Here is a 144179-nt window from a genome sequence, read left to right on the forward strand (position 1 = left end):
TGGTAAGGTTTTAACATGAACATAGCTGCACTCAGAGCTATCCAAATAGATATTTTGCACTAATGTGAACTGACTTATACTACAATATAGCTTACTGGTAGTGTTCTAGTCATAACTATAACCTACAAGATTTTAAGTGCAGCTTCTTTGTATACCTAGCAGAGTCATCCCCTTAGGGTTTTCACTGTGTGATACTGGAACAAAGACATATTTGTCCCCTTTTTATATAGCATCTTTTCAGTAGAATTTCTTCTCTTTAGGGTGTTGTTTAAAAATAAATGCCATGTTCAACAGTATTCTTGGTTTTATTGTAATGATGCTGTTAGGCCCTCAGATAGGCACCACAGAGATACAGTCCCTGCTCCCATAGAGCTTAAATTCTAGCTTTCAGAAGTCAGTTTGAACATAAACTCTCTTGTACACCCCAAATCTACACATAGGCTCATATAAAACTAACTGTAAGTTTGGACTAGGTTCTAGTCAGCAGCTAGATTCAAGACCAGAATCATATATAACTTGAGCTTTCTGAAGGTATTTCTGACTTCTCTTGTTGCAAGCACAAACAGAAGCACATGCTGAAGCTCAACATTTCAGAATATTATTTCACCTGTAACATGCTGTTTTAAAAAACTATAACAAACAAACAAAAAAGCCTTTGTGCATAATACAAAATATACATAATATTTCCAGCATTATTTGCAGCTGTGCCAACTTAAAAGTGCAATAAACTCACCCATTGCAAAAACCGAATTAGCCATTTAAGTATTGATTGTAAAAGAAAAATAAAACCAGTAACTTGAAGTAGTTAGGATACAAAACCTTACCCATTGTTATGCCTTCCCTTTATTTTGGGAAAAGTTTTATGTCCAGGCTGGGAGGCAAATCCTGTTTTTGGGGACAAAATAAAACCCAGTGAAGACTAGTAAATTGAATCATTGCTGCCTAATTGATAAACTGTTAAATCCTCCAAGAAGCTGGATGTCAGATATTGACCTGTACCTCTCACCTAAGGTGGAAGAAGGAAATCTGTTTGAATGCCTAAATTTCTTTGCAAGCAGCACCAGAAATGAAAGATGCTGCCATCTGCTCTGTTGTGAAATTCTCCCTCTGGCCTGGAGTGCATGACCCTAGTTATGTAGGAGCTTCCCACATATACAGGTGTAGGGTTTGTTTTCTTCCTCACTAGTTTATACAAGAATTGAGGCAGACAAATTTTTATCTTTATTGTCAGAGCATTTGCCCTCAGGGTTCATAATTAAAAGTCAAGAGCTTATTCTTTAGATTTATGCAATTACTACATTTTTTTTAATTTTTAAATAATTGTTTTGATCACAAACTCAGCTGATGACAGCAATCTTGACTGACAATCAAAATTAGAATCTAGATTGTTTTTCAGAACGTTAAAAAAAACCCACCCCAAAACGTAACATTTCATAGATACAAAATAAAGCCCAGTGTAACAGTATTGGTAGTGCTTCTCAAGATGAAATTTGAAAACCAGTCATAACATTGCAGAGAACATGCTGTAAGTGGTTACAAAATTCATATTTTCTTTTCAGTTAGAAGGTTACAAAGGTTTTCTGGTACAAAACATTTCTCTAAAACAATAAAGATGAAGCTAGTCAATGAAAAAATTAGATTTCTTCTCCCAGTCTGGAAGCAGTATTCACCACGCATTCATCATCAACTTAATAGAAAATGTCCTTTACACATATGGTACTTGTCAACTGAATAAAAACTGATGCTGTTCCACAATGATTTGAAATTAATTGTTTCACTCTGCAGTGGATCAGGAGAAGGGTTGCTGGCACAATATGCTATTGTAAACTCCAGACCTGACAGTTCTAAGGGCTAAGTTTTTCTGAAAGGCAAAAATTTATAAGAAAAGGCACTGTAAATCATTTTTGGAAAAAACAAACTGTCCTGCAGTTACTCTTATAATAGAGTAGAATCTGTAAAATATTTTCATCTATAAAAAAGATACTTTCATTAGAAATGTTTAAATGTTATTAAGCTTTAAGGCACTCCAGCTGAAGAACTGACTGGATCACAACCACTGTTGGTGGCTCAAATCTCCTCTCTTTATCCACATAACTCATCATCTTCAGTCTTTGTCCTTTGTGAGTTCTTTAATTTCATCGATATCTTCTAGATTCTGTGTCATTTTCCCATACTATCTCTTGAAAAAGCCAAGCTATGAGAAGTATTAAAATAACACCACATCACAGTCAGTCATCAAGAGTTACATTTCTCAGCTAAGCTAAATAGTGTGATGGTAGAAATGCACGTGTGCATGCACACACATATGGTGTTTGATTTGTAGGCAATTCCTAACTGTAAAATGAAAGAAGCTGGGCCTTAAACTCCTGCCTGGTGCAACTAAATGCCAAAACAGCAGTGCTGAGTAGCCAGTTGTCTCCCTGCCAAGATACAGGTATCTCCAGGATGCTTTAATGTGCCAAGGAGCCCTTCAAGCACCAATGCCCTGGCATGCAGAAAAACTTTTCCCTCCCCTTAATCTAGGTATCCTTGGTAAATGACTTTTTGCCCTCATCCTTCTCTGTTTGTCTGTTCAGTGTATATCCTATCTTCTTGCCTCTATTCCCCAGCTTTGCCCACTGGGAATATCATGGGAGTTCAGAACTCCCCAGCTGGAGAGTTGTGGAAGGAGGCAGGCAGTGTCAAAAGAAAAAAAAATGGCGCTGCCCCTGTTTTGAACCATTGGCAACTCATTTATCATCTTCATGTTGCCAATTTCTATGGGGAACCATCTTATAATTTTTATTTTTAAAGCACTTCTAAATGCTTCCATCAAGAGCGTAATGCCAATGCAGTATTCTTACCACCAAGCTGCACATGCAGTTTTGTTTAGCACCAGAGAGATTCCAAATAAAATAGACCAAATGTATCTATCTCTTTCTGCTTTTCTCTTTAAGAATATAAATACCTACTTACTTTCCACAAAACATGAACCAATGCTAACAGCAAGAGGAGTCCAGCCAATATACTGCCAATCACAACACCAACTGGGATCTCAGCTTTCTCATCCGACTTCATTATTGTAACTGGGATCTGAAAGCAGAGATTGTGCGTTAGGTGTTAATGTTAACTGCATATAAAGTAGGATTTATAAACCAAATCACTAATCAAGAACAGCTGGATTGCGCACATTCCAGGATCAATGACTGGAACACACCAGGCAATTGCAGCCCTTTTACTGCTGTCCACAGGTACGTGGTTGCACCACCACGGCACATAGCAGTGCCAGTTAAGGATTAGGGGCCCTCACCACTCTTGGCCATACACAACAGTCAGAGAAGCAATTTATTCCTGCCAGCTTTCTGCCTCTCCATTGACAGGAGGTCTTTCAGAGTTGTCCCCATAGTGCACAGATGCACCATCACCAGGTAAACTAGACATGCTTATATGCAGGCTAGGAATAGCCTAGTGTAGAGCCCCATCTGCTCAAAACAGACTTTTTCTGTGTCAACTGGAGAAGAATTACTTCCAACTGAGCATTATTGAAGCCTCTTGTCTGTGGTGAGCAGCTGCAGAAGGCAATACAACTCATGGAAGCCAGACACCATTGTGCACTCACTGCATCTGCTGAAATTTCTCCCCTCCTGCCAGGCAGGTACCTCTATCTCCTTTGCTTGATGTTCCTACCTCCTGGGAAACTACTAACAACTGGTTAGATCTTCTCATGTTAATCTGTGTTCTCCTGAGTCAACTGCAAGAATTTGCAGCAAGATATATGGGTCAAACAGGAGTGTTTCTAGCACACCTATGCTTCCTGAAGTACAAGCAATGCCAGAGAGCTCCCAGAACAGCATATAGTGTCTGGAAGTTAGTTTTCAGGTGATAACTTATTTAGTCGGATTGGGTATGACCAACTATATAGTTACATATAACATAGTTGCTCACGGAGACATTGCTCTAATATTTATGAAGTGTCAAATCTTTGGATTTAATCTTGGAACAAGATTCATTTAGCATGAAGGGTTTTTGTCATTCCTGAAACATGACAAAAGAAGTCATGTTGGTTTATTTTCTCAGTGCATTTGTCTGGTGTAATTTAATCTTAAGCTTTCTGGGAAACTTGCACTGGACTGACATCTCAGTGACTTAAGTAATTTCTGCTGGAAGGCTCCAATGTTGTGCTAGGTGTGGCTATATGTATTCATTTCACTGAGGCAGGCTGGCTTTGTGTATTTTCTAACCAAATGGCCATAATGATGATTCTAGCAGGTTAATGTTCTGTCCTCCAGCTGGCAGTCCTTTCCAACTTTGAAAAAATCTAAAAGCTTTTATGCAAAGATATCTAAGCAGCTTCTCCACAAAGCATCACAAGGCAATATTAATTCATTTGGCTACACGGCAATTCAGATCATCCAAATTAAAGAGCTAATCTCATATGTATGTTCAGTTTGCCTAGTAATGCTTTCTCCATTAACAGTGAAATGGCACTTTTGGAGAGGTAAATCTATGCCTAAGAACAAATGTCTTCCTTAAAGTAAAACTGTGGTCAGTAAGATACCATGGCTGGGATTCACATCATCTAGTGTTATATCTACAAAATAGACCCTTGTCTTCCAATGGAGAAGGATAGGGTCTTTTAGGGCATAAATCACCTTACCTATTTTTTAGAATCATCTTTAAGATGAGATGAAATACATCTCAGAAATACCTATTCTTTCTATAGATTAGGGTTTATAGAAGGGCTAACTCTGATGTGGATGATTAATGTAGATATTAAGTTGGATGAATCCTACCAACCCAGTTACTGGTCTAAAACTAACAGGGCAAGTAGGGAAACACTCAGATTTCTGCTGCACTGTCCCATTCCCAAGGAAGTGTGAAGGGCACTTCTGGCCTGCCAAGAAGTATGTGCAGTGCTGGGTACTAACTCCATTGCTGAAGTGGCAAAGGAAACTGCCCTAGGGAGAATGTACCTCCATCAGCTGGCACATTTGTCAAGATTTCTCAGAGGGCAAGAAGCTATCAAGTAAGGATCAGGCTGTAAGTCTCACCAAAAGCCACTGTGTTTCTTAGGAGCCCTGAGGATAACTTTCAGGGTCTGTTTAGCCACTGCCTCAGATCTGTAAAACTCCCAGCTGCAGATGTTTCAATGGCTGGTTCTCCTGAAATCACCAACAGAACTGCTGGTAATGTAAGTTTGGCAGTATCATGGTCCAACTGTGGTAAGATGCCCAGTAATACATGGTTTATGAGCTACCTAAAAAGCCTGTACAATTAATTGTAACATTTGCATTGTGTATTAATGAGTTTCATCTCCTAGCAGAAACAATACCATGCCACAAAGATGAAGCACTTGGCACACTTCAAATACAGGCATGTAATTTTTCTGCAAAACCATGGCATTATTTCCAGAACTACACATATATTCCATTTGCTTCTTCAGGCACTGGAGGTTTCCCTGAATACAAGTAGGTCTATTTAGAGGTTCTTTACAAGAAATGGTGTGATCCGTGAATAAATAATGACAAAAAAATAGTACTGAATTATCATCTTATTTCCACATTGAGATAAGTTAATCAATAACTGCTTTCATATATATTTAATTGATTTTTCCATTGCCTGTGAACGGGCTATGCTGCACATTCTCACAGATATTTGACTCACTAACTTGCATTTTGGTCTTCAGAGGCCTTGGTTACTTTTATGGACAGAACAGGCTGGTAAATCCTGTAAAAATAAATCTAAACTTAGTATTACAAATGGAAGAATGTTCCTGTCTATATAGGCCAAGAGAACAAGGTATTTTTTTATTACAACACCACCACAGCACTAATGTATTCTTCAAGTGTTGTTTATGTTGTATATAGTGCATGGAAACCTTGGGAGAAGGATTCTAGACTAACAGTGGTGGTTTAGAGACTTTTCTTGAGATCAGATGTGTCTATGTTGTCCATATGACAGCCACTCCAAATGCAAAAAATACTCCACATTCTTTTACAAATGAGATTAAGTATATTTGCTGGAGACCTGTGCCAAACATCTGTCTAGAAACATCAAACCAAATACACTTACAGAAGTAAGACTATAAATCAGATCTGGTAAAATGTTTCCCAGAGCTTGTTTATCTACAACAATTAATTCTGTTGCAGAAAGAAATCGAAATTTTTATCTTTTCATGAACAGGAAGCTAAATGAATTTCAGAAGTTTCTAACTGAGTTTTGCTGAGAGTTCTACAATCTATTTGAGAACTGCAGATTCTACCTGTCTGGATTACATAGCAGTCGGATGAATTTAAACCATTTTAGTAACTTAAGGAAGGTTGTACATAGCGAAAAGGATGCATTAGTTCACTGAAAATTAAATATTATCACTTTAACACAGTAAAAGACAGAGAAGTTGAAAAAAATCTACTTATCCATCACTTACAGGTAGAGTATTCTCTCTAACCATAAATAACTCAGGGTTATGTGTATAGATTTTTGCCTCTGCAGAGAGTTGTAATGTTTGGAAAGTTGACTGAAAGTGAAGATAAAAAAAACAACTGTAAAGCTCCATTACAGGGCAAATTCATTAGAATATAGACATCCTAGAATAATTAGAATCATAGAATCATAGAATGGTAAGGGTTGGAAGGGACCTTAAAGATCATCTAGTTCCAACCCCTCTGCCATGAGCAGGGACATCCTCCACTAGACCAGGTTGCTCAGAGCTCCGTCCAACCTGGCCTTGAACACTGCCAGGAAGGGGGCAGCCACAACTTCTCTGGGCATCTGTTCAGGTGTTTCACCACCCTCATGGTGAAGAATTTCTTCCTAATATCTAATCTAAATCTGCCCTCTTTTAGTTTACAGCCATTCCCCCTTGTCCTATCACTACACACCCTTGTGAAAAGTCCCTCTTAAACCAATTCCTATTTGAAAAGGGACCTTTTGGCAGATACTACTTCCTTCTGTGCATGTGTCCAGAGGCAGAGGAGCACTGTAGGAAAACGTATAACTTGAGACAGAACAACGCTGTCTCATGACCCTGAAGGATCAGCGCATCCTGCTCCTCCCTTCTCTGTGCTCATGAGATAAGCTGTTTTCACACATGCAGCTGCAAAAGATCCTGGAAAACAGCAACCGTGAACTGGCATTCGCAAAGCCGTGAATCCAAAGCTGATTGGCCCTAGTAGCTGTTGTGTTAGTATGTAAGGTGTTCACTTGAGCAATAAAATGATTCTGATCGAGCACAAGATTGGGGTCCGTGAAGTCATTCACCACAGAGCACAGCTGTGCAGACACTGCCAGCTCAACACTGTTCTTCTCCCTGTACATGGGAATGGCCTCAGGTTCATGGGAGCACTCACCAGCTGTACCAGATGCAATGAATGCTTCATCCTTTTGCCTCCTCAACCATTTCTCTGCGGCTGGTTCTAACAAGCCTACAGTGCCCAGCAGAGCCAGGTACTGTGGGCTTGACACAGGGAACATGAGCTACTGTGGGTCTGCAGCAGTCGACGCACACTGAATTGACTGTCCCTGCAGTGTACAGTTATTGCATGCCTGCACCATGGTCATCTGCCCAAGTGGTCTGTGCTGCACTCCTAAATGTTTAGAAACCTGTCTGAGCACTATTCAAGGCACCTTGTTAATTCCTAAACACATCTTTCCTTTCTTTGCTTAGCAGGTACCAGGAAGCCTGCTGTTCTCTCCTTGGACAATGACTGATTGCCACTAAATAAAAAGGATGATTATGTGGCATTGTTGGGTTCTTGCAAGATTATTTGCACTGAGCATTGACAATCAAATAGAAATCAACAAAATGGGAGATGAGAGGAAAACTGTGACATGCGATCTTCCCTTCCCATCTCCCAGTGGTAAACAAATTATTTCCACTCACTTGTGAGGGTAGCAACCTTTTAATCAGGTCTCCACCTTTTGCATACCTGACAGCACTAACAAGTGGTCTTGACCCAGCTGATTTGAAAAATACAAACTTTTAGAAAGACAGACAGATACTTTCCTTCACACACTTGCATAAGTATATTACATTATCAACTCAACCTTTTCCTTTTAAGAGCTTGTCACTGTTTACAGCAGGGGAGCAACAAACTGAGTGGCAGATGTTCTCTATTAACCCCCACCCTCCCACCAGAGGAAGGGAAAAAGGAGGGAAAGGGAGAGAGACTTACTAATTGAATATAAAAAGTTTTACTAATAACACTAATAATACTAATAATAATAAGAGAAGTAATGTAAAATATACAAAACCAATACGGAGTTTCCCGGAGTTGGGTGCCGGGGCACTGGCATCCTGCCACCAGGACGTTCTGGACTGGACTCCACAGCAGATGGAAACTGGACTCAGGAATGCACGGATCAGAATCTGGATCAGGATCGCAGGTAGAACAACAAGCAGGGTCCTCTTCAGAAGCCAGCCATGGATGAAGAGAGCAAGACCCTCGTGGTTAATATCGGGTCACCTGTCCTGTCCGTCCCTCCTTGCAGGTGTGACCCTATACGACTCCTCACTTGCGGGAACTAAGGGATCTGTCGGTGACCTTGGCTGCTATAGTGATAATTATAAACAGGGGCCTTTTTCTGCATTCCTTTCCTACCGTTAGCTCAGTGTAACTAGAAACATTAGGTGTTATCAGCTTTGGAGTGGACGCTGTCTGTAAAATATGCAGCCAACTTCAGAAAAATGCAGTTACTTTTAGAGGAAATTAGCTGTAAGGAATATTCACTAAAAGAGAATCGGTTCTGTTTTAACCAAAACCAGGACAGAGCTGAATGCTGAAGCTGACAACAAGCCTGCTGTTAAATGTCAATGTCTGCCATAAGATTAGCCAGAAAAAGGAGACTGTGTCATGGTCCTGATGCTCTAGGCAAACCCAGGACTCCAAGACAGTTTGGTTGGTTGCCTAGCTGAGAAGCAAACATGGTCTCTTTTCAAAAGTCTGGTAATTCACGATGAGTTATATCCTGGAGGACACATGGTGGTTTGAAATGGGAAAGTCAAGATATTACTGATGGATATTTTTAAGCATCCTGTAGGTTTTTAAGCAAGGACTGTTTCTTTGACACCAACTCTAATAAAAACAAAAAAATCAAGTAAAAAAATTTCCATACCTTCTCTAACAAATATAACTGGCAGCACTAATAGATATTTTATGATATTTTAGATATTTTTATGTGATTTAAAATGATCACTATGTAGGCTATGATGTTAAAAAACTGAAAGCAACATTATTTTCCAGGCTATGACGATACTGTACTCTGCTGTCATATGTTGAGATTTGTGGAAACCTTAGTTCCTCTTGAATGAATTTAACAGACACAGAAGTTTTTTTTTACAGCTGTGAAGATCTGCTTTAACACAGCACTTTCTTAGGTTTTGTGCTGGACTGAAGGTTATCAGCTCCGTTATGCAGCCTCACTACTTACTTAAAAGTAACTTTTGTATTCGAGTTTTCAATCTGGAAAAACACACACAGCAAAAGTAAAGGAAGATCTTTTAGACTGGAAGGTCTCTTTACTGAAGTTTTAAAAATATCAGGAATTAGGAAATATTTGTGTATTGGTTCCTTCATGAAGACGCAGTTGATACTCACAGCAGCAAAGGTTCCGTTCCAGATCCAGGTGGAGACATCCACAAAATACTTTCCCTTCAGCATGTCTTCCAGTTTGCATGCGATGGTACTGCACTTTGCATTCTTACAGTTCTTCCAGGGAAAACAGCAAGGAGAGCCAACAGCATGCATTTAAAAAATACACTTTAACATATGTTCTTTCAACATTCAGATCTTTTGCCCTTGCCTTTGCTATTCTGTGCATACAAATTAAGTGCTTGCAAGCTATGAAGAATGCACATCTTTTCTTCTCTCTAAGGCAGATGCAATATGTAAAAACATCCAGAGGCTGCACTCCTGCACTGAGTGAGGAATGCCATCCCCCAACACAGCTGTCCCCACAGGTACAGCAGCAGGCTTGAAAGGATCAGCTCTGTGCCCCTGTCCTGTAGTACTGTAGACCTAAGTCTTATTTACCAGTTCTTTGGAAGCTCTGAAGTTCTCTTTCTTGCAATATGCAGAATAAGAGCTTTTTCCTATTTGCAGTGGATTTATCCGAGGTTGACAAGTAACACCTCTGGCCTAGGAAAGATGGCAGGAATGGAATGAGATAACATATTCAGAAGTTTATAGTCATCATAATACATATTATTTCTGTGATGAGGTGGTGGCTGTGAAAGGATAGATTGTGAATTATATAATACTGGATACTTTTGGAAACTAAGAGACTGTATGTGTTTTTGGTCAGAATTAAACTGCTCTTATGGTGATTTTTTTTCCCCTAGATTGACCTGAAAGGTTTGTCTTGATCTAAAAATTCAGTTTTTATTATACCCTTCCCAGGACGTCGTAGAAGGACCTAGTCGAAGAGCTCCAGGGTTGTATGAAAAGTCAGTTATGGACCATAAAGACAATCCACATCTGCCAAGTACTAGACCAGTGTACCACTGACACTGTGGTCCTCCCCCTTCCCTTTGTGAGGAAGGGACAAGTAGAAAAGGCAGAAATTTCCTGAATCTCAGCCACACTATGAGGGAAATAATTGATATTTATGGTACTGATTAAACCCCGAAAAACAGTGGTTTGTGCAATTCAGTTCTTCACCTGATCTGTGACAACTGCAGTGATGTACATCAGTGGGTTATCTTTGTTGGTCCATTCTGGAAGATGGATTTTTACAGAAACCATTCTGGAATACTTCCAGTTGGCACCTGCAAAGCAAATAACTCACAATTAATTCAGGTAGCTATACTTACACATGCATAAATTATTTCGTATAGCAAAAAAAAAAAACAGAAATCATGGATGATTATGAAAGAACTGGACTCCTTTTGTTTCAATGTTTTTTGTATTAATACACTTACTAGGGTAATAATTACATTATGCCAATAGTAAAGCAGAAAGTATACTGCATAGCTTCAGGTCCCTGTCTGTTTCTTTAGCAAAGCTCTTATTAACTGCATGAAATACGTTTTGAAAAGCAAATATTCTGCCACAGCCAATAGGCCTGTTATTTAGTCTGTTAGAGTAACAGTTGCAGGAATGTAAATGGAACATAATTTAAGTTTCTTCCGCATTGCTTATTTGGATCTAAGTTATTCTGATTTATGTAATAAATGCTGTCATCTGGCTAATTCTTGCATCTGGTTTCAGCACTTAACTCTTGCCAAGCTTCAAGTTTCACAGTCCAAGCCTGCAAAGACTTGTTTTCCTTTATCAAGTTGGCAGAAGACAAATATGCTCTGTGAAATAACAGTCTAAGTTGGCCTAAAGTTAAGCATTAACCATCTTCTAAATATTTAAACAGTACAGGACCAATCCCTCCCCCGTTCTACTTGTGCAGTAAGTGCAAGTTTCACCCTTAACCTGATAAAGACTGTAAGCATTTATCCTCCAGCTATTTGCAATTTTATTCTTACTTCATAGAATCACAGAATCACAGAATGTTAGGGGTTGGAAGGGACCTCTGTGGGTCATCTAGTCCAAACTCCTTGCCAAAGCAGGGTCACCTACAGCAGGCCGCACAGGACCTTGTCCAGGTGGGTCATGAATATCTCCAGAGAAGGAGACTCCACAACCTCTCTGGGCAACCTGTTCCAGGGCTCCGTCACCCTCAGAGTGAAGAAGTTCTTCCTCATGTTCAGCTGGAACTTCCTATGCTTCATTTTGTGCCCATTGCCCCTTGTCCTGTCACTGGGCACCACTGAAAAGAGTGTCACCCCATCCTCCTGACACCCACCCTTTAGATATTTATAAGATATTTATAACCAGGGCACACTGCTGGCTCATGGTCAACTTAATTGACTGATTCAAAATCATCAGACAGTGAAATCAGGAACGTTTTTTCAACTATTTTTTGAGACCAGACTACAGGTGGAGGTAAGGCAGCTTCTCGAACTAGAACCAGAACCATTTACTAACCTTAACTGAGAGGCTAAACATGCGGCCAATATCTTCAAAATTACTCACAGCGGAAGGAATGTTATGGCCAGAGTATACTTCATAGAAATTGATGTTGGCAAGCCTAGTTAACAACCATAAACCAATACATTTCAATTTGGCAGCTGCTTTGAAAACATGTGTAACTCAATGTGCTTCGGATTGTTGTAAGTTCGTGAAATAGTTCAGAAGTACAGTCAGAGATAAAATGTGTCACTTGTACTGCTGTTTGAATTTTACAAAGTTGGTTAAGAAAATACATGGTGTACTGAAGCCTGAAGCTGGAGCAAGAAAATGAAGGTAAGACAGGAAGGCTGCATGAAATGCAGGCTCCGCTCAGTCTCCTACACCACATGGTGTTGCAGCCATACTGCAAGCTCCTCTCCCAAGCACAAATTGCGACTCTGAGCCTTGAAGTGGTCTCCATCCTCAGAAAAGGCCCCCTGACTTTCCCTCTTGGTACATCTATAACAGCAAATACCAGCAGACCCCAAGGAAGATCCTGGGCCCTAATGCCATAGTCAACAGGCAGGCAGGCAGGCTTGTTTCCACACTGCCTGGGTGTGGAAACACACACAACACCCTGCTTGTGTGCATGGTACATATCCCATAGCCCTCTGTTTCATCCGGGCCACTTTCTTTATTCTTTATGGGTTTTTTTCAATAAAAATTTCCAGAGTAACACAAGGGTGGTTACAGCCCACCATAGCGTGAAATTACAGGTGTGTGATGGAAGGATGTGGTACGAGAGCCCATGGATGCTCGAGGGGCTCAGCCAGCTGGGACAGTGCTCAAAGGTGTATTGTATCCATGTGCTACTGTGAGCAGCTCCTCCTCTGAAGCATGCCAGAACTGTTTCTGGTCTTCATCCTCGAGGAGGCTAATTTGAGCAGACAAAAACCAAGCTGGAGAGTGAGTTAACAAGGAGCAGGGGCTATCATGATTCCCTATATCAGCACTTCTTGTAGCACAAGGTACAAATCCCTCCTCTTTAGCAGTGCTGTTCTCCCTGTTTAATTTGGGTAACATCTGTGCATACAATCCCAAATTAACACATGTGCAGTCTCACAGAGGTGCTTCCTGATCAGTTGTGCTCCTCCATATTCCGTCGTGGATCCTTTTCAATCCTCCATGCTTCCTCCCATGGGCCCTTTTCTTGAAGACCCTCTTCACAAGGACTCCTAAGAAAACTCGCGTGAAGCATTTTGTGTTTACTTATTGCTCAAATCTCCAGTCATTCCAGGATTCACTGTATCAGCTTCCTTGTCCTTGCAGGAGTCACTAGTAAGACTGATTCCCACCTCTTCTCCTGGAAACTCAGGTTAGGAGATTTTCCCTAGAAAAGCCTCACTTCAGCGATACGACACTTTTTCCCTCAACCCTTGTATTTTAAGAGGGTGCTTCTTGACTAAATTACCTGCCTCAAGAAGGAACTATCTCCAGATAGATATTTCCTAAGTGGAAGAGAGTGTAAAAATGAGCTAACTCCAAGGGAAGCATTTAAAATTGTACCTTAGTGTAATGTGTACTTCATTTAGTTCTTTTAAATTGATTCATCTCCAAAAATAACTAATCCTTTTCTGGATGTAGGGATTCCTTCATGCCTTGACTTGCATATGAAATTGCGTTTTCTCACAATCAGGAGATGCATCTGAATTCGAAACCCTGTTTTTCCTCGAGTAACTCTTTTACAGACTCTGTGCCTGGCCTTTTCTAAGCACTGAGTTTCTGTTTGTATTTCTCAGCTAATTACATTTGCTGATTCAAGTTTGCACCATCTCAATTTCCTAGGAAGCTGCTTAAGTTGCTGTGCTAGCCACCTAGTCAGATGCTCCTTTATTCTCTGTGTGGCTGCTAGCTTTAGTAACAAACACTCTGCTTCTCCTGAAGTCTCATGCAACTTTCTCACAGAGTTGAAACAATTAACTTCACTGACTCAAGTGTTTTTTGGCAATTAAAACAATCTGAAAAATTCTACACAACTCCAGAACTGATGCATGCAGCTGTGGTGAATCCAGGGCCTCCGAATATTTTGAAACTGCTGTTGCAAAGCAGGTTATTAAACTCAGCTTCTGTACTGTGTTCCCTATTCCAGCTCAAGTCATTGCATGCAACTGACAGTAGTTGTAGTTATGGTAGTCTTTGAATATTCGTTTCCCTAATTCATTGTTGCTGTCCATTTTTAAGCAGCTTTTTCTTTTTCACATTTCTGTCATTCTTTGAATAGTTACTATTTATTTTCTACTAGTTTGTGTTTACAAATTTTGGAATGCTTCAGGATGCAAAAGCATTTTTTTCCACCAAGAATTGGTGACCAAGTGCGTCAAATATTACTACATATTGTTTATCCTAGAAATTCAGTAATTGAGAAAGATCAAAAAATCTTTTCTTTGATGAAAAGTAAAATATCCTATCTTGATCCAAGAGTCAAACCTGTGTATTTTTTTTCAATTCTAATTTAGGCTGAACTGTAACTGGAGTTATTCTTGTTTGGAGCAGTAACAGACTAGTTACTGTTTCAGTACATCCCAGATCAGTGGGGGTTTCCAGGGCTGAAGATAAGAGGTTTTAATGGCATGAAATAAAGATTAGTTTTAAACTATCTCTCCTTAAAATCTACCTTTCACAGGGTAAAGGATCCCTCTTGCAACAGCCTCAACCTGCCTTTCACAGGTAGGGGAAAGGGCTGATGCCAGGAGGGAAGGGGTAGGTGTCAGCCAGAGTCTCCAAGTGAGTGGGAAAGTGGGGTGTGCTGCTCCCACTGCCACGGCAGCTGCAGAAAGGGGGAATCTGACATGTGTCACCTCAGGTTTTAGTTCAAATCATTATTCAAACTGCTAATAAGCATTTATATTTTTGGTTCAAGTTCAGCAGGTATGTCCATAAAAATGTATTTATTTTTTAATTACTTTCTGGAGAGTTTGAATTGCAGCATTGTTGTTTCTTTTTGTTGTTGTGCTTTTGTTCAGTTTTGATCGGTAACTCCAGATTTGATCCACTACATTTAAGCCCAGAGGCCCACCCTTATTATATAGTATACACTAATTATATTATCAAAACCACAAGCACTGTTTGTTTTTTATATTGCTTCAATTCACATGAGCATCTGATCCCCTGTAACAAATGTGCAGAGATAAACATGGATCAACAATTTCTTACTACATATTCCATAATTTTTTGTGTGTAAGATTATTGGAAGAACATAAGGTTCTGCTATTGTTGATGAAGTGGTAATTTTTTATGACTTCCAAAATGAAAACAAAGTTTCACTATCTTTTCAGTGGCCTTTCAAGACTGTTACTATATTCGAATGCCTTTGAAAAATGACCACAACTCTTTACGTTATTCAGCATACCTTGTGAAGTGAATTTCTGCATCATACCACAAAAGAATTGATAAGACGACCTGGTTGTCCAATTCTTGCTCTTCCTTACATTCACTGTTAATCAAAACACATTTAAGTCGGATGTTTTAATATTATCATTTTATACAAATAAGGTATTTATACCTAACTTGCTTTCATGTGATTATATACTTTTTACCTCAATGCACAAAAACTTGGAACTGCAATATTCTGAAGATTTTTTTCAGGTTAAAATCAAAATTAAGATGAAAAGATACCTATGGAAGAGACAAGGAACACACAGTAAATGAGTTGATGGTACAACATTCAAAGCACTTCACGATAACAACATAATTATTCATGTGTGCAAACATCTAGAATTTCCCTCTGTATCTGAATTCTCCACCTACTGCTGTGTAGTATTTCAGTAATTTCTAATACTATAGAATTACTTCATTCTCTCTTTCACCTACAAATTGACATTGTTACATAAACATTATCTATTTGTATTTTTAAATGGTGTATAACTAGCTACAAGCTGCAACAAAAGGTGTTCAGGTTTGCTTCAATTATATGCTTTTAAAAACTAGCACTGACACAAGCTTTGTATTCACTCTTTTCTTCTATTCATTCCTACAGGTCCACTTTGACTGATGCCATTAAAAATTCAGAATAAACTTAAATTTTTATATCTAATCAGGTTTTTTTGTTTTTTTCTTCTTCCCCCCCCCCCCCCCCCCCCTCCCCCTCGAACATCATGTTTCTGCTCTCTCTGGAAAGTTTCTTATTGCTCCAGTTCACTGTGTTAAAGGCTGGAAACCTACTTCTGTTCTGCCCCAGAGACATAACACACTAAGATCCATAAACTCATGGATATACCAGGATTTGACAGCCCAGCTCAAGTGTGTCTACAACAATGCACGTAACATGGGCAGTAAACAGGAGGAACTGGAAGCCATTGTGCAACAGGATGGCTACAACTTCATCGCCATCACAGAAACGTGGTGGGACATCTCGCATGACTAGCATGCTGTCATGGATGGCTATAGACACTTTAGGAAAGACAGGCCAACAAGGAGAGGTGGTGGAGTTGCTCTGTAAGTGAGGGAGCAACTGGAATGCATTGAGATTCACCTGGGGGCAGATGAAGAAGGAGTCGAGAGATTATGCGTTAGAACTAAGGGACAGCCTCATATGGGTGATGTTATTGTGGGTGTGTACTACTTTCTGATACAAGTGGTGGAGGAACCAACAAGGAAAGGCACTCTGCTGGACCTTGTACTAACAAACAAGGAGGGACTGGTTGAAGATGTGAAGGCTGGAGGTAGACTCGGCTGCAGTGACCATGAAATGGTAGAGTTGAGGATCCTGCATGGAGGAAGCAGGGCAATAAGTAGGATCAAAACCTTGGACTTCAGGAGAGCTAACTTTGGCCTCTTCAAAGAGCTACTTGCAGGAATCCCATGGGTCAGGGCTCTCAAAGGCAGGGGGGTCCAAAAGTGCTGGTCACTGTTTAAACATCACTTCCTCCATGCTCAGGAGCGGTGCATCCCCCTGAGTAAGGAGGCAGGAGACCCGCATGGATGAGCAAGGAGCCTCTAGCGGAACTCAGGTGGAAGAGAAAGGTCCATGGAATGTGGAAAGAGGGACAGGCCACTTGGGAAGAGTACAGGAATGTGGTCAGAGCGTGCAGGGATGCGACGAGGAAGGCCAAGGCTCACCTGGAATTGAAGCTGGCAAGGGATGTCAAAAACAACAAGAAGGGCTTCTTCAACTACATCAGCAGCAAAAGGAAGGCTAGGGACAATGTGGGGCTGCTGCTGAATGAGGCGGGTGTCCTAGTGACGGAGGATGCGGAGAAGGCAGAGCTACTGAATGCCTTCTTTGCTTCAGTCTTCAGTGCCAAGGCAGACCCTCAGGAATCCCAGGACCTGGAGGCAAGTGAGGAAGCCTACAGAGAGGATGAATTTCCCTTGGTCGAGGAGGACTGCGTGAGGGATATCTTAAGCAATCTGGATGCCCACAAATCCATGGGCCCCAATGGAATGCACCCATGAGTGCTGAGGGAGCTGGCGGATGTCATTGCTGAGCCACTCGCCATTGGGAGGATCCACGGAACTACAGGCTGGTCAGCCTCACCTCCATCCCGGGAAAGATGATGGAGCAGCTCATTCTAGGGGCCATCATCAAGCAAGTGGAGGAAAAGAAGGTTATCAGGAGTAGTCAGCATGGATTCACCAAGGGGAAATCACGCCTGACCAATCTAATAGCTTTCTACGATGGCATGACTGGCTGGGTAGACGAAGGGAGAGCCGTGGATGTTGTCTACCTCGACTTCAGCAAGGCTTTCGACACTGTCTCCCATAACATCCTCCTAGGGAAGCTCAGGAAGTGTGGGCTGGATGAGTGGTCGGTGAGCTGGATTGAGAACTGGCTGAATGGCAGAACTCAGAGGGTTGTCATCAGCGGCACTGAGTCTAGTTGGAGGCCTGTAACTCGTGGTGTCCCCCAGGGGTCAGTACTGGGCCCAGTCTTGTTCAACTTCTTCATCAACGACCTGGATGAAGAGTTAGAATGTACCCTCAGCAAGTTTGCTGATGACACCAAACTGGGAGGTGTGGTAGACACGCCAGAAGGCTGTGCTGCCATTCAGCGTGACCTGGACAGGCTGGAGAGTTGGGCAGAGAGGAACCTGATGAGGTTCAACAAAGGCAAGTGCAGGGTCCTGCACCTGGGGAGGAACAACCCCATGCACCAGTACAGACTCGGGGCAGACCTGCTGGAGAGCAGCTCTGCGGAGAGGGACCTGGGTGTGCTGGTGGACGACAGGTTGACCATGAGCCAGCAGTGTGCCCTGGTTGTCAAGAAGGCCAATGGGATCCTGGGGTGCATTAAGAGGAGTGTGGCCAGCAGGTCGACGGAGGGTCTCCTTCCCCTCTACACTGCCCTAGTGAGGCCCCATCTGGAGTACTCTGTCCAGTTCTGGGCTCCCCAGTTCAAGAAAGAGGAGGAGCTACTGGAGAGAGTCCAGCGGAGGGCTACGAGGATGATGAGGGGACTGGAGCATCTGTCCTATGAGGAAAGGCTGAGGGAGCTGGGCTTGTTCAGCCTGAAGAAGAGAAGGCTGAGAGGGGACCTTATAAATGCTTACAAATATCTTAAGGGTGGGTGTCAGGGGGATGGGGCGACACTCTTTTCAGTGGTGCCCAGTGACAGGACAAGGGGCAATGGGCACAAACTGAAGCATAGAAAGTTCCAGCTGAACATGAGGAAGAATTTCTTCACTCTGAGGGTGACAGAGCACTGGAACAGGCTGCCCAGGGAGGTTGTGGAGTCTCCTTCTCTGGACATATTCATGACCCGCCTGGACAAGGTCCTGTGCGGCCTGCTGTAGGTGACCCTGCTTTGGCAGGGAGTTTGGACTAGATGACCCACAGAGGTCCCTTCCAACCCCTACCATTCTGTGATTCTGTGATTCTGTGATTCTGTGATTTATGGTATATATGAGAAAAAGTATGTACGATCAATCCTAGGGCTGTGTGGGCCACCTCTCTCCTCTCAAAGCAATAATGCTTTCTTGGAGAGATGAGATTCACAGAGGAGGAGAGGGAGTTACGTCTGGTTCACGCATCAGGAAGGGTTTGACAGGAATTGTGCTCAGTTCCCAGGAGGCTGTGCATGATGGTCTCTGCTTCTGCCCCCAGCCTTCACCCTCCCAGGTTTACAAAGATACAGTAGCATTTCAAAGCCATGGATAGGGACAAATGTGCTTCAACAGTCTTTTTTTTCCTTTAATATGGCAGAGAGTCACAAAAGTTTAGCCCTGAGTTTGCTTTTTTTAATGCCTCTGAAACCCGAAGGGAAGTTAACTGTTGCCAAATCTAAGAAATCCTCACTAGCAGTAAATGCAAATTTAGGGGAAAAAAACAAAAAAAGGTTTTGGGTACCATTCAAGGTTATTTAAATGTGCTAGCTGTAGCTGTTGTCCTGTTACGAAAACAGTATAGCTGTTTTGTCAAATGACTGTACTTTGTGCTGTTCCTGTCTGACACATGACTTCAGTCCCATCGCTCTGCAGAGAAAACAGACAGAAAAATAATCTTAATATTAGTTTGTCCTGAGTTCAGCTGGGATAGGGTTAATTTTCAGAAGCAGCTGTTTGGGCTGACCCAAACCATCCAATCAAATGGGATATTCTATACCATGTGACATCATGTTCAGTACTTAAGTGAGGAAGCTGCTTAAAGGAAGGGGATTTTACTACTCAGGAGCAAGCTGAGCATTGGGTGGTGAGAACATTACATGATTTATATTGTGTTTTTTTGTATTATTGTTATTTTCTTCTCCCTTTGCTATTCTGTTAAACTGTTTTTATCCCAACCCTGGAGATTTGCCTTGACACACCACCTGATAGAAGGGTGCCTTGCTTACCCCAATGAAAACCAACAGCTTCTAGCACTGTGCTGGGGCTTGGCCTGTGCCTATTGAGCCACACAGTTCAGTACTCTCAGAGGACTGTGGCTGAGGCAGGGACCCAAACTGCATCTGAGGACACTGTGGTGGAGGTAGGGACCCAAACAACAGCTACAGTAATTGCCCCACTAGTGAAAAAGAAACAGTGGGAAAAGATAACGGGTCCATATTGTTGATTAGTAAGGGAAGAGGAAGAAAGGGAAAGATTTGATCAAGAAGCTAGTCCTTCGACAAGAGAATTGGAGGAAGGAGTGAGAGAACTCAAATAGGAAGAGGAAACTATCCAGTCCCTGACCTCAGGAGAACTTTGAGACATACGAATAGATTACAGCCGCCAGCCAGGTGAGCATATTGCTGCCTGGCTTCTCCGATGCTGGGATAATGGGGCCGACAGTCAGCAATTGGCAGGTAGGGAAGCCCAACAGCTGGGATCCCTTGCTAGAAACAAGGGAATTGAGAGAGGACTTGGAAAAGAGGCAGCAATTCACAGTCTCTGGAGACAGCTCTTATCAAGTGAGGGCAAGATATCCATTCAAGGAAGATCTTGCCAACTCCCCAGAAAAGTGGACTACCGCAGATGAAGGCAGCCAGTACCTCAGAGAATTAGCGGTGCTAGAAGTAATCTACAGTGATCTTGATGATGATGAGGTCTCCAAAGATCCAGAGGATGTCCTATGTACATGGGCCATGTGGAGGAAGGTGATTCAAGGTGCCCCAGCATCATATTCTGACAGCTTGGTAGCAATGTACTGCCCAGGTATGGATACACCAACTGTGGAGAGAGTGTCTTCTTGGCTCCAAAATTTTGAAGAAATTCTCTGCACCTCCTCATCCCTACAGGACAGTGTCTTGGGTGTCAGGGACTGGTCCTCTCCTGGCCCGGTCAGAGGGAAAGGGAGCCCCAAATGTATGCCGTGTGGTGCACTTTGGTTCCTCCTGCGTGACCAGGGGAGGATATGAGGAAGCAGGATGGTGAACCCACCTTTAAGCTGGAAGCCTGTGTACATGAACTAAGAGGGAAGACAGCTGTTAAGAAAGGGTCAAGAAGGCTGTCAGCATAGTTGCTGTTGAGACATGAGAAGGTAATCAGCGATCTCCCAGACACAGAGGAAGGACTGAAATCACCTCCCTTGATCCTGGTGAGGGGACTTCTGGTCTGGCACGGCAAGGGTCAGACAGTGAATATTCTGACCAGGAATGCAGGGTCCCTGCCTTCGGCCAGGAGGAGGAAAGGGATGACTGGGTGCACTGGCCTGTGTGGATCTGATGGCCTGGCACATCAAACCCTGTCCTGGGTTTGGCCAGGACAGGGTTAATTTTCACCAGAATCCGGGAAGGGACACAGCCGGGTGGGCTGATCCCACCTGGCCAAACAGAGCAGGGTATTCCATACCATGTGCCCTCATGCTGGGTTCCGGTGGGGGGGAGCTGGGGGGCGGGAACTCACTCGCGGCTCGGGAGCGTGCAGCAGCAGCGGTTCGGGAGAGCGGCTCTGTTCTGCGGGCTCTGTTCTGCTGGTTTGTTTTGTGTATTCCCCTTTTCTGTATCATTGTTGTTATTGTTCCCTTTGTTTGCTGTTCTGTTAAACTGCCCTTATCCCGACCCACCAGTTTCTGCCTGTTTCTTTCCATTCTCCTCTGCACTCCAGCGGGGGGGAGGGGCGACCGCGTGGCGCTTTTGTTGCCAGCTGCAGCTAAACTATAACATTAAATTTGGCGCCCAAGCGTGGGGCAGGGATAACAGCAGGGCTGAGCAGCGTGTGTTAAAACAGCTTTCTTAGATTTTGTTATAATTTGTTGTACGCATTTACTGTGTTAGTTAAACAGTCGCCGGTAAAAAATGTTTCTGTCTTTGATCAGATGGCTGTGGTATTTGAATCCTTACTTGCACTATGTTTTCCCTGTGGTGCTGTTCATTACCTCAGGATGATGATTTTGCTCTACTGTATGATATCGACTTATGACATGATAACATCACTGTGCATGAGGTTAGGCTTGTACTAGCATGCGGCACTGTAACCAAGGTGATGGAATCAGTTAACCATAAACATGAACAATGCTGCTATGTTCCTTGTACAGCCCTACCCATCTGGACATTAGGTCTGGGAACAGAGGGTCTAGTCTCTAGGTAACCATTAATGTTAAACAATAGTAGTGAAGGGGATTTTTAATAGAAATAGCATTATCTAATAGTTGCAGGTGCATTTATGGTACCTATTTATTGTGTAAATTAACTGAAGCAGAGAGTCTTGCATCTTCATACAAAGGGGTTAGTTTTTGATAGGGGCTGGAAGTCGCCTAGAAACGGTCAAGACGACCCTACTGTGTGGATGGGAGCCAGAAGAGAACTGAGTTTGCACAGAAACAAAGGTCAATCAGCAAACACTGTGATGAAGAGGATGAGCCTTCATCTTGGGACCCCCGACGACCACCACTAGAAGGCACTGCGCAAGCGCAGCTAGGAGGAGTATATGAAAATGACTTCTTGGAACTGATTTTAATATAAGAGGGATAGGTTAGGCATATGTATATGTGGATTGGGAAACCTAATGAATATGTATATTTTTGATCTATACAAACTGCACGGAAAAGGTATGAGGTATGCACGTTCGGTGGAATTATCCCCCGTGCATCCAGCGCTGCAATAAAGAATGCCTGCCTTTTAACACTACATTGGTGTTACGAGGTTTTATTCCCGGATTTTCGGTGACAGTTTCTGGTGACCCAGATGGGACTCTGCTTGTGAATACCGACGGATCCGCGGGATCACGGGACCTCCAGCCGGCATCGAGGGATTCTCAAGGAGAACCCCAGATCCCCGGACCGAAGGATTCCAAGTAAGTCCCCTGGAATTTAATTAAGGCATTCTTTTAATAAGTAACATGGGTTAGAGTCCTACTAAAGCCTGCTCATAAGTCGCAGTGAAAGCCACGCAGGGTTGGGCTAAAAAGGTACCTCTGTTGGGAAGTCTCTGCTCGGTGAAAGCCGGTGGAGCGGGGCCCAAGGGGGGGAGTCTTCAACGGGTGGGTTGAAGTCTCCAAGATTGGGTTCTCCGGCAGGGAGCTGGGATCCAAGAGGGAGCTCCAGTAAGGGTTGGGGTCCCTCTGACTAGTGCCTGTGATATAGTGCACAATCACAACCACTGGTCATTCAGGAGATGGGCACATTTCCGAGTAAAAAGCCCATCCCACGGGTTACACCTTTGGGATGTATTCTGAAACACTGGAAGGATCTGGGGGGGTGATCCTTTGACTCGGAAGCAATTGATTGAATACTGCAATCATTGGTGGCCGATGTATACTCTGGATGGTGGGGAGAGATGGCCAGAAAATGGGACACTGCATTATAACACTATCTTGCAATTAATGTTGTTTTGTAAAAGGGAAGGTAAATGGGAATAGATGACACATGTAGATTTGTTTTTCACACTGAGAAATCATCCGGAATGGCAAAGGCAGTGTGGGATACATCCACATGGTTCTATGGTGATGGCTTTAAAGAAGGGAAACTGCAAAAAGGGTTCGAAGAAATGTTGTGCTGCTTGTAGTGTTGGCAAGGAATGTTTGAAATATGAGTCTGAGGAGGATGATGTTGAATTGACGGTCGCACCTCGCTGGAGATGGGGAGGTGATCAGGAGGATCGAGAGTTTGAGGCTGATAGTCCTTCTGCTTCTCCTATGGAAGGGGGGGTAGGAGGATTCAGCCTGGTTTCAGGAAGGACACGGGGAAGGATGTGGGGGGTGGCTGAACTGGCTCCCCTCCAAGCTCCTCTCCGAGAAGCGGTAGGGAATAATGGTCCAGTAGTAGTAGAAGTTCCCATTTTCAATAACTGATTTAAGGTCATGGAAAGAGACTGCGGGCACATATCGGGGGGATCCCGAAAGAGAAGCAAAGGTTATTGAAACAATAATTAGAACCCAAGACCCCGATTAGAATGATTTGCAAGTGATATTGGATACTTTGCTTGATGATACTGAAAAGAGAATGGTATTGAATGCTGCTAGAAAACAAGTAGAGGGAGCGCACGCTCACGGGGATTTACAGGAAACAGTGGATCAGAATTTCCCATCCTCAGATCCTGAATGGGACCCAAATCAGCCGGGACCCAGGGGAATGTTAACTAGATATCAAAGGTGGATTTTATTTGGTGTTAGGCATGCGATGCCAAAAGCAATAAATTGGTCAAAAATTTATGAGGTGAGACAAGAACTAAATGAGTCCCCTTCAGCCTTTATGGAGAGATTGAAGGAGACTGCCCGAAAATATACTAATTTGGATCCAGAAAAGCCAGAAGAAGCAACACAATTGGCCTCCATATTTATGGGTCAGTCAGCCCCTGACATTAGAAAGAAACTCCAGAAATAAGAGGGACCTGAATCTAGAGATTTGGGTAAGATGCTTGAAATAGCCTGGACTGTGTATAATAATAGAGAGAAACAAAAGGAAGTGAGACAGGCGTGGAGGGATGGAAAATTATTAGCAGCCTTAACTGGAAACAACAGAAGAGGTAGAGGAAGAGGACGGAGAATGAATGTTGGAGAAGGAGGGAGGATGAATCTCTGATTGGCACAAGATCAGTGGGCTATTTGCAAGGAACGTGGACACTGGAAAAGGGAATGTCCTAAAGCTGGAGAATTCGATCCGACTCTCCGTGCAATCAAGCTGATGACTCTGCATGAGGAATCCTGAAGAGGACCGGGGGAGTCAACCCTAGCTGAACCCCTGGTTATGTTGAAGCTAGGGAATGAGGAAGTAAAATTTTTAATAAATACAAAGACCACTTATTCGGTATTAAACACATGTAAAGGGAAATTTAGTCATAAACCAGTAGATGTTGTTGGTGCGACAGGGCAAAAAGAAAATTAACCTTTCTTAGAGCTGTTGAAATTTAGATTGAGAAAACAGTGGGTAACTCACCAGTTTCTATATATGCCTGAATGCCCTTCGCCTTTATTAGGGCGAGACTTGCTAACTAAATTAGAGGCACAAATAACTTTTAAAAATGAGGAAACTGAATTATTGATACCAGAATCAAAAGCCGTAGAGGCAAGGGTGTTTATGTTACAGGATTCTTTTAAGGAGGAGCAAATTCCAGAAAAAGTGGAAAATGCAGTAATTCCCTTGATTTGGGCAAATGAAGTTCCGGGACGGTCCAAATTAGCAGAACCGGTATAAGTGACCTTAAAACCTGGATCCAAACCGGTAAGACAAAAACAATATCCTATTAAGTGGGAGGCTCGAAAAGGATTGGAGGGGTTAATCACGAATTTTTTGGAATGTGGACTTTTGGTAGAATGCGAGTCAGAATATAACACTCCCATATACCGGTAAAGAAACCTGGGGGAAAAGAATATCGACTAGTCCAGGATTTAAGAGCTATAAATCAGATAGTTCAAGATATACACCCAGTAGTAGCCAATCCCTATACTTTACTGACATCTCTGAAAGAGGAACATAAATGGTTTACTGCACTAGATTTAAAGGATGCCTTCTTTTGCATACCTCTGGATATACAAAGTCAAAGCATATTTGCTTTTGAATGGGAGAGCCCTGCAACAGGACGAAAGATGCAACTGACATGGACTGTACTTCCACAAGGATTCAAAAATAGCCCCACAATATTTTGGAATCAGTTGGCAGAAGAATTAGAAATATGGAAGAGACAGAACCAGGAAAAGGGAACATTGTTGCAGTATGTGGATGATATTCTGATAGCAGCAGAAAGCAAAGAAGAATGTTTTGAAATTACTATTAGTTTGTTGAATTTTCTGGGCCAAGGGGGATACAGAGTTTCCAGAAATAAGATGCAGATAGGAAAAGAAGCAGTGATTTATCTGGGATTTGAAATATCTCAAGGGCAAAGGCAATTAAGTAATGAAAGAAAGGAAGCCATTTGTCAAATCCCAGAACCCAACAGTCCAAAGGAGCTGAGAGCTTTCCTGGGGATGATTGGATGGTGTCGGCTTTGGATTCCGAACTATGGACTATACGTGAAATCACTCTATGAAGCTTTAAGAGAATCCAAAGACTTGTATCTGACATGGACACCTGAATGCCAAAAATCATTTAGGGAAGTTAAAAAAGCATTGATGATGGCCCCTGCCTTGGGTTTACCTGATCTAACCAAACCTTCTGAGCTGTTTGTCCATGAGAGGCAACATCTGGCCCTTGGAGTGCTGGCACAACGTCTGGGATCCTGGAAGCGATCAGTAAGATACTTCTCAAAACAACTTGACAATGTGAGTAAAGGATGTCCAGGATGTTTATGTGCTGTGGCAGCAATGGTATTGCTAATTCAGGAAGCTCAAAAATTAACTATGGGCCAAAAGATGGTGGTGTATGTACCACACATGGTGATAACTGTTTTAGAACAAAAGGGGGGTCATTGGCTGTCCCCCAGCAGAATGCTGAAATATCAAGTTGTCTTGCTGGAACAAGACGATGTGGAATTAAAAACCACAACTATTGTAAATCCAGCAATGTTTCTGTCGATGGAAAATCCGACAGTCTAGAACATGATTGTCTGCTAACTGTTGAACAAGTCTATTCCAGCAGATCAGACCTGAAAGATGAACCTCTGGAAAATCCTGATTTGGAGTTATTTATGGATGGGAGCAGCTTTGTGAAAGAAGGAAGACGAATGGCCGGATGTGCTGTTGTCACCACCACCGAGGTACTGGAGTCAGGAATGCTGCCTGCAAATACTTTGGCACAGAAAGCAGAACTGGTGGCATTGAAGTAAGCCTTGCGAATGGCAGAAGGAAAGAGGGTAAATATATGGACTGATTCCAAATATGCATTTGGCGTGATTCATGCTCATGGGGCTATCTGGAAAGAAAGAGGACTGCTCTCAGCCCAAGGATCATCGATAAAACATAAAGAAGAAATCCTCCAGCTCCTAGAACAGGTGCAGAAGCCGAAAGAAGTGTCGGTAATGCATTGTAAGCCTCATCAATTTGGTCAGACAGCTGTAAACATAGGTAATCGATTGGCGGACAAAACGGCAAAGGAGGCTGCGGAACAAGGTATCCTTGCACTAGTACTAGTAAAACAGATAAAAATCCCAAATCTGAAACCAAAATATAGTAAATTGGATGAGCAATTGGTGGAACAATTAAAAGCGTCACAAAATACAGAAGGGTGGTGGGTAACGCCAGAAAAGAAGGTAATAGTAACCCCGCAAGTCATGTTAGAATTTGCGAAAGAAAAGCCTGCGCAGACACATTGGGGTGTAGATGCTATGGTCTCGAGTTTAAAATCATCTGTAGTGTGTGTAGGAATGACAGGAATAATTAAATCAATAGTGGCCAAGTGTCTAATTTGTCTCAAAAATAATCCTTTAAATCGGAAAACGGCACCTTTAGGAGTAACGAAACAAGGTAACTCTCGAGGAGACTATTGGCAGGTTGATTTTTCTAAATTACCTAGGCAAAATGGATTTAAGTATTTATTAGTATTGATTGATACATTTTCTGGATGGCCGGAGGCCTTTCCTTGTTGCACCAACAAAACAAGAGAAGTGGTTAAAATATTGCTAAAAGAGATAATACCAAGGTTTGGGGTACCAATAGGCATGTCTTCTGATAGGGGACCACATTTTGTAGCAGAAATAGTTCAACAAGTAAGTAAAATTTTAGGAATAAATTGGGATTTACATACCCCCTGGAGGCCGCAATCAAGTGGGAAAATTGAAAGAATGAACCAAACATTAAAAAGACAAATAAGTAGAATTTGTCAAGAAGTATCTTTAAAATGGCCACAAGCCTTACCATTAGCACTCCTAAGAATCAGAATCCAACCAAGATCTAAAGATGGTGTAAGTCCATACGAAATCTTGTATGGCAGACCTTATCAAACTCCTCTAATCCCAGGGGATATAAGAATAGCAGGGGAAACAGATTTAAAAATGTATTTGATTTCTTTAGGAAAAACCCTCGAAGCACTCCGAAAACACATTGTGCTGACCAGATCACTTGCTTTGGATACACCTGTGCATCAATATCAACCAGGTGATTTCATGTATATAAAGACTTGGAACTCTGAACCACTGCAGGAGAAGTGGAAGGGACCTTTCCAGGTACTGTTAACAACTTACACTGCGATCAAAGTAGAAGGGGTGGAACCGTGGATACACTACACTCGAGTGAAGAAGGCCCCTTCATTGAGAATCATCAATAGAGATCCAGAGACTGCAAAACTGATTTTAAAATATGTCTGAAAAGGGTGGTTATCACTGTACAATATGGGGGAAATGGATCTTGATTTGAAAATTGATGATGATGGGAACATTGTCTAGAGTATTAGAAGCGAAAACAGAGAGTACTGATCCGCTACCAATAGAAGCAGAACAATTGATATACCTCCCAAGGAGAACTCCGGAAGAAAATTCGATGGTTGGATTAATAAAAGAATTCACCAATTTACAGAACGTAACCCAAATAACTGCATGTCTTCCAATCCCAAGAGCGGTAGGGGAATCAGTTCCATGGGGAATTTTAACAACAAATCTGAGTAGTGAAAAATCCAACAATAACGGCACTTATTTTGAGCAAGTTCCCGTTGTTGAGTGGCAGGAACAGATAGGTTATGTTAAAAAGCAATGGAAAACCCCTGGAAATAGAGCAGATTGTGACATTTACTAAATTATGTTTTCATCAAAATAGGTAGGTTTCATAATGTGGGTTGCTGCACTTATGATGAACCAGTGAAGAAAAATGTTAGTCGAACGATCATGGAATGGGAATGCAGAAAGTCCAACCAAACTAAACAGGAAATGGCTTTGTGGAATTCAGTATGGTCAATGGCCATCACATCTCAGTTTCAGTACATGGCCAATGCCCCCTGGTCTTTCACCTGGGATGGGATGATTTTCACAGCTTTCCCATCGGTTGATGATAAAGGAAGTACTTCCCGAGAAAAAGAAATTGTAGTACCCTGGTGGAATTGCAAAAAAATATATAATTGCAGCACAGTTAGTAAAGCAAATCAAAAAGGTTCCACCTCTGGCAGCCGCATTAAAATACGGATGCTGATGTAGAGGACTTAAAAATGATTTACAATTGACTGATACATATAAGCCCAAAAGGGGAACATTTTTTAGCTGTAGGAAATCTACGATTCAAAGTCCAGGACATTTAGTTTGGGCAATGAGTGAGGGAACTTGGTCCACTCATCTACCAGTGGATGGAAAGGTAAAACAAATTACCTTGGGAATGCTGACATTATGTCCGATTTGGAAAAAGACTCCCTTTAAGGGGAACTCTGAGAATTTGAAATTATTATGAGTAAGGAGATCAAAAGTTGAGAAAGACGAAAACTGGAATGAGCCTTCAACAGGAATAAAAATTGGATGGGCCTTAGAATCTTTATTGACTCCCTTATCAACCTATAGGAATAGGGCCTGGTTATATAAAATAACTGGTCAGGTAGAAAAATTAGCAAATGTAACAAGGAAAGGATTCGAACAGTTAAACCTGCAGTTACAAGCAACTTCAAGAATGACGTTGCAAAACAGAATGGCCTTAGACATGCTCCTGTTAAAAGAACATGGAGTATGTGGATACCTGAAAGACAGGGTAGATCATTGCTGTATCCATATCTGTAATGTTACCCAGAATGTTGAACACGACTTAAATTTATTAGAACCGATAGGGAGAGACACTCAAGAGATTCAAAAAGACATGCAAGAAAATTGGCTTGACAAAATTTTTAATGGATTAGGGTGGAATCTGAGTTCCTGGGTTAAGTCCTTAATTAGCACTGGGCTGCTTTTGGTAATAGTATTCTAGGTGATATATCTCATATACTATTGCTTAAAAAGGAACTCACCAATAAAACAACCTTTAATCGGATGATCATTCAAGCCATAGCCAAGAGACAAAATTTCAGTGATTCACTTGCAACGCTCCCATCATCATATAATAGATAATGGATAATTATATTCTTGTAGAATTCAATCATTATCAGCAATAAGTATTAGATCAACGGATAATTAAATGTAATTTGATTATGGAAGTATTGAAAAGATATTTCAAAACTTCTAAAGGGGGGAAATGTAACCAAGGTGATGGAATCAGTTAACCATAAACATGAACAATGCTGCTATGTTCCTTGTACAGCCCTACCCATCTGGACATTAGGTCTGGGAACAGAGGGTCTAGTCTCTAGGTAACCATTAATGTTAAACAATAGTAGTGAAGGGGATTTTTAATAGAAATAGCATTATCTAATAGTTGCAGGTGCATTTATGGTACCTATTTATTGTGTAAATTAACTGAAGCAGAGAGTCTTGCATCTTCATACAAAGGGGTTAGTTTTTGATAGGGGCTGGAAGTCGCCTAGAAACGGTCAAGACGACCCTACTGTGTGGATGGGAGCCAGAAGAGAACTGAGTTTGCACAGAAACAAAGGTCAATCAGCAAACACTGTGATGAAGAGGATGAGCCTTCATCTTGGGACCCCCGACGAGCACCACTAGAAGGCACTGCGCAAGCGCAGCTAGGAGGAGTATATGAAAATGACTTCTTGGAACTGATTTTAATATAAGAGGGATAGGTTATGCATATGTATAGGTAGATTGGGAAACCTAATGAATATGTATATTTTGATCTATACAAACTGCACGGAAAAGGTATGAGGTATGCACGTTCGGTGGAATTATCCCCCGTGCATCCAGCGCTGCAATAAAGAATGCCTGCCTTTTAACACTACAGTGGTGTCTTGTTTAGGGTTAAACAAGTAGTTAAGAACATCCTGCAGAGACGTGCCCCAGGGCTGGAGAGCTGTGAGGGGCTGGGTGTGTGGGACAGCATGAGCGGGTGTCTAGGGCAGTGGTCACCCCCAGTGTGTTTTAAACTCACCCCTAAACAAGTGCAGGATCCAGACAAACTAGTAAAATATCTGCAAACAGTGTGCTGCCACCCTGGGAACTCCAGAGAGACACAAATCACCGCAATGTGTTGGGGTGTGGCCCACGCCTACCGACCCTGTTCAACACTGTTCAGTGCCTTAAAGGGGAAAGGGAAGAAACAAAGCGGCAGGCACTGCAACTGGCTATGACCCCCCAGCCAGCCCTGCAACCCCTCCAGCCCAACAGGAAGTCACAGCCCCCCTGACCGGCACCACCACTGCCGCTGCCACGGCCGCAGGGGTCGCCCCGGTTTGCCCCTGTGGGCACGGCAGCCACTCCAGCCCGAGCTCCAGCAGCAGCCATCGCGGCTGAGTGCTTTGGTTTTGGCTGCCGTCGGCAACAAAAGCGCCACGCGGCCGCCCTTCCCCCTGCCAGCGTGCGGAGGAGAATGAAAAGAAAAAGGCAGAAACTGGTGGGTCGGGATAAGGGCAGTTTAACAGAACAACAAACAAAAGATAACAGGAACAACAACGATACAGATAAGGAGAAAACACGACACGAACCGCACAAGCCACAGACCCGCTCTCCCAGAAAGGACCGGCGCCGCGCGCTCCCGAGCCGCGAGTGAGTTCCCCCCGTGCCACCCCCTCCACCGGAACGCAGCATGATGGCACATGGTATGGAATAGCCGGCTCTGGCCAGGATGGGGTTGGGTTAGCCCACCCGGCTGTGTCCCTTCCTGGATTCTGGTGAAAATTATCCCTGTCCTGGCCAAACCCAGGACATTATCCACCCCTTATTCCATACCATCTACGTCATGCCCAAGTCCCCCATTGTCCAGTTGAACACCACCACTTCTCCTGACTCCAGATATCATTCTCTTAGTCTATGGATCATCACTCCAAAGTGTCCGTTGAGTTCATTTAATCCATGACTTCAGGCTCCATCTGTCGTAACGGTCTTCCGTGGCAGGAGAGGTGATGTGTTGGTGATGGGCAGTCACTTGCTGCATCTGGAGCTCACGGCTGATGTATCTGGTGCGGCCCGTGCCCACAGTCTGCAGGTTGGAGACGTGAATCTCGATGAAGTTGCTGGGTGCCAGTTGTTGAAAACCAGGTCCAGTCCCATCATCGCTGTGCTCTGCTAGTTGTTCATCAAAAAGTCCATCCTTCTTTAATCTGGACGATTCTTACTATGCTACTACTGGTACAACACATAAAAATTATAACAGTGATAACAGGCAGTGACAGGGTTATTTAACAATTAACTTCATACAATTTATTTATTTATGAACTATTCTCACCCAAAATCAAATCCCCATGAGGTACACATCGGACTTCCCCATCCTTCCGCATTACCCACCAGATACACCCAGGTCCTTGAGCAAAAGCAATCCCGCGGACGGGCTTGCCTTTGCCCGAGGCAGGACTCACCCAAACCGTCTTCCCTAACATGTTCCGCATGTGCACTACAGGGACTTTATCTCCTTTTACGGGGCGCTGAGGTTTTGACTGGGCAGGACCAGCCCGGTTGGTGGACCCTCTGGTGTTAACCAACCAGGTGGCCTTTGCTAAAGGAGTATCCCAATTTTTGAAAGTCACACCCCCCCATTGCTCTCAAAGTGGTTTTTAGCAGTCCATTGTACCGCTCGATCTTTCCCGAGGCTGGTGCATGGTAGGGGATGTGATATACCCACTCGATACCGTGTTCTTTGGCCCAGGTGTCTATGAGGCTGTTGCGAAAGTGAGTCCCGTTGTCCGACTCGATTCTTTCGGGAGTGCCATGTCGCCATAGGACTTGTTTTTCCAGGCCCAGGATGGTATTCCGGGCAGTGGCATGGGGCACAGGGTAGGTTTCCAGCCATCCGGTGGTGGCCTCCACCATTGTGAACACATAGCGCTTGCCTTGGCGGGTTTGTGGCAGTGTGGTGTAGTCAATCTGCCAAGCCTCCCCATATTTATATTTTAGCCATCGTCCTCCATACCACTGAGGCTTTACCCGCTTGGCTTGCTTGATTGCAGCGCATGTTTCACATTCATGGATAACCTGTGCGATGGTGTCCATGGTCAAGTCCACCCCTCGGTCACGAGCCCATCGGTATGTCTCGTCTCTTCCTTGGTGGCCCGAGGTGTCATGGGCCCACCGAGCTATAAAGAGTTCACCCTTATGTTGCCAGTCCAGATGCCCCTGAGCCACTTCAGTCTTAGCAGCCTGATCTACCTGGTGGTTGTTTTGATGTTTCTCAGTGGCCCGACTCTTAGGGACGTGGGCGTCCACGTGACGGACTTTTACAACCAACTCCTCTAGCCGGGCACCAATATCTTGCCACAATGGGGCAGCCCAGATAGGTTTGCCTCTGCGCTGCCAGTTGTTCTTCTTCCATTGCTGCAGCCACCCCCACAAGGCACTGGCCACCATCCAAGAGTCCGTGTAAAGACAGAGCACTGGCCGCTTCTCTCGACTGGCAATGTCTAAAGCCAGCTGGATGGCTTTCACCTCTGCAAACTGGCTGGACTCACCTTCTCCCTTGGCAGTTTCCGCGACTTGTCGTGTAGGGCTCCATACAGCAGCCTTCCAACTCCGCTGCTTCCCCACAATGCAACAGGACCCATCCGTGAACAGGGCATACTGTTTCTCATCTTCTGGCAGCTGGTTATACAGTGGGGCCTTTTCAGCACGTGTCACCTCCTCCTCTGGCGATGCTCCAAAATCTTTGCCTTCTGGCCAGTCCATGATTACCTCCAGAATTCCTGGGTGACTGGGGTTTCCCATTTGGGCGTGCGGGGTGATCAGCGCGACCCACTTACTCCACGTAGCATCGGTGGCATGATGCATAGAGGGGACTCTTTCTTTGAACATCCAGCCCAGGACCGGCAATTGTGGTGCTAGGAGGAGCTGTGCTTCAGTGCCGACCACTTCTGAAGCAGCTCGAACGCCTTCATATGCTGCCAGAATCTCTTTTTCAGTGGGAGTATAGCGGGCCTCGGATCCTTTGTATCCCCGGCTCCAAAACCCCAGGGGTCGACCTCAAGTCTCCCCTGGTGCTTTCTGCCAGAGACTCCAGGTTGGGCCATTCTCCCCGGCTGCGGTGTAGAGCACGTTTTTAACATCTTGCCCTGACCGGACTGGACCAAGGGCTACGGCATGCACTGTCTCCCATTTAATTTGTTCAAATGCCTGTTGTTGCTCAGGGCACCATTCAAAATCATTCTTCTTCCGGGTCACATGGTACGGAGGACTCACAATCTGGCTGTAATTTGGGATGTGCATCCTCCAAAAACCCACAACACCTAAGAAGGCCTGTGCTTTCTTTTTGCTGGTTGGTGGAGACATAGCTGCTATTTTGTTGATGACATGCATTGGGATTTGATGGCGCCCATCCTGCCATTTTATCCCCAAAACTGGATCTCTTGCGCAAGTCCCTTGACTTTACTTTGCTTAATGGCAAAACCGGCTTTCAGGAGGATCTCAACTATTTTCTCCCCTTTCTCAAAAACTTCCTCTGCTGTGTCACCCCATACAATGATGTCATCGATGTACTGCAGATGTTCTGGAGCTTCACCCTTTTCCAGTGCAGCCTGGATCAGTCCATGGCAAATGATGGGACTGTGTTTCCACCCCTGGGGCAGTCGATTCCAGGTGTACTGGATGCCCCTCCAGGTGAAAGCAAACTGTGGCCTGCACTCTGCTGCCAAAGGGATGGAGAAGAATGCATTAGCGATGTCAGTGGTGGCATACCACTTGGCTGCCTTTGACTCCAGCTGATATTGAAGTTCTAGCATGTCTTGCACGACAGCAGTCATCGATGGTGTGACTTCATTCAGACCACGGTAGTCTATTGTCAGTCTCCACTCTCCAGTAGATTTTCTCACTGGCCATATGGGACTATTAAAGGGTGAGCGAGTTTTGCTGATCACTCCTTGACTCTCCAGCTGGAGGATCAGCTGATGAATGGGGATAAGGGAGTCTCAGTTGGTACGATACTGTCGCTGGTGCACCGTTGTGTTTGTGATTGGCACCTGTTGTTCTTCAACCCTCAGCAACCCCACAACGGAAGGATCCTCCGAGAGACCAGGCAAAATGGACAGCTGTTTAATTTCTTCCGTCTCCACAGCAGCTATGCCAAAAGCCCACCGATACCCCCTTGGGTCCTTGAAATATCCTCTCCTAAGATAGGCTATCCCAAGGATGCACGGAGCCTCGGGGCCAGTTACAATGGGGTGCTTCTGCCACTCCTTCCCAGTGAGGCTCACTTCAGCCTCCAATACACTCAGCTCTTGGGACCTCCCTGTCACTCCAGAAATACAAATTCACTCTGACCCTTTGAAATCTGATGGCATTAAAGTACACTGTGCACCAGTGTCCACTAGAGCTTGATACTCTTGTGGATCTGACATGCCAGGCCATGGAATCCACACCGTTCAATAAACCCGGTTGTCCCTTTCCTCCACCTGGCTGGAGGCAGGGCCCCTCTAATCCTCGTCAGAGGATTTGCTGCTCACCTGCTGTAAAAATGACTTGGAGGTCCCCTCCAGAGGATCAGAATCAAGGTCAAACTGTCTACCTGGTCTGGAGAGCTGGCTGCCGGAAGCTGGAGTGGCATTTTTCCTAACAGAATCCCCTTTGGTTATTGTTTTACCTCGCAACTCACGGACTCGTGCCTCTAGACTTGAGGTGGGTTTTCCATCCCACTTCCTCATGTCCTCTCCGTGGTCACGCAGGTAGAACCACAGGGTGCCTCGTGGTGTGTAGCCTCTGTATTCCCTCTCCTGAGCAGAGAAATGCTTGCCCCTAATAGCTGAGACACTGGCCCGTACAGGTGGGGAGTAGGACATATTCTTTACGAGTCGCTGCACCAGTTTCTCCACAGCTGAGACAAGGGAGGAAGAGAGACTTTCCTCATATTGCCGGAGTCTGACAGCCACTTTATCCACTGTTGGTGCCTCCTTACCTTTCCAGTTCACAACTGCCAGGGAGTTGGCATATAAGGATGGTGCGCTCCGCACAAACTTCCTCCACATGAATTGTGAGCACTGGAGTTCATCTGGGTCTGTGGGTACCTCCTCATCGTCTGTGTCATAGTAAACCAGCTCCCGCACAGCTAATTCCCTCAAATACTGAATACCCCTTTCCATATTGGTCCACTTGCCAGGATAGCATACAAAATCCTCACTGAAGGGGTACCTCTCCCTCACGCCTGACAGAAGTCTCCTCCAGAGGCTGAGGACTTGTTCCTTCTTCCCAATGGCCTTGTCAATGCCCCCTTCCCTGGCCAGGGATCCCAGCTGCTTGGCTTCCTTGACCTCTAATTCCAAGCTGCTGGCCCCGTTATCCCAGCACCGCAGCAGACAGGTGACAATGTGCTCGACTAGGTGGCGGCTGAAATCTTTCCACATGTCTCGCAGCTCGCCCAGGGACAGGGACCGGGTGATGATCTCTATCTCTATGTGTCGCGATGGCCCTGGCTCATCGTCATCCCTCCCGGAGCGATCTGCTCTCTTTGCGTCTTTCTTTAGTTTTACAGGGGCGACTGCTACCGGCACAGGTTGGTCATTGGGCTCAGCCGCGCTGCCTGCAGCTGGAGCTGGGGCTGGAGCAGCTGCTGTGCCTGCCTGGGAAACCGAGGCAGACCCTGCAGCTGTAGCAGTGGTGGTGCCAGTCGCGGGGGCTGCGACTGCCTGCTGGGCTGGAGGGGCTGCAGGGCTGGCTGGGGGGGCAGTGCCAGTCACAGCGCCTGCCGCTTTGCTTCCCCCCCTTTCCCCTTTAAGGCACTGAACAGTGTTGAACATGGCTCGGTAGGCATGGGCCAGACCCCAGCACATTGTGGTGATCTGTGTCTCTCTCGAGTTCCCAGGGTGGCAGCACACTTTTTGCAGATATTTTACTAGACTGTCTGGATTCTGTATTTATTCAGGGGTGAGTTTAAAACACACCGGGGGTGCCCACTGCTCTAGACACCTGCCCATGCTGTCCCACACACCCAGCCACTCACAGCTATCCGGCCCCGGGGCAGGTCTCTGCACGATGTTCTTAACTACTTGCTTAACCCTAAACAAAACCCAAAACCCATTCAGGAGGCATAACAAAAGGAGAGTGCTGGCCTGAGCATCCCACTGGTACTCAAAATTATCAAAAGCCCTTAGGACTGGCCTGAAGGAGAGAGGGGGGGCGAAAGAGTGGGGGAAGGTATCCCCTCCGGTTTTCACCACAGGCTGGGTTTGATTATTAACAAATTCTAAGACACAGGATCCGAGGTACGGAAATGACCGCAGTGTCGCATGCAAATACAAGCCTAATTTCATGCAAATTGATGTTATCATGTCATAAGTCGATATCGTACAGTAGAGCAAAATTATCATTCTGATCTTTTTCCCAGCGATGATGAACAGCACGACATTGAATACATACTGCAAACAAGGATTCGAAAACCACAGCCATCTGATCAAAGACAGAAACATTTTTACCGGCGACTATTTAACGCAGAAAAATTCGTATAACAAAATTTAACAAAGTCTAAGAAAGCAGTTTTAACACCCGCTGCTCAGCCCTGCCGTTATCCGTGCCCCACGTCTGGGTGCCAATTTAATGTTTTGGTTTCGGCTGCCGCCGGCAACAAAAGCGCCACGCGGCCGCCCCTCCCCCCGCCAGCGTGCGGAGGAGAATGAAAAGAAACAGGCAGAAACTGGTGGGTCGAGATAAGGGCAGTTTAACAGAACAGCAAACAGAGGGAAACAGGAACAACAGCGGTACAAATAAGGAGAAAACACAACAAAGAACCGTACGACCCAAACAGCCGCTCTCCCGCACAGCACCGGCGCCGCGCCCCCCCAAGCCGCGAGTGAGTTCCCGCTGCCCAGCTCCCCCCACCGGAACCCCGCGTGACATCACATGGTATGGAATACCGGGCTCTGTTTGGCCAGGTGGGGTCAGCCCCCACCCCCCCGGCTGTGCCCCTTCCTGGATTCCGGTGAAAATTAACCCTGTCCTGGCCAAACCCAGGACACATACCATGTGCCGTCATGCTGGGTTCCGGTGGGGGGGGTGGCATGGGGGGAACTCACTCGTGGCTCGGGAGTGCGCGGTACCCGTCCTTTCTGGGAGAGCGGGTCTGTGGCTTGTGTGGTTCGTGTCGTGTTTTCTCCTTATCTGTATCGTTGTTGTTCCTGTTCTCTTTTGTTTGTTGTTCTGTTACACTGCCCTTATCCCGACCCACCAGTTTCTGCCTTTTTCTTTTCATTCTCCTCCGCATGCCGGCGGGGGGAGGGGCGGCCGCGTGGCGCTTTTGTTACCGGCCGCAGCCGAAACCAAAACATTAATTTGGTGCCCAGGCGTGGGGCGGGGATAATGGCAGGGCTGAGCGGAGTGTGTTAAAACTGCTTTCTTAGATTTTGTTAAATTTCGTTATATGCATTTTTTCTGTGTTAAATAGTCACCGGTAAAAAAATGTTTCTGTCTGTGATCAGATGTTTGTGGTATTTGAATCCTTATTTGCTGTATCTGTTCGTTGCCATGCTGTTCATTACCTCAGGGAAAAGGACCAGGATGATGATTTTGCTGTACTGTATGATATCGACTTATGATATGATAGCATCACTATGCATGAAATTAGGCTTGTATTTGCATGCGGCACTGCGGTCATTTCCGTACCTCGGATCCTATGTCTTAGAATTTGTTAATAATCAAACCCAGTCTGCGGGGAAAGCCGGAGGGGATACCTTCCCCCACTCTTTCAACCCCCTCTCTCCTTCAGGCCAGTCCTAAGGGCTTTTGATAATTTTGAGTACCAGTGGGATGCTCAGGCCAGCACTCTCCTTTTGTTATACCTCCTGAATGGGTTTTGGGTTTTGTTTAGGGTTAAGCAAGTAGTTAAGAACATCGTGCAGAGACCTGCCCCGGGGCCGGATAGCTGTGAGTGGCTGGGTGTGTGGGACAGCATGGGCAGGTGTCTAGAGCAGTGGGCACACCCGGTGTTTTTGAAACTCACCCCTGAACAAATACAGAATCCAGACAGTCTAGTAAAATATCTGCAAAAAGTGTGCTGCCACCCTGGGAAATCCAGAGAGACACAAATCACTGTGACGTGCTGGGGTCTGGCCCACGCCTACAGAGCTGCCCTGTTCAACACTGTTCAGTGCCTTAAAGGGGAAAGAGGGGGAAACGAAGCAGCAGGCGCTGTGACTGGCGCTGCCCCCCCAGCCGGCCCTGCAGCCCCTCCAGCCCAGCAGGCAGTCACAGTCCCCCCCGACTGGCACCACTGCTGCCACTTCCACAGTTGCAGGGTCTGCCTCGGTTTCCCCGGCGGACACAGCAGCCGCTCCATCCCCAGCTCCAGCTGCAGGCATCGCGACTCAGCCCAATGACCATCCTGTGCTGGTAGCAGTCGCCCCTGTAAAACTAAAGAAAGACGCAAAGAGAGCAGATCGCTCCGGGAGGGATGACAATGAGCCAGGGCCCTCTCAGGAGACAGAGACAGAGATCATCACCCGGTCCCTGTCCCTGAGTGAGCTGCGAGACATGTGGAAAGATTTCAGCCGCCACCCAGGCGAGCACATTGTCACCTGGCTGCTGCGGTGCTGGGATAACGGGGCCAGCAGCTTGGAATAAGAGGGCAAGGAATCCAAGCAGCTGGGATCCCTGGCCAGGGAAGGGGGCATTGACAAGGCCATTGGGAAGAAGGAACAAGTCCTCAGCCTCTGGAGGAGACTTCTGTCAGGCGTGAGGGAGAGGTACCCCTTCAGTGAGGATTTTGTATGTTACCCTGGCAAGTGGACCAATATGGAAAGGGGTATTCATTACTTGAGGGAACTAGCTGTGCAGGAGCTGGTTTACCATGAACCAGACAATGAGCAGTTACCCACAGACCCAGATGAAGTCCAGTGCACAGCATCTATGTGGAGGAATTTGTGCGGAGCGCACCCTCCTCATATGCCAACTCCCTGGCAGTTGTGAACTGGAAAGGTAAGGAGGCACCAACAGTGGATGAGGTGGCTGTCCGACTCCGGCAATATGAAGAAAGTCTCTCTTCCTCCCTTGTCTCACCTGTAAATAAATTTTCCCAGAAGGTCCAGCAACTCGAAGAGAGCATGTCCTACTCCCCACCTGTACGGGCCAGTGTCTCAGCTATTAGGGGCAAGCGTTTCCCTGCTCAGGAGAGGGAATACAGAGGCTATACACCACGGGGCACCCTGTGGTTCTACCTGCGTGACCATGGACAGGACATGAGGAAGTGGGATGGAAAACCTACCTCAAGTCTAGAGGCACGAGTCCGTGAGTTGCGAGGTAAAACAATAACCAAAGGGGATTCTGTTAGGAAAAATGCCGCTCCAGTTTCCAGCAGCCAGCTCTCCAGACCAGGTAGACAGTTTGATCTTGATTCTGATCCTCTGGAGGGGACCTCCAAGTCATTTTTACAGCAGGTGAGCAGCAAATTCTCTGACGAGGATTAGAGGGGCCCTGCGTCCAGCCAGGTGCAGGAAAGGGACAACTGTGTTTATTGGTCGGTGTGGATTTGGTGGCCTGGCACGTCAGACCCACAAGAGTATAAAGCTCTAGTGGACACTGGTGCACAGTGTACTTTAATGCCATCAGAGTTCAAAGGGTCAGAGTCCATTTGCATTTCTGGAGTGACGCGGGGTCCCAAGAGCTGAGTGTATTGGAGGCTGAAGTGAGCCTCACTGGGCAGGACTGGCAGAAGCACCCCATTGTAACTGGCCCCGAGGCTCTGTGCATCCTTGGTATAACCTATCTTAGGAGAGGGTATTTCAAGGACCCAAGGGGGTATCGGTGGGCTTTTGGCATAGCTGCTGTGGAGACGGAAGAAATTAAACAGCTGTCCATTTTGCCTGGTCTCTCGGAGGATCCTTCCGTTGTGGGGTTGCTGAGGGTTGAAGAAAAAAAAGGTACCCATTGCAACCACAATGGTGTGCCAGCGACGGTATTGTACCAACCGAGACTCCCTTCTCCCCATTCATCAGCTGATCCTCCAGCTGGAGAGTCAAGGAGTGATCAGCAAAACTCGCTCACCCTTTAGTAGTCACATATGGCCAGTGAGAAAATCTACTGGAGAGTGGAGACTAAAAATAGACTACCGTGGCCTGAATGAAGTCACACCATCGATGACTGCTGCTGTGCCAGACATGCTAGAACTTCAATATCAGCTGGAGTTAAAAGGCAGCCAAGTGGTATGCCACCACTGACATCGCTAATGCATTCTTCTCCATCCCTTTGGCAGCAGAGTGTAGGCCACAGTTTGCTTTCACCTGGAGGGGCATCCAGTACACCTGGAATTGACTGCCCCAGGGGTGGAAACACAGTCCCATCATTTGCCATGGACTGATCCAGGCTGCACTGGAAAAGGGTGAAGCTCCAGAACATCTGCAGTACATCGATGACATCATTGTATGGGGTGACACAGCAGAGGAAGTTTTTGAGAAAGGGGAGAAAATAGTTGAGATCCTCCTGAAAGCCGGTTTTGCCATTAAGCGAAGTAAAGTCAAGGGACTTGCGCAAGAGATCCAGTTTTGGGGATAAAATGGCAGGATGGGCACCTTCAAATCCCAATGCATGTCATCAACAAAATAGCAGCTATGTCTCCACCAACCAGCAAAAAGGAAGCACAGGCCTTCCTGGGTGTTGTGGGTTTTTGGAGGATGCACATCCCAAATTACAGCCAGATTGTGAGTCCTCCGTACCACGTGACCCGGAAGAAGAATGATTTTGAATGGGGCCCTGAGCAACAACAGGCATTTGAACAAATTAAATGGGAGACAGTGCATGCCGTAGCCCTTGGTCCAGTCCGGTCAGGGCAAGATGTTAAAAACGTGCTCTACACCGCAGCCGGGGAGAATGGCCCAACCTGGAGTCTCTGGCAGAAAGCACCAGGGGAGACTCGAGGTCGACCCCTGGGGTTTTGGAGCCAGGGATACAAAGGATCCGAGGCCCGCTATACTCCCACTGAAAAAGAGATTCTGGCAGCATATGAAGGCATTCGAGCTGCTTCAGAAGTGGTCGGCACTGAAGCACAGCTCCTTCTAGCACCACAATTGCCGGTCCTGGGCTGGATGTTCAAAGAAAGAGTCCCCTCTATGCATCATGCCACCGATGCTACGTGGAGTAAGTGGGTCGCGCTGATCACCCCGCACGCCCAAATGGGAAACCCCAGTCGCCCAGGAATTCTGGAGGTAATCATGAACTGGCCAGAAGGCAAAGATTTTGGAGCATCGCCAGAGGAGGAGGTGACACGTGCTGAAAAGGCCCCACTGTATAACCAGCTGCCAGAAGATGAGAAACAGTATGCCCTGTTCACGGATGGGTCCTGTTGCATTGTGGGGAAGCAGCGGAGTTGGAAGGCTGCTGTATGGAGCCCTACACGACAAGTCGCGGAAACTGCCGAGGGAGAAGGTGAGTCCAGCCAGTTTGCAGAGGTGAAAGCCATCCAGCTGGCTTTAGACATTGCCAGTCGAGAGAAGCGGCCAGTGCTCTGTCTTTACACGGACTCTTGGATGGTGGCCAGTGCCTTGTGGGGGTGGCTGCAGCAATGGAAGAAGAACAACTGGCAGCGCAGAGGCAAACCTATCTGGGCTGCCCCATTGTGGCAAGATATTGGTGCCCGGCTAGAGGAGTTGGTTGTAAAAGTCCGTCACGTGGACGCCCACGTCCCTAAGAGTCGGGCCACTGAGAAACATCAAAACAACCACCAGGTAGATCAGGCTGCTAAGACTGAAGTGGCTCAGGGGCATCTGGACTGGCAACATAAGGGTGAACTCTTTATAGCTCAGTGGGCCCATGACACCTCGGGCCACCAAGGAAGAGACGAGACATACCGATGGGCTCGTGACCGAGGGGTGGACTTGACCATGGACACCATCGCACAGGTTATCCATGAATGTGAAACATGCGCTGCAATCAAGCAAGCCAAGCGGGTAAAGCCTCAGTGGTATGGAGGACGATGGCTAAAATATAAATATGGGGAGGCTTGGCAGATTGACTACATCACACTGCCACAAACACGCCAAGGCAAGCGCTATGTGTTCACAATGGTGTAGGCCACCACCGGATGGCTGGAAACCTACCCTGTGCCCCATGCCACTGCCCGGAATACCATCCTGGGCCTGGAAAAACAAGTCCTGTGGCGACATGGCACTCCCAAAAGAATTGAGTCGGACAACGGGACTCACTTTCGCAACAGCCTCATAGACACCTGGGCCAAAGAACACGGCATTGAGTGGGTTTATCACATCCCCTACCATGCACCAGCCTCTGGAAAGATCGAGCGGTACAATGGACTGCTAAAAACCACTTTGAGAGCAATGGGGGGTGGGACTTTCAAAAACTGGGATACTCCTTTAGCAAAGGCCACCTGGTTGGTTAACACCAGAGGGTCCACCAACCGGGCTGGTCCTGCCCAGTCAAAACCTCAGCGCCCTGTAGAAGGGAATAAAGTCCCTGTAGTGCACATGCGGAACATGTTAGGGAAGACGGTTTGGGTTAGTCCTGCCTCGGGCAAAGGCAAGCCCGTCCGCGGGATTGCTTTTGTTCAAGGACCTGGGTGTACCTGGTGGGTAATGCGGAAGGATGGGGAAGTCCGATGTGTACCTCATGGGGATTTGATTTCGGGTGAGAATAGTTCATAAATAAATAAATTGTATGAAGTTAATTGTTAAATAACCCTGTCACTGCCTGTTATCACTGTTATAATTGTTATATTTTGTACCAGTAGTAGCATAGTAAGAATCGTCCAGATTAAAGAAGGATGGACTTTTTGATGAACAACTAGCAGAGCACAGCGATGATGGGACTGGACCTGGTTTTCAACAACTGGCACCCAGCAACTTCATCGAGATTCACGTCTCCAACCTGCAGACTGTGGGCACGGGCCGCACCAGATACATCAGCCGTGAGCTCCGGATGCAGCAAGTGACCGCCCATCACCACACATCACCTCTCCTGCCACGGAAGACCATTACGACAGAAGGAGCCTGAAGTCATGGATTAAATGAACTCAACGGACACTTTAGAGTGATGGTCCATAGACTAAGAGAATGATATCTGGAGACAGGAGAAGTGGTGGTGATGAACTGGACAATGGGGGACCTGGGCATGACGTAGATGGTATGGAATAAGGGGTGGATAATGTCCTGGGTTTGGCCAGGACAGGGTTAATTTTCACCGGACTCCAGGAAGGGACACAGCCGGGCAGGCTGACCCCACCTGGCCAAACAGAGCTCGGTATTCCATACCATGTGCCATCATGCTGGATTCCTGTGGGGGGGAGCTGGGGGGCGGAAACTCGCTCGTGGCTCAGGAGGGCTCAGCGGCGGTGTCGTCTGGGAGAACGGCTCTGTGGGTCGTGCAGTTTGTGTTGTGTTTTCTCCTTATCTGTATAGTTGTTGTTCCCTTTGTTTGCTGTTCTGTTAAACTGCCCTTATCCCAACCCACCAGTTTCTGCCTGTTTCTTTCCATTCTCCTCCGCACCCCGGTGCGGGGAGGGGCAGCCGCGTGGCGCTTTTTTTGCCTGCTGCAGCCAAAACCAGAACATGGACACTCTCAAAGAGTTGCAGTCAATGGCTCGACGTCTAGGTGGAGACCAGTGACGAGTGGTGTGCCTCAGGGGTCGGTACTGGGTCCAGTGCTGTTTAATATCTTTGTCGGCAACATGGACAGTGGGACTGAATGCACCCTCAGCAAGTTTGCCAACAACACCAAGCTGTGTGGTGTTGTTGACACACTGGAGGGAAGGGATGCCATTCAGAGGGGCCTTGACAGGCTGGAGAGGCGGGCCTGCGTGAACCGCATGAAGTTCAACAAGGCCAAGTGCGAGGTCCTGAACATGGGTCGGGGCAACCCCAGACACAAGTACAGGCTGGGCGGAGAGTGGCTCGAGAGCAGCCCTGAGGAGAAGGACTTGGGGGTACTGGTGGATGAGAAGCTCAACATGAGCCGGCAATGTGTGCTTGCAGCCCAGAAAGTCAACCGTATCGTGGGCTTCATCAAGAGAAGGATGGCCAGCAGGTCGAGGGAGGTGATTCTGCCCCTCTACTCTTCTCTGGTGAGACCCCACCTGGAGTACGGTGACCAGCTCTGGAGCCCCCAACATAAGAAGGACATGGATGTGTTGGAGCGGGTCCAGAGGAGGGCCACGAAGATGATCAGAGGGCTGGAGTACCTCTCCTATGAGGACAGGCTAAGAAGGTTGGGGCTGTTCAGCCTGGAGAAGAGAAGGCTCTGGGGTGACCTTATAGCAGCCTTCCAGTACCTGAAGGGGGCCTACAGGAAGGATGGAGAGGGACTTTTCACAAGGGTGTCTAGTGATAGGGCAAGGGGGAATGGCTGTAAACTAAAAGAGGGCAGATTTAGATTAGATATTAGGAAGAAATTCTGCACCATGAGGGTGGTGAAACACCTGAACAGGTTGCCCAGAGAAGCTGTGGCTGCCCCCTTCCTGGCAGTGTTCAAGGCCAGGTTGGATGGAACTCTGAGCAACCTGGTCTAGTGGAAGATGTCCCTGCTCAAGGCAGGGGCGTTGGAACCAGATGATCTTTAAGGTCCCTTCCAACCCTTACCATTCTGTGATTATCCACCCCTTATTCTATACCATCTAGGTCATGCCCAGGTCCCCCATTTTCCAGTTTATCACCACCACTTTCCCTGTCTTAAATATACACACACAGATATAATTCCCTTAGTGTATGGATCATCCCTCTAAAATGTCTGAGTTCATTTCAACCATGGTCTTGTGCTTCATCTATCCTAACAGACTTTCAGGGCAGGAGAGATGATGTGTGGTGTTGGACTGTTGTATGCTGCACACAGAGCTTGCAGCTGGTATACCTGGCGCAGGCTATGCCCACAGTCTGCAGTTTGGAGATGCCAGTCTTGAAGTCGCTGGATGCCAGTTGCTGAAGCCAGGTCCAGTCCCATCACCACTACAATTTGCTCAGTTTCATCAAAGACCATCCTTCATTAATTTAGGTGATTTTTACTGTAATACCATTGATATGGCATATAGCAACTATAGTAGTGATGATACACAGTGACAGGGCTATTTAGCAATTAAAACCACACAATTTAATTCATTGACTGTTCTCACCCAAAATCAAATCCCTGTGAGTTACATATAGGATTTCCCCACCCTTCTGCATCACCCACCAAGTGCACCCAGGTCTTTGATCAAAACCAGTCCCATGGATGGGTTTGCATTTGCCTGAGGCAGGACTAACCCAGATTGTCTTCCCTAGCATATTCTTCAAGTGCAGTACAGGGACTTTATGTCATTCGATAGTATGTGGAAGGACCAGATAGACTGGCAGATCCCCTTGTGTTAACAAACCAAGAGGCCTTTGCTAAATGTGTACTCCAGTGTTTGAAGGACCAACCCCACACTGCTATCAGTGTAGGTCTTAGCAGTCCATTGTATCATTTGATTTTCCCAGAGGCTGGCGCATAATAGGAGATGTGATACATCCACTCAATACCATGGCTCTTTGTCCCAGGTGTCTATGAGCTTGTTTTGGAAATGAGTCCTGTTGTCCGACTCAATTCTTTGAGGTGACATGTCACCATAGGACTTGCTTTTCAAGGCCCAGGGTAGTGTTCTGTTTGGTGGTATGGGGCACAGGATATGTTTCTAATGATCCAGGGGTTGCTTCCATGCCGAGTTTCAGCATCCATGCAGGGACAGGAACGATTCCCACACATTGATACAATGCACAGCCGATTCCCCTTTATTGGTCTGCTTGCGTGGTTGTATACATTTTTCATATCTGCACACGCGATCACGCTTATTCGGATAGGCTACAGACATAAATCATGCGCTGTTCACGCACCCCACATTCCCTTATGATTGGTAAATATGCACTAACGCCAATAGCAACAGACCGCCTCCATGTCCTTGAACACATCTTGTTTTTGCTAACCCACATCATGTTTATTCTTAGCTGTCCTTTCCAGCGGCCTGTCCAGCTATGCTAACTGTTTTGCTTAAGTGGCCTAGTCATGCTAACTCTCAAACTACATCGACCCCAACCCTTCCACCATTGTGAGCACAAGGCACTTGCCTTGGCGGGTTTGTGGGAGTGTGATAAAGTCAATCTGCCAGGCCTCCCAGTATTCGTATTTCAGACATCATCCTCCATACCACTGAGGCTTTACCCACTTGGCTTAGTTCCTTGCAGCACGTTTCACATTGATGGATAACCTGTGCGATAGTGTCCATGGTCAAGTCCACTCCTTGGTCACGAGCTCATCCACAGGTTGTATCTCTTCCTTGATGGCCTGAGGTGTCATGGGCCCACCAAGCCATAAAACATTTCACCCTTCTGTTGCCAGTCCAGATCCACCTGAGCCACTTCAGTCTTGGCAGCTTGATCCACCTGCTGGTTGTTTTGGTGTTCCTCAGTGGCTCAAAGCTTGCGTACGTGGGCATCCACGTGATGCACTTCTACAACCATCTTCTCTAGCTGGGAAGCCATATCTTGCCACAAAGGGGCAGCCCAGATGGGTTTGCCTCTGCGTGGCCAGTTGCTCTGCTTCCACCATTTTAACCACCCTCACAGGGCATTTGCCACCATCCATGAGTCTGCGTAAAAATAAAGCACTGACCACTTTTCTTGATCGGCAATGTCTAAAGCCAGCTGGATGGCTTTCACTTCTGCAAAGTGGCTCGATCCACCTTCTCCTTCAGCAGTTTCTGTGACTTGTCATGTAGGACTCCATACAGCTGCATTCCTACAATGCGACAGGACCCATCCATGAACAGGTAATATTGCTTCTCGTTTTCTGGCAGTTTATTAGACAGTGGGGCCTCTTCAGCACATATCACCACCTCCTCCTTTTGGCCAATCCATGATCATTTCCAAGGTTCCTGGGTGACTGGGGTTTCCCATTCAGGCCAGCTATGTGATCAGTGTGACCCACTTACTCCACATAGCATCAGTGGCATGATATGTGTAGAGGGACCCTCTCTTTGAACATCCAGCCCAGGACCGGCAATCGTGGTGCTAGGAGGAGCTGTGCTTCAGTGCCGACCACTTCTGACGCAGCTCAAACTGCTTCATATGCTGCCAGAATCTCTTTTTCAGTGGGAGTATAGTGTGCCTCGGATCCTCTGTATCCCCGACTCCAAAACCCCAGGGGTCAACCTCGAGTCTCCCCTGGTGCTTTCTGCCAGAGACTCCAGGTTGGGCCATTCTTCCCGGCTGTGGTGTAGAGCACACTTTTAACATCTTGTCCTGACCGGATTGGTCCAAGGGCTATGGCATGAACTATCTCCCATTTAATTTCTTCAAAAGGCTTGTCATGGTGCAGGGCCCCATTCAAAACCATTCTTCTTCTGGGTCACTTGATAGAGAGGACTTACAATCTGGCTGTGATTTGGGCTATGCATTCTCCAAATATTCACAACACCTAAGAAGGCTTGTGTTTCCTTTTTGCTGGTTGGTGGAGACATATCTGCTATTTTGTTTATCATCACATCCATGGGCATCTGATGATGCCCATCTAGCCATTTTATTCCCAAAAACTGGATCTCCTGGATGTCGTCAATATATTGTCGGTGTTCTGGAGCTTCACCCTTTTCCAGTGCAGTCCATGGCAGATGGTAGTGCTGTGTTTCCACTCTGGGGCAGTCGATTCCAGGTGTACTGGATGCCCCTCCAGGTGAAAGCAAACTGTGGCCTGCACTCTGCTGCCAAAGGGATGGAGAAGAATGCATTAGCGATGTCAGTGGTGGCATACCACTTGGCTGCCTTTTAACTCCAGCTGATATTGAAGTTCTAGCATGTCTGGCACAGCAGCACTCAGCGGTGGTGTGACTTCATTCAGGCCACGGTAGTTTATTGTCAGTCTTCACTCTCCAGTAGATTTTCTCACTGGCCTTATCGGACTATGAAAGGGGTGAGAAAGTCTTGCTGATCACTCCTTGACTCTCCAGCTGGCAGATCAGCTGAAGAATGGGTATAAGGGAGTCTCGGTTAGTGCGATGCTGTTGTTGGTGCACCGTTGTGGTAGCGATTGGCACCTGTTGTTCTTCAACCCTCAGCAACCCCACAACAGAAGGGTCTTCCACGAGACCAGGCAAAGTAGACAGCTGTTTAATTTCTTCCGTCTCCAAAGCAGCTATGCCAAAAGCCCACCGATACCCCTTTGGGTCCTGGAAATACCCTCTCCTAAGATAGGCTATCCCAAGGATGCACAGAGCCTCGGTGCCAGTTACAATGGGGTGCTTCTGCCAGTCCTGCCCAGTGAGGCTCACTTCAGCCTCCAATACACTCAGTTCTTGGGACCCCCCCGTCACTCCCGAAATGCAAATGGACTCTGACCCTTTGAAATCTGATGGCATTAAAGTACACTGCGCACCAGTGTCCACTAGAGCCTTATACACTTGTGGATCTGACATGCTAGGCCATCGAATCCACACCGTCCAATAAAGCTGGTTGTCCCTTTCCTCCACCTGGCTGGAGGCAGGGCCCCTCTAATCCTGGTCAGAGAATGTTACTCACTTCCAGTAAAAATGACTTAGAGGTCCCTTCAAGAGGATCAGAAGCAAGATCAAATTGTCTGCTTTGTCTGGAGAACTGCCCACTGGAAACTGGAGCAGCATTTTTTTTGGAAGAGTCCCCTTTCGTGACTGTCTTTCCTTGCAACTTACCCAATTGTGCCTCTAGATTGAGATAGGTTTTCCATCCCACTTCCTCATGTCCTCTCCGTGGTCACACAGATAAAACCACAGGGTGCCCCGTGGTGTATAGCCTCTGTATCGTCTCTCTTGAGCAGAGAAATGCTTGCCCCTAATAGCTGAGATGCTGGCCCATACAGGTGGGGAGTAGGACATATTCTCTTTGATCTGTTGGACCTCCTGAGATAGTTTCTCCACAGCCGAGATGAGGGAGGAAGAGAAGCTTTCTTCATATTGCCGGAGTCTGACAGCCACTTCATCCACTGTTGGTGCCTCTTTACCTTTCCATTCTACTACTGCCAGTGAGTTGGCATATGAGGATGGTGAGCTCCGTACATACTTCCTCCACATGGGTCGTATTCATTTGACTTCATCTGGGTCTGTGGATAAGTGCGCATTGTCCGGGTCATAGTAAACCAGCTCCCACACAGCTAATTCCCTCAAATACTGAATACCCCTTTCCAATTGGTCCACTTGCCAGGATAACATACAACATCCTCACTGAAGGGGTACCTTTCCCTTAGGCCTGACAGAAGTCGCCTCCAGAGGCTGAGGACTTGTTCCTTTTTCCCAATTGCCTTGTCAATGCCCCCTTCCCTGGCCAGGGATCCCAGCTGCTTGGATTCCTTGCCCTCTAATTCCAGGATACTGGCCCCGTTATCCCAGCACCACAGCAGCCAGGTGACAATGTGCTCGCCTGGGTGGTGGCTGAAATCTTTCTGCATATCTCGCAGTTCACTCAGGTATAGGCATCAGGTGACTGTATCTGGCTCTGGCTCCTTCATCCTGCTCTTGTGATGGCTCTGGTTCATTGTCATCCCTTACTAGGTGAACTGATATTTTTGTGTTTGTCTTCTCTATAGGGGTTAGCGATACCGGCACAGGCTGGTTTTCTAGTTTAGCTGCAGTGCCTGTTCCAGGCCTTGGAGGAGCTGGAGCGCCTGTTGCAGAGGTTGAGGTAGCTGTGGGGGTTGTGGTATCTGCAGTGACCATTGGTTTGTTTTCTACCTCTTTCCTTTCAGAGCACTGAGTAGTGTTGAACAGGGTTCGGTAGGTGTGGGCCAGAGCCCAGCACATTGCAGTGATTTGTATCTCCCTGGAATTCCCAGGGTGGCAGCACACTTCTTCCAAATATTCTACTAGTTTGTCAGGATTCTACACTTGCTCAGAGGTGAAGTTTCAAAACACTGGGTGTGCCCACCGTCCTAGGCATTTGCCCATACTGTTCTACACACCCACCCACTCATAGCTCTCCAGCCTGGAGGCAAATCTGTGAAGAATATTTTTAACGAGTTTTTTAACCCTAAACAAGACCTGAAATCCATTCAGGAGACAGAACAATAGGAGCATGCCTGCTTAAACATCCTACGCATACTCAAAATTCTCAAAAGCTGTTATGACTAGCCTGAAGGGGAGAGGAGGGGTGAAAGAGTGGGGTAAAGTATCCCCTCCACTTTTCCCTATTGATTTGGTTTGATTATTAATAAATTCCAAAAGATAGCATCTGAGGTATGGAAACGACTGCAATGCTGCATAAAAATACAAGCCTAACTTCATGCCCCTTGATGTTACCATAAGTCGATATTATACAGTACAGCAAAAAGATAATCCTTATCCTTTTCCCAGAGGTGAACATCACCACAGTGAATACATAATACAAGAAGGATTTATATACCACAATCATACGACCAAGCAAAACATCGTTTTGACCAGCAACTATTTAACTAATGTAATATGTTGGCGTGGGTTACGGATCTGTTGTAACGATGTGACCCCAATATGAGTATGATCGTTCACAGAATCACAGAATCACAGAATCACAGAATAGTAGGGGTTGGAAGGGACCTCTGTGGGTCATCTAGTCCAACCCTCCTGCCGAAGCAGGGTCACCTACAGCAGGCTGCACAGGACCTTGTCCAGCCATGTCTTGAATATCTCCAGAGAAGGAGACTCCACAACCTCCCTGGGCAGCCTGTTCCAGTGCTCTGTCACCCTCAGAGTGAAGAAGTTCTTCCTCATGTTCAGATGGAACGTCCTATGCTTCATTTTGTGCCCATTGCCCCTTGTCCTGTCACTGGGCACCACTGAAATGAGTTTGGCCCCATCCTCCTGACACCCACCCTTTAGATATTTATAAGCATATATTAGGTCCCCTCGCAGCCTTCTCTTCTTCAGGCTGAACAAGCCCAGCTCCCTCAGCCTTTCCTTGTAGGAGAGATGCTCTAGTCCCCTCATCATCCTTGTAGCCCTCCGCTGGACTCTCTCCAGTAGCTCTTCATCTTTCTTGAACTGGGGAGCCCAGAACTGGACAGAGTACTCCAGATGGAGCCTCACTAGGGCAGTGTAGAGGGGAAGGAGAACCTCCCTCGTCCTGCTGGCCACACTCCTCCTAATGCATCCCAGGATCCCATTGGCCTTCTTGGCAGCCAGGACACACTGCTGGCTCATGGTTAACCTGTCGTCCACCAGGACACCCAGGTCCCTCTCCGCAGAGCTGCTCTCCAGCAGGTCCACCCCAAGCCTGTACTGGTGCATGGGGTTGTTCCTCCCCAGGTGCAGGACCCTGCATTTGCCTTTGTTGAACCTCATCAGGTTCCTCTCTGCCCAGCTTTCCAGCCTGTCCAGGTCACGCTGAATGGCAGCACAGCCTTCTGGCGTGTCTACCACACCTCCCAGTTTGGTGTCATCAGCAAACTTGCTGAGGGTACATTCTAACTCTTCATCCAGGTCGTTGATGAAGAAGTTAAACAAGACTGGGCCCAGTACTGACCCCTGGGGGACACCACTAGTTACCAGCCTCCAACTAGACTCAGAGCCGCTGATGACAACCCTCTGAGTTCTGCCATTCAGCCAGTTCTCTATCCACTTCACCGACCACTCATCCAGCCCACACTTCCTCAGCTTCCCTAGGAGGATATCATGGGAGACAGTGTCGAAAGCCTTGCTGAAGTCCAGGTAGACAACATCCACGGCTCTCCCTTCATCTACCCAGCCAGTCATGTCATCGTAGAAAGCTATTAGATTGGTCAGGCATGATTTCCCCTTGGTGAATCCATGTTGACTAGTCCTGATAACCTTCTTTTCTTCCACTAGCTTGATGATGGCCTCCAGGATAAGCTGCTCCATCACCTTTCCCGGGATGGAGGTGAGGCTGACCGGCCTGTAGTTCCCTGGGTCCTCCTTCTTGCCCTTTTTGAAGATTGGAGTGACATTGGCCTTTCTCCAGTCCTCGGGCACCTCTCCTGTCCTCCAGGACCTCTCAAAGATGATGGAGAGTGGCTCAGCAATGACATCCGCCAGCTCTCTCAGCACTCATGGGTGCATTCCATCAGGGCCCATGGATTTGTGGACGTCCAGATCACTTAAGCGATCCCTCACACAGTCCAATTCGACCAAGGGAAAGTCATCCTCTTTGTAGGCTTCTTCTCTTACCTCCGGGGCCTGGGATTCCTGAGGGCCAATCTTAGCACTGAAGACTGAAGCAAAGAAGGCATTCAGTAGCTCTGCCTTCTCTGCATCCTCCGTCACCAGGACACCCACCTCATTCAGCAGCGGCCCCACATTGTCCCTAGCCTTCCTTTTGCTGCTGATGTAGTTGAAGAAGCCCTTCTTGTTGTTTTTGACATCCCTTGCCTTTATTAGTCATTCACCTTTATTAGTCAGCAAAAACAAGGTTTATATAGCAAAACTATTACAGCATCTGAATGGTTAAACCCCCAACCCATATATAGGCAAAACTACTGCAACTCGTTGTGATTGGTGCAGAGCTGCATCTCGAAGTGAAAACAGTACTGTGGCAGGAAACAACAACGTGGCAGGAAGGAAGTGACAGTGTGGCAGGAAACGGTGACATTCCCCCTGCTCCAGTGTCCCGAGCTCGTCGCTCTGCCTTCCCAGCAGGGTTCCGTGTCAGCCGCTCCCAAGGCTCACTTCCGGATCGGAACCTGGGTTGCTCAATGCACCAAACTATGTCCCCTCTCGTCCAGCCAGGACTCCACAGTAATAAATGCATATAACCAATTGTAACAAAGTTGTTTTAACACACTCTGGTCAGCCCTGCTGTTGTCACAATCTTTTGTGTCCCATGTTAGGCGCTAAAAAGGACTGTGGTGGTTTAGCCGTAGTCAGCAACAGAGAACCGTGCAGCTGCTCTATCACCACTCCCCTGGGTGGGGTGGGGAGGAGAATCAGAAGGAAAAGGCAAAACTTGTCAGTTGGGATAAGGGCGCTTTAACAGAACAGCAAAAGAAGCAAACAGTAACAACAATAATACTGATAAAAATAGATAAAGCGCAGGCACTCCACAGTGCCATTTTATCACTGTTCGATGCCCATTGTGCTCCTGAGCAATGATTAACCTCCCCCTGTCCAGCTCCCTGATGTCACATGGTATTGAATACCCCAGTTGTTTGTCTAGTTTGGGTCAGCAGTCCTGGCTGTGTCCCCTTCCAGCTTGCTGAGAAAATTAACCCTATCCCAGCACAACCCAGGACACAGTAACAGAAACAGTGAGGATGGGTACCACGTATCAGTGAAGACAGTGAAGCAACAAACAAGTTGTCTGAAAATGTAGCCTGGATTCTGTGCTATACACATTTTCATTTTCATTTCTCAGTTTCCCATTGAATGTTATTCTTCTGTTTTTGCTATTGACAACAACCTGCTGTTTGCTGTTGGAAAATAAATTGCATTGTTGTAAACAGTGGTACTAGACCAGCTGTGAATCATTAAAATATTGCCTCTAGTCACCAACAAATAACAAGCACAGCAAGACATTTCCTACGTTCTATGTTCTTAAACCCTGTTTTCTAAACCCTTTGACATGAAAATCTTTGTGATGGTGTTTCTTAAAACCAAATGGAGTTAGTGTCAAAATTCAAGACCTTGATTATGTACTGTCAGAGTCACTTTGCTGAATTTTCAAGGGCTCCACACTGGTGGGAAGAGAGCAGGCGGTGGACTGGGATGGCAGCTCCATGAAAAGGCAACCCTGTCTCTCTGTGTGCTGTATGCGTATCTCTGCCTATGAACTTGGAATATGTGCTGCCTGAACAGCTGACTTCTGCTTCCCAGTCACACAGCCTGCTGCAGAATACTCACTGTTCCCTGACGGGGGAGACTGAGACAGCTCCTCCAGCCGTTATTGCTCTCCCAGTACACTCCCTTTCCTATCGGCAGCCAGCCAGGCATGATCCTTCTGAATGCTCACCATGTCCTCATCCCTAAGGTACCAAAACTTGGGTTTGTCTAAGCTGACAAGAGTCCTACTTCGATATCTGTGTTCCTATTATACCACTTTTTCCTTGATTAGTTAAATAACTAGACAGAAGTGGTACTGCTTCCCCCTCAACTTTTACTAAGTAGATGTTGAACTAGGAAGACATCTAGAAATTCATCCCGAGCCTAAAAATCAACTGAAGGCGGAAGGGGACATAACCTAGCTCACTAGAGATGAGCCCAGGTGTGGCATGCCAGGGTCAGGGGTGAGATCGAAAGACCAGCTCAAGTGCATCTACACCAATGCACGCAGCATGGGCAACAAACAGGAGGAGCTGGCAGCCATTGTGCAGCAGGACAGCTATGACTTGGTCGCCATCACAGAAATGTGGTGGGATGACTCTCATGACTGGAGTGCTGCGATGGATGGCTGTAAACTCTTCAGAAGGGATAGGCGAGGAAAGAGAGGCGGTGGGGTGGATCTGTATGTTAGGGACTGCTTCAATTGTGTAGAGCTCAATGATTGTGATGACAAGGTTGAATGCTTATGGGTAAAGATGAGGGGGAAAGCCAACAAGGCAGACATCTTCCTGGGGGTCTGTTACAGACCACCCAGCCAGGATGAAGAGGCAGATGAAGTTTTCAACAAGCGGCTGGCAGAAGTCTCACAATTGCTAGCCCTTGTTCTTGTGGGGGATATAACTTACTGGACATCTGCTGGAAATGCAACACAGCAGAGAGGAAACAGTCTAGGAGGTTCCTGGAGTGTGTGGAAGATAACTTCCTGACACAGCTGGTAAGTGAGCCTACCAGAGGAGGTGCCTCACTTGACCTGCTGTTTACTAACAGAGAAGTGATGGTCAGAGGCTGTCTTGGGCTTAGCGACCATGAAATGATAGAGTTCTCAGTTCGAGGTGAAGTTAAGAGGGGGGCCAGTAAACCACCACCATGGACTTCCAGAGGACAGACTTTGGCCTGTTCAGGACGCTTGGTTGAGAGGGTCCCCTGGGAAAGAGTCCTGAAGGGCAAAGGGGTCCAGGAAGGCTAGACATTCTTCAAGGAGGAAGTCTTAAAGGCAAAGGAGCAGGCTGTCCCCACGTGCCGCAAGATGAACCGGTGGGGAAGACAACCGGCCTGGCTCAACAGGGAGCTCTTGCTGGGACTTAAAAAAAAAGGAGGGTCTACCACTGCCGAGTTTCAGCATCCATGCAGGGACAGGAACAACTCTCACACATTGATGCAATGCACAGTCAGTTCACTTTATTGGTCTGCCTCCGTGGTTATATACATTTTCCATATCTGTATATGCGATCACGCTTATTCGGATAGACTGCAGACATAAATCACGCGCTGTTCACATGCCCCACATTCCCTTATGATTGGTAACTATGCACTAACGCCAATAGCAACAGGCCGCCTCCACGTCCTTGAACACATCTTGTTTTTGCTAACCCACATCATGTGCACTATGAGAACTTTCTCAGTGGCTATTCTTAGCTGCCTTTTCCAGCGGCCTGTTCAGTTATGCTGTTTTGCTTAAGCGGCCTAGTCACGCTAACTCTCAAGCTACATCAACCCCAACATACCACCTATGGAAGAAAGGGCAGGCGACTCAAGAGGAGTACAGGGGTCTCATTAGGTCATGCAGAGAGGAAATTCGAAAGACAAAATCCCAGCTAGAACTCAGGCTGGCCACTGTTGTAAGGGACAACAAAAAATGTTTTTACAAATACATCAACATCAAAAAGAGGGCCAAGGAGAGTCTCCATCCCTTATTGGATGCGAGGGGGAATATTGTCAACAAGGTACTTAATGCCTTCTTTGCCTCATTCTTTAATAGTCAGACTGGTTATTCCCAGGGTATTCATCCCCCAGTGCTGGAAGGTAGGGAAGGAGTGCGGAACAAACCTCCCATAATCCAGGAAGAAGCAGTTAATGGCAAATTATAAAGAGGACGAGCAATAATGGAGAAGCCAGGAATATGTTTGTGCCGGTAACTTAGAGTTCCTAGAATTTGCTGCAGGTCCTCCACATTGGATGGATTTTGTCCTTCTATTTATTTCAGAGTATCCTGAGGGACAGAAGCAGCTCCTTTAATCAACCAGACCCCCAGGAATTTAACTTCCTGTGCAGGTCCCTGACACTTTGAGTCTGGAATTTCCAGTCCCAATTCAAGCAGTGTTGTCCGGATCTTTTCCATGGTGTCTTTTACACTCTCTTGATCCTCTCCCCCTATCAGGATATCATCAATGTACTGGTATACTGTACATCCAGGAGAAACAGGGATCTCTGCTAAAACCTTAGCCAAAGCATTGTGAGCGATGGTGGGGGAATGTTTATCACAGAATCACAGAATGGTAGGGATTGGAAGGGACCTCTGTGGGTCATCTAGTCCAACCCTCCTGCAGAAGCAGGGTCACCTACAGCAGGCTGCAGAGGACCTTGTCCAGGCAGGTCTTGAATATCTCCAGATATTATTATCTCCAGTTTATACCCCTGTGGAAGTTGGTTAAAAGTATATTGGATGCCTTTCCAAGTGAATGCAAACTGTGCTTTGTCCTGCTCACGGAGGGGAATCATGAAAAACATGTCTTTAACATCTAAGGCAGCCGTAAAGGAATGGGCAGCTCCTTGTATTATTGTCACCACTTCAGCAATATTCGGAACTGCGGCAGTTAGGGGTGCAGTATTGGCATTTAGGCGTCAATAATCTATGTCGCATCGGGATCAAGGACTCGTCATACGATCAATATGATCAGACAAAGCCAGTTTATTGCGCTACAAACCTGTGTTTATATAGACAAATTACTTCCTTGCCACGCGATAGCTCTAATGTGATTGGATGCATGCACTGTCCACGCGCCGTTCACTCGTACTTCTCAGTCTCTGATTTGTGTGACGTTATCAGCCACGCGCATCAAACTCCTCCTCAAGATTTTTGTCTGTCTTGCTTCTTGCGGTTAATGCAGGCCTTTTAGTTCCTCATTTCTTCGTGTTGTAACAGGCTTCAGACCGCAGTCGTCCTTGCCTATGTCCTTGAGGCCTGCTCCTTTATAGGCTGTCAAGAGTCAGGCTCAGAGTATCTGGAGGGCTCATCACATGGCCGTGGTTCTTCAAATATCCCACAAATCCCCCTTTTTGTTTTTGAGCCATCCAGATACCCTGCATCATTTTTGCCATTAACTTCTTTATGCATTGTAAAGCACAACTAAACATTAACAGCATAACAACCACCATAATTAACATTGTTATCCCTTGGCGTACCAGGTCTGCAAGCCATCCTGAGATCCCAAGATGCCTCAGCCAATCCGTAAGGCCAGACTCTACCTGTATAGCGTTCAGATTTTTTCGCAAGTCTGCCAATTGCTTATGGATGGACTGTGAGTGATCACTCAGGTTCACGCAACACATTCCCTCAAAATCTTCACAACCGTGACCATGCGCTAATAGCAAAAAATCTATTGCTGCTCTATTTTGTAAAACTGCATGCCTTAAGCTGTCTAAATCTTCTGTTAACTCAGATATTATTTTCGACATTATATTCATTTCTTTTGCAACTAAACATGCGAGCTTTCCTATGTCGGTTAATGCTTTTGAAGCTGCTTCCCAAGGTAATGAGTGCCAACACAACCCTTTCGGCCCTCTCATATAAAGTTAGATTTCCATCACAGTGGGGTGTTAATTTTCTTAACACTCTCTTTGCTCTTGTGTGATTTTTCAAGACATTCATTGGAGGTGCAAACATGATTAGCTTCCCAAAATAACATGGACCTCCATATGCCCTCACAGGTATCCCATGCCAAGCTTTATCCCCGCAAATCAAAAAATATCCCGGAGGAATGGCTTTTGCCGAATTATTAGTCCATGCCGCTAGAGTACTAACTTGATACTCGGAACCAGCCAAGCTATTACAAAAATCTCCTCCACTTTTCATAAAATCATATTCCACTTCACCTTTCGCATAATCATAATATTTATTCTTACTTGTTATGTTTGTCCAACCTGTTAAATTGTGCTGCCTAAACCTGTTTATCCCTTGTTTATAATTCCCAAGGTGGAAACATGAATCGTTTCCATTCATGGAGTCCAATAGGTCAGTTTCTTGGGGGTCCCAAGGTAATGACACATTTAGATAACTGATTACCAGGATCGCGGCAAATCCTCCCAACGGTACTCCTGGCCAACTCCTGCCTAGTGCATTTTCCCAGCTTTGCATCTTTGCCAGTACCGTGTCGTTTAGCCCTATTTCATTCTATACCTATCCTTTCCAATCATTAGGATCCCAATAAGGTGTTCCAATTAGACACATTCTAAAAGGATCAGTTACCGATTGCATTGATATACAAAACGACGTTTGGTTTGTTTGATTAGCAAATGTCAACCACATATTTGGCTGAGGATTGATGTTGGTCAAAGACGATACTTGGCCGTTTCCCATCAGCATCAATCCAAAAGCTACCCTTATCAGCATCCCCTTCTTTTCGCTCTCCATCGCTGTTTTTGGGTTTCCCACTCGTCGAGTAGTAGTTGCCAAGACCTGGGGATCAAAATTCCAGCTCCACACTCTTTACCTATAATACGATTATTAAAAATTATATGATATCAATTACATAGCTTTATAAGGTTAAAAAGCAATACAGCAATTATTTTCTGCTCTAAATTCTCTACTAACATTAGCCATTCAGCAAAAGCCTGTTCTCTTAGCTCCGCAGGTTCCCGCGGGGCTAAGGGTTGTTGCATAAATTGTTCTACCCATTGAATATACTAAAAGGTATTTACATTATGTTGACATGTTGTGCATAACCAGTTTTCAAACCTGTCTCTTATTCTGGACACTCTCCAATGTTCTTTGTAACAGATGAGACACTTTAACTTTATCCATGGTCTACATGCATGCCCATGTATCACACAACTCAACTGTTCCTCTCGTTCTGGTTTCCATTCAGGCCCTTGTGTCTGGGACCTGACTCAGTATTTGCCATGGGTTTCTAAGCTCCACCTCACCAATTGCACCTAAGTCAATTTTGTTATCCTTATGTAGCATCGTCAACCATGGGTGGAGTTGCTTCTGGACTCTCACCTTGAACCTTCGTAGGCTCATCTCGTTTCTGGGTCCTTTCCTCTATCCAAGGCTTTACCCACCTTGCTGGCACCCAAATTGGACCATTCTCTGCAAGGACACAAACATAACCTCTGTCAGTTAATTTTACCTCTACAGGCTCCTTCCATTCTCCTGTGATTAGATCCTGATACCTAACCTTCACTGGACTAGACTGCTGTGGATTAGTGTCTGATGATAATTGGTGTACTATGATCGGTGGAGAGATCCGACCCTCCGTGAGGCGCAAGTAATTCAATACATAAAGCGCTTTTGCAATACGTTCTGCCGGACTGCCTATTTCTCCCCCTTTTTGTTTTTGCAACAGCGCTTTCAATGTGCTGTGTGCACGTTCCACTATTGCTTGTCCCGTAGGGGAATGAGGTATCCCTGTTGTTCTCTGAATCCCCCATTGTTGACAGAACCTTGCAAAAGTCTTCGAGATATAAGCAGGACCATTGTCTGTTTTTATCCCTTGTGGGATCCCTAACGCTGCAATGGCGCCACACATGTGTTTGATAACATGGCGTGCAGTTTCTCCAGTTTGAGCAGTTGCCCAAACAGCGTGCGAAAAGGTATCGATACAGACATGAACGTATTCCTGGCGGCCAAATTCCGGAACGTGTGTCACGTCCATCTGCCAGAGTTGCAAGGCTTTTAGACCTCTGGGGTTAACTCCCATTCCAAGGCCAAAACCTACCTTTTGGCAAGCTGGGCATGACTGGACAATTCCTCTGGCATCTCCTACTGAGATGTTAAACTGTTTTGCTAACATTTTCGCAGACTGATGGAAAAACTCATGAGATAATCGTGCCTGCTCAAATAGATTTACTGCTCCCATTTGAGCAACTGCCACTAATTGGTCAGCTATATTGTTACCTGTCGCTAGCCCTTGTTGAAACTGATGGCTTCGAATATGGGTGATGAAATAAGGATGTTGCCTCTGAGACAGCAAATGCATTAATTGCAACAGCAATTTATGCAGAATAGCATTTTTTACTGGTTTGACCGTGGCCCTTTCCAAGCGGTAGGCAACTCCTACCACACATAGCGAATCTGAAACCACATTGATTGGTTCGTCCTGCCATCGTTGGAATGCCCAGACCACTGCCTTCAGCTCAAGAGTCTGGAGAGAATCATCTGCACTGCCTTTTAATATCTGATGATACCACTGACCCTGCAAACACCATGTGATCGCTCCCTTTCGTGATTTTCTTCCTGCGTCTGTAAATATTGTGATGCCCTGAACTGGAACTTCTGACCGTGTGGGAGTTTCTTCAAACTCCTGCGATTGCAGCAAAGGCAACCATCGTTCTGATGGGTAATGGTTTGCGATTGTCCCTGCAAAACCCGTCAGTGCCATTTGCATCCGTTCATCCATGATCATCAGCCATTGCAGATATTGCTGTGCTATGGGTATGTAAATGGTCTCTGGGTCTTTCCCTGACAAGTCAATAATTCTCTGTCTACCCTTTATTACCAATCCTGTCAGTAGTTCTAGACGTGTACTGACCGTTGTTTTTGGGTGGAATGATGAAAAGATCCACTCTAACACTCTAACTTTTGACTCTTCTATCTGAACCACCAGTCCCAATGGATGTCTACGACTCTGAGAAGAATTTATTATCATTAGCTGTAAAGAAACCCCTGGCATTTTCCTAAGCGCTATTCCGTCTTTTACCTTCTGCATAATGTGCTGTAAAGCTCTTTTCTGCTCCTTATTCAGTCGCCTGGAGTCGTTTGCCTGGCATGTCATTCCCAGCAATGGCATCAATGGCTCCAGGACATCATTTGTGAATCCACAGACTGTTCTGACCCATTGTATATCCCCTAGGAGTTTTTGGACATCTGCTAAAGTTTTTATTTCTGTTTTTAATTCTGTTTTTTGTGGCCGTACTGCAGCTCCCGTGATTACCCAACCAAGGTATGTCCATGGTTCCTTTTGCTGTACCTTTTCTGGAGCTATCCTAAAACCCCTGGGTTCTAATTCTTGTTTCAAGTCCTGCAGTAAATTTTCCTTGTCAACAGATGGCCCTGCTATTAGTATGTCATCCATATAATGATATATCAATAGCTCTTTATGCTTCTTCCTAAATGGCTGTAACGCCCAAGCAATGAATGTCTGACACATGGTTGGTGAATTTTTCATCCCTTGCGGTAAGACTATCCACTGATATCTTTTTTCTGGTTCCCCTTTGTTTATAGCCAGCACTGTAAACACAAATTTTTCGGCGTCATCTGGATGTAAAGGAATGGTAAAGAGACAGTCTTTGAGATCAACAATTAACAAATCCCAATGTTCTGGGATCATGACTGGAGATGGAAGCCCTGGTTGTAAGGCCCCCATGTCCTGAATTACTGCATTAATTGCTCGCAGGTCATGTAGGAACCTCCATTTCCCTGATTTTTTCTGGATTGTGAATATTGGCGAATTCCACGGACTAGTGGATGGAACAATATGTCCCGCTCTCAATTGCTCTGCTACTAGTTCTTTTACAATTTGCAGCCTATCCCTTTTTAGCGGCCATTGATCCACCCATACTGGTGTGGAAGTGGTCCAGGTCAGTTTTAGGACTGGCTGCTGCTCAATGACCGCCCCTAAAAATCCTGATTGGTGATTCTCACCCCCATTTGTGACAATACATCCCTACCAAGCAACGCAATAGGCAATGCTATCACGTAAGGTCGTGTGGTAATGCTTGACCCATCTCTAAATTCGAAGTTCACTTGTGCCTTGCTAATAAACGTTTGTTGTGATCCTCCAACACCTACCACGGCCATGTTAGCTGGGATTATTGGCCATGCTTTAAGCCACCAGTTCTTCGGAACAATGCTGACATCTGCTCCTGTATCTACCAGCATCTTTAATTGAATAGTGCCCCCTGCCGGATGAGATATTCGCACGCACTCCTCTGGTTTCCCCTTTTTTATGTCCAATGCCAATAGCACACTTGCCTCACCGGTTGATCCAAAACTCCCTGTTCCTCTTTCTATTGCCTGTGCTCTGGGAACAGCTGCTCTGAAGGGTATCAATTGGGCGATTGCTGATCCCTTTGAGATGTGAACAGGTGGAGACAACGTATAGACCATTATTTTTATAATCCCTTGATAATCCGCATCTATCACTCCTGGGACTACAAAAATCCCTCATCTAGACGTTGACGACCTGCCTAGGAGCAAAGCACTTAAACCGTGTCCTAAAGGCCCATTCATTTCCGAGTCTACTACTGTAACTTCCAGGGTTGTTAGCGTGACTCCTACTGCTGTTGCCACATCCACTCCTGCACTGCCGGCGGTGGCGGCGGCACAGCAGTCCAGGCACCCTGGACTTGTGCTGTCGCGCAAGGGCACTCCGCGCTCAACAATCTGTTTCCCGACTTTATGCATTCAGCTGTGTAATGGTTATCCCGCTTACAGTTACTACACCACTTGCTTCTCCTTTTCCCTTGAACTTCTTTCCCTACTTTTCGGCATTCTCTCTGAAAATGACCTTTCTTGCCGCAATTAAAACAACTTTTCTCCAGTTTCCCCCCGTTTTGTTTTTCGACCAGCGGTCGCACTGCTGCACCTATGGCAGCAGCCATGACCGTAGCCTTGTCTCGCTCTAACATGCGTTCTGCGGCTTCCAACATTGTTGCCGCATTCGCACCTCGAGGCAAAGCACTAAGAGCCCTTTTTGTTTCTTCATTTGCATTTTCAAAGGCTAACAGGTCTAAGAAATTTGCCTTCATATCCTCTCCTAAAACTGGATGGGCCATAATAGCACTATGTAAGTGGTCTATAAATTTCGCAAACGACTCAGCAGGTCCCTGCTTGATGTTTGTGAACGCTGGCCGTGCTTTCTCATCGGGAACTCCCATCAGCGCCTTAAATGCTAAATCCTGGCTCAGTTGCAGCACTTCTGGAGCAAACTGTGCTTGCCATTCAGGACGCACGAACGGACCCGCCCCCAACAGCATTTGAGACTGAACCCCATAGAGTGGATCACCCTGCTGTCTAGGTGTTGCAGCAACAGCATCACAGCTTTGCTGCCAGTGCTGGAAAAACTGCAACTGCTGTGATGGCGATAAAAGCATTCGCACTAACATTCGCATGTCATAAGGTGTAAGCAACGTTGCTGAAAAGATATGTTGGATAACCGACTGGGTATACGGAGATTTCAAACCATACTGCGTTACCGCTCCCTTCGCTTCCTTTTTTTCCAATCGAGCGCTTCCCAGACGTGACCCCCTTGGTTATCTATTATAGCCGGATATGCGGTTGGGAGTAGAACCCCTTCCACGAGCGCATCACGAACTATCCCCCTCCACCTGGCCCCAGGTCCCCCTTCCCCTCCCCCCATTTCTCCCAGCCCCCTCCCCCACAGTGCAGCGCAATTCGGAGGAGACAGGAGTGGGTTGGCCGAGTCAGGAAGTGGCGGTTCAGGTGGAGGCAACTTCTCCAATTTTGTAATCAGTTCTGCGATCTGACTGTCCTGCGACTCTCGAGCTCGTTCTCTTTCCTCTGCTGTCTGCGTCGCTGGTGTTCCTGGAGATGGCAGTGCTTCCATCTCGGGTTGGCCGATCGGTGACGATGATGGTGGTAGCAGTGCTTCGGGTGGTGTCGGTAGGAATTCCGGCGGCAGCCCTTTTCCTTTGCTTGGCGACCCTGCCGTGACGCTCTCACTTGCGGTTTCTGTTGTGCCCTGACCTCCTTTTTTCTTGCTTACTGGGGCAAGCGGAATACTGGGACCCACAAAAAGCATGGTCGTAGCTGAAGCGGACCCTCTTTACGGTGTGAACGCGGCGAAAGCCAATGCAGCAGCCCCCCTTTTGACTCTCATTTCTTTCTGTGTCTCATGAACCAGTCTCCACACCGTAGAGAATTTACTCACTTCCTTGGATCCCTTACTAACTTCTTCCCACAGTCTTTCGCGCATTTTGTCCCAAGTCTGCACCTCAAAAGCAGCGTTCACTGTGGGGATCAAATCATTTCTCTGTGTCCAAAGCAACAGAGACTTCAAGGTAAATGAGTCATATTGTAACCCTCTCGTAGAAAGGATGTGTTGGAGGAGCTTCACCACTGCCGACTCTTCTCGGGCCAGTGTGGACCCCATCTCCTCCCCGGCCGCCTGCTTGATCAGGGCAGGTTTTCCCTTAACTGCGCTAGGGGCCCCTTTTCACTCCTTTTTTTTTTTTTTCTCTTTTTCTCCTGAGTGCCGGGGCAGCACTCACCTTCGGCCGGCTTCCGCATCCTCCGTCGTCGGCTTCCCGCTTTCTCCGATCCGGCGCTGATCTGAGGGTCCCTGTTCGGGTGCCACTTGTCGCGTCGGGATCAAGGACTCGTCATACGATCAATATGATCAGACAAAGCCAGTTTATTGCGCTACAAACCCATGTTTATATAGACAAATTACTTCCTTGCCACGCGATAGCTCTAATGTGATTGGATGCATGCACTGTCCACGCGCAGTTCACTCGTACTTCTCAGTCTCTGATTCAAGTGACGTTATCAGCCATGCGCATCAAACTCCTCCTCAAGATTTTTGTCTGTCTTGCTTCTTGCGGTTAATGCAGGCCTTTTAGTTCCTGTTCTGGTTTGGCTGCAGCTGATCAACAAAAGCGCCACGCGGTCGCCCCTCCCCCCGCCGGGGTGCGGAGGAGAATGGAAACAGGCAGAAACTGGTGGGTCGGGATAAGGGCAGTTTAACAGAACAACAAACAAAGGGAACAGTAATACAACGATACAAGTAAGGGGAATACACAAAAAAAAATGCACGACCCAGAGAGCCGTTCTCCCAGACCGGACCGGCGCCCGCGCTCCCGAGCCGCTAGTGAGTTCCCACCGCCCAGCTCCCCCCCCACCGGAACCCAGCATGACGGCACATGGTATGGAATACACGGCTCTGTTTGGCCAGGTGGGGTCAGCCCCCCCCCCCCCCGGCTGTGCCCCTTCCTGGATTCTGGTGAAAATGAACCCTATCCTGGCCAAACCCAGGACAGTTCCTCATTTCTTAGTGTTGTAACAGGCTTCAGACCGCAGTCGTCCTTGCCTGTGACCTTGAGGCCTGCTCCTTTACAGGCTATCAAGAGTCAGGCTCAGAGTATCTGGAGGGCTCATCACATGGCCGTGGTTCTCCAAATATCCCACAAATCTACGGTGAAACACCATTGTCCGGTGGGTTTATTTACTGGCCACACTGGTGAATTATATGGTGAATGAGTCCTTCCAGTGATACCTCTTTTTTCCAATTCTACTACCACCCCGTCAATACCAGTAAGTGCTGCTGCTGGCAACGGGTATTGCCGAACATTAGTGATTTTAGAGGGGGGCAACGGTATGGAGGTTTCTAGCAGACTCCATGCCACTGTGCCTAACCCCTTTTCATGTCCTGCAAAGCTCCACACAGTTCCATCGGGGAGTTTCCACACTCACCCATGCAGCAAATCAAATCCTAAAAGATTAGTGTGTGCAGCACCCACTAACACTTCTTTCCTGGTCATTCTCTGTTCTCCTGGTAACCCGAGGGTAATTTTTGCAGTGGGGCATGTTTTTATCACACCATCAATCCCCATAAATTTGACTTTGCGTTGGGTGGGTTTTATGCCCAAAAGTTGTGCTGTGTTATTAGTGATTACTGACATTTGGGCCCCGGTATCGATGACAAATTCGGTTAATATTTTTCGGGGTCCAATGGGAAGGGCAATAATAGGTTCATTGACTTTACCAGGGAGCTATTGAATCGCCAGTATCCGCCGGGCAGGGTGGCTCACTGCCCTCCCCGGGGATGGGAGTTTTTTTGCTGGGACTCTGACAAATCAATCAAGTTAGATTCTGGTGCACAAGGCACAACACTGTCATAACCGAGAGATTCTCCGGTTGGACACTTTACCCCAACTGAATTATTTTTTCTAGTTAAGGATTGGACTAGTGCACGGAGATCTTCCGTAGGGACACCGTGCGGGAGCTGTCGAGGTACCCCCATGTCCAGGGCTTTATGCCACAACCCATTTCGCTCCTTATCAGGTTTAAATCTCCCGTCAGATTTAGGGTTGTGAGTATGCATTCAATCAGATTTGGAGTTTTTTATGTGGACCTGGAGAATCCTTTGGGTAGGATCGGGGGGTTTTTCACCAGTTAGGGTAGCCCAGCCCATTTGGCGCCTGTACTTGTCTATTTCCTGTACATATTCATTCCAGGTGGGTATATGGCCAGGCCGACCCCGACCACGGTTAGGGCTATCACGAAGCTCCCGTATGCGGTTTCGAGTTTCGACCATAAATGGCTTAAGGCAATCGGGGAGACCACGGATGAGAGGGGCTAGTCGGTCTGGGTCAATAGGAGCTAGCATCGGGGATTTTCAGAACTCCTCCCGGTCATACATGGCTTGCAGACAAGCTGCTTTTTGTACTGCTGCAGACAGGTCAGAGTAACCCTTAGCTCTAATCTCTAGCGGCTCTCCCCTTTCCTGCGGATCCATACCGCCTGCCCAGTAGGCTGCTCGACTGGTTAGGGAATAGCAATGATCTCCTGGCACAGTGGTTAAAAACACTCCAGGTCCCCAGGTGTCTCCCGCTTCATCCTCACTGAACATAATTCTATCTCCGCCCTCAGCAGAAACTCGCCACACATATTCAACAGCTGACTCGCTTGGTCGCCTCGAGTATTTCTCTTTTATTCTTTCCAACTCTGTCGGTGTCCACGGCACGGTACATGCAGTGGTATGGATCTCATCATCATCATCAACAGCAATTTCAGTTTTAACCAGAGGTCACAAGGGAATCACTTGGGATTTAAAAGTCCCTTCGACTTCACTGACCTCCTCATCATCACTATTACACCAAAAATTTTCAGTCTGCATTCCTGAATTCGGGCAACGCATTAACCTATGAATATGCTGGACCGGGGCAGAAGGCTGCATTTTATCCAAAAGTGCATTCATCTTTTCCAACAACATCCTAAGTTGCTGAGCCTCACCCCTGAGTCTAGCATTTCAATGTTCTATATTTCTATTTTCCCCCAAGAGCTCATCAACTTGGTTTTCTAATTTCTCATTTTCGCTTGTAAGTTTACTAACCCGAGTTTCTAATTTTTCTCCTGTCTCCTTCTGGAAAGCTAATGCTGATTTTGGCACCTCATTTTCTGATTTTAAAGCTGCCTGTTCTATGGCAGAGACCAGAGTAGGAGCAGGGGCTTCCTTAGCTTCTTTTTGTGCACAAGATAAACAGGCGCCTAACACCACACAAATCACTCCTTTATCTTTACCTGTTCAGAGCTTTTGTGAAGCCTGACAATGTTCAATATGTTCTACTACTTTCTCTTCGTCCTTCCAAAGCTTCTGGGCCCACTCCTTCCTGGCTTGGGAAGGGGCACAACCATATTTTTGCAGCAGTCTATCCATGGCAATCCTGTCCGTGATGCCAATTTTCTGTTGCGTTATAAGGGATGGAGTAATTTGGCAGAAAATAAACCCCCTTGCGTTCTAACTCTCCTCACCAGAGTGGGAGGCTAGGTGCGGCTAGGTTTAAATTCTGAGTGATATCCAATTTGCCACTACCAGTCCAGTCACGTTTAATATGTATATTAAACTACCACGATTCTGGATACACTAATAGCGGTCTGCACCTTCAGTCCAGTCGTGCTCATGAACTAGCACAGCCGCACTCTAGGGTTCGGTCATGTTCAGTGAGAAACTGTGACAACTGGCTACTTAAACAGTGCAGTTTTATTTCTGCAACAGATATATAGGTTTTTTGAATTGCCGGTGACAGTGACTGTCTGCAAGAAAGCACATGCAACTATGATGTTATGAAGTATAAAATGCGTGAAAAGGTTATAAATAATACAGCCTGGCTATAAAAACTAGGGAGTAACTCTCTAGAGAGATTTCTAAGATTCCCGAGAAAAGCGCTTAATCTAAGTCTCACCCAAGGCGTCCCAAGGGTGGGAGAAGCAAGGCTCAGCCTGTTGGCCAATCCCGGTTGTCAGAGGAAGTCTGAGATGGAGTTTCCCTTGACTTGCTCACGGTGTTATCTTCTTCTCCGAAAATCCCCCATTTCCCTGGCTATTTTTATATCCTTTCTACATTTAAGGTGGAGTTTGAGTGACTGTAGTCATACATACCTTTTATCATGATTGGTGTAAAATTCTCTCACTTCACGTTTAAAGGTATAGTTTACGAAAAATCGAGGGGGCAGACTCAAAGAGGGGTGGTCGCACCTCGGAGGCGGGTAGCCTTCGGGATGGAGGTGTGTTTTGGTATTAAAATGATATTAAAACGAGCAAAGTTCACGCGAGGATAGCACTTTGGCAAGGTTTTGAAAACCTGTTGGCTCAGGGGGCCAGATGAGCTGCTTATCAGTTCCAGAGGACCATCTCTTCCCGCTTTATCATCACGGAGCATGGCCACGGAGTCTCCACTCCGCTCCATCCTCTATGGTACATTGCAGGGAGTTGCTGTGTTAGTGGATTCCTCGCATGCCTGCTGCAGCTGTGTCCCATCCTCAGAGCTCCTTTTGATTTCATGCTTTTCCTCAATGGGTGAACACTGCTATGTTGTTCATATAAACCTTAATTTTCAGATGTAAACCTTAATTTTACTAATAATTTCTACACGGGGAAGATTATGGAGCAATTCATCCTGAGTGCACTCACTGGGCATGTGAAGGACAACCAGGGGATCAGGCCCAGCCAGCATGGATTTATGAAAGGCAGGTCCTGCTTGAACAACCTGATCTCCTTCTATGACCAGGTGACTGGCCTAGTGGACAAGGGAAAGGCTGTGGATGTTGTCTACCTGGACTTCAGTAAGGCCTTTGACACTGTTCCCCACAGCATCCTCCTGGAGAAACTAGCTGCCCATGGTTTGGATAGGTGTACTCTTCGCTGGATAAAGAACTGGCTGGATGGCCGAGCGCAGAGAGTGGTGGTGAATGGAGTTAAATCATGCTGGCGGCCAGTCACGAGTGGTGTTTCCCAGGGCTCCATTTTGGGTCCAGTCTTGTTTAACATCTTTATCAAGGATCTGGATGAGGGGATTGAGTGCTCCCTCAGGAATTTTGCAGCTGACACCAAGCTGGGCGGGAGTGTCGATCTGCTTGAGGGTAGGAAGTCTCTGCAGAGGGATCTGGACAGGCTGCATCGATGGGCTGAGGCCAACTGTATGAGGTTCAACAAGGCCAAATGCTGGGTCCTGCACTTGGGTCACAACAACACCATGCAATGCTACAGGCTTGGGGAGGAGTGGTTGGAGAGCTGCTCGGCGGAAAATGATCTTGGGGTGTTGGTCGACAGCTGGCTGAACATGAGCCAGCAGTGTGCCCAGGTGACCGAGAAGGCCAACAGCATCCTGGCTTGTATCAGGAATAGTGTGGCCAGCAGGAGTGGGAAGGTGATTGTCCCCCTGTTCTCAGCACTGGTGTGGCCTCACCTGGAGTACTGTGTTTATTTTTGGGCCCCTCACTACAAGAAAGACAGTGAGTTGCTGGAGCATGTCCAGAGGAGGGCAATGAGGCTGGTGAGGGGTCTAGAGAACAAGTCTTAGGAGGAGCAACTGATGGAGCTGGGGCTGTTTAGTCTGGAGAAGAGGAGGCTGAGGGGGCCCTTATTGCTCTCTACAACTACCAGAAAGGAGGTTGTAGTGAGGCAGGTGGTGGTCTCTTCTCCTAGGTAACTAGCGATAGGATGAGAGGCAATGGCCTCAGGTTGCTTCAGGGGAGGTTTGGATTGGATATTAGGAAAAATTTCTTTACTGAAAGAGTGGTCAGACATTGGAATAGGCTGCCCAGGGAAGTGGTGGAGTCCCCATCCCTGGAGGTGTTTAAAAAATGTGTAGATGTGGCACTTCGGGTCATGATTTAGTAGGCATGGTGGTGTTGGGTTGACAGTTGGACTTGATGATCTTAGAGGTCTTTTCCAGTCTATGATCCTATGATGAAAACTAACGCCCGACCCCAACAATTCCACTTACCCATCATCTGCTTTCTGCTGAACGTTCAAAACGAGATCACAGACTCAAAGTTCATCTTCACCACAATCTTTAATAAAAGGAATCTATGAAAAACAAAAACATTTCCTGAATAACAGTGCTCAACTTTAAAATTATCTACAGACGGTAGTCTAAAACAACTTTGAGGGGAAGCCCGTTCTTGTTTTGCAGATAAGAAAATCCCTCCAAAGTGTATTAAAAACACTGACACATGAACAAGTTAACACTGAGTAATGTTACTATATGTCAACTGGTTTACAAGAATGGTACAGACAGGGTTTTGTTAACCCACAATAAATATGATCTAAGAGTATCAATCTCTCTTTTATTTACTCTTCTATTGTAGGCTAAACTAACTTAAATTACTTAATCTCTGCCGTCAACTAGAAGTTCATATGAACAGTGACATGGCTCAACCAACATGTTTGTTACGCCATGGTGGCTCGTGCGTGTATATATGTGAGCAAGTCTATGCAATACAGACAAAGGTATAAAAGGAACTAGGGGACAACCTTCCTCCCCCAGGTGCCTTCTTTCAGCCCGGTGACTTAACTAGAACATGAGTTTTCACTTGCATATACCTCTTTGGTGTTTGCAGGGGCCACATGCTATGCATGTGTGTATAGCCAGGTGTTTTACAATAATAAGTCTGTATACTTATACTATAGGCCACAGATGCAGGAGAATATATATCAAGGACAGGGCTGGAGCCAGGATTAGATTGGATATTAGGAAAAATTTCTTTACTGAAAGAGTGTTCAAGCATTGGAACAGGCTGCCAGGGAAGTGGTGGAATCACCATCCCTGGAGGTGTTCAAAAAATGTGTAGACATGGCATTTTGGGACATAGTTTAGTAGAAATGGTGGTGTTGGGTTGACAGTTGGACTTGATGATCTTAGAGGTCTTTTCCAACCTTAATGATTATATGATTTTCAAGGCCAATGTCAATGCGCAAACTAAGGGAATTCACTGCATTGGAAGGTTCCTGTAAAACACATGTTCTGATGATAGCTGCCAGCACAGCAAATAGGGTAAAATTGGTAATTCTATTGTAAATTGATAACAAATAGTAAAATCATACTTGCTGTAAACAAGCGATAACAATGCAAAGCTTCATTTCTTTACCAAAATAATTTTATGAGATTGCCTAGTGTGGGCTCCTCTTGCTAAACAGCTTTTAGCACTATTTCCATGATAAAACTCCTTTTCCTAGGATTCCTGGAGAGTCTATTCGTCACAGTCACTTCTAGGGCTAAGGAACATGCAGATTTTCTGCAGCTGCAGAAGTTGGTCCTCAAAAGCCACCAGCAGGTGACTTTTGTTCTCACCTAGATGCAGAAGTCAAATTCCTATTCCAGTCTGCCTCATCATCACAGAGCGCAGCCTGACCTGAGCAACACTAAAATACAATATACCTCACATCTCCTCTGTTTCTTAGTACTGTATGGATACTCTTCTAGCCCTATAGTTCATGGCTCCACAATGGCACTAAACGTGATCAACAAATCAAAAAAATTTGCATTGCAAAGCAAAGCAGGAATCAAAGTTCTCTGACTTTAACTACCTGACCTACCATCATGCAGGGGGCATATGGCAGCCCTCAGGGTTGTGCTTGGTCTTTGGTTCTAGAGAAAGATAGAGACTTTTTTTTTTTCCAACACAACTTGTGTATACCTAGGGCTAGCATGCACCAGAAGTCTGCCTGAAATGTTGTTAGTTTGAGATAAAACATTTGCCACATAAGTCTTAGTTCTTACAGAAGAATCTACTCAGAGGGAAATTAAAATCTATTGAAACTGTGGACTATGGGCTCTGTGTTATGTCAGAGCTGAAGTACATAATTAAGAGCGGTCTCTTCTGTCCTAAAAAGCTGTGCTGAATTAGACAGTTATTAGTGTCTTTGAAATCAGAATCTTACTCAGTATTTTCCAGTTGTGGGGGATTTGAAAAATGTAAATCATTGATTACACCATGCACGAAATTAATCTTATAGACGTAAAATTCATCAGCGTCTTCCTCTGATCATTTTTGTCATATAAGGCTGCTTGCAATTGCACTTATCTGTACACTGAAGATGTCATGAACACAATTCTCCTCATGATGTACCACAAGATCCCTCTGAATGTAGCTTTCACTGTTTTCTTTGAACAGTTCTCTAGAAGTCACTCTAGAGGACTGGAGATCTGCATCCAATGTTGCAATGTACTTTACAGCTACAAGAAGAACAACAGTACATTTTTTGGTGAATCTGATTGCCCATGATCTCATTACTACACTCAACATTACAGAATGATAAGGCTTTCCAAACCACACTAAATATTTTACTTTCTTCATAGCTTGCTAAACACAGAGCAGTCTCAAAATGATAAAATTTTCTCATGTTTTCCAAAGCAGCCAAATAGGTTTAAATCCTGACGTAAGTTCTCATCCACAGAGAGTACATGAAATGGCAATCAATCCAGTCTCCACTGCAGATGTCTGAGCCTGCAGCTGAGGCAAGAAGCCAGTCAGCAGGGCCAGGATTACTCTAGGAGCCTTGCAACCATATCCTGGAACTCTGAAGAGACTATAAAGAACCTGCATCTTCTCATCAATCACATAATAATTTCTGTTGTCTTCTCTTCTTGTTACAGCTAATACACTGTGGAAGTTCACCGTTATTTTATAGCTAACATGAGTTCCTAAAGGCACTATACATAGCACTGAAGTAGTCCAACTAGTGTTATCCATGACGTGTATATTTAAATAGCTTCATGAAAGGTCAGTGCTGGTCTCAGAAATATTTAGTGCCTTCCTGTCCTCTGAAATTAAGAGCTTCTCCCCACTGACATCTGCACTGAGTCTATAGTTGTTTTTTTTTAAAAAGTCTCCAGTCTGCTGTTGAAACCAGCAGCTCACAAAGCCTCTGTCCCCACGAGTAGCATCCTCCAGAGATACCCAGTTACCCTTCCTAAAGTCTCTTGCCATATCTGAGTGATATCAGCTGAAGGAAAACAACAGAACTTGGTGAGCAAAGGTTGAAAAAAATCAGCTTCTCACTAACGACGTTTTCTGGAGTTTGTTGAACAGTGAGGATACAGCTCTCCTTTATACTGTTAATTCCTCACTTTTCAAAGATTATGGAGCTAATGATGAAAGTAGGTCTTAAAAACACTTTCCAAGCACTTAAGTTCTATACTGATATTGCCTTTCTTGATATTCAGTCCAATATTTCTTTAGAATTTCCACTATTCATTTGAATAATGGACTTTTGAAGCAACTAATATAAAACAAGCCATTGAAATACTCTTACCCACTTGATTATTTATCTTAGCGGGTCTAAATGTAGCCTGAAAATATATTTTGACAGTTATTTCTGTGTTCTTGTTCAGCAGACTGATTTTCTCAGGTTTAAAGGAGGCAATTATGGACACATTTACAATGTTTTGTGACCTGAAAAATATTTTTAAAAGGTTACGTGTGATTTTCAAGAGCACTGGGTAACTTAGATGCTGTTTTCTACTACTATATATGAATGTAACATTGATTTTTTTTTGTTTTTTTCCCAATGCAAACATTTTTTATGGCACTGGTAAAATTATTTTTATTTGCATGTAGCTGAAATTTTTGATACAGTAATGACAATAAATAATTTATCATGTCAAATTAATGCTCTAATCCTTCCCTTAAGACAACAGAGAATGAAGCCCTTGTCCTGTTTTCCCAATAAGTAAGCTGCTTCTGCTCCTTTAGGGAAGTTACTGAGCTCCTCTGGGAAGGCGAAGAAGGGTAATTCTTCATTTTAATTAATACTCTTATTTTTTAGAAAAACAACTTTCATGTAATTAAGATTTTGAAGAAGAGTTTCAAAGGAACCCTGCATGTAAAAACAAACACTAAAATAAAAAGTGAAACTCATTAATCAGACCAAATGATGGAGTGAAAGAAAAATGAGCATCTTCATTAGTCAAATCTAAATAAATGCTGGTACTCCAAGGAGCATAATTTTCTTTAATGTAACTCCCATCAGCAGCAGCAGCAGTTTTATTGTGGATCAAAGTTCCAAATTGACCATTCACTTTTAATAATCTTGTTTTATTATGAAGTAGAAATTCAGTGATTTTTTTCTTTTCTTGTTACAATGGGGAGCCTCAGGTGAGAAGACAGGTGACAGATAGGAAAGCAAGCTGCTTCTTAATTTAGCTCCTCAAGGAAATAGTGGAAAATACACAGTACTTAGGAAGGCACAAGATTTGGGTTCTTGTGAAGCCTTTCTTCTTTGTTTTGTGAAAGCACTCAGATTGCTTTGGCAAAGGCCACATGCCAGAAAAGATGGGTTTCTTGCCAGAAATAGGTGCCAACTCTCTTTCACTGCTCTCTGTCCTTACCCTGCAGGACAAGTCTCTCCCTCAGATCAGCCTACCAGATAGTAAAGGTCACGCAGGTTGTGTGGGAAGTGGTTTCATCTGTCTCAGGTTCAGCTATCAAAATTATACTATGGCAATTGGAGTACAACCTACTGTTACAAATACTCTCAAGCAAGCCCCACTCCCTGCTGCTGCCCCTTCCCTCTTGACCACGTGCCTGCACAGTGGCAGTGGGCAGGGGTGTCTTCTAGCCCTCCCCGTCCCTGCCCGGGTCCCACCACCACCACACCACCCCCCACGTGCCCTGGCTTTGTCCCCAAAGCTGGCTTGGCTTTCGACGGTTTGATGATACATACTTAAAAGAGATTTACTCTAATGCTGTTTTTCAGCTAGCTATGATAGCAGCGATGAAGGCTCTGAACACATAGAATGAAAGAGGTTGGTTTGTTTTGCTGTTTAATAAACTAAATGCTCAACTTGCATTTGAATCATTAAGTGCTTCCCTTCTAAAAGAGTTTACCAACCATAGCAGAACCACATTTCCATCAGCACCAACTGATACGTCAGTCATGTCATCATCATCTAAATCTCTATGGCCATCTACTGATCTTCTAAAGAATTGGAATTGTTGTCCAAAAACAGAATCTGATCCTAAAGTTTTCTGGAAAAGCATTTAATTACTGAGTTTGCCACAAGAGTGCTTAACTCTGTAGATAGCAGCCTAAGCAATGGATTTTCACTGATAGTCCCTGTATACACAATGCACTGTTTAAACAAAATGCATTTGTGGATGTTTTCTCAGATGCTTTTAAGCACTTTTTCCTCCCCTATTGGAGCAGACAACGGACTATTTTTCTGTCTTGGGAGTTCTCCTGGTTTCGGCTGGGATAAGGTTAATATTCCTCTCAGTAGCTGCTGTTTTGGATTTAGTAGGAGAAGAATGTTGATAACGCTGATGTTTTCAGTTGTTGCTAAGAAATCAAGGACTTTTTCCAGTTTCTCATATTCAGCTTATGAGCAGGTGTGCAGGAGCTGGGAGGGAGCATAGCCAGACAGCTAGCCCAAGCTGGCCAATGTAAATATTCCATACCATAGACGTCATTCTCAGTTTATGAATGAGGGTTGGCTGGGGGGCAGGAATCTTTCACTCTTGTGTCCATGAGTTCAAATACTCTCTTGTGCAGGAGTCTGAACTTTTCCAGGAGTTTGTTTTTTTAGGGGAGTTTTGTGAAATTCTCAAAAATTCACAAGTTTGGTGTCCCGCAATCACTGCTCGGGGACTGGCTGCGGATTGGTCATTGGATGGTGAGAAAATTGTATTGTATATAGTTTGGTTTACATATTCATTATTGTCATTATTATTATTATCATTAGTAGTAGTAGTATTTCCTTTGTTGTCTTATTAAACTGTCTTTATCTCAACCCATGAGTTTTACCTTTCTCCTTCCCATCCCACTGGGGAGGAAAGAGAGGGGTGAGCGAGCGGCTGTCTAGTGCTTAGTTGCCAGTTGCCAGGTTAAACTACGACAGGAGCAGATCAATTAACTGACTGGTGTATGCCAGCTAGTACTTATTGGAAACCTTTTACATCTCACGTTGAGCAACTCAAAGAATAGGAAGCTTAACAGAACTTCTAACAAATACTTTCTGCAACCAGAAAGTCTGCATGGAAAGTGACATTAAAATTACCATTATATTAGCATATGGGATACACAAAGACCCTTGAAAGTATTTTCCTTTAATACCACATATTTATAATTTACAGAGCTGGGATTTATCCAGTGTTCATTGTTGTATATCAGCCCTAAAAACATGAATAATGGGTGTCAAAAATGTATAGGAAATCAACTGACTTTATATACAGGCACCAAAAATTGTAAGAGGCTCAGACAGAGCCTTCTCTGAGTCCTTTTCCTCCATGCACTTCAGCTATATTCATGCTGACAGCTGAAGTAAGGAGAGGCACAAAACTTGAAATAAGCCATGAGAAGAACATTACTCCTTTAAAAGGATGAAATAGTAGCCAATAAACAGATAGAAAATCCTTCTGTTTTCCTCTAGCAGATCTAAAGGCACTGAGTACAACATCATGCAATGAAGTTATTTACCTGAGAATATTTGGTAATTATAGTATTTTGAAATCTGTTGTAAATGTAAATTGCTCCAGAGTTTTGGTTTTCCAGTGGTACACCTATTACAACATCATTAAAGTCATCCAAATCAATCTTTTCAAGTGTTGCAATTGCTGATCCAAAAGCTAGAGTTTTCTGACCCCTGTGGACCTTCTAAGAGTTCTTGTTGATGCAAAATTTCCTTTAAAAAAAAGGAAAAATAAAAACAACAAAGAGCAAAACCACAACTATGATTGCATCAGATTAATCAGATTAGACATAGGAGCAGTATCTATGCACACTGCTTTTTGGTTTTGTTTTCCAGTACGTTCCTCTTGGACTGCTCAACCCTGAATTCCTTCACTACTGTATTTCCCATTCAGTTTGCATTATATCTCAGAGTCTTGGCAAGCATTACACAGCAAAATTAAAGCATGCTATGCAAAGCACTAACAGCAAATATAACCATATGTATGAAGCTTAAATGCTCTCACTGTCCTCATCTGACTGTTCTGAAAATTTCACAATACATTGAAAAATACAGTTTCCAGTTTTGAATCACCAGTTCTTATGCAGAGAGAATGGAAACTATGTAACTGGACATAATTCTTTGAAACAGAAATGCAATTTCCTAACTAAACTAACACAAAAAACATGTGTCCAAATGCTAAACTCCTGACCTCTCCAGTGCCAATGAAGAAAGATTGGAGATCTTTATAATATATGATTATAATAATCACATTTACACTAGCTTAAATTCAACTCTCTGGCAAATATCATTCTAATCTTTAACCTCAGTTATCATGCTGTGCTTAAAATTTTAGAATACCAGACAAGTTATTTATTAAAAATGGCTAGAAAAGTATAATTTGCAACAACACAGACAAGTTGCACAAATCCAGGTTCTTTTTAAAAAAATAAAAATAATTCTCTCATTATTCTTAACTTAATATATTATTTAACTTTAAATAATTTTAAACTTGACATTTGACAAAGTCTGAAAGTTGTAAGGTTAGTCTTCCAATTTATTCAGTTTTCAAAACATGAAAAAAAAATTCTTCCATTTTTCTTTTCTTTCATATTTTGTGTCTAATTCCACAGTCACAAAGACCATTGTCAGTTGCCAGCAGTACCGCTTCCAGCACCTCTATCTACTTTGAAATTGCCTTAGGGTAGTTTCCTGTTGCTGCAGGATGATCTGAATATGAGCTGCTGTTGAAGAGGACGGTCCTTCCTCTCTATTTTTTTGATTGCAATTTATCTAGTAAAAAGGCCATGTTCTGTTTTCTCTGATGGATAGCAGGTATTAATTTACTTTGCATATCCAGACATCCATGATTGATTGTGAGGCTGTTCAAAAGTGCTGGAGGCTTCAGGATTGTTAATACAGATATTCTGAAAACACCTACCACAGGTCTGAATAAAAAATAGTCAGTCAAGCATCAGACAAATAAGATGGTTTTGCTGACAAAGACGACAACATGAGCAATAGCAACCATCCAGTGTGAAAGTCAACAAAACAATGCAGAAAACTGTCAGAAGAGCATTTATTAGAAATGTTTTGGGAATACTGTTAGGTGTTGAACAGATTCGCCAAAATCAAATGGCAAACAACTAATTAGCAAAAGCCTCGAGCGAAGTTTTTCAGAGAAATGGTCAACCTTGTGTTATATTTGTGTACAGTGCCTAAAACCAGGACCAGGGAGCCACCTAGAGCAGCAAGCCCCTGGTCACTAATAGTGCTTATCAATTAACTTGCTTATTGGCTCCATTTTGGTCTGTTTCAGCTGGTTTATTCCCAGATTACATGCACAAGCAGTTTTGGGGATAGTTTGCAGCTTCTCCTGAAAAGCAGAATAGGCAAGATCACACTGGGCAGGGCTCCATCCTCTAAACCAGGCAGGCTTGATGCCATTTACCCCTGTGCTTATGCCACACTGAGAAAAGCACACACTTTGTTTCTCATTACAAAACCGCCACTCACAGTATTTCAAACACTTTGAAAAAGATACACTAAATAGTGACTTAGGTGCTCTGAAGAGATCCAGGGCCAAAGACTTTTTAGCATGCATATGGCCAGTCTTCTTTGAAAGAAGCTAGCCTGAAGCAATGCCAGCTTGAGTGAGTCTGCACCAGTTGGCCATGGGGCCAGGGATTGCTCTTCTGATCACTCTGATTTCACAGAACAGACATTGCCACTAAGCACTATTGCAGCTTGGACTGCTTTTTCCTTGGTAAAACTGTAGTCCAGGGAACAACAGCAAATCCCTCCAGCTGCAAATAAAAATATCACCACTTATCATGGACACGGAGGCAGAAAGCCAATTCCAGCTTTGCTACAATGCCATTCTTACCTTTGTGATGGAAAACATGTATACTCTCCCTTCCTCTTTCTTCAGGTCATTCATAAACATTGGTGCACCCACAAGGAGCACATCTGTCACAGATTCCCGGTTAACATCCACTGAACACACCACACTGCCAAAATAGGAGCCAATCTGAAATCAGTAGTAATGTAACCAAGGTGATGGAATCAGTTAACCATGATCATGAACAATGCTGCTATGTCCTTTGTACAGCCCTACCCATCTGGACATTAGATCTGGGGACAGAAAGTCTAGTCTTTAGGTAATCATTAATGTTAACAAAAGAATAGGTAATGTGTTTCTGTCAAGCGAAAATGATGGAGTGTGGTTTTGTGAAGCGGACTGAAGAAACTGACCAGGATTGCCAAGATTGCGAGTCTAATAGGTAAAAGGTAATTCCGGCAGGGGGAGAGCGCAACCACCGACTCACTGACCCCCTACTCAACTAATACCACCTGCTCATAAAGGAACAATAGAAGAGGGTGACTGAGTCTGCGCAGTAATTTACATGGGAAGCAAGAAAGTTTGCACCAGTTGCCAAGGAGAATAATAATGAATATGCATGAATAAAATAAATATGTATATTTTTGATCTATATAAACCACGTGGAAAAAGTATGAGGTATGCACGTTCGGTGGAATTATCCCCCGTGCATCCAGCGCTGCAATAAAGAATGCCTGCCTTTTAACACTACATTGGTGTTATGAGGTTTTATTCCCGGATTTTCGGTGACAGTAAGAGAGTTGTGTTTGTATGTGTTTTTATATATGATTTTGTAAAGCATAATGTTTTAGCACCTGACTCAGAAAACTCTTACACCTGGAAATAGTCCAATACTAATGAATGAAATTGCCCGTTGGAAGGAAATTACTATATAATATACTCCAGCGTTTGAAGAATCATCTTTACTATGTGTCCACTGTTTCCACCCAGTAGCTACTGCTATGGTTTTACCATTTGACAACAAGAATGCAATCAGAGAATAAGCTATGGGTATATTTTTTTTATGTTAAGCTGTGCACATGAAACTACCCAATCTCTGATTTACTCTCAGATTTGTCTTACAAACAAGCCAAACCAATACCAAAACCCTCGAAACTTTCTGCTCTTTCCCAAATGAAGAAAAAGAGAATGAGCTTCCAAATCTCTCTTTTGATATCATCTTCACAACTTCTCAGGCAGAGCGGAGCTCACTGAGTCTCACAATTAGAAGTGTTGACAGCATGATACATTAAGTGGTTTGTAGATTATCTTTTATCACTAATTGAATGACTTCCTAAAATACTGTTTAAGAATTGTAGTTAACCTCACTAAAGTAGTCTAGTGGCAGACAAAAGTGCAAGTGGGATTCTAAATGCATTGCAAGAAAGAGGAATTTTCAAAACAAATGCATTGCAATTTACTGCTGTTGTCAATAAAAACAGATGCCTGCAAAACCTGCATTCATGACCAAAATATACTTGCTTGCTCACCTCTCTGGGACTGCACTATTGAAATATTATCATGGCTGTCAACACCATAAACCACTACTCTGTCAGCGTAGTTGGATCTTGGTGCACCAGCAACAAAATAGACAGAGCTCTGAGATGAGAGAACAGCAACAGAATAACCTGGGGAGAGAAGGTAATGTTTAACATGTGTGAGAGACCGTTAACAACAAGTTGTCAGTTGGTTATCCATAAAGGCACAGAGGATGAGTCAACCTGGCATGTTAGTGGCTGAGAATGATGCTTCCAGATGGGAAACTAAGTTGTCACATCAAGCTTGCAATGGTCTTCTGGAGAGAACAATGACACACATAAATAGTCTAGCCTACTCAGTAAAACATAGACTACAAAAACGTCATGCTTGTGAAGGAGATAGGAAAAAGAGTGAAAAGAGTACCCCTGGAATGAAGAAATAAAGATAAACATGAAATCAACATTTGAGCCAGCCTTCAAACCAGGGAGGAACATCTAGCTTTCGCAAAGCTTGTAGTGCATTTTCCCCATAGCTCACCAAACCACAGCCCAATGCTTCAGCTGAATACAACAGGCTATATCAATAGCTTGTCAGCTGAAGGGCTTAGATTGATTGAACTTCTTTGAACATTTTAATCCTTATTCACATTATTCTATTATTAGCTTTCAGAAAACATCTTTTAATATCTGCAAATATTTTAAACGTGTATTAGCACTATAAAGCTAGCATTACTACATATTTCACATTTCTGTGGTTTAATTACAGCAAATTTATTTTAACAGAAGAAAACAAAATCATCCTTTCTAAAGACTATAATTAAAATGAATAACAAAATCCCAGTGACTGGGCTGAACATGCAGGTCTTCATCAAGCTGCAGTACAAAGTGAAGAGCACTGTCTAAAAGGATTATGCCTTGGTCATTACATATACAAGTCTAATTCAGATTTGTGTGCAGTCACTACGTTTTTCTAAGGAGAGAACATCACTAGAGACCAGAAGTTCAAAAAGCAACAACAAAACAAGATTTTATTCTGCAGGTTAAGGCTACACATTCATAATAAATAGATCACACAGCCATTTGAAGTGAGGGTGCAGTGCAGAACAGGGGGCAAACTAGCAAGCTGTACTGTGCTAGCAGCCCTTTAGCTTAGGCTCCCCACTAGTATGGAGAACGGAGGAAAGAAGGAGGTGGGAGTGACAGCAACAGTGGCAATGAGGAGTGAGGAAAGGCGCCAACACTGTTTGCTCCAAAAAGATTTAGGCCAATACTCTAGAAAGTGCCTAGTGGAGAAGTGCTGAAAGAAAGTGACCTGACCTTTTCAGAATTATTCTAGAAATGGGAAAAACAGAAAATCTGAAGAGCTTAGACATGCAAAAGAGCTACTGCTCATAAGGTTTGGTTTAGGTTTTTTCATTGTGTTGGATACAAGTACTGTTCAGCCATAAGGAAAAGATTACATATTAGTGGGAAAAATAACTCATCTCATTAAATAACTTCAAGGACAAGAAAGTTATAGTTGCTTAATGCAGTCGTATTCTTCAGGGATGAATTTCCAGAGCAGGCATGTTGTAGGTGTGCAGAAAACATTTCAGTGTACTGAGAAGACAAATTGCCTGGATTTATTGGGTCACAAAAACATGCATCAGAAAATATATGGGCCTTATTTAGAAGATCTCTGTTAAACTGCAGCAATATTCCTAAAACTCTAAACTGAACTGGAAAAGGCCAAGAAAAAAGAGAGTACAGATGAAACGATAGCAAGTCAGTCAACTTCTCATCCACATGTAATTGGACAAGTACATACAAATGTTAAAATAGAAGGTACCCAGAACAATCAGTATGATAAACTAAGCAGCTTTTTCAAATCCCATGACTTCTTACATCTCCGTGACAAAGCCTGATTTTTTTTCAGCTTACCACATTGATATGAGTACAATTTTTAAAACCATAATAAAGATTTCATTCAATGAATTATTGACTAGTAAATAAAATCTTTTTGGATGAAAAATTATTTTCTTACTCTCAAATCAGTTCTTAAAAGGAGTCTGGTTGTCTGGCTAGAGCAGAATTTTCCAAGCTCTTTAACATCTCAATAAAGGTTTGATACATTTCCAGATTTGAATTTCAGCCCCTTACCTAGATGTGAACTATGATTTCTGTCCTGTAGAATTTTTTCAAACACATGGCTGGGAAAGGTGATGACACTGTTTGAAGACTCCTTAACTACTGTTCCTGTCCTGCATTTGGCCAGGATAGGGTTAATTTTCACAAGAAGCCAGGAGGGTCACAGCCAGGCAGTTAACCTAAACTGGCCAAACAAATGGCGTATTCAATACCATGTCGATCAATGACTTAGTGAGATTGAGTGCACCCTCAGCAAGTTTGCCGATGACACCAAGCTGAGTGGTGTAGTTGACACACCAGGACAGGATGCCATCCAGAGGGACCTGGACAAGCTGGAGAAGTGGGCCTGTGTGAACCTCATGAGGTTCAACAAGGCCAAGTGCAAGGACCTGCACCTGGCTCCGGGCAACCCCTGCTATCAATACAGGCTGGGGGATGAAGGGATTGAGAGCAGCCCTGCAGAGGAGAACTTGGGGGTACGCAGCAAAGAAATCAGCCCAATTCAGCGACTGAAATCACCAAATGTGGTGAAGAAATCAGTCGGACTTTCTCTCTTCTCAAGGCAAGTTTCCTTTATTCCGAAGCCAAGCAAGCGAGCGAGCGAGCGAACTAAAAAGAAAGCGAGCGAACGAGCAAGCGAGTGACCTTGCAACACAGTCAAGAAAGTAATTTATATGCACAGATACGAGTCTGAGCTATGAGGCCAAACAGGATGATTCCCTCATTTCTTCATACTCCCTAATCAGAGAGAGTTAGCTTTCTCACATAATCATCCCTTGTGACTGTCTTCAGTCACAACCATCCAGGTGCTCCAGGCGGTTTTCCAGCTTGACCCTTTCATCCACTCATGCACACAATAACTAATTCCCACGTGGCCTGCTCAGCTCTCTGTGTTCCTGTGTTTATTCTTGATCAATCTTCCATATGTTGTGTACAGCTCCATCAGGGGTACTGGTGGATGAAAAGCTGGACATGAGCCAACAATGTTTGCTCACAGTCCAGAAGGCCAAACGTATCCTGGGCTGCATGAAGAGGGCCAGCAGGTCGAGGGAGGTGATTCTGCACCTCTGCTCTGCTCTGGTGAGACCTCACCTGGAGTACTGCGACCAGCTCTGGAGCCCCCAGCACAAGAAGGACATGGACCTGTTGGAGCAGGTCCAGAGGAGGGCCACAAAAATGATCCGAGGGATGGAACACCTCTCCTATGAGGACAGGCTGAGAGAGTTAGGGCTGTTCAACCTGAAGAAGAGAAGGCTTCAGGGAGACCTTATTGCAGCCTTTCAGTACGTGAAGGGGGTATATAGGAAAGATAGGAAAAATATTTTCAGCAGGGCTTGTTGCAATAGGACAAGGAGTAATGGCTTTAAACTAAGGGAGGGTAGATTTAGACTAAACAGAAGGAAGAAACTTTTTACCATGAGGGTGGTGAAACACTGGAACAGAATGCCCAGAGAGGTAGTAGAGGCCCCATCCCTAGAAACATTCAAGGCCAGGTTGGACAGGGCTACAAGTAACCTGATCTATTTGAAGATGTCCCTGCTCACTGCAGGGGGTTTGGGCTAGATGACCTCTAAAGGTCCCTTCCAACCCAAAACTTTCTATGATTTTGTGATTCTGTGTGATGTCATGCTCAGTTCTGAGTGGGGGAGCTGGCCAGGGGGATGTTAATCGTGGCTCAGGAGCGTGCTGGGCATCGGGAGGTGAGAGTTGCTCTGTGCATTCTGCTGTTTTGTTTTGTATATTCTCTCTACCAGTATTGTTGTTGTTACTGTTCGCTTCCTTTGCTGTTCTTTTAAACTGCCCTTATCCCATCCCATGAGTTTTGCCTTTTTCTTTCCATTCTCCTCCCCACCCCGGGGGGGGAGGGGTGATAGAACGGCTGCGTGGTCCTTTGTTGCGGGCCGGAGCCAAACCACGACAGTTCCTCTTCAGTCATAAGCCCAAACAGCACCCAGCAGCAGAACATCCTTTAAAAAATAAAAATAAACATTTTAGAACTATTTCAGAAAAAGTGTAAGTGAAGCTGAAGTTACCATATGTAATTTCATATATCACTGTGTTTTAAGGCAGTGATGTACATTGTAATGACTGCAAGCAGTTGACTGGAGCTGCTTGTGGTTACCAGTTACATTTACTGCCCTCTTAAGTGGGATTATCAGTCCTCTATTGCAAGGGTTAAGTGACTTGTTTAGCTCCCAGGGCCCTGCAACTCAAGATAAAATGGGTTTATTTGTGGATGCCCCCTCCTTGGAACTATTCAACGCCAAGTTGAATGGGGCTTTGAGCAACCTGGTCTAGTGGAAGGTGTCCCTGCCCATGGCAGGAGGGTTGAAACTACATGATCTTTAAGGTCCCTTCCAACCCAAACCATTCTAAGATTCTATAAAACACTGTAATAATTTCCTAAGCCTGTCCACCCTGGGGTTGGGCTTGCCATGCTTTTATGATCCTCAGAAGACTGTCAAACAAAATGGCAAAAAATAAGCTAAAGCCCCCTTTTGCCAATAAAAGTGCAAATGGTAGCACACAAGCTGATGTAAAATGATACAAAATTTCATTCTTTAAGTGCATTGCAAGGAGATGTCCTTCAGAGGACAGTTAAATCTAAAATCCAAATTAATATGGCTTATACATAAATACTTAAACTTGTACACAGAAAACAAACATAGTTTAGATTATTCACAATACCGAAATTCTTTCATTACTGAACTGAGATACTGATATAGAAAACTGCAATAAAAATAGTATGTGGAATTTTCCTGAAGAAAAACTCAAATATTTCTTAATTTTTGCCATTTCCTAGCATCAGGTGCTTGATAAATTAAAACTTTAATTTGTACAAATATGGAGGACTTTTTAAATAATTTTTTCTTTCAGATGAAGGGCTATGAGAAAGAGACAACCTTCCTGTATTGTCAGTTGAAAGTTGCTTGAACCATACTTGAATTTTACAAAGAGGACCTATTTGGTCAAGATAAAATTAAAATTGATTAGCATGAAAAATATATCTGATTTATTATTCTCTCTAATTTCTAATTGAAATATGCTTTAAAGAAATATTATTAACTTTATAAATATTAGATTAATTATTTTCAGACTTTATTTACATCTTGGTCACTGCCTAGAAATACGTCAGCTTTAAAATATTGTTTCAATTCTTCTGAGTTATTCAACTGCAAAATATTAACTTGGTGCAACTGAATTTTTTATGCTAGGTGAAATCAGAAATCACCAAAATCATTGGCTTAACTAATCTCAAAATCATTACACGAATGAAACTATTACTCAACTTCACATATTAATGTATATATTTTCCTTTTAGGGATATACACTATCTATTTGAAGTAAGTTTTGTGGTATTGAAGTGTTGTAGTTTAACCCGGCAGCTGGCAACTAAGCACTAGACAGCCACTCGCTCACCCCTCTCCTTTTGCCCCCAGCGGGATGGGGAGGAGAATGGACTAAAGGTAAAACTCATAGGCTGAGATAAAGACAGTTTAATAAGACAACAAAGGAAATACTACTACTACTAACAATAAAGATAACAATGAATATGCAAAACAAACTACACACAATACAATTTTCTCAACGCCTGTGGACTGTTTTCGCAGCCAGTCCCCGAGCAGTGATCACAGAACCTGTGAGTTTCCCAGAGGTCACAAATTTTGCAGATTTTGCCAAACTCATGAATTTTGCATAACTCACCAAACTAATGGAAAAATACCAAACTCTTGGAAAAGTTCAAACTCCTGGACAATAGAGGATTCGAACTCATGGACACAAGAGTGAAAGATTCCTGCCCCCCAGCCAAACCCCATTTATAAACTGAGAATGATGTCTATGGTATGGAATATTTACATTGGCCAGCTTGGGCTAGCTGTCTGGCTATGCTCCCTCCCAGCTCCTGCACACCTGCTCATAAGCTGAATATGAGAAACTGGAAAAAGTCCTTGATTTCTTAGCAACAACTGAAAACATCAGTGTTATCAACATTCTTCTCCTACTAAATCCAAAACACAGCAGCTACTAAGAGGAAAATTAACCTTATCCCAGCCAAAACAAACAAAAAAAGAGAGCATAATTTGACATTCTCCTGCTTTTTTAAAAGAAAAAAAATCTTAAAATTGGTCATTGTGTTTTATTAGTCTTATTTTTTTGTACTTCTAAACATTCATGTCTACATAATTATATCTACTTATATCATTAAATTATTAAATTCACATACCTTTTTTTGTGAGCAATGCGCACTGAAGCCCACCTGTGACATTTCCATTTAGAATGTATCAGCTTGATCTGTACCTGGTAAAAAAAAAAAAGTCACATATAGTTAACCCTACAGAACCACACAGGAGATCCAATCCTGCTGCCTCTCAGTGTGGCTGTATAGGGACTGTATGTTATTTTTTCCAAACCCACCAATTCCGCTAAAGCATTTCCACATTTACAAATAATAAAAATCTGAGAGCTGATTGATAAACAGTAGACTATTTTGAGGATTTAATGGCAAATTGATAAGATGGCTGCACGGAGTCATGATACTTATGGAGTCTCTTCCAAAAGAGGCTAAAAATGATGACAGCCGGCTTGGATCAGTCTACACAGTGTTGTTCCCGTGGCTAATCTGTTTTTATGTGCCTTAGGAAGCACTAACAGCACACTGAAATTAGCAGCTTTAATAACTCTATATTCACAACTTTCAAATGAATGTTTATCATAATATGTGCCTTATAAAAACTGTTGTAAATGTGACATGCAGGAATGTTTCCTAAGCCAAATGGATGGGACTCAAGTAATGGGAATTCAACAGTACTCAGCAAAACCCAAGAAGGGGGAGCTCAACTGATCCCCTTGATTTAATTAAGCAGCATGAGTCTGGTAAAGAAGAGACAGAGGTAAAAGAAAAGGGGAAGATTTCATCCTGAGCACAGTAAGACTGCAGCCATGAAAAGCTCCTTATGGGAGGGCTGAGGGCAAGTCACAAGTCTCCCAACAAAGGTCTAAATTTGACTTTAAAAAAGCTGGCTTTTGAGGGAATGAAGTGTCTCCAAGTCACCTCTACAGCAACTTTGTCCAAACTACACAGAGGACTGTGGGTGATGCTAGCAATGAAGCCTGGTAGATGCCACACAGATTGCATTACTGTAGTTTTTCAGATCTATAATCAGTAACCTACTCTTCTGATTTTCTTTTATCTTTAGACTTGTTTACTATTAACAGAGAAACACAAGTGAATCTGATACGCATAAAGATACCTTTACTCTTCCAGTAGTAATAGCTCTAAATACATTTAGACACATATGGACAAATCTTCAGTGGATACCTGAAGCCCAGGATTTCACTGAAATCTTCAGCAACTGGGGAACATTTCCCACAAAGCTGCAGCAACCAATTTGAAGCTCAGGCTCATTAGGGGTGGGGTAGCTGGGGGAACACCTGTGCAAACCAGAGCCCTCCTAGGGAGCAACAAGCAGCTCCAGCTGCTCCTCATTTTCACAGTACCACACTAAGGTGAAGCTAAATAAAATCCTTACTTCCTTAGCTAGGAGAATCTAATCTAATTTATCAGACATTGAGTATTTTACCTTCTATATTAAAAATATGCTCTCTGAGTGTTCCTGCTTCTTCCAGTAGTACAGCCTCAGATGATACATGACAGAAATATATGTCTGTTGGGTGACTAGCACTTCCTTTGATTTCTTTAATTAATTTTTTTAGTATTGTTTATGTCTGATTAAGTATCCCAAAACCTTGGGGGGGAAAAAAAGAACAAGGTAAGGAGAGCGAAGGAAACCATGATGTTACTCCATTTCCTTCTGTATTATTTGAGTAAGTATTCTACATATAACAAAAAACTAAAATTACTTTCATTCATGTTACTGAATTGCTTATTAGGCTATATTCCTATACAAAGGACCATTCAGATAGGAAAAAGGTAAACCAAAGCAAAGAAAAAAAAACACTGAAGTTGCTCAGGTAAAAATGGGTTTGCTTTTTCAGCCAGTTAAAGACTACCAATATTTAACTAGTTCAATATTTCACTAGTTCATGATTAATTTCACTTAGTTTCAGTCTCACCAGTGTTACAGTGCATGCATTATATACAGCTTATATATAGAACATGCACTTTCATGCATACACAACAAAATCTTTCAAAAATTGCAATAATATATACAATTACAGTATTACTTACAGCAATGCCAAATCTAGTTATATTGTCTTCATTGCATTTACCTACCACCGTTTGCATGTTGGAACTGCCATGTGATTCAGTATCTGTCACATCAGCCATTACTTCCTGCTTGACCAAACTGATCTCCTTCTATGACCAGGTGACCGGCCTAGTGGATGAAGGTAAGGCTGTGGATGTTGTCTACACAGATTTCAGTAAGGCCTTTGACACTGTTCCCCACAGCATCCTCCTGGAGAAACTAGCTGCCCATGGTTTGGATAGGTGTACTCTTCGCTGGATAAAGAACTGGCTGGATGGCCGAGCGCAGAGAGTGGTGGTGAATGGAGTTAAACCCTGCTCGCGGCCAGTCACGAGTGGTGTTCCCCAGGGCTCCATTTTGGGTCCGGTCTTGTTTAACATCTTTATCAATGATCTGGATGAGGGGATTGAGTGCTCCCTCAGGAAGTTTGCAGATGACACCAAATTGGGCGGGAGTGTCGATCTGTTTGAGATTAGGAAGGCTCTGCAGAGGGATCTGGACAGGCTGCATCGATGGGCTGAGGCCAATTGTATAAGGTTCAACAAGGCCAAGTGCCGGGTCCTGCACTTGGGTCACAACAACCCGATGCAATGCTACAGGCTTGGGGAGGAGTGGCTGGAAAGATGCCTGGCAGAAAAGGACCTTGGGGTGTTGGTCGACAGCCAGCTGAACATGAGCCAGCAGTGTGCCCAGGTGTAATCGATGGCCTTGCTGGACTTGTCAATGCCAGACAAAAGACATGCTCGGAATGAGGCGTCAAGAGTCAAAGAGTTAACAAAGGGAGCAATTGAATTGTGCTTATCTTATCAGACAGAAGTAAGGGGGGATAGCCCATCTCTGTAAACCAAGTGATCTGTGGGGTGCTGCAGGCTACGCAGCCAGAGATTGCTTCGGATAAAGAACAGATGACCCCTGAATGCGCATACCAAGATGCCGCTCCAAAGGTGTGTCAAACTGCTGAGTCCCGCTTCTCATGACATTCCATGCCAAGAGCCAATCCATACACAATAATTGACTTAGTCCCACCTCGCAAAAAGGTTTTCAAACATATAAAAATTGGCACTTGAAAACTCTCTTTGGGAGGAGGAGCCAAGCGAGAACCTTACCTGATGGGCAGGTCTGAACCTCTCTTCCCCCCCTCAAGAAGGGATGCCTTTTTGGTAAGAGTCGCGCCTCTGACTTTGTCAGACGTATCCCTGGGAACACATGGTTAACTAAAGCGCTAAACTATTACTTTGAGCTCAACTTTTGTAGACAGTGCATCTATCAACGGCAATCTTGAATCTGTGATACCTGTCACTTGAATAAATTACCTATTGTTTCAACTTTGTGAAACTGTTTCAGTGAAAGTCCTTGGAGGGGCTCTGACAGGCAAGTTGAATCTGAGAAGTGGCTACACACTTAACCCTTTAGACATACACCGTTGACCAAGTCTGGGACTAGGAGCAGATCCAGCTGCACCTAGACTCTCCTCTGAGAGAGACTTTAGAACGCAAGGGGGTCTTCTCTGAACCTCGTGACTCAACGGGAGGGCTTTCCTTTTGCCGCTTATCAGACTAACCTTATCCCCTTTAACACGACACCAGGTGGCCAAGAAGGCCAATGGCATCCTGGCTTGTATCAGGAATAGTGTGGCCAAGAGGAGTAGGGAGGCGATGATACCCCTGTACTCCGCACTGGTGAGGCCGCACCTGGAGTACTGTGTTCAGATTTGGACCCCTCACTACAAGAATGACATAGAGTTGCTGGAGCATGTCCAAAGAAGGGCAACGAGGCTGGTGAGGGGTCTATAGAACAAGTCTTGCAAGGAGCGTCTGAAGGAACTGGAGCTGTTTAGTCTGGAAAAGAGGCTGAAGGGGGACCTTCACAGAATCACAAAATGTTAGGGGTTGGAAGGGACCTCTGTGGATCATCTAGTCCAACCCCCCTGCCCAAGCAGGATCACCTACAGCAGGCCACACAGGACATTGTCCAGACGGGTCTTGAATATCTCCAGAGAAGGAGACTCCACAATCTCTCTGGGCAGCCTGTTCCAGTGCCCCGTTACCCTCAGAGGGAAGAAGTTCTTCCTCATGTTCAGCTGGAACTTCCTATGCTTCATTTTGTGCCCGTTGCCCCTTGTGCTGTTGCTGGGCACCACTGAAAAGAGTCTGGCCCCATCCTCCTGACACCCACCCTAAAGATATTTGTAAGCATTTATTAGGTCCCCTCTCAGCCTTCTCTTCTTCAGGCTGAACAAGGCCAGCTCCCTCAGCCTTTCCTCATAGGACAGATGCTCCAGTCCCCTCATCATCCTTGTAGCCTTCTGCTAGACTCTCTCCAGTAGCTCCTCATCTTTCTTGAACTGAGAAGCCCAGAAATGGACGCAGTACTCCAGATGAGGCCTCACTAGGGCAGAGTAAAGGGGGAGGAGAACCTCCCTCGACCTGCTGGCCACACTCCTCCTAATGCATCCCAGGATCCCATTGGCCTTCTTGGCAGCCAGGGCACACTTCTGGCTCATGGTCAACCTGTCGTCCACCAGCACACCCAGGTCCCTCGCCACAGGGCTGCTCTCCAGTAGGTCTGCCCCAAGCCTGCACTGATGCATGGGGTTGTTCCTCCCCAGGTGCAGGACCCTACACTTGCCCTTGTTGAACCTCATCAGGTTCCTCTCTGCCCAACTCTCCAGCCTGTCCAGGTCACGCTGAATGGCAGCACAGCCTTCTGGTGTATCCACCACACCTCCCAGTTTGGTGTCATCAGCAAACTTGCTGAGGGTACATTCTAACTCTTCATCCAGGTCATTGATGAATGAGTTGAACAAGACTGGGCCCAGTACTGACCCCTGGGGGACACCACTAGTTACAGGCCTCCAACGAGACTCTGCACTGCTGATGACAACCCTCTGAGTTCTGCCATTCAGCCAGTTCTCAATCCACCTCACTGACCACTCATCCAGCCCACATTTCCTGAGCTTCCCTAGGAGGATGTTATGGGAGACAGTGTCAAAAGCCTTGCTGAAGTCCAGGTAGACAACATCCACTGCTCTCCCCTCATCTACCCAGCCAGTCTTGTCATCGTAGAAAGCTATCAGATTGGTCAGGCATGATTTCCCCTTGGTGAATCCATGCTGACTACTCCTGATAACCTTCTTTTCCTCCACTTGCTTGATGATGACCCTAGAATGAGCTGCTCCATCATCTTTCCTGGGATGGAGGTGAGGCTGACCGACCTGTAGTTCCCTAGATCCTCCTTCTTGCCGTTTTTGAAGCCTTATTGCTCTCTACAACTCCCTGAAAGGAGGTTGTAGTGAGGCAGATGGTGGTGTCTTCTCCCAGATGACTACCGATAGGATGAGAGGCAATGGCCTCAAGTTGCTTCAGGAGAGGTGTAGATCGGATATTAGGAGAAATTTCTTTGCTGTAAGAGTGGTCAGGCATCAGAATAGGCTGCCCAGGGAGGTGGTGGAGTCCCCATCCCTGGAGGTATTTAAAAAACGTATAGATGTGGCTCTTCGGGATATGGTTTAGTAGGCATGGGGGTGTTAGAGGAACCTGATGAAATTCAACAAGGGCAAGTGCAGGGTCCTGCACCTGGGGAGGAACAACCCCATGCATCAGTACAAGCTTGGGGCGGACCTGCTGGAGAGCAGCTCTGCGGAGAGGGACCTGGGTGTGCTGGTGGACGACAAGTCGACCATGAGCCAGCAGTGTGCCCTGGCTGCCAAGAAGGCCAATGGGATCCTGGGGTGCATTAGGAGGAGTGTGGCCAGTAGGTCGAGGGAGGTTCTCCTCCCCTCTACTCTGCCCTAGTGAGGCCCCATCTGGAGTACTGCGTCCATTTCTGGGCTTCTCAGTTCAAGAAAGATGAGGAGCTACTGGAGAGAGTCTAGCAGAAGGCTACAAGGATGATGAGGGGACTGGAGCATCTGTCCTATGAGGAAAGGCTGAGGGAGCTGGCCTTGTTCAGCCTGAAGAAGAGAAGGCTGAGAGGGGACCTTATAAGTGCTTATAAATATCTTTAGGGTGGGTGTCAGGAGGATGGGGTGACACTCTTTTCAGTGGTGCCCAGCGACAGGACAAGGGGCAATGGGCACAAAATGAAGCATAGGAAGTTCCAGCTGAACATGAGGAAGAACTTCTTCCCTCTGAGGGTGACGGAGCCCTGGAACAGGCTGCCCAGGGAGGTTGTGGAGTCTCCTTCTCTGGAGATATTCAAGACCCGCCTGGACAAGGTCCTGTGCAGCCTGCTATAGGTGACCCTGCTTGGGCAGGGGGGTTGGACTAGATGATCCACAGAGGTCCCTTCCAACCCCTAACATTCTGTGATTCTGTGATTCTGTGTTGGGTGGATAGTTGGACTTGATGATCTTAGAGATCTTTTCCAACCTATGATTCTGTGATTTTGTGGCTGTCAGGCATCCTACCAATTCAGGTTAGTAGGCATACCATCTGTTATAAAATATTATAAAAATATATCTAATATATAGAATTTTTTTTGTACAAATGTTTCTAAATAAAAAGGGGGGGGGGGTGTCAGCACTGTTAATGTTTTGTAACACTAGAGTAGCCAGGAATTGGCTCCACCAAGTTCAAACAAAAGGGAAAGCGTATTAATGTTAGGTTCCTCAATACTACTGCAAATTTGGACTCCACGGAAGGCTGACTTTGTCCCTAAATAAGGTTTTCAAGGCCATTTGATTCAGCATGTATTTTGGCCTAGAGTCCTGTCCTTGAATCAATTGCAAAATAGCATCTTCCTATTGAGGAACAGACCTTTTTTGTACGTATATTCAGAGTCATGGTGTATAATTTTAAGTTTTTCCTGTTTTTCATGTTGCTGGTGCTACAGTGACAAACTGACACCAGACAAGATGTTTTATTTTCTCTGCAGTCAACCAAGGCCTGACCTGCAAACATGAGTGTTATTTGTCCCACTGAATCCCTGGATAAAATTTACTTCTTTCAGTGATTTTGTATCTTTCCTAATAGCTTGTCCATGGTATTGGATGCACTGTTGTATTTAGACATCTGAGACAGCCCAAACAATTCTGTTGTTTACCGGAACTACTTTAGTATTGAGTTTAACCCTAAGGTTAAGGACTTGTTTTTCAGAAAGTCTAGTTTACGTATCCCTGTACTGTTCTGCATGGGGCACTGTAAATGTACCTGATGGATTCTGCCTGGCGCTGGGAACCTCCTTAGAGGCTCCAAGCACTTGTACTCCCAGTGGGAATAAAATTCAGGGTGTGCTCATCACCTTTTAAGATAAGTTACAATGGCAGCACAGTAATCATTGATATGTTTTACCTTGCCTTGTCAATGGCTTTGAAAGTATTAGTCAGATCTCCTCCCTTCTGATATGTTCCCTCCGTTGCTTTAACAACCTCATCCTTTGTTTGATATGTATTCAAGTTGAACACATGGGGATTATTAGCATACTGAATTAAACCCACCTATGCAATAAAGAAATTATGTTAGATTATCAGACATTACAATCAGTTACATAGAATCATGATGCTTAATTATTTGTGAGGCTGGAGTAAAAGATCTGCAGATGCATATTGGGTTATAATTTTCTTTCAACACATATAAAACCAATTAATATTAACATGTTTGGAAAGCAAAGAAAGCTAAATGCTCTTGCATCTTATATAATTTATTACAGGCTAGAATATGTTAATGCAAACAATCTGAAATAGTAGGCATTAAATGTTTGTTTGGTTACTTCTGGAAGAGCTTATGGACAGCAATAATACAGGGAACTCTAAGGGAAAAATGAGAAAATAGCAAAAATTCTACAAGTGGACAGCACCTCATTCTGATCTCTTCTAAGGAAATCCTAAAGGTTAGTTACTTGACAGCACTGCAAGCCCTATTTATTTTTAATACAGGTGAATGCTGAAGAAATATGCTAAGATTTACATTTAGTATGAAAGAAAGAAAAAAACAGAAAAAAGAGGAGAAGATGCTAAAGGTGAGGTTTAGAAAGGACTGAGCACGAAGCCTAGCTTTTAAGCACCTTGCTTCCAAAGTAGCCCAAGGAAGAAGGCAGCCTTAGGGAGAGAAATTTCCAGTGCCCCAGTCTTTGTTCCCAGAACTGTTTACGGAAAATGGACAACTGCAAAGACAAAATGTTTTTAAAAAGGCAATAAACTTTTCCTCACCACCATGAAATTAAAAGGAAAAAAGAACACAAAGATCAGATCATAAACAAGCAGGAAAAACTTCTATTTTAAAGATTCAGCAGTTGGAAAGTAAGAGGCCTATGAAAAGCCCATAAAAGAAACTGTTCTACTTTTACCACATCCCCACAGCCTGCATATTAATTATTCTTGCATATAATATTGAAAGATAAAGGACAACAGCATAATCTCTTCCCTCAGGGAGGGAAGTACTGTAGTTATGCTTTTGGGTTTTTTTGGTCTTTCTCAAAGATATCTTTGACCTACCTGGGTTTTGTTGAGGCCTATATCTAAGCCTTGTACATTTTTTTTTCAAAAATGCGAGCACTGCATCCCAGGGATAAATGCTGTTTGACTCATCACAAACCACCACATCTTTGACAGAGGAACACTCTAAAACAAAAAGTGGATGTTAAATGTACTTTCAGTCTCAATGTGCTTACAACTCTGGCTAAATCCAGAGGTGCGTAGTTAAGTCTCACACAAGCAATACTTCAGATCAGGAAGGTTTTGCCTGAATGAAGACTCAATAGAAGCATACGCAGATTTTGAGCCTGTCTTCATTTTTTGCTGCTCTGGTGCAATACTGCTGAATTCAGAGGAGCGAGTCCAGATTCATATCAGCATTAGATCAGAATCTGTCAGTCCTTACATGTGAATCACAGGGCTTTATTTTTTGCACATACATGTTTTTAAAAATCCCAAATTAAAAGTCCCCAACAAAATGTATCTTGGTTTTGTTTGATCTGTTTTTTTAATTGAATCTGGTTTACACGTTGCCTTACTTTGAATAGCAGGAGAAAAGCTTCTTAGTATCTGGAAACTTGGACTGATTTCAGAACAGACTCCTGTTGCACAGTATTGCCTTCCACACTGTTGTGCCCACAAGGTACCACAAGTCTTTAAAAATAACAAAAAAGAGAAACTATAAAAATAACAAATACTTGTCTTACCATATCTATATACAAAAGCACAATAAGCAGGACTACAGGAATATAGGATCAGAGGAACCCCCTTGGATTATCAGGCCAAATCCCTTGCTATCACTGTGACAGTGTCAGGTAACCACTTTCATAGACTTTCTCACAAAAAGGAGTCTTTATTTGTGATCATCCTAGTGCTGTCTCCTACAAGATGATCCCTCCAGACTATGCACAGCTATAACTTCTAGGGAGTGTGACTTGGTTTGCGAGGAATCTGTACTGCTTTAAGCCAACTGCTTTACAAACTTTTGTTTAAAACTAGGGTTGGTATTTGCACAGCGCTTATAAGCGTGCGGAGAAGTACTTCCACTAACCAGGAGGTGGCATCAGAGCCATGAACATGCATATCGCTGCAAACATGCAGCATAGCTTTTCTTGTGGTATGTCTGATTACCACCAACAGTGTGACCAGACTGAAGAGTCTTGTGATCAGTGCACAAACACATGTTTATTAATTTGTGAAGCCTTGTTCCCAAGGGAAATTCACTTTGCCAAAATATTTACTTGTTAAACTTCACCTCCAGTGAAGGTGCAGCCTCAGAGTATATGCACTGTTCTGTTTAGCTGCAGCTAAAAGGAGAAGTTTGGCCCTGGCCTCACATACACCTCGGCTATGTGTTTCATTGCCTTCCAAGGAAAATAATCTTACTTCTTTGCTGAAAATGATCTCTGTAAAAAGAAATGTTTTCAGCTAGATAAGCCAGCTGGTTGCATGACAGCCACACCTCTGATATTAGAAGGATTTTTACAAAAGTACCTAGATTAAAAAGACAGATACTAAGACAGTATTTTGTCATGAGAATATTGGGGGTGTGTGTCTTCTTTTTAAAAGAAAATAATGTTAGGAATTCAAGGAAAAAAACATAACCTCCACTTAATCTCTGTCCAACAGTTCTGAAAGAAATGATAGCTTCATTACATATAATTTCTGATTGCCCTATCCAGTCAGGAGAGCCTGGAAAACAGAAAATGCACCATCTCTATTTAGGAAGAGAAGAGAGAGTGAACAGCAAGGTTAGCCTTTTCTCAAGAATATTGAGAAAAGGTAATTAAAGGCAGAAGTAAATGGAAAATGAGATAAATCACACACTGGTTTACCAGTGGCAGACCACATCAAACTATCCTAACATATTTGACAAGATGGCAAATATTCTAGACAAGAGAAAGGAAGTATATCTACATTATCTGATCCTGGGATAAGTGTTCTTTTTATCTGCCACATGGGGCATGATTAGTTTTACTGGAAAAGATATATATTTACAGAGGTGAGAGGTAAAAAAGAAATCATCTGTACCAGTAACTAAGAAGCTGGAGAAGAGTCTTTAATTTAAAGTTCTTTTAATTTAAAGTTCTTTTTAGATCAATCTTATTTGTTTGTTTTCTAGTTTTCTTCTGTATTAATGGTAACTCAAAATTGTGGTGTTAATCTCAGACCAAAAAAATAAAAATGTTCTGATAAACTTTGTTGATCTTCATCTAAAAAAAAAAAAGGAAATGCTCTAATGTTCTAGCATTGTTACAGTCAGAAATTTAAGATACATCATCAATGAAGGGGAAAATTGGGAGAGCACATATTAAAAACCAATTAACTTGAAAAGTGAAATATTAGAAAGGGGTATGCCAAGTTTCAGCATCCGTGAAAGGATGGGAACGACTCTCACACGCATTGATACGATGCACAGTCGGATTCTTTATTATCCCGCTTGTGCGGTTATATACATTTTCCAAATCTGTACACGCGATTACGCTTATTCGGATAGGCTACAGACATAAATCACATGCTGTTCACACGCCCCGCATTCCCTTATGATTGGTAACTATGCACTAACGCCAATAGAAACAGACTGCCTCCACGTCCTTGAACACATCTTGTTTTTGCTAACCCACATCATGTACACTATCAGAACTTTCTCAATGGTTATTTTTATCTGTCTTTTCCAGCAGCCTGTTCAGTTATGCTGTTTTGCTTAAGAGGCCTAGTCGTGCTAATTCTCAAGCTACATTGACCCCAGCATCTCCCCCTTTTTCTTTTCAAAAAAGCTAAGCTATCTTATCATTACCTTAAAAACATTTGCTCAATTTGTGTTAGTTGCATCACAATAATTTTCTTCACAGTTACCTCTAGTGCCTTTTGTGTTATGCGTATTATACATGGGACCAACATAATCACTGCCATAATCATTACAACAGTAAGCAATAACATTTTGATTAGTGACATTAACCAGCCAGAAATTCCCCATCTGTTTCCTGCTGCATCAAATACTTCCGCAGCCCCAATAAATCAGAATGCAGATACAATAGTATAAAGTCAAAAACCGGAAAACTTACCAAACCAGAAGATGCATAGGCAGTTACTTAGTCCAGACAAATCCATTAGATCACAAAACCCAAATAAATCCATCAGAACACAGAAATACAAACACTATGACAACAAACACATAAAATCATACAATCATGGTCGTGACCACACACACACACACAGACACACCAAGTTTTCAACATAAATCCAAATATTACAAAGACTTATGAACAGACAGTAGGCAGGCAACAAAAGTGATACTGGAAGAATGCCTTTGTCTTATTAATAGTCCCTGCTCAGAACTTTTTGGTCCAGTGATCAAAGGTTCTCCTCGAGAATCCCTCGGTGCCGGCTGGAGGTCCTGCGATCCCTGGGACCATTGATGTTCAAGAGCAGGGTCCTACCTGGATACCCAAACTCTACTACCAGAAAGGAGCAAAATAATTCACTCTCCAAAACTTAACCCCGGAGCCCTAGAAAGCAGGCACTCATATTGACACTCGTCAGATAGTACAGATAACAGCTATACATCGTTAGGATGTAGCATCTTTGTTAACCGGGCCCACTGTCTTTTTATCACCTCCCCTTGTTCTTCCATGTTCATTCAAGATGGGTTTGATCCATTTCACTGGCACCCACTCCGTCTGTCCATTATCTGTAGAAATACAAGCATATCCCCTCCCCCAAGTGAGTAGTCACACTGGACCTTCCCAAACCCCTTTGTCCGGGTGGAATACCGTTACTAACACCACATCATTGTCATAGACATTTTTGTTTGTTCCCCTGTGTCGAACAGCTAGGGGGTTACTATGACCTCCTCTAACATTCAACCAATTCAGGACAAAAAGGGTTTTGTGTAGACAGTCTATCGGGGATTGCTCTCCCCCCTTTTTTAAAATATTTAAATGATCTTTTAGTAAGCGATGGGAACGCTCAACAATAGCTTGACCGGTGGAGTTGTATGGGATGCCCCGTACATGCTTAACACCCCACCGCTGAAGGAAACGGGCCACCACCTGAGACCTGTAGGCTGGGCCGTTATCAGTTTTAATTTGTTCAGGTACTCCCAACACAGCAAAGGCTTGCGCCCAATGTCACTGGGTTGCTTTGGCATTGGTAGAAGTAGCTGCTGTTGCCCAGATGGCAGCCGAACACGTATTGACAGAGACATGGATGTGCTTCAAATGCCCAAACTGGGGGAACTCAGTCACATCGGTTTGCCAAAGTTGTCTGGGCTGTAGAGCTCGAGGATTTACACCACCATCCTGTATAGGAGTGAGTCTCGCACAGTCAGGGCAGGCTGCAACAATAGCACGCGCATCTGCTTTAGATAATGAAAACTGTCGTTGCAGCGCCGCCGCAGACTGATGGAAAAAATCATGCGCTGCTCGTGCAGCATCAAAGCTTGTGGACAGTTGTAGAGGAGTGGCTGTCACTAGTTGGTCCGCACGGTGGTTACCTTCCGTTAGGCCCCCAGGAATGGAAGTATGACTTCTAATATGAGCTACAAATAGTGGTTCTTGCCGCTGTTGAAGCATGTGCCATAACTGAGTTATGGCACTGAACAGCAATGGGTTTTGTATCTTACCGATAAATGCAAAATGTAACCTTTGTACGATACCAACGACATATAGTGAGTCAATCACAATATTAAGAGGTTGTTGAGGCCACCGTTTCAATACTTCCGCTACTGCTAAAAGTTCTAAAATTTGAGCAGATCCTTCCGCCACAAGGCTGCGCGAGTACCAGTAGCCATGTAGTTGCCACACAAACCCAGCACGCTTCGATTTGCTGATCGCATCCGTAAACACTGTCAATGCGTCTAGCAGGCAATCAGTCACAATATTCCGTGGCAACAACCGTCAACATGTCTTAAACAATGGGTGACGCGGGTAGTGATTATCTATTAGAAACGGTTCGTTCAATACGGCCGCCGCAAATTCATCATTGGTTTGACAAAACTGTGCAACCAGTTGGGATGTGAGTGGCATTATTATTTGGTGTGGTACAGCTCCAGCAATAATTTTTGCTCGTTGGCATCCTTTATGGATTATAGCCGCAATAGCCTCAATCCTTGTGGTCACAGTTCATTTGAAATGACTAGAACCGAAAATCCATTCCAGGATGCATAATGGGTCTGATTGTTGCTCCCGCCATTGAGCCAATATCCCAATGATCTCTTCCCAAGAGTCATAGATATATAACTGGATCGGGGAGCCTTCAAGTATCCGGGAGATAGAACCGTGTGAAATCTTCTGCGCGATAATTTGAAGTGCTGCCTCTGCTGGTTGTGTTAATTGGCATGGTTCGTGAGGATCCTTTCTGTCCTGCAATAGTTCATACAGGGGCTGTAAATCCATATTGGTTATTCCACAAATGTTCCGAATCCATTGAAGGTCTCCCACCAACTTTTGGACATCATTAAGAGTTTTGACGTTGTCAGCACGTATAGTCAACTTTTGCGGCCTAATCACAGTTTCAGTTAAAGTCATGCCCAAATATTTCCATGGGGGTTGTCGTTGAATCTTTTCAGGAGCCACCACTAAACCCCAATCTTCCAACATCCCCTTTAATTCAAGAACAATGTCATCTTGGATTGGACATCGTGAGGCCAATAATAAGTCATCCATGTAATGATACAAAATTAGTTCCTGAAGAAATCGTTGGAAAGGTTGCAGCGCCAAATCCACATACCATTGGCACATTGTTGGTGAGTTTTTCATACCTTGTGGTAGCACTACCCATTGGTATCGCTTCGTGGGTGATGCTCTGTTAATGGCGGGTACTGTAAATGCAAACTTCCCAGAATCATCCGGATGTAACGGGATGGTAAAAAAACAATCCTTCAAATCTAGGATCAGGATATCCCATTGTTCAGGTACCATAGCTGGCGACGGTAGTCCGGGTTGTAGCGGCCCCATATCCTGCATTACTGCATTAAGTGCTCATAGGTCTTGCAAGAGTCTCCATTTTCCGGACTTTTTCTGAATGGTAAACACAGGAGTATTCCAAGGACTAGTGGACGGGACCAAGTGCCCCAACTTCACTTGTTCATCCACCAATTCTTGGAGATGGGTGAGCTTTTCAATAGACAGCAGCCATTGGTCCACCCAGATCGGCTTTTTTGTCAACCATGTGAGCTTCAGTGTAGGCCTGGCTGTGCTCGCTTCAATGGCCGCTGTCAAAAAGGCATCTGAATGACACAACCCCATTGTGATAATACGTCTCTGCCTAATAGACAAATAGTAGTATTCAAGACATAAGGGCGTGCTTGTGCCAGCAACTTACCATCTTGGTCTACAAAGGTAATGAACTCAGTACTCATTTGTGTCGCTGCTGCACCACCGATTCCTGTCACCATGCCCGACACTACCGTCAATGGCCATGACTCTGGCCATTGGGCCCTCGGGATTATAGTATCATCCGCTCCGGAGTCTAACAACATTTTCTGATCTTTTAGTACAATGCCGTTCGGTCCTTTAATAGTGATCTTTCTTATGGGCTGTTGTGTGGAAAGAGATTGTACGAATGCCACCAAGGGGGGTCCACTTGAGCCAAAGGTGTCACTTCCCCTATAGTTAGGGTCAGTTAGGGGGACCTGAGCAATAAAAGGAATCAATTGGGCAACCTTGCTGCCTCGTTTGATGGTTAATGGTGGCGTGAATACCTTTAACATAATCCCTATTGGGCCTGTGGAATCTGCATCAATTACCCCTGGTAGGACAAAAATTCCCTGACTAGATGCAGAGGATCGCCCCAACAACAATGCACTCAGCCCATGACCTAAAGGTCCTGTGGCTACCGAGGGGACAACATGCACCTTATCATCTTCTATAGTGATGTCTTGTCCCACGGCCAGATCGACTCCTGCGGAGCCACTTGTGGCAGCTCGGAGCTCGTCGAGACAGCCATAGCTGTGGGGAACTTTCTTGTCCTCACGGCCCCCCATCCTGGCGCTGCTCTGCCCGTTTCCCGACAAGGGGGTACTATCCTTTTTAAACTGTGACCTGCATTGAGCTGCTTTATGCCCGAACTTGTCACATCTATGGCATGTCCCTACAAATTCGTCAGCCACCACCTTTTGCTTCTTGATCTGAGGACAGTTTCTTTTGTAATGGTCTTCCTCTCCGCAAATAAAACAACCAGTTTTTGCTTTAACACCTCGATCCCCTTTCCCCGTTTGCATGGCAGGTCGTAAAGCAGCGGCCATAGCAGCCACATGTATTCTGGCCTTCTCTCTTTCCTCCGCTAAGTGAGGTAATCGGGAACAAGCCTCCACGTACTGACTAAGGGTAGACCCACTAGGTAGGGACGCAATTATCTGTTGACATTGAGTGCTGGCATTTTGAAAAGCTAAATCCTTTCCTACTGCACCTTTTGCTTCACTTGGCAAATTCGGTGCCGCATCTAATACTTCCTTTAATCGGTCTATAAAGTGCATGTACGGCTCATCAGGACCCTGACGAATCTGCGTATAAGGTAATACAGGCTTCCCAATCTGTGGTAACTCAGTTAAAGCGGCCAGGGCTAAGCTCTGTGACTGTTGCAATATTGGAGGGTGTAGCGCTGCTTGAGCCGCCCCGTCGCGGAAAGCACCAGTACCCATGAGCTGGTCTAGTGTAACTACACGTAAAGGATCATCAGCACCTAGGTGAAGGTTTTCCATCATTGCAACCTCACATTTATCCCGCCACTTATCCTTCCACAACATAAAGGCAGTGGGGGGCAACACCAATTCTAACAAGGCTCGGGCATCAGCTGGCACTAATATCTGATTTTTGAAAAAGGTGGTAACCAGCGTCATAACTTGCTTGTTATCCAAACCATAGTTCATTACGGTTTTTTGTAACTGACTCACTGTTTTCCAATCAAAAGGAGCCCATATCCGTTGATTCCCCTGCGTAAACACCGGGAATGCTGTTAAACTGTTTGGTAGCATTTGTCCTTCAGTTACAGCATTTTCTATTACCCCCCTCCATCGTTGTCCCATATTAAAATTAGGGTCACGTATCGGGGGCATCCCGTCTCCACTCCGACCTCCAGCGGCCACACCATCCCCCTCTGTACTGCCAGGTCCCTGCAGACCACACCCACCGTGTGCGCAATCAGGCTTTTGAACACCGGATGCCCCTCCTCCTTGCTCTCTCCACTTCACGCTCCTCTTCCATGCCTCACGTTCGTCATCCCCCACCCCCTTACCGTATTTACTGCATAAATAGTGATCAGCGTCAGCTAAGCTCATTTCCCCGTCTTCCAGCATTACCCTAACCCAGCGCCGTTGCCAATGCTCTAGTGGTGAACTTCTCTTAATGCTTCCATTATTTGACCCCCCTGAAATCACCTCCCCCATCCCGTCCAACTCCCCACATATCTGCTGCTCGACCGCTCGTAAACCGTCCATTATGGCCTCGTGAGCCTTTCGATATGCCTGTTTAATCGTGGCATTACGGGATCCTTTATCTAGTCGTTGCATCTCATCCAACAGCTTTGTCATTTGATCGTGTTGCTTTCTCAATGTGTCCGTAAATTCACTTTTATGAATCTTTGGGTATAATAGCGATGTTGCTCCTTCAGGCGAGTCACTATCCATTTCTTGAAAATCGGAGTCCGGGAGCGGCACATTCTCCGGCAGTGGTGGGGCTGTAGGTGGCACTGGTGCCCAGTCTCACAATTCAATACTCGGTCCTCCCCAAAACTCAGTTTCACTAGGACGAACGGGATAAGCAGAAGGCGCCGTACAGGGATCTTGATACTCTCCAGCGGGTTGACTGATTGCATAAACAGCTCTCGCGGCGGCTACAGCCACGGTAGCATCGTCCTTCATATCAACAATCATATTTTTAACAGTTCGGAAAAGAGGGGCTAATTGTTGTGCCTCTTTGTTTCCGACCTGCACAGAGTCCCACAAGTCCATCCCAACTCTGTGCCACGCATCCGGATCGAACAGCTGATCCATTGTTATCAGCTTTCGGCGGCGGCACCATAATAATAGTCCCGATATGTCTCCTTCAGTTAACTTAGCGTCAGCTCGATCCACCAATTCCAACAGGCTTTTCAGCGCCGTGTTTTCCAACGCTGATACAGTGGAACCCATACTGCCGATGTTCATGCCCCCCCTGGTGTGCCGCGGATCCGCTCCTGCCTCTCTCGGGCAGCCCGGCTTACCTCGCCAGCTGGCAGTCCCCTGCCTCCTTCAGCTGCTATAAATCCTTAGGGTCACCACAATGCCGAGTTTCAGCATCTGTGAAAGGACGGGAACGACTCTCACACGCATTGATACGATGCACAGTCAGATTCTTTATTATCCCGCTTGTGTGGTTATATACATTTTCCATATCTGTATACGCGATTGCACTTATTCAGATAGGCTACAGACATAAATCACACGCTGTTCACACTCCCCACATTCCCTTACGATTGGTAACTATGCACTAACGCCAATAGCAACAGACTGCCTCCACGTCCTTGAACACATCTTGTTTTTGCTAACCCACACCATGTGCACTATCAGAACTTTCTCAATGGCTATACTTAGCTGTCTTTTCCAGCAGCCTGTTCAGTTATGCTGTTTTGCTTAAGTGGCCTAGTCGTGCTAATTCTCAAGCTACATCGACCCCAACAGGGGTACAGACTTTCCTTTAAGGACTAATCTTAAGAAATGTGGACATAAACTGGGAGCTCATTGAGTGGAAGAGACAGAAGCAGATGGATCGGGCACTGGCTGATTACAGGGTGACCACATAAGCATGCAGCCAACATGCAAAGATAGTATGGCCTGAAGATATGTGACAAGAAGCACTTCAAGTTGAGACAAGGAAATACCAAATACACTATATAGTGTCCTGGAAAGACTCATGTGGAATACAGCCTAGATCTGGTCATTCATGTTCAAGAGGGGTATATTTTAAAAAGCGCATTTCATCCAAAAACCTCTGTGTTTGTCTAGCAAAACAAAGGACAAAGGAGAATGTGGGGTGTTAAATATATAAGGGAGATTTTACATGTAGGGAGATGGGAGCTTTTTAACTAAAGGCACAGCACTGCACAAAGAGCAAACTGATAGAATCTTAGATCAGGAATCCGGAAAAAAGTTCTTAACCATCAGTGAAGTTCTTAAGCACCTTTCTAACAGGACTAAGCATGCCTCAGAAAAATGTAATGAGTGCATGAAAATGACTGCCCTGTACTTAGAACACCTGTAGGAAGCAATCACATGGCATCAAACAGCTGAACCAGCAGGACCCACAAGCTATGGCATAGACAACTCAGGCTGGGTCACGCTCCAGCCAGGCAGCCCAGGACACCTCCCGGGATGCAGCAGAGACTGGTGCAAGTGGACAGAGGCTGAGAGAGAAGCAGCTGCAAGAGGAAGGAGCGCAGTGAGCTAGGACAAGGAAGCCCTGAGCATAACCCAGAGAGCCCATCACAGAGGCCATTTGCCAAAGACAGCATCTTGGACCGAAGTCCTGTCCGGCAGCAGCTTGCAATTACGAGCAAAGACAATCTCTACTTATTATCCAATTCCAGCCACATCTAAGTCACAGGGCTTTTGATATTTGTTGAGGCTGAGTCACAAATAAGCACCTGTCTCCAGTACCCCGTTCTCCTGTCAAAAAGAGCTCCCTTCGCCAAAGAATTGGCTAACTATTCACATCTTAGTGTTCAACTTTTTTTGTTACTTTATGCAATTTAGGTAGAGTCAATCAATAGCATATGGATCAGGAAATTCTTTGTATTTGAGAGAAGTTCAAATATTACTAGAAAATGCAAACTTTTCTACATGAGATTTAAATTACTGCAACTACAAATACTGATTAAAGTGGGTATGCATGGGACAGTATTAACAGTAATTAAAAGGTATTATCAAAGAGACAGAATAAGATTGTTTTAATAAGTATCTTCTCAAACCAACAATCAAGAAGAGCACTGTTGCTGTATTTTGAAGTTATGATTCACCTTGGCGGGTTGACCCAGGCTGGGCACCAGCTGCCCACCAAAGCCCCTCTATCACTCCCCAACTTCAGCTGGACAGGGGAGAGAAAATATAACAAAAGGCTTCTGGGTCGAGATAAGGACAGAGAGAGATCACTCACCAATTACCATCACGGGCAAAACAGACTCCACTTGGGGAAATCAGTTTAATTTATGTATTTATTTATTTATTTAAATTTATCAGTAAAGGCAGGGTAATGAGAAATAAAACCAAATCTTAAAAACGCCTTTACCCCACCCTTCCTTTCTTCCTGGGCTTGACGTCACTCCCAATTTTCTCTACCTCCTACCTCTGAATGGCAGAGGGAGTCGGGGAATGGGGATTGTGATCAGTTCATCACACGTTGTTTCTGCCATTCCTTCCTCCTCACAGTCTTCCCCTGCTCCAGGGTGGGGTCCCGTGCCTCCTACAGGAGACAGTTCTCCACAAACTTCTCCAACGGGAGTCCTTCCCACAGGCTGCAGTTCTTCATGAACTGCTCCAGCATGGGTACTTTCCACGGGGTGCAGTCCTTCAGGAACACACTGCTCCAGTGTGGGTCCCCCATGGGGTCACAAGTCCTGCCAGCAAACCTGCTCCAGCCTGGGCTCCTCTCTCTATGGGGTCACAGGTCCTGCCAGGAGCCTGCTCCAGCTCAGGCTCCCCATGGGGTTACAGCCTCCTTCGGGCACATCCACCTGCTCTGGAGTGGGGTCCTCCATGGGCTGCAGGTGGTTATCTGCTCCACCATGGACCTCCACGGGCTTCAGGAGGACAGCCTGCCTCACCACGGTCTTCACCATGGGCTGCAGGAGAATCTCTGCTCTGGCCCCTGGAGCATCTCCTCCCCCTCCTTCTTCACTGACCCTGGTGCCCGCAGAGTTGTTTCTCTCACACAGTCTCACTCCTCTCTTCCGACTGCTGCTGATGTTGCACAGTTTTTTCCCCCTTCTTAAATATGTTATCACAGAGTGTCCTGGGTTTGGCCAGAACAGGGTTAATTTTCACCGGAATCCAGGAAGGGGCACAGCCGGGGGGTGGGGGCTGACCCCACCTGGCCAAACAGAGCCCGGTATTCCATACCATGTGCCGTCATGCTGGGTTCCGGTGGGGGGGGCGGCGCGGTGAGCGCAGCTCGCGGCTTGGGGGGGCGCAGCGCCGGTCCTGTTTCGGGAGAGCGGCTGTCTGAGTTGTACGGTTCGTTGTTGTGTTTTCTCCTTATTTGTATCGTTGTTGTTCCTGTTTCCCTCTGTTTGCTGTTCTGTTAAACTGCCCTTATCCCGACCCACCAGTTTCTGCCTCTTTCTTTCCATTCTCCTCCGCACGCCGGCGGGGGGAGGGGCGGCCGCGTGGCGCTTTTGTTGCCGGCGGCAGCCGAAACCAAAACATTAAATTGGCGCCCAGACGTGGAGCGGGGATAACGGCAGGGCTGAGCAGTGGGTGTTAAAACTGCTTTCTTAGATTTTGTTAAATTTTGTTGTAGGCATTTTTTTTTTCTGTGTTACTTAAATAGTCGCCGGTAAAAATGTTTCTGTCTTTCATCAGATGGTTGTGGTTTTTGAATCCGTACTTGCTGTACTTGTTCCCTGTGGTGCTATTCATCGTCACGGGGAAAAGGATCAGGATTATGATTTTACTGTACTGTACGATATCGACTTATGACATGATAACGTCAATGTGCATGAAATTAGGCTTGTATTTGCATGCGGCACTGCGGTCACTTCCGTACCTCGGACCCTATGTCTTAGAATTTGTGAATAATCAAACCCAGCCTGTGGGGAAAACCGAAGGGGATACCTCCCCCCACTCTTTCGCCCCCTCTCTCTCCCTCAGGCTGGTCCTAACGGCTTTTGAGAATTTCGAGTACCCGTGGGATGCTCAGGCCAGCACTCTCCTTTTGTTCTGCCTCCTGAATGGGTTTCAGCTTTTGTTTAGGGTTAAGCAAGCAGTTAAGAACATCGTGCAGAGACCTGCTCCGGGGCCAGATAGCTGTGAGTGGCTGGGTGTGTGGGACAGCATGGGCAAGTACCTAGGGCAGTGGGCACCACCGGTGTTTTTTAAACTCACCCCTGAACAAATACAGAATCCAGACAGTCTAGTAAAATATCTGCCAAAAGTGTGCTGCAACCCTGGAAACTCCAGAGAGACACAAATCACTGCAACATGCTGGGGTCTGGCCCACGCCTACCGAGCTGCCCTGTTCAACACTGTTCAGTGCCCTAAAGGGGAAAAAGGGGGAAACGAAGCGGCAGGCACTGCAACTGGTGCAGCCGCCCCAGCCGGCCCTGCAGCCCCTCCAGCCCAGCAGGCAGTCCCAGCCCCCCCGACTGGCACCACGGCTGCTGCAGCCGCAGCTGCAGGGTCTGCCTCGGTTTCCCTGGCAGGCACAGAAGCTGCTGCAGCTCCAGCTGCAGGCAGCATGGCTAAGCCCAATGACCAACCTGTGCCGGTAGCAGTCGCCCCCGTAAAACTAAAGAAAGATGCAAAGAGAGCAGATCGCTCCGGGAGGGATGAGGATGAGCCAGGGTCATCGCGGGAGACAGAGACAGAGATCATCACCCGGTCCCTGTCCCTGGGCGAGCTTCGAGACATGCGGAAAGATTTCAGCCGCCACCTAGTCGAGCACATTGTCACCTGTCTGCTGCGGTGCTGGGATAATGGGGCCAGCAGCTTGGAGTTAGAGGGCAAGGAAGCCAAGCAGCTGGGATCCCTGGCCAGGGACGGGGGCATTGACAAGGCCGTTCGGAAAAAGGAACAAGTCCTCAGCCTCTGGAGGAGACTTCTCTCAGGGGTGAGGGAGAGATACCCCTTCAGTGACGATTTTGTATGTCATCCTGGCAAGTGGACCAATATGGAAAAGGGTATTCAGTACTTGAGGGAATTAGCTGTGCGGGAGCTGGTTTATAATGAACCAGACGATGACCAGTTACCCACAGACCCAGATGAAGTCCAGTGCACACAATATATGTGGAGGAAGTTTGTGCGGAGTGCACCATCCTCATATGCCAACTCACTGGCAGTTGTAAACTGGAAGGGTAAGGAGGCACCAACAGTGGATGAGGTGGCTGTCAGACTCCGGCAATATGAGGAAAGTCTCTCTTCCTCCCTTGTCTCAGCTGTGGAGAAACTGGCCCGGGAGGTGCGGCAAATCAAAGAGAACATGTCCTACTCCCCACCTGTACGGGCCAGTGTCTCAGCTATTAGGGGCAAGTGTTTCTCTGCTCAGGAGAGGGAATACAGAGGCTATACACCCCGGGGCACCCTGTGGTTTTACCTGCGTGACCACGGAGAGGACATGAGGAAGTGGGATGGAAAACCCACCTCAAGTCTAGAGGCACGAGTGCGTGAGTTGCGAGGTAAAACAATCACAAAAGGGGATTCTGTTAGGAAAAATGCCGCTCCAGTTTCCAGAAGCCAGCTCTCCAGACAACGTAGACAGTTTGACCTTGATTCCGATCCTCTGGAGGGGACCTCCAAGTCATTCTTACAGCAAGTGAGCAACAAATTCTCTGATGAGGATTAGAGGGGCCCTGCCTCCAGCCAGGTGGAGGAAAGGGACAACTGTGTTTATTGGACGGTGTGGATTCGGTGGCCTGGCACGTCAGATCCACAAGAGTATCAAGCTCTAGTGGACACTGGTGCACAGTGTACTTTAATGCCATCAGAGTTCAAAGGGTCAGAGTCCATTTGCATTTCTGGAGTGACAGGCGGTCCCAAGAACTGAGTGTATTGGAGGCTGAAGTGAGCCTCACTGGGCAGGACTGGCAGAAGCACCCCATTGTAACTGGCCCCGAAGCTCCGTGCATCCTTGGGATAGACTATCTTAGGAGAGGCTATTTCAAGGACCCAAAGGGGTATCGGTGGGCTTTTGGCATAGCTGCTGTGGAGACGGAAGAAATTAAACAGCTGTCCATTTTGCCTGGTCTCTCGGAGGATCCTTCCGTTGTGGGGTTGCTGAGGGTTGAAGAACAACAGGTGCCAATCGCGACCACAACGGTGCACCAGCGACAGTATCGTACCAACCGAGACTCCCTTCTCCCCATTCATCAGCTGATCCGCCAGCTGGAGAGTCAAGGAGTGATCAGCAAAACTCGCTCACCCTTTAATAGTCCCATATGGCCAGTGAGAAAATCTACTGGAGAGTGGAGACTGACAATAGACTACCGTGGCCTGAATGAAGTCACACCACCGCTGAGTGCTGCCGTGCCAGACATGCTAGAACTTCAATATCAGCTGGAGTCAAAGGCAGCCAAGTGGTATGCTACAATTGACATCGCTAATGCATTCTTCTCCATCCCTTTGGCAGCAGAGTGCAGGCCACAGTTTGCTTTCACCTGGAGGGGCATCCAGTACACCTGGAATCGACTGCCCCAGGGGTGGAAACACAGTCCCACCATTTGCCATGGACTAATCCAGACTGCACTGGAAAAGGGTGAAGCTCCAGAACATCTGCAGTACATCGACGACACCATTATATGGGGTGACACAGCGGAGGAGGTTTTTGAGAAAGGGGAGAAAATAGTTCAGATCCTTCTGAAAGCCGGTTTCGCCATTAAGCGAAGTAAAGGGACCTGCGCAAGATTTCCAGGTTTTTGGGGATAAAATGGCAGGATGGGCGCCGTCAAATCCCAATGGATGTCATCAACAAAATAGCAGCTATGTCTCCACCAACCAGCAAAAAGGAAGCACAGGCCTTCCTGGGTGTTGTGGGTTTTTGGAGGATGCACATCCCAAATTACAGCCAGATTGTGTGTCCTCTGTACCACGTGACCCGGAAGAAGAATGATTTTGAATGGGGCCCTGAGCAACGACAGGCATTTGAACAAATTAAGCGGGAGATAGTTCATGCCGTCGCCCTTGGTCCAGTCCGGTCAGGGCAAGATGTTAAAAACGTGCTCTACACCGCAGCCGGGGAGAATGGCCCAACCTGGAGTCTCTGGCAGAAAGCACCAGGGGAGACTCGAGGTCGACCCCTGGGGTTCTGGAGCCGGGGATACAAAGGATCTGAGGCCCGCTATACTCCCACTGAAAAAGAGATTCTGGCAGCATATGAAGGCGTTCGAGCTGCTTCAGAAGTGGTTGGCACTGAAGCACAGCTCCTCCTAGCACCACGGTTGCCGGTCCTGGGCTGGATGTTCAAAGAGAGGGTCCCCTCTACGCATCATGCCACCGATGCTGTGTGGAGTAAGTGGGTCGCTCTGATCACCCAGCGCGCCCGAATGGGAAACCCCAGTCGCCCAGGAATTCTGGAGGTAATCATGGACTGGCCAGAAGGCAAAGATTTTGGAGCATCGCCAGAGGAGGAGGTGACACGTGCTGAAGAGGCCCCACTGTATAACCAGTTGCCAGAAGATAAGAAACAGTATGCCCTGTTCACGGATGGGTCCTGTCGCATTGTGGGGAAGCAGCGGAGGTGGAAGGCTGCTGTATGGAGCCCTACAGGACAAGTCATAGAAACTGCCGAGGGAGAAGGTGAGTCCAGCCAGTTTGCAGAGGTGAAAGCCATCCAGCTGGCTTTAGACATTGCCAGTCGAGAGAAGCGGCCAGTGCTCTGTCTTCACACCGACTCCTGGATGGTGGCCAGTGCCTTGTGGGGGTGGCTGCAGCAATGGAAGAAGAACAACTGGCAGCGCAGAGGCAAACCTATCTGGGCTGCCCCATTGTGGCAAGATATTGCTGCCCATCTGGAGCAGTTGGCTGTAAAAGTCCGTCACGTGGACGCCCACGTCCCTAAGAGTCGGGCCACTGAAGAACATCAAAACAACCACCAGGTAGATCAGGCTGCTAAGATTGAAGTGGCTCAGGTGGATCTGGACTGGCAACAGAAGGGTGAACTGTTTATAGCTCGGTGGGCCCATGACACCTCGGGCCACCAAGGAAGAGACGCGACATACAGATGGGCTCGTGACCGAGGGGTGGACTTGACCATGGACACTATTGCACAGGTTATCCATGAATGTGAGACATGCGCTGCAATCAAGCAAGCCAAGCGGGTAAAGCCTCAGTGGTATGGAGGACGATGGCTAAAATATAAATATGGGGAGGCTTGGCAGATTGACTACATCACACTGCCACAAACACGCCAAGGCAAGCGCTATGTGCTCACAATGATGGAGGCCACCACCGGATGTCTGGAAACCTACCCTGTGCCCCATGCCACTGCCCGGAATACCATCCTGGGCCTGGAAAAACAAGTCCTGTGGCGACATGGCACTCCCGAAAGAATCGAGTCAGACAATGGGACTCACTTTCGCAACAGCCTCATAGACACCTGGGCCAAAGAACACGGTATTGAGTGGGTGTATCATATCCCCTACCATGCACCAGCCTCTGGAAAGATCGAGCGGTACAATGGGCTGCTAAAAACCACTTTGAGGGCAATGGGGGGTGGGACTTTCAAAAATTGGGATACCCATTTAGCAAAGGCCACCTGGTTGGTCAACACCAGAGGGTCCACCAACCGGGCTGGTCCTGCCCAGTCAAAACCTCAGCGCCCCGTGGAAGGGGATAAAGTCCCTGTAGTGCACATGCGGAACATGTTAGGGAAGACGGTTTGGGTTAGTCCTGCCTCGGGCAAAGGCAAGCCCGTCCGCGGGATTGCCTTTGCTCAAGGACCTGGGTGTACCTGGTGGGTAATGCGGAAGGATGGGGAAGTCCGATGTGTACCTCATGGGGACTTAATTTTCGGCGAGAATAGTCCATAAATAAATTGTATAAAGTTAGTTGTTAAATAACCCTGTCACTGTCTGTTATCACTGTTATAATTGTTATATTTTGTACCAGTAGTAGCATAGTAAGAATCGTCCAGATTAAAGAAGGATGGATTTTTTCGATGAAAACCTAGCAGAGCACAGCGATGATGGGACTGGACCTGGTTTTCAACAACTGGCATCCAGCAACTTCATCAAGATCAACATCTCCTGCAGACTGTGGGCACGGGCCGCACCAGATACATCAGCCGTGAGCTCCAGATGCAGCAAGTGACCGCCCACCACCACACATCACCTCTCCTGCCATGGAAGACCATTATGACAGATGGAGCCTGAAGTCATGGATTAAATGAACTCAACGGACACTTTAGAGTGATGATCCATAGACTAAGGGAATGATATCTGGAGACAGGAGAAGTGGTGGTGATCAACTGGACAATGGGGGACCTGGGCGTGACGTAGATGGTATGGAATAAGGGGTGGATAATGTCCTGGGTTTGGCCAGAACAGGGTTAATTTTCACCGGAATCCAGGAAGGGGCACAGCCGGGGGGTGGGGGCTGACCCCACCTGGCCAAACAGAGCCCGGTATTCCATACCATGTGCCGTCATGCTGGGTTCCGGTGGGGGGGGCGGCGCGGTGAGCGCAGCTCGCGGCTTGGGGGGGCGCAGCGCCGGTCCTGTTTCGGGAGAGCGGCTGTCTGAGTTGTACGGTTCGTTGTTGTGTTTTCTCCTTATTTGTATCGTTGTTGTTCCTGTTTCCCTCTGTTTGCTGTTCTGTTAAACTGCCCTTATCCCGACCCACCAGTTTCTGCCTCTTTCTTTCCATTCTCCTCCGCACGCCGGCGGAGGGAGGGGCGGCCGCGTGGCGCTTTTGTTGCCGGCAGCAGCCGAAACCAAAACACAGAGGCGCTACCACCATCGCTGATTGGCTCAGCCTTGGCCAGAGGCAGATCCGTCTTGGAGCCAGCTGACATTGTCTCTGTCGGACATGGGGGACATGGGCATCTTCTCACAGAAGCCACCCCTGTAGCCCCCCTGCTATCAAAACCTTGCCATGCAAACCCAATACACTAACTCCAAGAAAGCTGCTGGAAAGCTTAGAATTAGACCTATTAAGTACTTCAATAAATTGGGCTATATGGTAACGAAGATAATAAATATTTGAATACTTTTGTGAAACAACTGAGAAATGCAAAGCTTAAAGTGGGTCTCAGAGCTCATTTGTTTGTAGTTGACTGTTTCGTTTAATTATTCCACATGCCTACAATATGCGCGTCATAAACTGGAATATACCTACACTCCAACAGTTTTCATGCTTATGGTTAAGATTGTAAAAAAGCATGTTAAATGGGCATTAACTTACTTTCACTGATTAAATCTGTTTCACAGGCTCCAAGGAGAGTGGTTTACAGAATATACACGTAGAAAATGCACCCTCCTCCAGCTCACTAATTAAATAAATCATTGCTAAAGGTAAAGGCAGATCCATGGGACTGTGAATCGTGATATCTTAGGAGAACAGTCACTGTGCAAGTGCTTATGGTGGAGGAGAGATCCCATACTGTCTTTTGAAAGCATAACCAGAACTATGTAAGACTACCTTACAGATGTCCATGGTGGAAATATTACTGCCTATGTTTTTTGACTTAAATTACAGAATATTTAATTATATGCTCTTCTATACGATATTTATATAAATGCAGAAGAAGAATATTTGTAATTTTCCAGATTTTGGACCCTAGGTAATGACAGTGGGATGGATTATTTTAAAATATGCAACATATGTATTAATCTATGCTGCATAATAAAATACATTCAGCTTGGACTGCCTATTGAATATGTCCTCAATAGGTACCAAAAATCCTGGTTTTTAGTTCTGTATTAGAGTCAAGCCAAGGTTCATGTCTTCCTTTATCTCAGTCACATTTGGAATATTTATTAAAGTTGAAATAAAAAGAGATTAAATAAAGACAGAATAGTAAATAAGATGTAGAACCAATTTAGTAAGTTAGAATTCCTTTTCTAAAGCTTGATTTCTCAGAATCTAAGATGCCTCTTCCAAATGTCTGTATAAAATTCTGAGACAAAAGAAATGAAAGCTAATCTTTATAAAAAATTTGCTAACCATTAATTATAGACATGAACTAAGTATGGCCATTTGGAATACCTGCCCTCAAGTGAGGTGAAGACAAAAGAGGGAGAAATTGTCGTCTTTGCCATTGAGTATTTTTGGCTGGCTGAGTAGCTGCAGCTGAGCAGCTACTGTTACATTCCTCAGAAAAGCAGACTCCACTCATCCAGTATCACGCTGTAGACAAAAATGTGGAAGGAACAGTGAACAGAAATGTGCTGCACCACAAATAAACATAAAGTAGGCATCTCAGCACACTCTGCAGTCCCATATTTTCACTGTATCCAAAAGTGAATCCCATTTTATATTTAGTCTGCAAACACCCCGAGGCAGAAAAGGCTTCATATAATATATATTCAGTAAGTGCAATTCAAAATGAGAATGTAACAAATGTTAAGTGATGTTAAGAGCATGGCTGCCTCCGCCAGATGCTCTGGCCCAGGACCCTCCTGCCCAGATGCTGGAGCCCAGCCCAGTGCCCAGGGACCTGGAGCCTCTGCCCAGACTGAGGGACGCGGCACCAGTAGTGAAGCTGAGCACACATCTGATGCACACACACACACAGAGGACCCTGAAATAGCCAGTCACACAGACTGCCGCAGACAAGGCATTGCCTTCAGCAGCACCCATGTACAGGGTGTGCTTCTCTTGGACTGGCAGAGACTGAAGGTCACTAGTGCAGGCACACATACGACACTCTGGGTACACAAGCATGTGCACATTCATGGATCCCCTGAGTACTGGCATGGCGTCTCTGTCCATCAGCACCCCTGTCTGGACCCCAGGCCCCCTTACCCACCCCACGGGTTCCCTACTCGCCAGCTGATCCAGCTCAGTGTTCGCTGCAAACAGGCAGCACTCACACACTCGTCCCTCATGAACTCCATATTTACAAGTCCCTCTGGGTGTACCAGCACGGATCCTGAGGCCCAGAACCGAGGCCCCCCCTAAGCCGGCTGGTCCATCTTAAGGTTTGCTAGTGAAGGAATGAATGAACACACACTCACACACACACAAACACACACACATGGTTTGGGGAAGATAGACACTCATGTCCCAGCAGCCAGCAGTCCTTTTCCAGCCGCCAGTGTGGAGCCCCTCACTCACCTCACTCACCCTGGTCCCCCCCCAGCAGCTGGTTTTGGGACACACACCATTCCTGCCCCAGTGGCTGGAAGTTAAAAAACCCCACTGGCTCCAGTAGCTGACACTGAGACACCAGTGACTCCAGTGGCTGGCATTACAGGCCAGGGCACCCACACGCCCAGCCCGACTCCAGTAGCTGGCACCAATTTTCACCCACACGCACAGAGGTCTCACCAGTAGCTGGCACTTAGCCCTTGCAGCACACACACAGGACAGAGACTGAGATTATGCAGAGAGATAGTTTAAGAAAAGATTTAATAAGAAGATAGGACTGACTGCGGTGATCAGACACAGGGCTCAGCCAAACAAGCATCCTGACCAGCCCCATTTTACATGCAACTGACCCCTTTTCTGCTTATCCAATTCTGTTACTCCCTGCTCCCCCTTCCCCTGCATGTTCCCCATGGGTTTGTACAGATTCATCAATTCCTGCACCCCTTCCAGTCTGGGGTCCCCTGGTTTACAGTTTTAACAGTTGCAAATTCCAGGTTGATTTTCACAGAATCACAGAATGTTAGGGGTTGGAAGGGACCTCTGTGGGCCATCTAGTCCAATCCCCCCTGCCGAAGCAGGGTCACCTACAGCAGGCTGCACAGGACCTTGTTCAGGTGGGTCTTGAATATCTCCAGAGAAGGAGAATCCACAACCTCCCTGGGCAACCTGTTCCAGTGCTCCGTCACCCTCAGAGGGAAGAAATTCTTCCTCATGTTCAGATGGAACTTCCTATGCTTCATTTTGTGCCCATTGCCCCTTGTCCTGTCCCTGGGCACCACTGAAAAGAGTTTGGCCCCATCCTCCTGACACCCACCCTTAAGATATTTATAAGCATTTATAAGGTCCCCTCTCAGCCTTCTCTTCTTCAGGCTTTCTTTTCCTGGAAGAGGTGCCTGTAGTTTCTTGATAGCCCATCAGTTAGTGTGACTGACCAGGTTTGGTTCTCATCACCGCCTCCCTGATCATTTGCTGGTCAGGTTTGTGTCCCTGTATGTTCTTGTTTATGGCTTCCTCCTTTTCTTGTTGCAATGAAAAAGGTCCTTGACCAGATACCCTTAAAGGAGCAGACACTTCTTTTCCACATACCCTTACAACAAGAACCCTCGAGTATAAAGTAAATACGTTACAAATATTATTAATACTAACATTATTAACAGGGCTCATACAAATGACTAAGACTACAAGAAAAATTATAAAGGTAGAACAAAAAGATTTTGAGAAAAGATATAGCAAACAGTAATAATAATAGTAATATACTTGTACAATAAGCTGATGTCAGAAATCAAATCCACCTTAGGAATGTGTGAAATAAATGGAAGAAAGGCAAAAAAAAAAGAATTCATACCAATATCTCAGAGGCAGCTGTAAAAATACCTGTAAGTGCTTGCCAACAGTTAATTTTAGAACTCATGAAGAGCCAAATGAAAAGGATGAGAGAGAGATCGCTCTAGGAACGGCCTTATAATATACCGTAAGATCCATATTTTATTCTTCAAGGAGGCTAAGACCAAGGAATGCTGAGCTTGTCAATGAAAATGAAATTCCTCTGCATACCAGTGCAGCAACATCCACACATAGTCTGCTGACACCTATTTTTGTTATTGGTCTTGCTAGTTTTTGATTGCTATTTTATTAGATAGATTAGCCTAGTATAAAAACAAGGAAAAACTGAACAATTGTAGCAAGACATTATTCATTACAACTTACCGTGTAAAATCAATTTTTTATATGTGGTTTTGGATGAACCAACAGGACACACAGATATCTTCAGTTCTGTTAGCTGAATAGCCACTCCAGAGTGAACCAACCAACAACCTAAAATAACAGGAATTTCATTAGGTTTTTAATGATACTGGAAAAGTCCAGCAGCATTATTGCTTAGCACACTGTAGGTAACAGGTAAAGAAGCTTTTACCAGATATAGCACCTAAGGCATTCAGGAGTTTTCTCCAGAGCTGTTCAGAAGCTGAGCTTCACTTGCATGTTAATACACTGGATTCACCAGGGGCAACATTGGTAGAGAAGCCTCTGGGGATTAGGCTGCCTCAAATACGTATACTGTTGCTTTTGTGACATTATGTTATAGTGTCAGAAAAAATATGGCAAAGATATTAATATATACAAATGCATCCAAATTTAGAAATATATACGTTGGGGACTGAATGACAAAAAAAATTGCTTTCCTGTCAGGTAATGGCTAACTGGTTCCCTTTAAGTTATTCTTTTAACTGATAAGAAGCATTTCCTACAGGATCTACTCAGCAATAGTCACATTCTTATGTCTGAGCTTGAACACTACCACACCTTACATTCACTGAGTCAGAAAGAAAATACTGCAGAGGATAATAGAGTGCTGCATGAAGTATTTAATCCTGAACAAGAAATTTAAGAATTATGATAATTTGTGCCTACAATATGAAGTGATTCACTTTCTCTGACTCATTCCTTTATCTGCCATATGGTTTCCCCTCCAATATCTGCTACTCAAGACACCTTTAATTTTTATCTGAAAGCCTTCACAAAAACAACTAATTCACCCCTTGGGAATACTGCTTAAGAACACCTATGTTTCAGCACAGCTGTCTCAATGAAACCACTAAGCAGTATAGAGCTGTGTAGGGCTGTGTCCTGGGTTCAGCTGAGATACGGTTAATTTTTACAAGAAGCCAGGAGGGTACACAGCTGGGACCACTGACCCAAACTAGCCAAACAAATGGAGTATTTGAGTGAAGTCATGCTTGGTTTTGAGTGGAGGAGCTGGCCAGGCGGAGGTTAATTGTTGCTTGGGAGCACGCTGAGCATCGGGCAGTGAGAGAATTGCCCTGTGTATTCCCTTGTTTTGTATATTCTTTTTCATCAATATTATTGTTATTACTGTTTGCTTCCTTTGCTGTTCTGTTAAACTGTCCTTATCCCAACCCATGAGTTTTGCCTTTTTCTTCTGATTCTCCTCCCCACCCTATCAGGGGGGAGGGACAATAGAGCGACCTTGTGGTTCTTTCTTGTTGGCCGGGGCTAAACCACGACAGGCTGGAAGAGAAACTTTATACAGTTTAATGTGCAGTGAAATGAGGGCAAAGTAAAACATGACTGCAGGAAGATGATCTCAAGGGATATGAAAAAATGAAATGGATGATTAGAAAGCAGGGACTGTGGGTGTTTTTTCCAGCAGCAATATTGTTTTCCAAAAAATCAGGGTTCTTTTATCTGGTTTGCAAAAAGCTGATCAACAGACAGAGTTGAGATATTTGTTTATTTCATGTCTGCGCAGAGGTGGGTGCTAGGTGGAAACTCCACAAAGCTAGCACACCTGGTTACAATCACATCATATGTTTATAAAGTTAAAATGTTAGTTCATAGAATCATTAAGATTGGAAAAGACCTCTAAGATTATCAAGTCCAACCATCAACCCAACACCACCAAGCCTGCTAAACCATGTCCTGAAGTGCCATATCTACACATTTTTTTGAACACCTCCAGGGATGGGGACTCAACCACCTCCCTGGGCAGCCTATTCCAATGTCTGACCACTCTTTCAGTAAAGAAATTTTTCCTAATATCTAATCTAAACCTCCCCTGACGCAACTTGAGGCTATTTCGTCTTGTCCTATTGCTAGTTACCTGGGAGAAGAGACCAACACCTGCCTCACTACAACCTCCTTTCAGGTAGTTGTATAGAGCAATAAGTTCCACTTATCAGCCATACCCTCCTAGCTATGATTGGTTAGTTCTCTTCTCACTTCAGTTTAAAGATATGGTACTCTTTAAATTTACTACGCATGCTCAGTGAGTTAGGGTCTTTATCTGGGGAGGGGGAGTTTTCAGTACTGGAGGTGTGGTTTTCGTATTATAATGACATACTTCACTTTAGGGGCATCAATTTGAGGAATTTCACTGATGCCCAAGGATCTCTGCCCCCTTATCTTGACCAATGTTCCCTGTTTGTGGATTTGCAAGGATGCACATCTTCTTGACAACTGTTCCCCTGTTCAAGGTTCCTTTGATCTGCCTTATCTCAGTATCCTATAACAAATCCTTGAACAGTTAGTCATCAATATGACTTTCCTTTCATGTAGAACTGTCTATGGTAGTAATTAATGCATTTATGGGACAGTAAAAGGACAAACAATGGGACCCCAGTACAGAATATGTGTCGCCTTCGTTGGCGTGGCGACCTGGTTCAGGGACGGCTCGGCGACCCACCCCTCGGCCGCTCGGGTCATCAGCACGCAGACACCAATGTGGTGGACGGCAAATGGCGTTTATTGATAAATAACACAGCGTTATATAGCCTAGGTTTACAGCATCACTTCCGTCTGCTTACTTCACGGGTTAAATGCTATTGGCTATTAGGAGAGGGGGGGGACACTACCTTTCCGTACAGCGCGACATCTTCAGACCGCCAAGCCTTAACTACCCACATTTCCCCCCTCCTTATGCTTAACTAAATAAGCTAATATAAAATATAAAGTTGTAATACTTAACTTAGTATTTAACTTAAGACTTAAACTTAATATTATGTTAGACTTAACCTTAATTAATCTTAACTATAACTTAAAAATATAAATATTAAGATCTTACGATAACAAATATAAGGCACCTTGAACAAATGCATTTGTAAATTAGCTAAAATATAATCTGAAATATAATCTTAAAATATAACCTTAAAGTCTTAAAAATTCTATCGATATTCTTATTTTATATTTATTCTATATCTTACATTATATTTATAGTTTTAAAAAGTATATGCTATAAACTTGAAAAAGTATAAGGCACAGTAAACAGGTAAAAGTTGAGGTAACTTTTAGGATAACACTGGGTAGGTACGTTTTTAAAGCAGCTGACGGTGTTCTGCGAACATAATGTTAACTTTCTCTAGCTGACTCTTGACGAACGACACGATTCCATTCAGTATACAGGGTCCAAAAATTAGTGCTATTACAATCATCGCGATCGGCCCTATCAAGGTGGATAGCAAGGTGGTTAACCATGGGATTAAACACTGCCAGAGATATGCATGGAGTAAGGCCTGTTTTGGAACAGATCCATTGAGCTCCTTTAGAGGGAATAGCCCATTTTTCTTTGGTTTTTCCCACTGTGGACGAGACAGAACTACAGAGCTTCCGTTTTTGTCCCCACACATTGCCTATACAGGTCCCAGATCCAGAAACATATTGCATGGTTATCCTCCTTTTCTTCTCTCCCCAAGAACACTGAAGTGGTACGGATCGGGTGTCTAGGCTATATGTTGTGTTTACCCCTATAGCCTCATAAAAAAGGGGGTTTCACGTCATAGCACAACCAACAGTGTGCAGTTAGGTTTGGGTTGGTTTGATTCAAGGTGTCATAGGTAGCTCGCATTAGTTTCCATAAGGGGGGTTCCCTCGTCCCATCGAGGGAGGATATTACATCACTTTGGGTGGTCTCCAGGGGGCTAGCAGTTATCTGTGGTCCACTAACAATTGGATTGGGGCCAATTCCATGAGGAGGGTTTTTTATTATTTCCTCCTTCCTTATATGTATCAATCCACCTCGATCTTGTCCTGGTTCCCAATACCTAATTCCCCAAGTTCTTCCCGTTACCCATCTTGAGTCTTCTGGATGAACTACTTGGAGGATTATAGCGTCACAATTACTGTACCCTACAGATCCTCCAGACCAATCAAGTCGTGGATGTTTGCAACCTAGTGGTCCCCATGTTGTCGTTAAATATTTGTCTGGGATTGGGGGTGTCCAAGCGGAAGCGATAGTGACACAGTCCCAATATGCGCAATAATATTGATTAGGAGAATTACAATATCCCTTTCCTGGGTTAGATTGTGGACATAAGTAATAGGGCCGCTGGTTTAGGCAGGGCTGTATGGGTGCTAATTCACACAGGTGAGCAGCGAATCTAGGAGGTCCTGCTGTTATGACTTCCCTTACTACTCGACCATTTACAAGGTTCCGTAGGACCCACCTATATGACTGATGGTGATGGTAACTTGATTCTGCCTGTCCTATAGTGACAAGCTCCAAGATTAGGATCACACAAAGGCATCGTAGCCCCCCTTTGCAGACGCTATTCTGCCGTTGTCTGGATTCTGTCCGTGAGGAGGTTTCAGGCTCGGACAGGACGTTTGCCGACTTGTCGTCTTCTCTTGTCACTGGGGTGTACGGGTTACGGGGGTGTCCGATGATCCGGTCCTGTGGACAAAAACTCACAGTTTTCATTAGTTTTATTCTGGCAGGTATGGTGCGAACAGCCACCTGGATTGGGGTTAGATGTTCTTCCTTCGCGACATGCTTAATCATGTCTGCGATACTCGACCCCGCTGATAGTGATCGCAGGATTTCTTTGGTTATCGAATTACACTGCTGACGTAAACATTCCGCTATGACTGGGCCTTTTGCCTCTGCAGGCAAGGCCAAAGAATCGACGGCTGCTTGGAGACGATCCACAAATTTTGTGAAGCTCTCACTTTCACTTTGCTTTATTGTGGACCATGGCGATGGTTTGGTAATGACTCTAGAGGTTGTGCGAATAGCTTCTCTGGCCGCACGAGTGGTTGCCATAACTTCATGGGCCTGCAGGGCTTGGGCTTGTGCCTGGGGGGTAATCATTGTGGGATCTGTACCCATTAACCGCTGCAGGCTGGAGCCATGCAGTGGATGGTCTGCCCCAGTTACTTGGGCCAGTTGCTTCGCACAGTTGTCCTCCCATTCTTGTTTAAAAACGATCATCCCTGCCCCGTCAAAGATCAATCTACAAGTTTGTTTTATATCGAACGGGAGCATATCGTCTCCCCCGAATATACCATCTATAAGGGTGGAGACCATGGCAGAATTAAGGCCTTTATCCGCGATTGCCTTAACAATCGCTTGTATATCCTTAGGGTTTATAGGTGAGTGGACCCTCTGTCCCCCGTCCGTCACCCGGACCGGGAACGCTAGTGCGGCCGATGGGGCCCAGTCGGCGCACGCAATCTTTATTTTCCTCCAGTCCGTGAGAGGGATTTCTCCCCCTCGTGGTTTCTCTTTAATTTGGATGGGAATATTTTGGCTCTTGACTTTATTTATCTCTGTTTCCTCCTCTACTACGTTTAAATCAGTTGCGAGCCACTTGTCCCCGCTGGTGTTCGAATCGGAGTCGGAACTCCACTGACTGGTTACTTCCGGTCTCCAGTACCTTTTTGCCGAGCTCCGGCCCCCTCCCCTATGGGCGGGCCGCTCCTTCCCCCCGGGCCCGCCCCGTGCTCCGCTTGGCGGGGTGCCTACCCCACAGGCGCACCTTTTGAAATGCACGCTCTGATTGGCTCTCTGCCCCCCGCTCGCCCCCCTGTTCTCTTCCACCTCCCGCTTGATAACTTGTGCGCTTGATAACTTTAGCGCTTCCTCTCTGTTATCACCAAAGGAATTTTCATCCTGCCTTTCCCCTTTGTGCTCGGTGCCATCTTGGGGCGCATAGGGCGGTGGTGTAGCCCAGACTTCCTCAGACCCCGTTTTTTCCGCGGCGCTCCTAGCCTCCTCGGCTAACCCGCCCCAGAAGGATTTAGCCTGTTTCTCTCCCTCCGTAAGCGGGTCGGGGTCCGGGAGTTGAGGGGATATATCGCCCTCTTGCTGATCTTTAGGCTCAGCAGAGCCGTTATCGTCTGGGGGGTGCAAAGTCTGTGTGGCTGCCCCGATTCCCAATTTTGGGGTAGCAAACAAACAGCTCCCTGCCGCCTTCCAGGTGTCCTGCTCTTGTCTAGCTTTCTGCAGGGCCTGTACGACTTTCCCCCACGACTTAAGGTTTTTCCCACAACCCGAGAACATCATCTCCTCGGCTAACGCTTTAGTGCACTTATCCCACACCTCAGGGTGGAAAATATCCACCGGCTGGTCAATGACCCCGATATGCAAAAGTCTCGCAACTGCGAGCGTAAAATCTTTGGGCTTACAATCAATCTCCCACTGCTTATGTAATTGCGATACGACCTTCACGAGGGATTCCATCCTCCTTGCTAGTCCGGGAGCGTCCTCCCCGCCGGGCTGGTCCTGCCGCTCCGGCCGCCGTTCACCCGATTCCAGGCGAGTCTTTCCCGGGTTTCGGCACCACTTGTCGCCTTCGTTGGCGTGGCGACCTGGTTCAGGGACGGCTCGGCGACCCACCCCTTGGCCGCTTGGGTCATCAGCACGCAGACACCAATGTGGTGGACGGCAAATGGCGTTTATTGATAAATAACACAGCATTATATAGCCTAGGTTTACAGCATCACTTCCGTCTGCTTACTTCACGGGTTAAATGCTATTGGCTATTAGGAGAGGGGGGGGACACTACCTTTCCGTACAGCGCGACATCTTCAGACCGCCAAGCCTTAACTACCCACAAATATGGAGTTTCAAAAGAAACCATCTTTTTTAGTTGGTTGAGAGGTTGCTAAAAGCTCAGCTGGTGTCCTCTAAAATTTTGTAGGTAGGTAATGCAAATACCTTGCACTATCAAAAGAACACATTTTATGAAATTATTATGTTTCAAAGCAATTGCCATGTATCATCATATAGCAATTGCTATATATACCTTTCAAGGAGTCATCTGATTTTAGTGATGCAATTTTGTAGCTAGTTTGAATAAAATAGCTTTGATAAAAATACATAGTTTTAGATGCACAAGCAAGAGTTTGAATCCTTTTTCGCTTTCTTAAAGAAAATACTAACTGCTTTTTTTTTAACTTTATTTCATCACAATTAAATACAAACTTAAGAGCACAAATAATGTTATTCTATTTTACCAGTTCAGTTGGGGGTAACTTCAGATTGTTTTTTTTGTGTAGGAATATTTTGAAAGAATCTACCTCTTCTCAATTGCCTTGTTGAAAAACAGTGATTATGCAGGCAGCATGAACAGGATTTTGTGTACTTTTAGCATCTCTAAACCTGCAATTCAGGTTCATATAAATACTTCTCTGTATAAAAACAGTGTATGTTACACTAGCTGTGAAGAGGCCTCTGATCTTGTTATTTTCTGAGGAATATAACTTATCTCCACAGTGGAAACCAGAACCACCAGGACCAAATAACCAGAGCTCATTAGAAACTACTCTATCGGGCATATGCTGGTAGATGATACAACTCACAAATACTTGCAGTGACACAGAGGGCTGGAGCCGGTCAACATTGATGGACAGGAGGAAGACACGGTGTTACAGTGTCCCCCCTTGTTAGGTACTACAGAGTTACTTACAGTAATAAAATGCCAACTGGACTAATGGGAGAGAGGAAGGGCTAACAGTTTTCATGGAAACAGAGAACAATTTAAAAGAATGGCAGAACTGCAAGTGTAATATCTGAAACTGGAACAGCTTTTCAGCATTAAGTGTCAAGCTGAACATTACACTGAGTACATTTATAAATATTTGTATGATTTTTTCTAAGTTTCCCAGAAGGCAAATATATTTCAGAATCCCTGCAGGAGGACAGCTACTGTTCAAAAAAATGACCTTAATGGATCTTGGATATATCCCCTGCACCACTCCTTCTGATCACGTAGCTCACTGTAAATCTCTGCACTGCACTAGCATTGCTCTATGGCCACAGGTTATCCTGAAGCTTTGAGCTCCTGCTGCTCCTGACCAAACTCTAACCATGGGCATCTCACTAGTGTATACTGCACCACAAAACCAGAGCTTGATTAATTAATGGGTTCACAGACACATGATGAGAGCATCTGTCATTCCACTGGGATGGCCTTGATTATTGCAAGATTCATAATTATCCTTCTTAGCATGTGCTATGTCAATGCCTAACACCCAGTCAACAAATCTGTCTGGCATCAGGGAACTTGACATTAGCCATTGTCACCTATTGCCACCAGCTTTCAACCAAGGCATGTGACCCTTGAATCACAGAATCACAGAATATCTCAATTTGGAAGAGACCCATAAAGATCATCAAGTCCAACTCCCTGCTCCTCACAGGACTACCAGCGGCTGTGACCGCTTCACTAGGGAGCCTGTTCCAGAGAATCCTGCCTCACCACTACCACCAGAAGAAAGGGGAGATGGGAAAAGGAAATAGGGGAGAAGAAAAACAACAAAAAAGGCAACAGGGAAAAAAAGAACACAGTGCTTGAGCACTAGCTGTCCCCAAATCCAAACCTAACGCCAACCCTAACCCCTGCTCTTGGCATAACAAAGACAAGCACTACCCACAGAATTTAGAAAAAAACAATTCTGTCCCTTTCAGCATGCATATTTGAGCTCACTCCATGGGCTTTATGCTGCTCAGCAGTAATGTGGGCTCTGAAGTTCCTGCTTCCTTCAACCTTCACCTTAATTCCAACCCAGATGTCTATTTATGCCAACGAATCATCACTATACGCAATCCACTTCTAGATCTTAATATTCACAATTGTATTTTACTTCTGTCCTGGGTTTGGCCAGGACAGGGTTAATTTTCACCAGAATCCAGGAAGGGACACAGCCGGGTGGGCTGACCCCACCTGGCCAAACAGAGCAGGGTATTCCATACCATGTGCCATCATGATGGATTCCGGTGGGGGGGGAGCTGGGCGGCGGGAACTCACTCGCTGCTCAGGAGTGCACAGCGGCAGGAGCGGCTCTCTGGGTTGTGCGGTTTGTGTTGTGTTTTCCCCATATCTGTATCATTGTTGTTACTGTTCCCTTTGTTTGCTGTTCTTTTAAACTGCCCTTATCCCAACCCACCGTTTTTCTGCCTGTTTCTTCCCATTCTTCTCTGCACCCTGGCGGGAGGAGGGGCGGCCGCGTGGCGCTTTTGTTGCCGGCCGCAGCCAAACCATAACATTAAATCTGGTGTCCAACGTGGGGCGGGAATAACGGCAGGGCTGAGCAGCGGGTGTTAAAACAGCTTTCTTAGATTTTGTTAAATTTTGTTATACGCATTTATTGTGTTAGTTAAATAGTCGACAGTAAAAAATGTTGCTGACTTTGATCAAATGGCTGTGGTATTTGAATCCTTATTTGCCGTATGTGTTCACTGCCGTGCTGTTCATCATCGCTGGGAAAAAGATCAAAATGATGATTTTGCTGTACTGTACGATATCGACTTATGACATGATAACATCACTGTGCATAAAATTAGGCTTCTATTTGCATGTGGCACTGCGGTCATTTCCATACCTTGGATCCTATGTCTTAGAATTTGTTAATAATTAAACCCAATCTGTGGTGAAAACCGGAGGGGATACCTTCCCCCACTCTTTTGCCCCCCCTATCTCCTTCAGGCCAGTCCTAACGCCTTTTGAGAATTTCGAGTATTCCTTCGATGCTCAGGCCAGTGGTTTCTATTGTTATGGCTCCTGAATGGGTTTTGGGTTTTGTTTAGGGTTAAACAAATAGTTAAGAACATCATGCAGAGACCTGCCCCGGGGCTGGATAGCTGTGATTGGCTGGGTGTGTGGGACAGCATGGGCAAGTACCTAGGGCAGTGGGCACCCCCGATGTTTTTTAAACTCACCCCTGAACAAATACAGAATCCAGACAGTCTAGTAAAATATCTGCAAAAAGTGTGCTGCTACCCTGGGAACTCCAGAGAGACACAAATCACTGCAATGTGCTGGGGTCTGGCCCACGCCTACCGAGCTGCCCTGTTCAACACTGTTAAGTGCCTTAAAGGGGAAAGAGGGGGAAACGAAGTGGCAGGCACTGCGACTAGTGCTGCCCCCCCAGCGGGTCCTGCAGCCCCTCCAGCCCAGGAGGCAGTCACAGCCCCCCGACCGGCACCACCGCTGCCACTGTCATAGCCGCAAGGGTGGCCCCAGTTGCCCCGGCAAGCACGGAAGTGGCTCCAGCACCAGCTCCGGCAGCAGGCATCGCAGCTAAGCCCAATAACCAACCTGTGCCGGTAGCAGTCGCCCCCGTAAAACTAAAGAAAGATGCAAAGAGAGCAGATCGCTCCGGGAGGGGTGACAATGAGCCAGGGTCATCGCGGGAGATAGAGACAGAGATCATCACCCGGTCCCTGTCCCTGAGCGAGCTGCGAGACATGTGGAAAGATTTCAGCTGCCACCCTGGCGAGCACATTGTCACCTGGCTGCTGCGATGCTGGGATAACGGGGCCAGCACCTTGGAATTAGAGGGCAAGGAAGCCAAGCAGCTGGGATCCCTGGCCAGGGATGGGGCATTGACAAGGCCATTGGGAAGAAGGAACAAGTCCTCAGCCTCTGGAGGAGACTTCTGTCAGGCGTGAGGGAGAGGTACCCCTTCAGTGAGGATTTTGTATGCTATCCTGGCAAGTGGACCAATATGGAGAGGGGTATTCATTACTTGAGGGAACCAGCTGTGCGGGAGCTGGTTTACTATGACACAGACGATGACCAGTTACCCACAGACCCAGATGAAGTCCAGTGCACACGACACATGTGGAGGAAGTTTGTGCGGAGCGCACCATCCTCATATGCCAACTCACTGTCAGCAGTGAACTGGAAAGGTAAAGAGGCACCAACAGTGGGTGAAGTGGCTGTCCAACTCCGGCAATATAAGGAAAGTCTCTCTTCCTCCCTCGTTTCAGCCGTGGAGAAATTGTACCCAGAAGTTCCAGCGACTCGAACAGAGTATTTCCTACTCCCCACCTGTACGGGCCAGCATCTCAGCCATTAGGGGCAAGCGTTCCTCTGCTCAGGAGAGGGAATACAGAGGCTACACACCACGGGGCACCCTGTGGTTTTACCTGCGTGACCACGGAGAGGACATGAGGAAGTGGGATGGAAAACCCACCTCAAGTCTAGAGGCACGAGTACGTGAGTTGCTGTCGCGTTAAAGGGGGGGGTAAGGGGAGTCTGATATTCAACTAGCCTGCCAGAGCCCTTCCAAGGACTTTCACTGAAACAGTTTCGCAAAGTTGAAACAATAGGTAATTTATTCAAGTGACAGTTATCACAGATTCGTAATTGCCGTTGATAAATTCACTGTCTACAAAAGTTGAGCTCAAAGTAATAGTTTAGCGCTTTTTAGTTAACAATGTGTTCCCGGGGGTACGTCTGACAAAGTCAGAGGCGTGACTCTTACCAAAAAGGCGTCCCTTTTTGGGAAGGGAAGAAAGGTTCAGGCCCGTCGACCCGTCCGTCAGGTGAAGTTCTCGCTTGGCTCCTCCTCCCAAAGAGAGTTTTCAAGTGCCAATTTTTATATGTTTGGAAATCTTTTTGCGAGGTGGGACTAAGTCAATTATTGTGTATCGATTGGGTCTTGGCATGGAATGTCGTGTCGTCAGAAGCGGGACTCAGCAGTGTGACACGCCTTCGGAGCGGGCATCTTGGTATGTGTATTCGGGGGCCATCTGTGCTTTATCCAAAGCAATCTCTGAAGCAATCTCTGGCTGCCCAGCCTCCGCGGCGCCCCACAGATCACTGAGTTTACAGTGATGGGCTATCTCCCCTTACTTTTGTCTGATAAGATAAGCACCAGTTATTTACTTCCTTTGTTAGCTCTTCGGCTCTTGACAACCTCAGTCCCTTTCTCTTTCATCTTGCATTCGACAAGTCCAGCAAGGCCATCGATTACATTATCCACCCCGTGACTTTAGTCACATCTTGTCAAAAAGGAATATTAGATGAATTTAGGTTCAGACGGGTTGAGGGGCTCATCTTCCTCCCTAATAGGAGAAGGAATTAAAGGAACGTAATCAGGGTTATGAACTTTAAGCATTTTAATATGCCAACTGAAAGTTTTTGCTAGTGAAGATTGTACACATGATAAACCCACACAAATAACAATAAGGAGTACAATAAACATCAGTACATATTGAATCAAACTTTGTATCCATCCACTAATGTTTAGTCCAAGTCCATTAAAAACTTTCGAGATCCACCCCGTCCATTCCAAGGGCTTCTGCTTCATATTTTCACGGAGTTCTCGAGACTGTTCCGCAATCTTACGCATTTCATCCATGGCTTGATGTAAAGTGACGGATACATTTGGGATAGAAACGCAACAAGTTTCATCAGGATAGGAGGCATTTAGCCATCCACAAACACCACTTTCTTTTAACAAAATCATATCTAAGGCTAACCTATTTTGTAGCGTCATTTTGGGTGTAGCTTGCAGCTGCAAGTCAACTGCATTAATTGCTGTTCTAGTCCAGTTTGCTAGGGATTCTACTTGCCATGTCAAATTTTCTATATATAATCGATTATTGGTAATTACTGTCCAATAACCCCAAAAAGCTTTCATTCCCAAGTTTATTCTCATTGCTGGTATATAATAGCTCGGCCAGGCAAAAAGTTTACCATTTTCTTGCATAGAGTTCCACATTGGTGACTGTCTTTTAGCTCTATGTCCTCGTGATTCTGTTAAGGGTTGAATGAAATTAAAAGCTATAGTAGTACACAAACTTGGAATACCTAGAGTACATTCTAATCCATCCCAATAGGGTTGAATGTAGTCTGATATTTGTCCGTTAGAACACACCCATACAGTTTCAGGCGGTGCAGGCAGCATTAAAGTGCTACACGTACTATTTTCGAGTTCATCGAGGCTATTATGTCCATTTAGATAATGCTGGAAAGGAACTCGGCATCTTTTGGCCTGTGGCTCAGCATTGTTGCTAGAAACTATACGATATGCCCATGTGTTAACCTGTTTGGGATCCACTTTTGTAATACAAGAAAAGGGAGTCCTTCTGCAGGGGTCGTTGGCAGCATAAGACAAGTGTTTCCCTGAGTCCAATTCATCATTCTAAGAAATCCTTGTAACAACTTAAAGGTTGTGTTTTCCTCTATCATACCCAAAGACTTCTTAGTTTTTTGATTATAATCTCTATGGAACATATGCACAATTATTACACCTAATATGTAAATACATGTTAAACTTACACATATTTATCTACCACTGCCAATGCATGATAGAAGATTCATATTGACAATTCTATAGTAAATTATAACTATCAAAACCACAACAAAAGAAAGCTATTTTGCATTATAAAAACAGTAACCTAAACAATAAAGCAAAAAGGTAAAAAGGTCACATAATATACAAGTAAAATTAGAAATCAGTATTTCTATCAAAATTAAATCACTATTGTCCTTTTTGTCAGATTGCTTTGACCTTCTGGAAACTTTGGTTCACAGATGATTCCACAGATTAGGACTAGAAGTATAAATTAGCAGTCCTTGATGGCAGTCTGTTTTGACACGTGACAGTCTGTGTTTTCAGGCGTAGTTTCCCAGCATTTGGAAAATACCTGTAAACAGAAAAGAAAGGAAAATGCTCGGTTGTCATTGAAACCGGCATATAATAGGTTAAAAGGTAGGTACTATCCATCTAGTATTGATTCGATGCAGTTTTCCAGAGCTATCTTTCGCTTCCCAAGCGTAAAGATATTTTGGTTTTGTTAATAGTAGTGACACTGTTCCAATGTGAGGCATTTTAACCAGCACTGGCTGGCCTGCGTAAAAGCCAGTAGGGTGTTCTGGTTTTCAATCTGCCTTTGGCACCAGAGTTGTGGCAGGAGCAGAGAATGCTTTCATTTTGGGACAGCCGTCTCCAGCCCATCTATTATTTAATTGAGAGATGGCATTGGATAATCGTAGATGCCACCCAGATTCGTGGGTTTTAGCAAATCGCTTAACTAGCCCATTTGTTCGCTCAACAATACCATTCGCTTGGGGGTAGTACGGAGTATGGAATACCCACCGAATTGCTTCTTCTTTTGCCCAGTCTTGTACCACTGTAGCTGCAAAGTGTGATCCCTTGTCACTTTGAATCTCCTCAGGAAGGGGGAGGGTGCTGAACCATTCCTTCAGGCTGTAAACTGTGTTATCTCCAGTTGCAGCTGGGACAGCTGTTGCCATGGTAATTCCTAAAACAACTTCCACCCCTACTAATATATATTTTTTACACCCTGAGGGTCGCAATGGACCTATGTAATCAATTTGCCAGGTGTGCCACAGTGTTTTTTTATTTCGGATGTGCATGGGAGGTGCCTTATTTGGATGATCTTTATTAAGTCGCAGGGGACACTGTGAACAGGCAGTTACCACTTGTTCACACAGTTTTGTTGACACAGGCCATCCCCGGGCTATGCCTTCCCGATACAAATCAGCTCGGCCAGTGTGCCCTCGTTTTACATGTAACCATTCAAGTAAACGTTCCCATTCTAATTCATCACTTACAATGTCAATTTTGTGTAGTCGTGTGAGACTATCAACTTGTTGATCGAACTGGGCAGCAATAGAGGCTGATCGATCATGCCCTTTCACCCAACCAATGTGCAGTATCCTTTGTTCTCCTATTTTTAGCAATTGTTTCCAGCTGTCAGTTTGCCAGACTGGGACTCTATTTACCTGCCAGTCGTTGGCTGCCCAGTGGCTCACCCACTCGGTAGCTCCTTTAAAAACAGCATATGAGTCAGTGTAAATATAGACAGCACCGTGTTGTGCAGCTAGTAAGACTGCCCTAAGCTCCCCCACTTGTGCACTTCCTTTACCTGTTTCGCAGACCCGTTCTCCCGTGGCCACTTCCAGTGCCACTGCATTATAATTCCACTCATTATTTCGCCTGTAGGATGATGCATCAGTGAACCATACCCCTTCGAGGTTGCTGGTTTCTGTTAGAGGAAGCGCCTCCCGAATCGGAGATGGTTTGCTTGGAGAAGTTTGGAACAGCGAAGTATTATCTATATCTTTTTGCAATTTAGACACTTTAGTGCTGCCCTCTGTAATAGGCATAATGTCATGGATGCTTTCCAGATAGGCATACCACTTACGGACCGTGGGCTTTTGGGCAATGCCAGCAGGCGGCACCGTCCCTTTACAAATTGTGTCTAGGAGGCGGAAAGGTCCCCGAACGATTACACTCTGTTTTTTTCTTATTTGTTCCACTCGCTTTACAGCTCCTACCAAAGACAATAGTCCCTTTTCCAGGTCTGGGTATCGCGATTCAGTATCATTAAAGGACTTTGAACTGAACTCAAGTGGACGCTCAGGCCCTTCAGGTCCTTTTTGCCAAACATTACAGTGAGAACCCTGTTCACTAAATCCCCATTCCACATGAATTGGATCAGAGGGATGTACAGGACCTAGCTGCTGAAATAGTCTCAATTCTTTTACCAGTGTCTCCAGGGCATTAGAATGTTGATTTGTCCACTCCCATGATTTCTTTTTTCGCAGTAAATTGTAAAGGGGTCGAGCAATGATAGAAAATCCAGGGACATGTTTACGCCAGTATACTAAAGTTCCTAAAACTTGTTGCAATTCCTTAACATTAGAGGGATCCTGTCCCTGTTCTATTTTCTCCAGTGTGTCAGGAGGGATAGATAAGGCTCCTTAGATCCACCAGAGCCCTAGGAATTTAACTTCCTGTGCTGGTCCCTGACACTTGGATGGGGGAATTTCCAGACCCAAGATTGTTAATTGCAATGTCACATCATCCATAGCCAGTTTAACAGTGTCAAATTGTTCCCCTCCAATCAAAAGTTCATCTATATATTGATATATAGTAACGTCTGACGGAATAGGGATTCCACTCAGTGTTTTAGCTAAAGCATTGTGAGCAATGGTGGGGGAATGTTTATATCCCTGAGGCAGCCTGTTAAAGGTGTATTGTATCCCTTTCCAGGTAAAAGCAAATTGGGCTTTATCATGTTCCTGGAGTGGAACCATAAAAAACATATCTTTTACATCTAAAGTTGCCATCCATGTGTGAGATGCTCCCTGTATCTGAGTTACCAATTCTGCAATGCTCGGTACAGCTGCAGTTAAAGGTGCAGTGTTGGCATTTAATCGCCTGTAATCAATCGTGAGTCTCCACTGCCCGTTTTGGTTTTTTTACTGGCCAGACAGGGGAATTATAGGGTGAGTGTGTACGAGTGGTGATGCCTCGGTTTTCTAAGTCTCTTACCACCCCATCAATACCCGATTGCGCAGCTGCTGGTAAGGTGTACTGTTTTGTGTTAGTAATTTTTGATGGTGGTAAAGATATGGACATTTCTAATAAATTAATTTTTTTAGGCTCATTCTGTTTAATTTTTCGCCCAGCAAAACTCCAAACTGAACCATCAGGGAGTTTCCACACTCTGCCACACAACAAATCAAATCCCAAAATATTAGTGTTAGCAGCACCGACCAATACTTCAGTGCAGGTTAATCTTTGTTCGCCCGGGAGCCACAGGGTAATTTTTGCTGTGGGGCATTTCCTTATGACTCCATCAATGCCTGTAAATTTTACTTTACGGCGACCAGGTTTTACATTTAAGCATGTTGCAGTCTCCTTGGTGATTACCGAAATTTGAGCACCAGTATCAATGAGAAAATTTACAAAAACTTTCTTTAGTCCCACGGGGATGGCAATGGCAGGCTCGGGAGGTGTATCGGAGAGCCACTGTATAGCTAGTACGGGCGAGGAAGGAGGCTCACAGCCCTCCCCTCAGATATGCGTTTTTTGCCTGAGGGTCTGTCAGATCAATTAGCTCCTGCTGTGGGGCGGAGGGTGCAGTGTTAAAAGTCGCTTTGTTTTCTGCCGGCTGACCTGTCTTTGCTGAATTAAGCTTATGGCTTAACGACTGTACCAGAATTTTTAGGTCAGTCGTGGATATACCAATCAGTAGATGCCGTGGCACCCCAATAGCTCGAGCTTTACGCCAGAGTTCGTTACGCTCCGTATCAAATTTTAATTTGCATTCGGGCTTAGCCTTAGGGCTGTGAATCTGGTGAACTCGCCGAGGTGGCGGATCAGATAACTGTGAGGATCTGATCCATCCCATCCTGCGCCCGTAGTTTACTATATCTTGTACAAATTCACTCCAAGTGATTACTTGATTTTGAGCTTGGTCCTGATCCTGATCTTGCCCTCGACGTGGGCGTCGGCCTTGTCTGGGGCGAGCGACTTGAAGTCGATCTTGTATATTGGCCACATATGTTTTTAAACTGTCTGGGAGGCCTCGGATCAGTGGAGTTAATCTTGCCGGATCTATAGGGGCTAACATTGGGGATCTTATTAACACATCCCGCTCATGCATTGCTTGTATTCAGGCAGCCTTTTGTGCAGATGTCACCAAATCAGAGAACCCTGAGGTTTTTATAACAGAAGGTTCTCCTCTGTCATGTGGGTCTATGCCACCGGCCCAATAAGCAGCTCGCATAGTTAATGAATAATTATGATTACCTGGAGTGGTAGTTAGGAATACTCCAGGACCCCAGTAGCCTCCTGCTTCTTCCTCATTTAAGAGGATTCGATCTCCCTCGGTAAGGGAGACTCGACATACATATTCCGTCTCGGATTCCTCCAGACACTTGGAATATTTTTCCTGCAATTTTGCCAATTCAGCAGGAGACCATGGAATGGTTCGTACAGTAGTACGAGCCTGTTCTCCACCCTCATCGGTGGTTTCTGTTTTAATCAATGGTCGAATAGGTATAGGTTCTGGGGCCAAATCATAATCAGAATTTTCCTCCAGTTCATCATTATTATCCCTGTCCCAGATGTCTCCATCCCACGTCTCGGGATCCGCATACTGTGTTAATTTGCGGACTTGTTTAGCTGAGACAGAGGATGGTATCGGGTTTAATGAGAGATTTAATTTTTCTTCTAAATGTTTTTCTCGCCTGTTGGTCCAAAACAATTGCGATTTAAGGTAACCGATTTCACCTTTTAGGGTGTTGATTTGTGTCTCAAATTTCTTTCCACTTTCCTTTTCAAAAGTCAGTGAAGTTTTTAACACTTCATTTTCTGATTTTAGTGCAGCATATTCTACATCTGCAATTTTTTCAGGTGGTGCGGACTCTTTAATTTCTTTCTGCGCGCAAGAGAGGCAAGCCCCTAATACAGCACAAATAAATTTTTTGCCTTTAGTGCCTTTGATCTTTTGCTCACTTAAACATTGTTTTATACGTTCTACCACTTTATCCTCATCTTTCCAGAATTTCTGGGCCCATTCAATTCCTGCTTGTGATGGTGCACACTTATATTTTTGTAGCAGTTTATCCATGGCAATCCTGCCGACTACGCCAATTTTTTTTACTGTCGCATTAAAGGGGGGGGTAAGGGGAGTCTGATATTCAACTAGCCTGCCAGAGCCCTTCCAAGGACTTTCACTGAAACAGTTTCGCAAAGTTGAAACAATAGGTAATTTATTCAAGCGACAGTTATCACAGATTCGTAATTGCCGTTGATAAATTCACTGTCTACAAAAGTTGAGCTCAAAGTAATAGTTTAGCGCTTTTTAGTTAACAATGTGTTCCCGGGGGTACGTCTGACAAAGTCAGAGGCGCGACTCTTACCAAAAAGGCGTCCCTTTTTGGGAAGGGAAGAAAGGTTCAGGCCCGTCGACCCGTCCGTCAGGTGAAGTTCTCGCTTGGCTCCTCCTCCCAAAGACAGCTTTCAAGTGCCAATTTTTATATGTTTGGAAATCTTTTTGCAAGGTGGGACTAAGTCAATTATTGTGTATCGATTGGGTCTTGGCATGGAATGTCGTGTCATCACAAGTGGGACTCAGCAGTGTGACACGCCTTCGGAGTGGGCATCTTGGTATGTGTATTCGGGGGCCACCTGTGCTTTATCCAAAGCAATCTCTGGCTGTGCAGCAGCCTCCGCGGTGCCCCACAGATCACTGAGTTTACAGTGATGGGCTATCTCCCCTTACTTTTGTCTGATAAGATAAGCACCAGTTATTTACTTCCTTTGGTAGCTCTTCGGCTCTTGATGCCTCTGTCCCTTTCTCTTTCATCTTGCATTCGACAAGTCCAGCAAGGCCATCGATTACACCGGCCTGTAGTTCCCTGGATCCTCCTTCTTGCCCTTTTTGAAGATTTGAGGGACATCGGCTTTTCTCCAGTCCTCGGGCACCTCTCCTGTCCTCCAGGACCTCTCAAAGATGATGGAGAGTGGCTCAGCAATGACATCCGCCAGCTCCCTCAGCACTCGTGGGTGCATTCCATCAAGGCCCATGGATTTGTGGGTGTCCAGATTGCTTAAATGATCTCTAACCCGATCCTCCTCGACCAAGAGAAGTTCATCCTTTCTCCAGGCTTCCTCTCTTTCCTCCAGGGCCTGGGATTCCTGAGGGCCAGCCTTGGCACTGAAGACTGAAGCAAAGAAGGCATTCAGTAGCTCTGCCTTCTCTGCATCCTCCGTCACCAGGACACTCACCTCGTTCAGCAGCGGCCCCAGTTTGTCCCTGGTCTCCCATTTGCTGCTGATGTAGTTGAAGAAGCCCTTCTTGTTGTTTTTGACATCCCTTGCCAGCTTCAATTCCAGGTGGGCCTTGGCCTTCCTTGTTGCATCCCTGCACTCTCTGACCACATTCCTGTACTCTTCCCAAGTGGCCTGCCCCTCTTTCCAGATTCCATGGACCTTTCTCTTCCATCTGAGTTTTGATAGAAGCTCCTGCCTTCTTTGCTGGATTTCTTGCTCAGGGGGATGAGCATGGAAGAAGTGATGCTTGAATAGCGACCAGCTCTCTTGGACCCCCCTGCCTTCGAGAGACCTGGCCCACGGGATTCCTCCCAGTAGCTCCTTGAAGAGGCCAAAGTTAGCTCTCCTGAAGTCCAAGGTTTTGATCCTACTTATCGCCCTGCTTCCTCCACGTGGGATCCTGAAGTTCACCATTGCATGGTCACTGCTGCCAAGGCTGCTTCCAGCGTTCACACCCTCAACCAGTCCCTCCTTGTTTGTTAGTACAAGGTCCAGCAGAGCACCTTTCCTTGTTGGCTCCTCCACCACCTGTGTCAGAATGTTATCATCAATGCTCTGCAGGAACCTCCTGGATTGCGTGTGCCTGGCTGTGTGGTCTTCCCAGCTGATGTCAGGGTGGTTGAAGTCCCCCATGAGAACCAGGGCCTGTGACTGTGAGGCTGCTTGCAGCTGCCTGTAGAAGGCCTCAATGACTTCCTCTTTCTGGTCAGATGGCCTATAGTACACACCCACAATAACATCACCCATATGAGGCTGTCCCTTAATTCTAATCCATAAGCTCTTGACTTGTTTTTCGTCCGCCCCCAGGCCAAGCTCAATACATTCCAGTTGCTCCCTCACATACAGAGCAACTCCACCACCTCTCCTTGTTGGCCTGTCTTTCCTAAAGAGTCTGTAGCTATCCATGACAGCATGCCAGTCATGCAAACTGTCCCACCATGTCTCCATAACTGCAATGTGATCGTGGCCCTGCAACCGCGCACAGATCTCTAGTTCTTCCTGCTTATTGCCCATGCTGCGTGCATTGGTGTGCAGACATTTCAGAGAGGAACCCGAGCATGCAGGTTTCACTGGAGGGGTGCAAGTTGATCTGCCATGTCCATGTCCACCCTTAAGGTTGTTGGTCTTTTGCTTCTCAGCTTGGGACACAGCTGAGGAACATTTGTGCCTGCTCTGATTAACCACTCTTAATCCCCAGCCAGATGGGATGGCTTGAGCATTGTGACTTTGCCCCCCACGCCCCGAGTCCTTCAGTTTAAAGTCCTCCACACCAGGTTGGAGAGCCTGCTGCCAAAGATCCCCTTGCGTTTTCTAGACAGGTGGGTCCCATCCCTCTCTAACAGGTAATAGTCATTGAAGAAAGTCCCATTGTCATAAAAGCCAAAACCCTCACAACAACACCAGTCACGAAGCCAGGAGTTGATACCCATAATGCACCTGTTTCTAGCTGATCCCCTTCCTCCAACTGGTAAAATGGAGGAAAAGATAACTTGGGCACCAAAGCTTTTTGCTTTCACCCCCAGGGCTTTGAAATCTTCCTTAATTCTGCCAACATTCTGACTTGCGATGTCATTTGTGCCTACATGAAAGAGTAACAGCGGATAGTAGTCTGTGCTCTTGACAAGTTGCGGCACCCTCTCGGTCACATCTTGGACCTTAGCTACCGGGAGGCAGCACACTACGCATGCCTCCCTGTCAGGTCGGCAGATGGGCACCTCAGTGCCCCTTAACAGGGAGTTACCTGTTAAGCCACCACGAGTACCCGTTGTTTCTTTTTACGGTACCTGCTGTGTTCTGCTGGTGTAGTTTCCTCTTGCAGACCTTGCTCCTGGGTATCTATGGTTGTTAAAGCCTCATATTTGGTTTTGGTAGTTATGCTGGAGGGTAAAGGCTAGAGCGGAGTCCTGCTTTTGCGGGTCACCAGGGTCCAAGGTGACATTCTCAGTGGTGGTCTCCACATGAGCATGGTTCTGCAACCATGTATCTATCTCCAACTCAGCTCCTCTGATACTGCGTAGCCTTTTAACTGTTTCTTGCAGCACAGCCACCTGACGTATCAGATCCTGAACCTGCCTGCATCTTGTGCAGGCACTTACCAGTGCTCCAGAAGAAGGGTCTGGGCACTCGCTACAACCTGTCACCTGTACTGAAATCTCCTTTGTTACCAGTTCCGTCTGGGTGGAGGCATCAGACATCACAAGGATGCCCACTGTGGGAGCTCTGGTTCTAGCTTTGAGGCGAGTGCCCACCATTACGGCAGAGACCTAGAGCTCGCCCCTAGGCTGTGGTCTGCAGGCAGGTTGTAGGGCCCTCCCTGCGTGAACTGCTGTGTGAACTGCTGCGTGAACTGCCGTGCCATGCCCTGACTGACGCGCCACGCCCTGTTTGCCTGCTCTGTTCACAGTGCTCCTGGTCACTCATGCTCCTTAAGGGCCGTTTGATATACGTTTGATATATATAGTACGTAAGTTATAATACTTACGTATTATATAAAGACAATGAAAGTTAACAAAAGGTATACTTCACTTCCCCTACCTTTAACCATTTAAGTGTTAAACTCTTAGCCTAAGATGACAGGTAGGCTTCCTTTAGAGTTGATGGAGAAGAGAAGGTACAGGAAAGCTGTTCTGAGAAAAGTAGACTACATCTGGCTATGGGGGTACTTCCTTTTACTGACTGTGAAATGAGCCTTGACAAATGGCTTAGATTAGACGGATGCATTTAACATGCGGAATATATATCTTAACAAAAAAATGCAATGGCGTGACTTACTAAGGAATCCTCTCCAATAATGAATTTCAGGGTTAGGGCTGTTGAGAAATGTAACAGAAACGATGATCAAAACCCCCATGATCTGATACACACTGTATTGGCACTAGATTTTATCCAAGGCTGAATCTAATTTATTTGTGCCTGGATATCACATTTTTTTCAGTACTGTTCAATAAAATGAGGATTTGTAAAAGCTAAACTGTCATTTTGTGGAATCTTATCTCTTAAGGGAGATATTGTACAAACTTCACAGACTCATAGAATGGTAAGGGTTGAAAGGGACCTTAAAGATCATCTAGTTCCAACCCCCCTGCCATGAGCAGGGACATCTTCCACTAGACCAGGTTGCTCAAAGCCCCATCTCCCCTGGCCTTCAACACTTCCAGGGATGGGACATCCACAACTTCTCTGGGCAACCTGTTCCAGTGTTTCACCACCCTCACAGTAAAGAATTTGTTTCTTACATCTAATCTAAATCTGCCCTCTTTTAGTTTAAAGCAATTACCCCTTGTCATATCACTACATGCCCTTGTAAAAAGTCCCTCTCCAGCTTTCTTGTAGGCCCCCTTCAGGTACTGAAGGCTGCTATAAGGTCTCCCTGAAGCCTTCTCTCCTCCAGACTGAACAGCCCCAACTCTCTCAGCCTGTTCTCATAGGAGAGGTACTCCATCCCTCTGATCATCTTTGTGGCCCTCCTCTGGACCTGTTCCAATAGCTCCATGTCCTTCTTCTGCTGGGGGCTCCAGAGCTGGACACAGTAGAGCACATTTTTAAACATCTTGTACTGACTGGACTGGTCCAAGGGCTACTGCATGAACTACCTCCCATTTATTTTGTTCAAATGCTGGTTGTAGTAGCAATTGTCACCTGTTGTTCTTCAACCCTCAGCAACCCCACAATGGAAGGATCCTCCGAGGGACCAGGAAAATAGACAGCTGGTTAATTTCTTCCGTCTCCAAAGCAGCTATGCCAAAAGCCCACCGATACCCCTTTGGGTCTTTCAAATACCCTCTCCTGAGATAGTCTGTACCAAGGACGCACGGAGCCTCGGGGCCAGTTACAATGGGGTGCTTCTGCCACTCCTTCCAAGTGAGGCTCACTTCAGCCTCCAATACACTTACCTCTTGGGACCCCCTATCACTCCAGAAATGCAGATGGACTCTGACCCTTTGAACTCTGATGGCATTAAAGTACACTGTGCACCAGTGACCACTAGAGCTTTATACTCTTGTGGATCTGATGTGCCAGGCCACCGAATCCACACCGTCCAATAAACGCGGTTGTCCCTTTCCTCCACCTGGCTGGAGGCAGGGCCCCTTTAATCCTGGTCAGAGAATTCATTAATCATTTTCTGTAAAAATGACTTAGAGGTCCCTTCAAGAGGATCAAAAGCAAGATCATACTGTCTACCTCATCTGGAGAGCTGCCCGCTGGAAACTGGACCAACATTTTTCCTAGAAGAATGCCCCTTTGGTGATTGTTTTACCTCACAACTCATGCACTCGTGCCTCTAGGGTTGAGGTAGGTGTCCTGGGTTTGGCCAGGACAGGGTTAATTTTCACCAGAAGCCAGGAGGGGACACAGCCCGACAGGCTGACCCACACTGGCCAAACAAAACAGGGTATTCGATACCATGCGCCGTCATGCTGGGTTCCCATTTGGAGGAGCCGGGCCAGGGGGGAAGTGAGTCGTGGGAAGTTGGTTGCGGCTTGGGAGCGTGCAGGGCATCGGCGGTGAGAGTTGCTCTGTGCATTTCACTGTTTTGTTTTGTTAATTCTCTTTAACAGTACTGTTTTTGTTGTTAGTGTTTGCTGTTCTGTTAAACTGCCCTTATCCCGACCCAAGTGGTTTTTGCCTTTTTGTTTCCATTTCACTCCCCACCCCAGCAGGGGGAGGGGCGACAGAGCAACCGCCTGGCCCTTTGTTGCTGGCCACGGCCAAACTGCAACATATAAGTTTGACACCAGAACGTGGGGCGGGGATAATGGCAGGGCTGAGCAGAGTGTGTTAAAACAACTTTTTTGTAATTTGCTATACGCATTTATTGTATTAGTTTAATAGTCGCCAGTCAAAATGTTGCTGTCTTTGGTCACACGGTTGTGGTATGAAAACCCTTACCTGCTCTATGTGTTCACTGCGGTGATGTTCATTACCTCGGGGAAAAGGATCAGGACTGTGATTTTGCTGTACTGTATAGTATCGACTTATGATATGATAACATCACTGGATATGAAATTAGGCTTGAATTTGTGTGCGACACTGCAGTCATTTCCATACCTCGGATGCTATCTCTCAGGGTTCATTCATAATCAAACCCACTTTATGGGGAAAACTGGAGGGGATGCTTTCCCCCACTCTTTCACCCCTCCTCTCCCTTCAGGCTAGTCATGACAGATTTGAGAATTTTGAGTATCCGTGGGATGCTCAGGCCAGCATGTTTCCATTGTTCTGTCTCCTGAATGGGTTTCAGGTCTTGTTTAGGGTTAAACAAGTAGTTAACAACATTGTGCAGAGACCTTCCCCGGGGCTGGATAGCTATGAGTGGCTGGGTGTGTGGGATAGCATGGGCAAGTACCTAGGACAGTGGGCACCCCCAGTTGCTGGGGTCGATGTAGCTTGAGAATTAGCACGACTAGGCCGCTTAAGCAAAACAGCATAACTGAACAGGCTGCTGGAAAAGACAGATAAAAATAGCCATTGAGAAAGTTCTGATAGTGCACATGGTGTGGGTTAGCAAAAACAAGATGTGTTCAAGGATGTGGAGGCAGTCTGTTGCTATTAGCGTTAGTGCATAGTTACCAATAAGGGAATGTGGGGCGTGTGAACAGCGTGTGATTTATGTCTGTAGCCTATCCGAATAAGTGCAATCGCGTATACAGATATGGAAAATGTATATAACCACACAAGTGGAATAATAAAGAATCTGACTGTGCATCGTATCAATGCGTGTGAGAGTCGTTCCCGTCCTTGCATGGATGCTGAAACTCGGCATTGTGGTGACCCTAAGGATTTATAGCAGCTGAAGGAGGCAGGGGACTGCCGGCTGGTGAGGTAAGCCAGGCTGCCCGAGAAAGGCAGGAGCAGATCCGCGGCACGCCAGGGGGGGCATGAACATCGGCAGTATGGGTTCCACTGTATCAGCATCGGAAAACACGGCGCTGAAAAGCCTGTTGGAATTGGCAGATCGAGCCGACACTAAGTTAACTGAAGGAGACATATCGGGACTATTATTATGGTGCCGCCGCCGAAAGCTGATAACAATGGATCAGCTGTTCAATCCGGATGCGTGGCACAGAGTTGGGATGGACTTGTGGGACTCTGTGCAGGTCGGAAACAAAGAGGCACAACAATTAGCCCCTGTTTTCCGAACTGTTAAAAATATGATTGCTGATATGAAGGACGATGCTACTGTGGCTGCAGCTGCCACGAGACCTGTTTATGCAATCAGTCAACACGCAGGAGAGTATCAAGATCCCTGTACGGCGCCGTCTGCTTATTCCATTCGTCCTAGTGAAACGGAGTCTTGGAGAGAACCGAGTATTGAATTGTGAGACTGGGCACCAGTGCCACCTACAGCCCCACCACTGCCGGAGAATGTGCCGCTCCCGGACTCCGATTTTCAAGAAATGGATAGTGACTCACCCGAAGGACCAACATCGCTATTATACCCA

The 144179-nt window shown here is 45.5% G+C and overlaps 1 pseudogene; it reads right to left on the bottom strand.

Moving 5' to 3' along the window:
- Positions 1-2104: 2104 nt before the first annotated feature.
- LOC142365479 (integrin alpha-2-like) lies at positions 2105-120395 on the bottom strand (annotated as a pseudogene).
- Positions 120396-144179: the final 23784 nt, after the last annotated feature.

Source organism: Opisthocomus hoazin, chromosome W (genome assembly GCF_030867145.1).
Source record: "Opisthocomus hoazin isolate bOpiHoa1 chromosome W, bOpiHoa1.hap1, whole genome shotgun sequence".
In the NCBI taxonomy this organism is placed as follows: Eukaryota; Metazoa; Chordata; class Aves; order Opisthocomiformes; family Opisthocomidae; genus Opisthocomus; species Opisthocomus hoazin.